Raw genomic sequence first — 125000 nt, 5'->3', positions numbered from 1 at the left:
AAGCTGAAGACTCAGGTGAGTCACAGGGATATTAGGAAGTACTTCTTCAGTCACAAAGTCGTCAGGAAGTGGAATAGCCTAGCACGTGATGTAATGGAGGCAGGAAACATACATAGCTTTAAGATGAGGTATGACAAAGCTTAGGAAGCAGAAAGAGAGGACCTAGTAGCGATCAGTGAAGAGGCGGGGCCAGGAGCTGAGTCTTGACCCCTGCAACCACAATTAGGCAAGTACAATTAGGTGAGTACCTTTTTTTCACTTATGACAGGCCAGAGAGACCACTTTTCCCACTTGAGCATGGGTGGCAGCTCTTTTAAGGAAAGTTACAGCCAGTCCTTTGTACAAAGCCTGCACTGCTTGAATCTTTAAGCAGTTTTATCTCCAATGAGACAATACACAAATAACCCACACATCAGAGAAAGAAACATACAAATCTAAGGTTATTTGTGAACTGTTCCAGTCATGGTATTGTGCCTTTGTGTTCTTCAAATGAGACAATTTCCACTGATATAAGAGATGATGATGACCTTCCTGGAGCCTACCAAGAATGTGTTCCACAAGTCAACATCCCAGTGGCCCAATCCCCAGACTAGGCCTCCCAGTGGATGACCATTTCAACCAAGCTGTTGGTGTTAGCTACACAAAGTCCAGTGTAAGCACCACAGCCCATCTAATCAGGCAGTGGCTTAAACTTATCCAGTTCCATCTTGCCAACAGACAGGGTCTGCTGGTAAACCCCTTTACAAAGGGAGGACATTGAAAAGTCTTGGTTCCTCTGTGTACTAATTGCACCCCTGCTTTTCATTGGGGGTATTTTGTGTTGTCTGCTTATTAATAACATATATTTTTTCCTTATCAATTTTCTGTTTCTTAATTCACTGGATAAACTCCAAGTAAATTTTTAGATGTGTCAAATCTCTTTTGTGTCCACATTTGTTCCTACACTCAAAACAGAATTAATTATTTTCTGACACTTAATTTAATGGTTTTAATATAATTATTCCTTTACATGGACAGCTGATTTATGATTTAAAGCCAATTTATAATGTATATTATTGCTATTCGAGACGCTTTTCTGGTTCATAATAAGACCCACAAAACCTACATTTAGAAGGAAAAAATCTCTGCTAATTGAAAAGCTAAAGTCAAGAAGTAGTTTTATCTATATTGGTTCTATTTTGAATTTTACCACCTGTGGATTAATTAAGCCAATACTTTTGACAAGGGTCACCACAGCATATCTTTTTCTTTTAGAAACTATTCAAGGTGTCAGTAAAATCTTCATACCTTTGTCCCAGTGAAATGCTTATAGATACAATTTTCTTTTACTATAGTGAATAAAAGGGTGGAGGACAGGGTTTTGGTTACACAACTATTTAATAGAAAAAAAAATAAGTGGGCATTACTTACTGTAAGAGCAAAACAAAGGTGAAATACAAAGAAAATAGTGTCAGAGGGTAAATGAAGAAGTGAATGAAGTCAAGATTTGTTAGTGAGAGAAATAAGCAAATCTTGAAAGAAAGCATGTCTAGTGTGGAATTTTATGATAATGCCAGAAAGACACGTGGATTTGATAAGAAAATTGATCAAGTAATTACCGAGTGATTGTGCTGGAAATTTCCTACTTTATGGAGTGCTATTACTTAGCCCTGCATATAAATTATATTTGTATTTGAATTTTTTCTTCCTTCATTACCCTTGTATATTTAGTTATGAAACAATTACAACTTCTACAGCACAACCATTTATGTTCTCAGCAAAAGTTATTCACCACATGGCTAATAGTAACTAGGGGGGAAAAAGTGTACGTATAAATGGTCTCACTCTTTGCAATTTACCTACGTTTAATGAAACAAATTTTCTGAGCAAAAATTACATGGATTTTAGAAACGTACGTAGTTAAATAAAGGTCTGCCCAATTTATAGCTCAGTGCCATTAACTAGCTGCCATCCTGCCTCAAGATCAACACAGTGTCTTGTGTTCTTATTGTAGTGTTATGGGTGTTGTGACATTGTATTTTGCCTGAAATAATATTTGAGCTAAATTAAATACCTGCACTTCAAGTATAAACTACAAACAAACTGTGCTGTTTTCTCTCAAGCTGTAAGAGAAAAAACAATATGTATAAGGGGTGGGCGGGAGGTGGAGCCACAGTGTCATACTGCTTGTCATGTTTCACTTAATACTGCATGGGAAAATACAGGGCATTTACTATTACACTTTACTGGAAATAACACTATTTCAAACATGCTACAATATTAAATATATCTGACCTTCGAGCTTTCTCCGGCACTGTACACTTTTAGTGATGGTGGTGGGAGGAGGATGCCATGGAGGACCCCATGACTAGATGGGACCTATGTAATAATGATGATGCAGGGATCTATGTACTAAAGGTGACACAGGGACCTATGTACCAATGGTGATGCAGGGACCTTTGTACTAAAGGTGATGCAGGGACCTTTATACTAAAGGTGATGCAGGGACCTTTGTACTAAAGGTGATGCAGGGACCTTTGTACTAAAGGTGATGCAAGGACCTATGTACTAAAGGTGATGCAGGGACCTATGTACTAAAGGTGATGTAAGGCCCTATGTACTAAAAGCAATGTAGGGACCTATGTGCTAAAGGTGATGCAGGGACCTTTGTGACAAGGTGTGGCACAAATCAATGTGCAGTAGAATGAATTATTACTGTCTTACATTAAAAGGGTCATACAGTGCCTAAGGAATGAATGCAAATGAGTTAGATCCAGGTTAAGAAGGAAATGTCCCATTCCTTGAATCAAAAGTCCCTTACTAACATGAAAAAGCATTATTGTGACCTGTGTCATCACCCACCTCCCCAAAGTTTAGTAACCTTTATGTTGTGGAGGGAGATTCCTTGTACTGTGCTTGGGTGATTGCCACCCAAGCACACTCCATGAATAATGCCAAATGTTTTTTTTTGTAAATGGCAAGTATTCTTCTTTATCATCAGGATTTCAGAACTCTGGCCTTTGGTCAGGCCAAGGTTCAGCAATTTTTTTTTATGAAGAAAATAAGTGTATATTAAGTTAGATTGTTTTCTTTGTAGTTTAAGGCCAATGGAGAGTTGAAACTGGAGACAACAGGTGACCCACCTGCCACTGCTCCACATAGCTTCACACATTCTGATCAATATTTGGAAAGTATTTTAGTAATTTGTATGTGATAAATAGGAGCAAGTGGAGGCAAATGGCTTTAGGGTCTTCATAAGCTGTTGGAATGTGAGCAAGGTAACATTTGGTAAAGATATTCGGTGGGAGACGGCCGACTTGTTGAAAAAAAAAAAAAAAAATTCAGGAAACCAGTTAGCCAGACTTGAGTCCTGGAGGTGGAAAGTACAGTGCCTGCACTCTAAAGGACAGGTGGGGATATTTGCAGTTTGGAGGGATATTTGAACTATAGTACTGCACACCTTTGGCAAGACAGTGATAGAAGGAATAACAGAAAATGTTTCTTCTTTTTCAGGTCACCCTACCTAAGTGGGAGATGGCCAGTGTTAATTTTGTTAAATACATGTATGTGCATATGTATGTATGTATGTTTATGCATATGTATGTATACATGAATGTAAATGGAATGTTTTCATTTCAAACTAAGATTTCCCATATACAAGATTATACAAATGCACATTGCCACTCGCCAGGCTCCATTGACTATCAATACAATGCTCAACACATTTTTCTAGAAAGTCATAATTTGCATCTTTTTTGGGCAATATTAAGTCAATGTTATATGTTTTAAGTACATGTATTACACTGTAGTATTTACCTACTGTGTAATGATAAATGTTCACATATTTCTTGGGCTGGCAGCTATTATAAACATTGGCAGTCATTCCTAATAAATGACCAATTTTCAAAACAGAAAGGGCTGGAAAACTCTTTCAATATAATGGTAATTTCAAATCAATAATTACTCATATAGTGGTGATGTAAGTGTGAAAGAGGCAGTAAGCTGACACACACTATATCTAAGACATGTAGAAATAAAGCTTTTATTAAAATGTTTGGATCAGTGAAAATTTTATCAAGTTCATAAGATCAAAGGTAAGTAACAAAGGGAGCACGTGTGTAGTTCATCAAGTTACTCAATATGGCTATGACTGAGCTAAACATTATCCTCAGCCCTCCAGGCTGAGGGACTGATTCCTTCAAACTCCTTCTGATCTTCACTATTCTTCTTTGTATTGAACTGATGAAGCCACTGTGTGGTGAAATGCTTTCACAATGAATATACCCAAGTGCTGCACATGTGTCTAATTTATCATTCAAAATAATGCTGGCTCAGCCACAGCCATTGAATGTAACTTGGTGAATCACACACATGTGCTGTCTTTGCACATGTGTCTAACTGATCAACTTGTGTGGTTCTCTGAACCATTTATCTATATCTTCTTTCAACAAACCGGCCGTATCCCACCAAGGCAGGGTAGTCCAAAAAGAAAAACGTAGGTTTCTCTTTTTAAATTTAGTAATTTATACAGAAGGGGTTACTAGCCCCTTGCTCTATTTATCTACATTACTTTGAATAAAAGCTTTCTTCACTTGTCTTTGATTTAGTACTGGTGCACATACATATTTATGGAAGCTACTTCTATGTTACTTAAAATATATTCAAGAGATATGCAATGATCGCGAACAAGCGATACAAAATGCAAAAAAACCATGGGGAGAGTTGAATGATAGCTTTAGGCCTTTCATGTTGCAATCAACACCTCATCAGCTTATAATGTTGCAGAAAAATGTTGGAATTCCAAGAAAATACGTTCAGAGGAAGTGTGTCGAGCAGATACACTTTCTTAATATATTTGCTGGTAATTCCTATTTTTTCTACAACACTACAGGGTCCTGATGATGTGTTGATTGCAACATGAAAGACCTAGAGCTATCATTCAACTCCCCCATGGCTGCTTTGTATTCAAGAGTGTTGCATGAAAAGTATAAAATAATGGAAGAATGCTTATACAAAATAATATTCTACACACAGTTCAAAATTGCGACTAAAAAGTACTGTGAGACTGTAATCTTGACATACTAAACAATGCATACCTTACAGTGCTGCCTTACGTTACTGACTCGTACTTTCACAATTCAAAACAGCTCTTGTAAGTTCACACTGGCTGCATGCATTTGAGATCAGATGAAGTGTATAAATTATTCTTAAAAGTAAGACCCTCTTCAGATTCTGCTTGTGGAGATATGAGCCTACTGGCATCCAAACTGAATTCAACAAATACAAATATATCAATGTGATATGTTATGAATAATTAAATTTCACACATATAATTACTTAAGGTACACATATAGACTAAAAGTTTTGATTATAAAATAAGTTTTGGAATAAAGCACACACAATTACTTCATCACTAAACAAAGTGGTCTTGAGATATTAAAAAAATAACTTAGCAATTATAAATACTTTTCAATACACTATTTACAAAATAAAAACATAATACTTTCTGATTTATGAAGACAATTATGGAAATCTGTGGTGAACAATCTACAGTTAGAGGTGAAGAGGTCAAAAAAGCCAAACAAAATTATGTTAGCACCACATAACAAAATAAACAATACAAAGTTGATCTTGCAAATATGCCAGAATACCTCCATCACTCAACATCAAGTAATTTCACTGTTCAGTGTATGTTATTTGTGATACTTTACTATCTTATTATTAATTATAAATGTCACAGTTAATTATAAAATGAACAGAATGCATAATGTTGAAGTGAACATATGGTGTAAGCCAATAAGCATAGTATATCAAACAATATTACAGTATAAAGCAAATGCATGAAATTTAATCATTCCTCATACACTTACCCAAATAATTTGACCAATCATTAAAAGTATTAAAACTCATTGACCTTCATACAAAAACTGCCCAGCAAGCAACTGAATGACTTGTAGTAATAAGTAAAATGTCTCTCATAAACACTTGTTTGTTAAAAACCTGTAAAAAGTGTCTTCAGTCTTGCAGATCATTAGGATAGCTAATGTTTATAGTTTCTTTTATGGAAACGCAGACCACATTTTTGCTTGAAGCTCTTACCACAGGTTTCACAAGAAAAGGCTTTGAAGTCTGAATGACACCGCATGTGATCGGTAAGACCCTCCTTACGAGTAAACGCGCGACTACAGATGTCACATGCATAGGGCTTCTCTCCTGTGTGAATACGTTCGTGCTGCTTCAGGTAGTCTTTCCTTGAGAAGCACTTATGGCAATACTGGCACATGAAAGGACGGTCACCGGTGTGAGTCTGCCACAAAAATAAGAATGAAAAAATAACAATAATTAATTAAGTGAGAGTAAGATCAAGCAAATGAGAAACATACAGAGATATATACAGACACCCACCTCCACACACTGGAGGACACAAGAACCAAGGGTAACATGAAAATAACATACAAAATACTCATGGGAATAGATGAAGACGACAAGGCTAAGTTGTCTTAAGGTGAGAAACAGGATCTTGGGGACACTGCTGGAAGTTCAAGGCCCAAATAAACCACAGGGAAGTTATGAAGTATTTCTTTAGTCTCAGAGTGGTTGGAAAGTGGAATGATCTTGGTGAAGAAGTCGTGGAGGAAGGCTCCATACATAGTTTTAAGAGAAGGTACAATAGATCACATAAAATTACACTGCAAGTTTTGGTCTTTGAAATGAAGTAATGACTAATTTTTTGAGTAATTAATCTTAAAGATTAATTGCTCACTAAGAATAAGCATTAGGACCTGGCAAGTTGTGATGACAATTCAGCTTCTTTGTTAAACCAACCAAATGAAGACATAACACCACCACATCTAAAACGGTTATAATTATGACCATAATTTTTACAGGGGTAGACTGGTAAGCCAGCAGAAAGCCTTGGTCAGATGACCAAAAGCTCCAATGGCGGGTCATCATCTGACTAAGACCTGTGTCTGGAAACACTTGTCCTGTTTCCTGATAAACCTTACCTAACCTAACCACCTCCTCTTCAACTTCACCAATGGTTTATTGGCACCTGTTGATACACATCTTACAAATTTCAAAATTTTCTACCTTCACGGCCAAGAATACAACCAGGATTTTTCTTTTACTTTTTTTTTTCTTTTAGGCTATTTCTTTTTTTTTTTTTTTAACAAGTCGGCCATCTCCCACCGAGGAAGGGTGACCCAAAAAGAAAAAAATCCCCAAAAAGAAAATACTTTCATCATCATTCAACACTTTCAGCTCACTCACACATAATCACTGTTTTTGCAGAGGTGCTCAGAATACAACAGTTTAGAAGCATATATGTATAAAGATACACAACATATCCCTCCAAACTGCAAATATCCTGAACCCCTCCTTTAGAGTGCAGGCACTGTACTTCCCATTTCCAGGACTCAAGTCTGGCTATATAAAAATAACCAGTTTCCCTAAATCCCTTCACTAAATATTACCCTGCTCACACTCCAACAGATCGTCAGGTCCCAAATACCATTCGTCTCCATTCACTCCTATCAAACACGCTCATGCACACCTGCTGGAAGTCCAAGCACCTCGCCCACAAAGCCTCCCTTACCCCTTCCTTCCAACCTTTTCGAGGATGACCCCTACCCCGCCTTCCTTCCCCTACGGACTTAAATGCTCTCCATGTCATTCTACTTTGATCCATTCTCTCTAAATGACCAAACCACCTCAACAACCCCAATTCAGCCCTCTGACTAATACTTTTATTAACTCCACACCTCCTAATTTCCACACTCTGAATTTTCTGCATAATATTTACAACACACATTGCCCTTAGAGAGGACATCTCCACTGCCTCCTCACTGCTGCATTCACAACCCAAGCTTCACACCCATATAAGAGTGTTGGTACTATCATACTTTCATACATTTCCTTCTTTGCCTCCATAGATAACGTTTTTTTGTCTCCACATATACCTCAACGCACCACTCACCTTTCTTTCCTCATCAACTCTATGATTAACCTCATCCTTCATAAATCCATCCGCCGACACGTCAACTCCCAAGTATCTGAAAACATTCACTTCTTCCATACTCCTCCTCCCCAATTTGATATCCAATTTTTCTTTATCTAAATCATTTGATACCTTCATCACCTTACTCTTTTCTACGTTCACTTTCAACTTTCTACCTTTACACACACTCCCAAACTCGTCCACTAACCTTTCCAACTTTTCTTTAGAATCTCCCATAAGCACAGTATCATCCTCAAAAAGCAACTGTGTCGATTCCCATTTTGCATGTGATTCCCCATAATTTAATCCCACCCCTCTCCCGAACACCCTAGCATCTACTTCTTTTACAACCCTGTCTATAAATATATTAAACAACCATGGTGACATTGCACATCCCTGTCTAAGACCTACTTTTACCGGGAAGTAGTCTCTTCTACACACCCTAACCTGAGCCTCACTATCCTCATAAAGACTCTACAGCATTTAATAACTTACCACCTATTCCATATACTTGCAACATCTGCCACATTGCTCCCCTATCCACTCTATCATATGCCTTTTCTAAATCTATAAATGCAATAAAAACTTCCCTACCTTTATCTAAATACTGTTCACATATATGCTTCAATGTACACACTTGATCTACACATCCCCTACCCACTCTAAAACCTCCTTGCTCATCCGCAATCTTACATTCTGTCTTACCTCTAATTCTTTCAATTATAACCCTACAGTACACTTTACCTGGTCTTTCTTTCTTTCAACACACTGGCCGTATCCCACTGAGGTGGGGTGGCCCAAAAGGAAAAACAAAAGTTTCTCCTTTTACATTTAGTAATATATACAGCAGAAGAGGTTACCAGCCCCTTTCTCCCGGCATTTTAGTCGCCTCTTACAAAGCGCATGGCTTATGGAGGAAGAATTCTGTTCCACTTCCCCATGGAGATAAGAGGAAATAAACAGGAATAAGAACTAGAAAGAAAATAGAAAACCCAGAGGGGTGTGTATATATGTGCTTGTATATGCATGTGTAGTGTGACCTAAGTGTAAGCAGAATTAGCAAGACGTACCTGAAATCTTGCATGTTCATGAGCCAGAAAAAAGGACACCAGAAATCCTACCATCATGTAAAACAATTACAGGCTTTCGTTTTACACTCATTTGGCAGGACGGTAGTACCTCCCTGGGCGGTTGCTGTCTACCAACGTACTACCTAGGACTTTTCCTGGTCTTTCTTTCAACACACCGGCCGTATCCCACCGAGGCGGGGTGGCCCAAAAGGAAAAACGAAAGTTTCTCCTTTTACATTTAGTAATATATACAGGAGAAGAGGTTACTAGCCCCTTGCTCCTGGCATTTTAGTCGCCTCTTACAACACGCATGGCTTATGGAGGAAGAATTCTGTTCCACTTCCCCATGGAGATAAGAGGAAATAAACAAGAATAAGAACTAGAAAGAAAATAGAAGAAAACCCAGAGGGGTGTGTATATATGTGCTTGTACATGTATGTGTAGTGTGACCTAAGTGTGAGTAGAAGTAGCAAGACGTACCTGAAATCTTGCATGTTCATGAGACAGAAAAAAGGACACCAGAAATCCTACCATCATGTAAAACAATTACAGGCTTTCGTTTTACACTCACTTGGCAGGACAGTAGTACCTCCCTGGGCGGTTGCTGTCTACCAACGTACTACCTAGGACTTTTCCTGGTATACTCAGTAAATTTATTCCTCTATAATTTTTACAATCTCTTTTGTCCCCCTTCCCTTTACATAAAGGGAATATACATGCTCTCCGCCAATCTCTAGGTACCTTCCCCACTTTCATACATTTATTAAACAATAATACCAACCAGGAGAATGGGTACTTGTATCCCATGTCCTCTTCATATCTCCGTCGAACTGCTCGGTATTATGCCAAATATTATTCATTCTGGAGTATTTAACATATTTTTATGTTATTTATATTGGTTATTTTGTCATATTAGATCAACTGTGATAAGCAAATAAGCCGTAGCATATTCCACTGCATCACGAGACGGCTCATGGTCAACTGACAGTGGCTCCAAAGCCACCTTATCTTTAATGGACACTGTACTATGTAGGTGCTGTACACAACGAGATGCATTTCTTTTATTCGTTGGAACCATGGCTAGGGCTAAAAGTAAGCAGGTTATAACAATAAATGGAGAAAAAGAAATTGGAATGACTTATGCAGCAAGTAGCATCACCAAACAGTACTAGGATATTGGTGTGGCGATCCTGGAAATTTTAAATTATGCTAGCCAAAATTAGTACTGAATAACTGATGGAACCGGATGTCTGATTGCCAGATTTGTGATGGCGGGCCTGTATCTGCCCTGTCATATTTTTTGGCCTTCATGGCATTTGCCTTAATTTTTTTTTTATTAACACACTGGCCATTTCCCACCAAGGCAGGGTGACCCAAAAGAAAGAAAAACCCAAAAAGAAAGAAAGAAGAAGAAGGAAAAAAAGAAAAACTTTCATTATCATTCAACACTTTCACCATCACTCATACATAATCGCTGTCTTTGCAGAGGTGCCCAGATAAGACAGTTTAGTCACTCCAAACTCCCAATATCCTAAACCCCTCCTTTAAAGTGCAGGCATTGTACTTCCCATTTCCAGGACTCAAGTCTGGCTAACCAGTTTCCCTGAATCCATTCACAAAATATTACCCTGCTCACACTCCAACAGCTTGGCAGGTCCTGAAAACCATTCATCTCCATTCACTCCTATCTAACACACACACACACACACACACACTTGCTGGAAATCCAATCCCCTCGCCCACAAAACCTCCTTTACCACCTCTCTTCACCCATTTCGAGAACGACCCCTACCCCACCTTCCTTCCATTACAGATTTATACGTTCTCCAAGTCATTCTACTTTGTTCCATTCTAAGTGACCAAACCACCTCAACAACCCCCGTTCAGCCCTCTGACTAATACTTTTAGTAACTCCACACCTCCTCCTAATTTCCACACTACAAATTCTCTGCATAATATTTACATCACACATTGCCCTTAGACAGGACATCCACTGCCTCCAGCCGCCTCCTTGCTACAGCATTTACAACCCAAGCTTCACACTCATAGAGGAGTGTTGGTACCACTATACTTTTGTACATTCCCTTCTTTGCCTCCATTAATAATGTTTCTTGTCTCCACAGATACAGATTGTCTTAATGTGTTCTCTAAATGCTAGGTCATCTGACATTATTATACCTAGGTTTTTTACATGTTCCATTCATTCCATGAGATGGTCCTCTGTCTTACATCCAGTACCTTTTTTCTGAATACAGAGGAACATCAATAAAGATGCATGTGTTAGAGCATTTTCGCTATAAGATGGTTGAAAAATTGTGGCATTTTTATGCTCACGATATTGTGATACAGTGGCCCCTCAGTTAACAATTCCATCAGATAGCGATAAAATCGGATACCGATACATTTTTGCGTCAAAATATTGGCTCAGTTAACGATAAAAAACTCGGTTAAGGACATTCGTCCAGAACGTGTCCACGCGGCCCAGCCACTCCAGTGTGCCATTGTTTGCAAAGCCAGTGTGGACAATTCCACAAGTATATGCGATACATTTTGTATTATTCCATTGTTTTTTAGTGCTTGTAACTGCTAAATAAGCCACCATGGGCCCAAAGAAAACTTCTAGTGCCAGCCCTGTGGTAAAGAGGGTAAGAAATACTATTGAATTCAAGAAAGAGATCATCACAAAATACGAAAGTGGACTGTGTGTCTCCAAGTTGGCCAGATTACAGGTACCATCCAACTTATGACCAAGCTTGGTTCTGACCAACCGGTCGTAAGTCAAAATGGACGCAAGTCGAACCTTACTAGTGAATATCAACATCACGCTTTTGTAATGATTTTATTTTTGTATTTCAGTTTTTACTTTACTTTTTATGCTGTTAGTACTGTATTTTATAAAGTAAGATTTAGGATAAATACTGTGTACAACAAAAACAATTGTTTATATCCCAGAAATTTGGCATAAAAAACATGGTCGTAAGTCGAGTGGTCGTATGTCGAGCAGGTCGTAAGTCGGATGGTAGGTGTATATAACAAACCCCATTCAACCATAAGAACATAACATAAGAAAAGAGGATCACTACAGCAGGCCTGTTGGCCCATACTAGGCAGGTCCTTTACAATCCATCCCACTAACAAAATATTTTCCCAACCCAATTTTCAATGCTACCCAAGAAATAATCTCTGATAACTCAATCCACTCATTTGCAAGTCCCAATCAAATCCAACCCCTCTCACTCATATATTTATCCAACCTAAATTTGAGACTACCCAAAGTCCTAGCCTCAATTACCCAACTAGGTAGACTGTTCCACTCATCAACTACCCTATTTCCAAACCAATACTTTCCTATGTCCTTTCTAAATCTAAACCTGTCTAATTTAAATCCATTACTGCGGGTTCTCTCTTGGAGATATATCCTCAAGACCTTATTTATATCCCCTTTATTAATACCTATCTTCCACTTATACACTTCGATCAGGTCTCCCCCCATTCTTCGTCTAACCATTGCTGCTATCTTGGCCAAGGAAAAGGCAATCAAGGAAGCTGTTGTTGCGAATGGTGCAAATATGCTTACAAAACAGAGATCGCAAATGCTACTCGAAGATGTGGAGAAACTGTTATTGGTGTGGCTTAATGAGAAACAATTATCTGAGAAACAATTAACCCCAGAGGGTTAGCCACCCAGGATAACCCAAGGAAGTCAGTGCATCATCGAAGACTGTCTAACTTATTTCCATTGGGGTCCTTAATCTTGTCCCCCAGGATGCGACCCACACCAGTCGACTAACATCCAGGTGAACAGGAAAAAATGCCTGGAACTAGTGCTCATATTGGTGAATTTAAGGCCAGCAAAGGTTGGTTTGGGAGATTTAAGAATCGTAGTGGCATACACAGTGTGATAAGGCATGGCGAAGCTGAAAAATTCCAACCCCAACAAGTGTTCAATTGTGATGAAACAGGCCTGTTCTGGAAGAAAATGCCAAACAGGACCTACATTACTCAGGAGGAAAAGGCACTCCCAGGACACAAGCCTATGAAAGACAGGCTAACTCTCATGTTTTGTTGTAATGCTAGTGAGGATTGCAAAGTGAAGCCTTTACTTACGTATCACTCTGAAAATCCCAGAGTGTTCAAGAAAACAGTGTCTCATTACTTATCAATACTCTTCAATAAAGGAAAGTGTCATTTTAACATTTATTTATGTATTTATTCTGCATGTCTCATTGTTTTCTGGTAGGGAAATGTATATTTCATGTAAAAAATTATTTTTTTTTAATACTTTTGGGTGTCTGGAACAGACTAATTGGATATCCATTATTTCTTATGGGGAAAATTAATTCGGATAACGATAAAATCGGTTAAGGACAAGCTCTCTGGAACGGATTAATATCGTTAACTGAGGGTCCACTGTATTCATTTATGATGCTCAAATTTACAGCAGATATGGAATGCCATGGGAGCTTTTTCCTCTGACTCACAACCAGCCTATTAGACAGGCTCTTGTTTTTACAGGGAAGGTCTAACTATACACTTAATGTTAAACAACCATGGTGACTTTACACATCCCTGTCTAAGACCTACTTTTACTGGGAAGTAATCCCCCTCTCTCCTATGCACCCTAACCTGAGCCTCACTATCCTCATACAAATTCTTTACAGCATTTAGCAACTTACTACCTATTTCATACACTCGCAACATCTGCCACACTGCTCCCCTATCCACTATCATATGCCTTTTATATACCCATAAATGCAATGAAAACTTCTCTACCTTTATCTAAACACTATTCACATATATGCTTCAAAGTAAACTCTTGATCTACACATCCCCAACCCATTCTAAAGTCTCCTTGCTCATCTGCAATCCTGCTCTGTCTTACCTCAAATTTTTTCAATAATAGCCCTACCATACACTTTACCTGGTAAACTCAGTAAACTTATTCCCCTATAATTTTTACAATCTCTTTTGTCCCCTTTCCCTTCATATAAAAGAACTACACATGCTCTCTGCCAATCCTTAGGTACCGTCCCTTCTTTTATACATTTATTAAACAAAAATACCAACCACTCCAGCACTATATCCCCTCTTGCTTTTAACATTTCTGTCATGATCCCATCAGTTCCAGCTGCTTTATCCCCTTTCATTCTATGTAATGCCTCATGCACCTCCCTCACACTCACATCCTAAATGATGTTATGCCTCCATGCCCAGTGCATGAAATTATTGCCTCCCTGTCTTCACTGACATTTAAAGGTTCCTCAAAATATTCCTGTCATCTACCAAATACCTCCAGCTCCCCATCTACTAACTTCCCTACTCTGTTTTTTAACTGACAAATCCATTTGATCCCTAGGCTTTCTTAACCTGTTTATCTCACTCAAAATTTTTTTTCTTGTTCTCAGCAAAATTTCTTGATAGTGCCACTCTATCATTTGTACTCTCATAACCTTTCTTTTACTCTCCATGTACTCTGCCCTTCTTATATCACTTCTGCTTTGTAAAAATCTCTCATAAACTACCTTTTTCTTTTTATCGGACCCTTTACCTCATCATTCCACTAATCACTCCTCTCTCCTTTTGCACCCACCCTCCAATAGCCACAAACTTCTGTCCACATTCTAATACTGCATTTTTAAAGCTATCCCATCCCTCTTTAACCCCCCCCCCACTACTCATACTTGCATTAGCCCATGAGAAAATATGTCACAGAAATAGCAAAATATGCTACAGAAATAGCTAAAACCCTAAATAAAGTAAAAACATTATTTCACAGGTAAGAAATTCTACTAAGTAGTGATAAGGTCATATCAAGAAAAAAGTAAGTCTTAAAACCCCTAATGAGGTCCAAAGTATAAATACTACAAATACAAAGCCCTGTATGGGACCCATAATATAAACACTAAAAAACAAAACCCTTAATGGGACCCAAAATATAAATTCTACAAAGACAAAACCTTTAATGGTATCGTAAGGGTTCTTAAATGGAGATATCGTAGGTTGAAAGTAGACACACTTGTAGGATGGTAAATATATTGTCAGACTGAGATGAGGGATGGAGCCCCAGCTGCCTTGCCTGTCTACGCCTGTATGGTCTGCCGCCGAGTGAGGCCGGGACAGAGGAATGGGCCTCCTCGTGTGCATCCCGTGACGTCACACAAAGCCACAGGCCTACGAGGGGTCTCGTGTCTAAAGCACATGGATGATGCTACTGCTATGCTATATAATACTGGGAATACAGGGATCAGCAACTATGCTGACAATGGGACCCAAAGTATAAATATTACAAAGACAACTTAACAGATCCTGGGTAGTAGGTTGGTAGACAGCAACCACCCAGGGAGGTACTACCATCCTGCCAAGTGAGTGTAAAACGAAAGCCTGTAATTGTTTTACATGATGGTAGGATTGCTGGTGTCCTTTTTTCTGTCTCATGAACATGCAAAATTTCAGGTACGTCTTGCTACTCCTACTTACACTCAGGTCACACTACACATACATGTACAAGCGTATATATACATACCCCTCTGGGTTTTCTTCTATTTTCTTTCTAGTTCTTGTTCTTGTTTATTTACTCTTATCTCCATGGGGAAGTGGAACAGAATTCTTCCTCCTTAGGCCATGCGTGTTGTAAGAGGCGACTAAAATGCCGGGAGCAAGGGGCTAGTAACCCCTTCTCCTGTATATATTACTAAATTTGAAAGGAGAAACTTTGGTTTTTTCTTTTGGGCCACCCCACCTCAGTGGGATATGGCTGGTGTGTTGAAAGAAAGAAGGCCCAAAGACATCAACATAGGCAACTTAATATGGGTCATGAAGGGTGATTTTACCTTGATATGATTGGCAAGATTATCACGTCTTGTAAAGGACTGGCCACACAAAGGGCACACAAAGGGCTTTTTTTGTTCTCTATCACCATTTCTCTCTTCATCCCCAGCCAATGAGGAAGTTCTTGACATTACTTCACCATAGCCACCAGGACCAATAATAAACTGCGTTCCATCCTCACTTAAATCAACTTGTAATAGTTCAGTCTAGAATAAAGAAATTACATGTATTAGCTGCAGTCATGACTATGTAAATTATATTTATTGGCAGCACAGTTTTAACTATGTAAATTTGGCAATTTAGGAAATCCTATTTTCTCCTCCCCTCATTAATCCACTTAAATTTTAAGTCTCAAGAAAATATTTATTTAAGAAAATATTTATTTAACTATCTGCCAATCACTCAGAGAGTACTTTGAATAAGAGAAAGAAAAACAGAAAAAATGTTTTTTTTTTTTATGGCCTACCGTTGATATATCAGAGTTTGGCAATGAAGAGTTAGATTGTTCAAAGGCATCAACATCAGAGAGTACACCATGGGACATAGCCTCTCCCTCGCCTAAACCCACATCCTCATCTTCTTCTTCCTCCTCATCTTCCTCATCCTCATCATCTTGCTCTTCATCTCCTGATATTCCTTCTCCAGCAACCCCTTCATCCTCTTCTGGGTCTACATCTTTAACTTTCACGTATTCTGGACGTTCATTCTAAAACAATATGGTAAAACAGATATGAAAGTACTGGCTTTAACATTTCTTGCAACAGCGTACAGTACATACATAGGTATGCACACATACAGTAGGGCCCCACTTATACAGCAGGTTAGGTTCCAGGCTACTGCATTAAAGTGGAATGCCCTTTTTTACCATTTATAAATGCATATAAATGCTAGATAACTAGTTTACACTAACATATATTAAGTTAGCAATAGAACTAGGCATTAAAAAAAAATAATAAAAAGGTAAATACACACATAGTACACTCATTACTTACCTTAAAATATTTGTAGTCTTAATGTAGGGCGAGAGGTGAGTAAATGAGATAAAACGAATAACGAGAGAGAATGAGTAAATGAGAGAGGACAGACGCGGAGTATGTAAACAAACAGGCAAACGCATCTGGTTTTGGTTCATACACGTTTGTATTATACCGTAATACAAACACTTTACACTGTGTACAAGTTGTCTCCATGCTGGTACAGTAGAATAAATAGAGAGCAAAACTCCCATTCTCATGTAACACCATTTTTAGAAGAAATGACGCTCTGAGTGAAGGTATACGAAAGGAATAATTTTCTAGTCACCCCCAGTAATACTGTGTACACATTTTCTTTGGTGTTGAACTATAGAAAATATTATTCTTTCCAACAAGACTGGAAAAACATCTCATATTTGTTAATTTATTTTACTGAAGGGTGTATTTATCATGTTTATATGTTATGTGGAGTAAAATAAAGATTGGTTGTGAAAAGTGGGTTATAATAAGCGTGTATGCACCTGGAGAAGAGAGAAGTGTAGAGGAGAGAGAGAGATTTTGGGAAATGTTGAGTGAATGCGTGGGGACTTTTGAATCAAGTGTGAGAGTAATGGTGGTTGGGGATTTCAATGCTAAAGTGGGTAAAAATGTTATGGAGGGAGTAGTAGGTAAATTTGGGGTGCCAGGGGTAAATGTAAATGGGGAGCCTTTAATTGAGCTATGTGTAGAAAGAGATTTGGTAATAACTAATACATATTTTATGAAAAAGAGGATAAATAAATATACAAGGTATGATGTAGCACGTAATGAAAGTAGTTTATTAGATTATGTATTGGTGGATAAAAGGTTGATGGGTAGGCTCCAGGATGTACATGTTTATAGAGGGGCAACTGATATATCAGATCATTATTTAGTTGTAGCTATAGTTAAAGTAAGAGGTAGATGGGAAAAGAGGAAGGTGGAAACAACAAGTAAGAGGGAGGTGAAAGTGAATAAACTAAGGGAGGAGGAAGTTCGGGTGAGATATAAGCGACTATTGGCAGAGAGGTGGGCTAGTGCAAAGATGAGTTGTGGGGGGGGGGGGGGTTGAAGAGGGTTAGAATAGTTTTAAAAATGCAGTATTAGAATGTGGGGCAGAAGTTTGTGGTTATAGGAGGGTGGGGGCAGGTGGAAAGAGGAGTGATTGGTGGAATGATGAAGTAAAGGGTGTGATAAAAGAGAAAAAAGTAGCTTATGAGAGGTTTTTACAAAGCAGAAGTGTTATAAGAAGAGCAGAGTATATGGAGAGTAAAAGAAAGGTAAAGAGTGGGGTGAGAGAGTGCAAAAGGAGAGCAGATGATAGAGTGGGAGAGGCACTGTCAAGAAATTTTAATGAAAATAAGAAAAAATTTTGGAGTGAGTTAAACAAGTTAAGAAAGCCTAGAGAAAGTATGGATTTGGCAGTTAAAAACAGAGTAGGGGAGTTAGTAGATGGGAAGATGGAGGTATTAGGTAGATGGCAAGAATATTTTGAGGAACTTTTAAATGTTAAGGAAGAGAGGCAGTAATTTCATGCACTGGTCAGGGAGGTATACCATCTTTTAGGAGTGAAGAAGAGCAGAATGTAAGTGTGGGGGAGGTACGTGAGGCATTACGTAGAATGAAAGGGGGTAAAGCAGCTGGAACTGATGGGATCATGACAGAAATGTTAAAAGCAGGGGGGGATATAGTGTTGGAGTGGTTGGTACTTTTGTTTAATAAATGTATGAAAGAGGGGAAGGTACCTAGGGATTGGAGGAGAGCATGTATAGTCCCTTTATATAAAGGGAAAGGGGACAAAAGAGACTGTAAAAATTATAGAGGAATAAGTTTACTGAATATACCAGGAAAAGTGTACGGTAGGGTTATAATTGAAAGAATTAGAGGTAAGACAGAATGTAGGATTGCAGATGAGCAAGAAGGTTTCAGAGTGGGTAAGGGATGTGTAGATCAAGTGTTTACATTGAAGCATATATGTGAACAGTATTTAGATCAAGGTAGGGAAGTTTTTATTGCATTTATGGATTTAGAAAAGGCATATGATAGAGTGGATAGAGGAGCAATGTGGCAGATGTTGTAAGTATATGGAATAGGTGGTAAGTTATTAAATGCTGTAAAGAGTTTTTATGAGGATAGTGAGGCTCAGGTTAGGGTGTGTAGAAGAGAGGGAGATTACTTCCCGGTAAAAGTAGGTCTTAGACAGGGATGTGTAATGTCACCATGGTTGTTTAATATATTTATAGATGGGGTTGTAAAGGAAGTAAATGCTAGGGTGTTCGGGAGAGGGGTGGGATTAAATTTTGGGGAATCAAATTCAAAATGGGAATTGACACAGTTACTTTTTGCTGATGATACTGTGCTTATGGGAGATTCTAAAGAAAAATTGCAAAGGTTAGTGGATGAGTTTGGGAATGTGTGTAAAGGTAGAAAGTTGAAAGTGAACATAGAAAAGAGTAAGGTGATGAGGGTATCAAATGATTTAGATAAAGAAAAATTGGATATCAAATTGGGGAGGAGGAGTATGGAAGAATTGAATGTTTTCAGATACTTGGGAGTTGACATGTCGGCGGATGGATTTATGAAGGATGAGGTTAATCATAGAATTGATGAGAGAAAAAAGGCGAGTGGTGCATTGAGGTATATGTGGAGTCAAAAAACGTTATCTATGGAGGCAAGGAAGGGAATGTATGAAAGTATAGTAGTACCAACACTCTTATATGGGTGTGAAGCTTGGGTGGTAAATGCAGCAGCGAGGAGACGGTTGGAGGCAGTGGAGATGTCCTGTTTAAGGGCAATGTGTAGTGTAAATATTATGCAGAAAATTCAGTGTGTGGAAATTAAGAAAAGGTGTGGAGTTAATAAAAGTATTAGTCAGAGGGCAGAAGAGGGGTTGTTGAGGTGGTTTGGTCATTTAGAGAGAATGGATCAAAGTAGAATGACATGGAAAGCATATAAATCTATAGGGGAAGGAAGGCGGGGTAGGGGTCGTCCTCGAAAGGGTTGGAGAGAGGGGGTAAAGGAAGTTTTGTGGGCAAGGGGCTTGGACTTCCAGCAAGCGTGCGTGAGCATGTTAGATAGGAGTGAATGGAGACGAATGGTACTTGGGACCTTAAGATCTGTTGAGTGTGAGCAGGGTAATATTTAGTGAAGGGATTCAGGGAAACCTGTTATTTTCATATAGTCGGACTTGAGTCCTGGAAATGGGAAGTACAAAGACTGCACTTTAAAGGAGGGGTTTGGGATATTGGCAGTTTGGAGGGATATGTTGTGTATCTTTATACGTATATGCTTCTAAACTGTTGTATTCTGAGCACCTCTGCAAAAACAGTGATAATGTGTGAGTGTGGTGAAAGTGTTGAATGATGATGAAAGTATTTTCTTTTTGGGGATTTTCTTTCTTTTTTGGGTCACCCTGCCTCGGTGGGAGACGGCCGACTTGTTGGAAAAAAAAAAAAAAACATGTACTTGGTACATGCAGGTCTTAGACAGGGATGTGTAATGTCACCATAGATGTTTAATATATTTATTGATGGGGTTGTAAAAGAAGTAAATGCTAGGGTGTTGGGGAGAGGGGTGGGATTATATTATGGGGAAGCAAGTACAAAATGGGAGTTGACACAGTTACTTTTTGCTGATGATACCGTGCTTATGGCAGATTCTAAAGAAAAGTTGCAAAGGTTAGTGGACGAGTTTGGGAGAATGTATTTATTGATTGATTCATTTATTTATTGATGTCTTTGCAAATAGTACATTGAGATTATATATTTACAATAATGGGTTGCAATGCAAAGAGCCACTATTATGCCTAGGCATTATGGGCCAACTTAACATTATTGGCTTACAGACTACTTAACACTAAGAATTATATCATAGTTGTACAGTAGATTTAATTATATCATGGTTGTACAGCAGATTATTAATTATAAGTGAATCTAATTTATATAAGACTAAAGAAATATTCACATATTCAAAAATGTTTTTTTTTGTGAAACAATGATTCAATTATATTCCTGTCGACAATGGATAAAAGGTTCAAAAGTAATTGTTGAAATTATGATATGGGAATACGTATTGAGTATGTGAGTACTGAGTATTGAGCAATTAGTCTAGGGTGATTAAGTGGCTTTTGAGAAGAGTCTTAAATTGATTTTCAGACCAGGTTACTTCAGTATCTTCTGGTAATGAATTCCATATTTTGGGGCCCTTTATGTGCATAGAGTTTTTACACAGTGTGATATGGACACGAGGTATATCAAAAAGAGATCTGTGTCTTGTGTTGTGGTCATGTGTCGTGTTTAGGTTGGTGAGGAGAAGTTTGAGTGGAGGGTTTATATTTGCGTGTATTGTTCTGTGTATATAGTAAGCACATGAATAAGTATGGATGTTCTTAATGGTGAGCAGATTCAGACTTTTGAAAATTGGTGGAGTATGCTGGCGGGAGTGGGAATTTGTTATCATTCTTACTGCTGCCTTTTGCTGGGTTATTAGGGGTTTTAGGTGACTGGATGTTGTTGATCCCCATGCAAAAATTCCATATGTAATATAAGGGTATATGAGTGAATGGTACAGTGCCAGGAGAGCTGATTGTGGAACGTAGTACCTTATCTTTGATAGTATGCCTACAGTCTTGGAAATTTTCTTGGTGATTTGTTGTATGTGTGTCTGGAACTTAAGGCTACTGTCAAGGTGGATACCTAGGAATTTTCCCTCTGTGAGTCTTGTGACTGATGATCCATTTAGCGTTATGTTAATTGGATCATTTGCAGCTTTGTTTCCAATCTGAATGAAATAGGTTTTATCAGTATTCAGGGTAAGTTTATTAGTCATCATCCAGGCAGATATTTTCTGCAATTCAGCATTGACTGTTTGCTAGTATGACTGTTTGGGTGGAAAAAGACATATGTAGTGTCATCTGCAAATAATATGGGTTTGAGTAGCTGTTAGTACAATACATATAATACAATGGTGTTATTAGAAAAGAAATTCATATTGCCACTTACCATTTAATTACTGGATCAAACTTTTTACTTGTAACACACCTTAAGACTATACCAATAGCTAGAGCGTACGATGGCCACATGCTGAATTTAGGAAAATTCAAAATTTTCCACAGAGGTGTTATGTACGTGTGGAGGTAACCATGTATGGTATCTTGAGTTATGAATGAGGCTTACAAGGATACATACACAGACAGGTGAATAGCCCTGTGTATATGTGCTAAGAGTTTACCTTAATCCCTAGTTTAAGAATTAAGGTATTCTTTACTAGTGGTAGATAGGTGACATGAATTCTTCATGACACTAGTAGTTGACAGGTTTTAAGTCCTACTAAGTAAGTTTATTCAGGTACAAGTACACATAAATACAGTTATATAAACTATCATACATAGCAGCATAAGTGTAGATTACCTTGGATAACCCAAAAAAGCCAAAGTAACTTATTTTCACTCGAGTCCTTATTGACCAACCATCCACTCAAATCAAATCAAGTTTGATATCCAAAGTAGCAAGAGCACCAAATTTCCAATATCCAAAGTTGGTAGAGGCTCTACAAAATTTATAGATTTATAGTGATCTAATTTATTTCCGAAAATTAGGCAAGTCTTTGCCAGAAAAGCTTCAAAAAGTATTAAAGGCATAAGGTCAAATATTGATACACGTATTTTGTCTTTTTCAAGTTCCCTAATGAAGGTCATTCAACTGTTTTTGTGTTTTATTCACATTTTCCAAATTGTTTTGCAACAAAGATTTTTTTAGAAGACTTTAGGGGCCAAGTGCCTGGAAGCAAAGGAAAGACGTGTACCAAGCATGAAGAAAAGAAATTGAAAACGAAAGACCATCTTCAAGCAGAAATGCAGAAGGGCCAAGAAGAGGATCAAGAGAGCTTGGAAGAGATACAGACTAATGACAAAAAGGGTGTATAAACCTGGGGTGGGAGATAGGAGGCTAACAACTAGGAATGGGGGGAGGGGGGAGGAGGAAAGGAGCCTTTGAATTTTGAGGGCATGAGCATACAGTAGACTTGTGTATGTTAGACAGGAATAAATGGAGACAAGTGGTTTTTAATGGAAGTGCTGTTGGAGAGTGAGCAAGGTAACATTTATGAAAGGATTCAGAGAAAACCAAGTTAGCCAGACTCAAGTATTGGAGTGGGATGGGAAGCATCTGCACTCTTAAGAAGGGCAGAGGATGTTGCAGTCATGTGATGTTAGCACATTTCTGGTAAGACAGCAAATGAATGAATAATGGTGAATGTGCTTCCTTCTTTGGGTTACTCTGTGTATAGTAACATTTTTTTTCTTCATGAAGACAAGAAGCAATCATATTATAGCTAAACAAACATGCTGAGGCTGATAACAAATTTCCACTTACTACTGCAAATCCACTTACACTTAATACAAAAATAATCATTCAGGATAAAAACATGTTTCTTCTCAACTTCAATGCAACACTTTTCTTTACAAGTTATTGTACAGAAAAAAAAATGTAAGACAAAATAAATCTAACCTCTATCTTATCCGTATGGTTTATAGGTGGATCATCACTGTTGTGACTGCTGGCTGCTGGACTCTGAGATCTTGATCTGGGAACCTCACCAGGCTCCATTGTGCCAGTGTCTACAACTTTGTGTTCTTTTTTTATTCTTTTGAGCTCGGGCATGCCTGGCGGGCGGTTAGGTTGACGGGAGCGGTTAGGAGTTGGAGGCCCAAGATCAGGCCGCAATGTCAACTTTGGAGGGTCATCTTTTCTGTTTGATTCTGAGGGGAAAATATTTTGCTAAATTACTGAATTTCTAAAAAAATACTAGAGAGAGCTTGATCAATATTTATCAACATTAGCAAGATGACATATTTTATATACAACTAAATAACACAAATGTATAACATTTATAAAGTTTCCAGGAGCACAGTTTTCATTAATATGATGAAAAATGGAGGAAAAAGGATAAAGAAAATTTGATGTGTGAACTATATTTTGAAAAAGATGAAGGAAAAAAAAAAAAAATCCCAACAAGTTGGCCGTCTCCCACCGAGGCAGGATGACCCAAAAATAAAGAAAATCTCCAAAAAGAAAATACTTTCATTATCATTCAACACTTTCACCACACTCACGTAATTACTGTCTTTGCAGAGGCACCCAGATACAACAGTTCAGAAGCATATAAAAAGAGATAACATATCCCTCCAAACTGCCAATATCCCAAACACGTCCTTTAAAGTGCAGGCATTGTACTTCCCATTTCCAGGACTCAAGTTTGGCTATATAAAAATAACTGGTTTCCCTGAATCCCTTCACTAAATATTACCCTGCTCACACTCCAACAGCTCGTCAGGTCCCAGAAACCATTTGTCTCCATTCACTCCTATCTAACACACTCATGCACACTTAAGAACATAAGAACATAAGAACGAAGGAACACTGCAGAAGGCCTACTGGCCCATGCGAGGCAGGTCCAAGTCTCCTACCGGCTTAAGCCAATGCACCCAACCTAGTCAGGTCAGGTCACATTGACTTAAGGGAGGAACACGGCAACCGACCTGTTAGCACAAGCTATCAGGTCTAACTCACACCCACCCACATCCACTCATGTATTTATCCAACCTATTTTTAAAGCTACACAACGTTCTGGCCTCTATAACGGTACTTGGGAGTTTGTTCCACTCATCCACAACTCTATTACCAAACCAGTACTTTCCTATATCCTTCCTGAATCTGAATTTTTCCAACTTAAAACCATTGCTGCGAGTCCTGTCTAGGCTAGATATTTTCAGCACACTATTTACATCCCCTTTATTTATTCCTGTCTTCCATTTATACACCTCAATCATATCCCCCCTAATTCTACGTCTTTCTAGAGAGTGCAGTTTCAGGGCCCTTAGTCTATCCTCATAGGGAAGGTTTCTGATACATGGGATCATCTTTGTCATCCTCCTTTGTACATTTTCCAGAGAATTTATATCCATTCTGTAATACGGTGACCAAAACTGTGCAGCATAATCTAAATGAGGCCTAACCAAGGATGTATAGAGTTGAAGAACAACCTGAGGACTCCTATTATTTATGCTTCTTGATATGAAGCCAAGGATTCTATTAGCTTTATTGCGAACACTTATGCACTGTTGTCTTGGTTTCAGATTACTGCTAACCAGAACTCCTAAATCTTTTTCGCAATCCGTAATATTAAGATCTACATTATTTAGTTTATATGTGGCATGGTTATTGTCCTGTCCAACATTTAGAACTTTGCATTTGTCTATATTAAACTGCATCTGCCACTTCTCCGACCACTGCATCAGTCTATTCAAATCTTCCTGGAGTGCTCGAATGTCCTCGTCAGAATGAATCCGACGGCCTATTTTGGTGTCATCGGCAAACTTGCCGATGTCGCTCTTTATGCCCTCATCTATGCTGGAAGTCCAAGCCCCTCGCCCACAAAACCTCCTTTACCCCTTCCCTCCAACCTTTTTGAGGACGACCCCTACCTCATCTTCCTTCCCCTACAGATTTATTTATACACTCTCCATGTCATTCTACTTTGATCCATTCTCTCTAAATGACCAAACCACCTCAACAAACCCTCTTCAGCCCACTGACTAATACTTTTATTAACTCCACACCTTCTCCTAATTTCCACACTCCGAATTCTCTGCATAATATTTACACCACACACTGCCCTCAGACAGGACATCTCCACTGCCTCCAACCGCCTCCTCGCTGCAGCATTTACAACCCAATCTTCAGATCCATATAAGAGTGTTGGTACCACTGTACTTTCATACATTCCCTTCTTTGCCTCCATAGATAACGTTTTTTGCCTCCACATATACCTCAACGCACCACTCGTTTTTTTTCCTTCATCAATTCTATGGTTAACCTCATCCTTCATAAACCCATCTGCTGACAAGTCAACTCCCAAATATCTGAAAACATTCACTTCTTCCGTACTCCCTCTCTCCAATGTGATATCCAGTTTTTCTTTATCTAAATCATATTGATACCTTCATCACCTTGCTCTTATCTATGTTCACTGTCAACTTTCTACCTTTACACACCCTCCCAAACTCATCCACTAACCTTTGCAACTTTTCTTTAGAACCTACCATAAATACAGTATCATCAGCAAAGAGTAACTGTGTCAACTCCCATTTTGTATTTGATTCCCTATAATTTACTCCCACCTCTCTCCCCAACAACATAGCATTTACTTCTTTTACAGCCCCATCTATAAATATATTAACCCTTAACCCTTTCAGGGTCCGTCCCGTAGATCTACGGCTGGTCGGTGAGTGTCCAAACCGTAGATCTACGCCAAAATTCTAGCGCCGTCAAATTTAGCGCGAAAGCGCTCATAGGCCTACATATGAGAGAATGGGTCTGCGCGATTGGGTGTGCGCCGTAAACAAAAAATCTAGGCGCCTGCATAGCATTGTGGGAACGCCGGCTCAGTCACCCTTGTTCACCATGTCTCGTCGCAAGTCAGCTCTGACTCCCCGGAAAATTGGGACTCTCCTCTTCCTGTCTGATAGTTCTGACACTGATGGAAGTGGAAATGAAGACGAATTCTACGGCTTTGATGAGTTAGTGACCGAAAATAATGACCAGGATATCGATAATAGTGCAGAAAACCCCGACGATCCTCGACCTTCTACCTCTGGTGTGGGCACTCGTGACTCACGGTCGGTTGTTCCTAAACGTAAGAGAAAACTAATATTTTCCCGTGGCCTGGCCTCTGACTTCAGTAATGACGATTCTGACGTGGATTGTGATTTTATTGCGCTCGACGATCATTCGAGTAGTGATAGTGAGGAAACATATTCACCAGTGAAGCGTCGGTATGTGCGCCGCCGCATGCGCTCGGGTAGTGTACCCTATGCTATGCCCAGGGGACGGAGTACATCCCGTAGTACATCCCGTGGCCCTACACCCGTTTTAGGTAGTGATAGTGAGGATGATGTGGCTACACTTGGCATGGATGGGCCACAGACATCAGTGGATGGTGTTAGTGGGGCTGGTGGTGGTAGTGGCACCGCCATGCGTGACTCGCTGTGCCACGCGGGAACCCACGCTGCTGACTCGTCAGTTCAAGGACAAAGCGGAGCGTCACCCACCAGCCCGCCACAACCACCCGTACAACCAGCCTATGATGTCCAGTATCCACCAGCAAACCGTATCTGGGATTGGCAGCAAAATCCCAATTTTGTTCCCAGCCCTCACCACTTTGATGACTCGCAAAGTGGAATTCTACCTACCTGTCCCCTTGGAACCACGGCCAATGAACTGGAATTCTTTGAATTATTCTTTGACCAGCCATTGATGGAAACTATTGTCAGGGAAAGTAATAAGTATTTTCAGTACACCATGGCAAATACGATCTTATCACCACAGTCAAGACTACACAGGTGGAAAGAGACGACTGTTGCAGAAATGTATTTGCTTTCTGCAACAATAATGCTTATGCCTCACGTCTATAAGCATAATATAAAAGCATACTGGTCCACAGATCGGCTAATTTGTACCCCATCCTTCAGTGAAATAATACCAGTGAACAGGTTTATCTTACTCTTACGTATGTTGCACTTCTCTGACAAAACCAGGCCTGACAGAAGTGACAGGTTATACAAGATTAGAAATGTTTTCATGTATCTCAAACAAAAGTTCAGGATATACTTTTATCCATTCAAGAATCTTGTAATTGACGAGTCTTTGATTTTGTTCAAAGGTAGACTGTCATTCAAGCAGTATATACCGAGCAAGAGGAACCGCTTTGGTATAAAATTGTTTGTACTCTGTGATTGTGACAGTGGCCTGGTGTTGGATATTGTTGTATACACGGGTAGTAAAACATTGAAAGATACCAAGATGTTATTGGGTATATCAGGTGACGTAGTGAGAAACATGATGGCACCTTATCTTGGTAAGGGCCATACATTATATACCGATAACTGGTACACAAGCCCATTACTCAGTGATTTCATGCGAGTGAACAAGACAGATGTGTGTGGCACAGTGCGTTCTAATCGTAAACATATGCCCAGGCTCAACGCAGGTGTTCGTGGTGATGACGTGCAGGTGTTTACTGCCAATGACATCATGGCATTACGGTGGCATGACAAACGAGATGTCACATTGTTGACAACCATTCACCGTAATGAAATGCAAGACAGTGGCAAAGTTGATCGAGTGACTAATGAACGTATTCGAAAACCAGTGACAGTGATTGATTATACACAAAACATGCGCTTGGTTGACAAGTGTGACATGCAGATTGGTTTTGTTGACTGTGTTCGTAAGAGTTACAAGTGGTACATGAAACTTTTCTTCCATCTCATGGACATTTCAATGCTGAATGCATATAATATGTACCAAATAAAGAAGGACGGTCCAAACAGATCGATGTTCAAATTCGTAGTGCTACAAAAGTAGATCTACTTTTTTTTACATATTTTCAAATATAACAAAAAAAAAAAAAAAGTATATAAAAATTTTTTTTACACGTTTTCAAATGTAAAACAAAAAAGATGATCTACATTTTTTTACATACTTTCAGATGTTGAAAAAACGTATATAGTGGTCCCTCGCTTTTCGTAGTTCTCGGCAATCGTAAATTTCGCCAATCATAGGGGTATTTTCGTATAAACATGGACTCGCTTTTCAGAGGTTGACTCGCGAATAGTAGTTCGTCCGGGACGCGTACGCACGGTGTGAGCCGGGGCGGCCTCCCTACCCAGCCAGTCTGGCATTGTTTACCAGTGAGTGAAGGTCCCCTCAAGTGCTCCTACGAAATATTTCATAATATTCCACTCATTTTAGTGCTTGCAATTACTAAATAAGCTACCATGGCTCCAAAGAAAGCTCCTAGTGCCAAGCCTGTGGTAAAGAAGGTGAGAAATATGTACAGTGACAAAGTCTTGGGCCATTTTAGGGAAGTGTTAAAGAGACGCCAGAAACAGAGCTCTCTCCACAGTTACTTTGCGAGACAGGACTAGAGTGACTCTCAAAGTGGTCCTAGTGGCATTAAGAAACAGAGAAGAGAAGCAATTGGTACCTGAGGTGTTGCTGGAAGGGGATTTCCCTTCCAAACTGTAACCAATCCAATCTCTCTCCTCCTCCAGTCTCCAATACACTAAGAAGAATCTCCAATAAAGGTAAGTGTTATGCTGTTAATGTTTCATTCATCATTTCCCATTGTATTGTTTATGTACTATATGTATATTTCATGTAAAAAATTTTTTTGTTTTAATACTTCTGGGTGTCAGGAACGGATTAATTGTATTTACATTATTTCTTATGGGGAAAATTGATTCGCAAATCGTAAATTTCATTTACAGTAGCTCCTCCAGGAACGGATTAATTATGAAAAACGAGGGACCACCACTGTATATACGTTTGGACCATTTAAGGGTTAAACCATTGTGACATTACACATCCCTGTCTAAGACCTACTTTTACTGGGAAGTAGTCTCCCTCTCTTCTACACACCCTAACCTGAGTCTCACTATCCTCATAAAAACTCTTTACTGCTTTTAGTAACTTACTACCTATTCCATATACTTGCAACATCTGCCACATTGCTCCCTTATCCACTACCATATCTTTCTTCTTTCTTTCAACGTGCCAGCCGTATCCCACCGAGGTGGGGGTGAAAGGAAAAACGAAATTTTCTTCTTTCAAATTTAGTAATATATACAGGAGAATGGGTTACTAGCCTCTTGCTCCCAGCATTTTAGTCGCCTTTTACAACACGCATGGCTTACGGAGGAAGAATTCTGGTGCACTTCCCCATGGAGATAAGAGGAAATAACCAAGAGCAAAAACTAGAAAGAAAATAGAAGAAAACCAAGAGGGGTATGTATATATATGCTTGTACATGCATGTGTAGTGTGACCTAAGTGTAAGTAGAAGCAGCAAGATGTACCTGAAATCTTGCAAGTTTGAGACAGAAAAATGGACACCAGCAATCCTACCATGTAAAACAACTACAGGCTTTCGTTTTACACATACTTGGCAGGACGGTAGTACCTCCATGGGCGGTTGCTGTCTACCAACCTACTACCTAGGACTCTATCATATGCCTTTTCTAAATCCATAAATACAATGAAAATTTCCCCACCTTTATCTAAATACTCTTCAGGATATTAGCAGTTTGGAGGGATATGTTGTGTATCTTTATACCTGGAGTTTACCTGGAGAGAGTTCCAGGGGTCAACGCCCCTGCGGCCCGGTCTGTGACCAGGCCTCCTGGTGGATCAGAGCCTGATAAACGTAAATGCTTCTAAACTGTTGTGTTCTGAGCACCTCTGCAAAAACAGTGATTATGTGTGAGTGAGGTGAAAGTGTTGAATGATGATGAAAGTATTTTCTTTTTGGGGATTTTCTTTCTTTTTGGGTCACCTGCCTCAGTGGGAGACGGCCGACTTGTTGAAAAAAAAAAAAAAAACATATGCTTCTATGTAAACACTTGATCTACACATCCCCTACCCACTCTAAAGCCTCCTTGCTCATCCACAATCCTATTCTCTGTCTTACCTCTAATTCTTTCAATAATAACCCTACTACACACTTTTCTTAGTATACTCAGTAAACTTATTCTCCTATAATTTTTACATTCTCTTTTGTCCCCCTTTTCTTTATATAAAGGAACTATACATGCTCTCTGCCAATCGCTAGGTACCTTCCCCTCTTTCACACATTTATTAAACAAAAATACCAACCACTCCAACACTATATCCCCCCCTGCTTTTAACATTTCTGTAATGATCCCGTCAGTTCCACCTGCTTTGCCCCCTTTCATTCTATGTAATGCCTCACGCACCTCCCCCACACTCACATCCTGCTCTTCTTCACTCCTAAAAGATGTTATACCTCCCTGGCCACTGCATGAAATTACCGCCTCCCTTTCTTCATTGACGTTTAAAAGTTCCTCACAATATTCCCGCCATCTACCCAATACCTCCAGCTCCCTGTCTACTAACTCCCCTACTCTGTTTTTAACTGATAAATCCATTTGTTCCCTAGGCTTTCTTAACTTGCTTATCTCACTCCAAATTTTTTTTTCATATTTTCATCAAAATTTCTTGACAGTGCCTCTCTCACTCTATCATCTGCTCTCCTTTTGAACTCTCTCACCACTCTCTTCACCTTTCTTTTACTCCCCATATACTCTGCTCTACTTATAACACTTCTGCTTTGTAAAAACCTCTCAGGCTACCTTTTTCTCTTATCACACCCTTTACTTCATCATTCCACCAATCACTCCTCTTTCCTCCTGCACCCACCCTCCTATAACCACAAACTTCTGCCCCACATTCTAATATTGCATTTTTAAAACTATTCCAACCCTCTTCAACCCCCCCACTACTCATACTTGCAATAACCCACCTTTCTGCCAACTGTGGCTTATATCTCACGCTAACTTCCTCCTCCCTTAGCTTATACACTTTCACCTCTCTCTTACTTGTTGTTGACATTTACCTATTGTCCCATCTACATCTTACTCTAACTGTAGCCACAACTCAATAATGATCCAATACATCAGTTTCCCCCTCTATAAACATGTACATCCTGAAGCCTACTCATCAACCTTTTATCCACCAATTCATAATCTAACAAACTACCTTCATTATGTGTTATATCATCCCTGGTATACTTATTTATCCTCTTTTTCATAAAATATGTATTACTTATTACCAAACTTCTTTCTACACATAGCTCAATTAAAGGCTCCCCATTTTCATTTACCCCTGGCACCCCAAATTTACCTACTACTCCCTCCACAACATTTTTACCCACTTTAGCATTGAAATCCCCAACCTCAAGTACTCTCACACTTGGTTCAAAACTTCCACACACTTACTCAACATTTCCCAAAATCTTTCTCTTTCCTCTACACTTCTCTCTTCTCCAGGTGCATAAACACTTACTTTAACCCACTTTTCACATCCTACTCTTATTTTACTCCACATAATCCTTAAATTAATACATTTATATTCCCTCTTTTCCTTCCATAACTTATCCTTCAACATTATTGCTACTCTTTCCTTAGCTCTAACTCTATTTAAAACCCCTGACCTAATCCCATTTATTTCTCCTCACTGAAACTCTCCCACCCCCTTCAGCTTTGTTTCAATTAAAGCCAGGACATCCAGCTTCTTCCCATTCACAACATCCACAATCATCTTTTTCTTATCATTCGCACAACATCCAAGCACATTCAAACATCCCACTTTGATGGTTTTCTTTTTTCTTTTTAGTAGGCTATATGGGAAAAGGGGCTACTAGCCCATTGCTCCCGGCATTTTAGTTGACTTTTACAACACACATGGTTTACGGAGGAAAGATTCTTATTCCACTTCCCCATGGATATAAAAGGAAAAGCAATAAGAACAAGAACTTTTTTTTTTAACAAACCGGCCGTATCCCACCAAGGCAGGGTGGCCCAAAAAGAAAAACAAAAGTTTCTCCTTTTAACCCTTTGACTGTCGCGGCCGTATATATACGTTTGCGAGGTACCGTGTTTGACGTATATATACTCATAAATTCTAGCGGCTTCAAATCAGGCAGGAGAAAGCTAGTAGGCCCACATGTGAGAGAATGGGTCTGTGTGGTCAGTGTGCACCACATAAAAAAAATCCTGGAGCACGCAGTGCATAATGAGAAAAAAAAAAACTCCGACCGTTTTTTTTAATTAAAATGCCGACTTTGTGGTCTATTTTCGTATAGTATTTGTGGTTGTATTCTCGTTTTCTTGGTCTCATTTGATAGAATGGAAACTATATTATAGAAATGGAGGTGATTTTGATTAATTTTACTATAAAAAGAACCTGGAAATGGAGCACAAAGTACAGGAAATGTTTGATTTTTGCCGATGTTCAAAAGTGAACAAATGATGTCATTGTCCAATAAATGTCCAAATAGCCATTCTAATACGTAGTCATGAATGGGTTGATGTAATTTTTACAATTATTACAGTATTGCAGTAGTCTGCATAACAGTAAATCTTCTATTTTTTGTTTGAATAAAATTTCAAAATAAAAAGCAAGAGTAATATCACAGGGACCTGGAGACATGACTGATGAACAAAGAAAATGTTATTTTAGAGCCAGGAATGTCTGCATTGTTCATTCTGGACCTTATTTTGAAATTGTCGTATTTTTTAATTTTCGTGAAATTGGCCAAATTGCAAATTTCTGACCATGTTATTGGGTAGTTGAAATCGGTAAATGGGCAGTTTCTTGTACTCAATCGATAGAAAAAATAGAGTTCTGAAGAAATAGTTATGAGTTTGGTTGACTGGAATAACGGAATTAGCCGAAAATAGGGCTCAAAGTGGGCGAAATTGCCGATTTTTAAATATCGCCGAAGTTGCTAACTTCGCGAGAGCGTAATTCCGTCAGTTTTCCATCAAATTTCGTTTTTTTGGTGTCTTTACAATCGGGAAAAGATTCTCTATCATTTCATAAGAAAAAATAATTTTTTTTTTTTCGAATATTTTGCGACACCAGAAGCAACTTCAGGATTTGGCCCTTCGACAGTCAAAGGGTTAAATTTAGTAATTTATGCAGGAGAAGGGGTTACTAGCCCCTTGCTTCCGGCATTTTAGTCACCTCTTACAAAAGACTTACATCATGCATGGCTTATGGAGGAAGAATTCTGTTCTACTTCCCCATGGAGATAACAGGAAATAAACAAGAACAAGAACTAGTAAGAAAATAGAAGAAAACCCAGAGGGGTGTGTATATTTATATATGCTTGTACATGTATGTGTAATGTGACCTAAGTTTAAGTAGAAGTAGCAAGACATACCTGAAATCTTGCATGTTTATGTGACAGAAAAAAGATACCAACAATCCTACCATCATGTAAAATAATTACAGGCTTCCGTTTTACACTCATTTGGCAGGACAGTAGTACCTCCCTGGGTGGTTGCTGTCTACCAACAGTTACTATTATCAAAGACACACTGCATATACACGGTTCACAATACATGTAAAATATTAACATAGCAATGCTAGTCCAAATTTTAACTGAGAGTCACATAATGTAAGTTCTTTCTGAAGTGTATACTATCTCTGTCCTTACATTTTTCAATGATATTTCCTCATTAGTGAGATGTGTACACTATGTTTAAACTGTTTAGAATGAGATCAGAGATACCATTAATACACTTTACAGTTTTGTCATAATGAAGATTTGATCAAATCTTCATTAAAATTTCCTTTTGGGTTTAATTTCCTCCAAAACAAAGAAGTGAATTTTTTATAACCCCTTCAACCATTTCCCACAAGGTAGTGCAAAACCAAGAAACACTTTTTTTTTTTTTTAACAAGTCGGCCGTCTCCCACTGAGGCAGGGTGACCCAAAAAGAAAGAAAATCCCCAAAAAGAAAATACTTTCATCATCATTCAACACTTTCACCTCACTCACACACAATCACTGTTTTTGCAGAGGTGCCCAGAATACAACAGTTTAGAAGCATATACGTATAAAGACACACAACATATCCCTACAAACTGCCAGTATCCCAAACTCCTCCTTTAAAGTGCAGGCATTGTACTTCCCATTTCCAGGACTCAAGTCTGGCTATATAAAATAACCAGTTTCCTTGAATCCCTTCACTAAATATTACCCTGCTCACACTACCAAGAAACACATTCACCATTATCCAATATCTGTCTTGCCAGAAATGCAGACACATCACAATTAAAATGAGTCTCTGAGCAGTATCATCCCCACTCTTCTTTCTGAGTGCAGGGCACTGTACTTCCCACATCCACAACTCAAGCTCTGCTAACCAGTGTCTCCAATTCACATCATAAATGTTACCTTGCTCCCACTCCAGTGGCACAGAAAATTAAAAAAAAAAATGAGAAAACTTTTTATTTAACCCCATAACTGTGTATACCCAAATACAGTGGTACCTCGAGGTACGAACTTATTTCGTTCCAGAAGGCTGTTTGAGTGCCGATACCAAACGAATATGTTCCCATAAGGATTAATGTAAATTAGATTAGTCCATTTCAGACCCCCAAAAAGCACTTACAAAAAATACACTTACATAACTGTTTGAGTTGGGAGCTGTTCGAATCTCAAGGTACCACTGTATTAAAATTCTAGCATGTGCAATGTACAGACCTCAGTGGCAACATGCAGACCCCATCAACTTCCTAATGGAAAATATTGACTCCCTTATGCTACAACACAACTGTCAACATATCATAACTGTTGGTGACCTCAACCAGCACCTTATACAGAGGGACTCTGATGACCTCCTTGCAGTGTTTGACATGAGAAACTTTGTTGATTTCCCTACTTACATCCTGGCTCCTCCCTTGACCCAGTAGTGAGTGATCTGGCAGAAGGCATAGTCACTTGTCAACCCCTCGGCTATGTTGGATCGTCTGACCACAAGGCTGTTTTTACGACACTTAGGATCCCAACAGAACTAGGTGAGGAGTCCACACGCACAACCTGGCTATGGGAAAGAGGTAATTGGCCAGCCCTTTGCTCTGAGCAAAACCACCACCGATTGGAATGCTCTTCTCCAAGGGGATGTTGACAACCAAGTGAAAGCCTTCACTGGACACATCCTTAATCTACAACAAGAACACATTCCTCACCGGCAGTAAGTGACGAAGCCTACAGATCAGCCTTGGTTTGGCTTTCGTTGTAGAGAGGCTGCTACTGCTAAGTACAAAGCATGGCGAAGGTATAAGAGACATCCTACCACCTATAACAGGAACTTGCACAGGCAAGCCTGTAGGCATATGGGCGACGTTCAAAAGTGGGCCATTGCTAAAGGGGAGGTGGACACTAAAAGAAAGCTAGCATCAGGTAGGGTAGGCTCCAAAACCTGGTGGTCCCTGGGCAAGGACAGACAAGGTTATCTGCCTGATGAACTCATTCCACCTCTAAATCGACAGGATGGGACCACCTCTACTAGTAGTCAAGAGAAGGCGGACATCTTTGCTGAACACTTGCTACCAAAATGCAAGTTCCTGATCCAGCAAGGAACCCTCCTTGGCTAGCTGCAAGAACTGTGTCAAAACTGTCAGTGGTGACGATAAGGCAGGAGGAGGTGCATTTCCTTCTTATATCGCTTGACCAAGAAAAAAAAGGCTGTGGGCCCAGACAAGTTGAGCCCAAGATTGCTGAGAAGATGTGCAGACCAGATAGCAGCACCTCTAACTCGCATCTTTCAGCACTGCCTAGTAGTGTAAATGGCCCTCTCTATGGAAAGAGGCAAATGTAGTCCCTGTTCACAAAAAGAAGAGCAGAGCAGAAATCAGCAACTACAGACCAGTGTCACTCCTGTCAATCACTGGTAAGATCCTTGAGACAATAATCTCAAGACAAATGACAGTTTTTTGACTACCACTCACTACTTTGTGAACGTCAACATGGCTTCAGGAAAGGTTACTCTGCTGCTGATCTGTTGTTAAACCTCTCCACTAAGTGGCACCAGTCACTGGATGAATCCAAAGTCAGCTGTGTGGTAGCACTGGACATTGCTGGCGCTTTCGCCGGGTGTGGCACCAGGGCCTCTTAGCAAAACTTCAAGCACTGGGAATTGCAGGCTCTATGTTATGTCTCCTCAGTGATTACCTTCATGGTAGATCTCTAAGTGTAGTTCTCAATGGAACGGAATCAGCAAGACATCCTATTGGGGCAAGTGTTCCACAAGGAAGCATGCTGGGACCATTGTTATGGAATGTCTACTTCAACGACCTTCTTCATCTCATCCCAGAATCACATGCATATGCAGACGACTGTACACTGACATTCACTTATCCAAGAGAAGAAATGCCAGCTGCTCTAAGCTACATCAATCACCAGCTGAGAGCTATATCAGCTTGGGAAATAGATGGCAAGTAACATTTGCACCTGAGAAAATTCAAATTATGATTGTCTCTAGGCACCATGATGGTAATGCTGGTGCAGTAGTAAGGATGAATGGGAGGGTGTTGGCACCTGGAGAAGAAGTAGATATCCTTGGGGTGAAATTTGACTCCAAACTAACCATGAAGAACCATGTTGTAAATCTTGCAAACAAGGCAGCCAGGAAGCTTACAGCACTTCGCCGTATCTCGTATCTGCTTGACAGTAGGGGTTGCAAGATTCTGTACGAGGCACAAGTACGCTCACACCTTGAGTATGCTCCACTTTCCTGGTTTGCCTGCCCCCCCCCCCCCTCTGATCTGCAACTGCTCGACAGAGTAGAGAACAGAGCAAGACATCTCATCTCTCGCCTGGACCCATCGTGGATAGATCTGTCATTTCAGCAGACCCTTCAACATAGGAGTGATGTGGGTGGCCTTACTGTTATGTACAAGGCCAATATTGTCAAAGTACCACACTTGGATCCACTTCGAGGACAGTGTGAAACAAGCTTTTATGCCACAAGACAGGCAGAAAGCAGCAACTTCACTCTGGTTGTACCCTTCTCCAGAACATCACTCCATCTGAGATCATATATACCCAGGATGACTCGAGTATGGAACACATTCATACAGCATAATGATGTCAACGAGATAAAGTCAGTTGATCAAATGAAAATGCTGGCCCACAGATGACTCTAACTTCATCCTGTTCCCTACTTGTATGTCTCATAACAATAAAAATGCTTTCAAATGAGCTGATGTAGGTAACAGCTCTTAGCTTGCCAATTAAATTAGGAATCCTTAACCTGTAAATAGCTTGTTAATAAAGCTAGGGATCCTTACCCTTGTCAAACCCTGTGTAAAAAAGAGAGAGAAAGAGAGAGAGAAAGAAATGGAAAAAGAAAAAGAAAGAGAAAGAGAAAGATCCTTAACCTGTAAATAGCTTGTCAATAAAGCTAGGGATCCTTAACTTAACCTTGTCAAACCCTGTGTAAAAAGAGAGAGAGAAAGAAAAAGAAAGAGAAAGAGAGAGAATGAGAGTGTGAGAGAGAATGAGAGAGAGAGAGAGAATGAGAGAGAGAGAATGAGAGAGAGAATGAGAGAGAGAGAATGAGAGAGAGAGAATGAGAGAGAGAGAATGAGAGAGAGAGAATGAGAGAGAGAGAATGAGAGAGAGAATGAGAGAGAGAATGAGAGAGAGAGAGTGTGTGTGTGTGTGTGTGTGTGTGTGTGTGTGTGTGTGTGTGTGTGTGTGTGTGTGTGTGTGTGTGTGTGTGTGTGTGTGTGTGTGTGTGTGTGTGTGTGTGTGTGTGTACTCACCTAATTGTACTCACCTAATTGTGGTTGCAGGGGTCGAGACTCAGCTCCTGGCCCTGCCTCTTCACTGATCGCTACTGGATCCTCTCTCTCTCTCTGCTTCCTGAGCTTTGTCATACCTCTTCTTAAAACTATGTATGGTTCCTGCCTCCACTACTTCACTTGCTAGGCTATTCCACTTGCTGACAACTCTATGACTGAAGAAATACTTCCTAACGTCCCTGTGACTCGTCTGAGTCTTCAGCTTCCAGTTGTGACCCCTTGTCCCTGTGTCCCCTCTCTGGAACATCCTATCTCTGTCCACCTTGTCTATTCCCCGCAGTATCTTGTATGTCGTTATCATGTCTCCCCTGACCCTTCTGTCCTCCAGTGTCGTCAGTCCGATTTCCCTTAACCTTTCCTCGTACGACATTCCCTTGAGCTCTGGGACTAGCCTTGTTGCAAACCTTTGTACTTTCTCTAACTTCTTGACGTGCTTGACCAGGTGTGGGTTCCAGACTGGTGCTGCATACTCCAGTATGGGCCTAACATACACAGTGTACAGTGTCTTGAACGATTCCTTATTAAGGTATCGGAACGCTATTCTCAGGTTTGCCAGGCGCCCGTATGCTGCAGCGGTTATTTGGTTGATGTGTGCCTCCGGTGATGTGCTCGGTGTTATGGTCACCCCAAGGTCTTTCTCCCTGAGTGAGGTCTGTAGTCTTTGTCCACCTAGCCTATACTCTGTCTGCGGTCTTCTTTGCCCCTCCCCAATCTTCATGACTTTGCATTTGGCTGGATTGAATTCGAGAAGCCAGTTACTGGACCACATGTCCAGCCTCTCCAGGTCTCTTTGCAGTCCTGCCTCATCCTCGTCCGATTTAATTCTTCTCATCAACTTCACGTCATCTGCGAACAGGGACACTTCAGAGTCTATTCCTTCCATCATGTCGTTCACATATATCAAAAATAGCACTGGTCCTAGAACTGACCCCTGTGGGACCCCGCTCGTCACAGGCGCCCACTGTGATACCTCTTCACGTACCATGACTCGTTGCTGCCTCCCTGTCAGGTATTCCCTTATCCATTGCAGTGCCCTTCCTTTTACGTGTGCCTGATCCTCCAGCTTCTGCACTAATCTCTTGTGGGGAACTGTGTCAAAGGCCTTCCTGCAGTCTAGGAAAACGCATCTACCCAACCCTCTCTCTCGTGTCTTACTTCTGTTACCTTGTCATAAAACTCCAGGAGGTTTGTGATACAAGATTTGCCTTCCATGAACCCATGCTGGTTTTCATTTATAATCTTGTTCCTTTCCAGGTGTTCGACCACTCTCCTCCTGATAATCTTCTCCATGACTTTGCACACGATACATGTCAGACACACAGGTCTGTAGTTTAGTGCCTCGTTTCTGTTTCCTTTCTTAAATATGGGGACTACATTAGCTGTCTTCCATTTCTCAGGTAGTTGCCCAGTTTCAAGGGATGTGTTGAAGATTGTGGTTAGAGGCACACACAGCATCTCTGCTCCTTCTCTAAGGACCCATGGGGAGATGTTGTCCGGTCCCATCGCCTTTGAGGTGTCAAGGTCACTTAAGGGCTTCTTCACCTCCTCCTCAGTGTGTGTGTGTGTGTGTGTGTGTGTGTGTGTGTGTGTGTGTGTGTGAGGTGTGTGTGTGAGGTGTGTGTGTGAGGTGTGTGTGTGAGGTGTGTGTGTGAGGTGTGTGTGTGAGGTGTGTGTGTGAGGTGTGTGTGTGAGGTGTGTGTGTGAGGTGTGTGTGTGAGGTGTGTGTGTGAGGTGTGTGTGTGAGGTGTGTGTGTGAGGTGTGTGTGTGTGTGTGTGTGTGTGTGTGTGTGTGTGTGTGTGTGTGTGTGTGTGTGTGTGTGTGTGTGTGTGTGTGTGTGTGTGAGGTGTGTGTGTGTGTGAGGTGTGTGTGTGTGTGAGGTGTGTGTGTGTGTGTGAGGTGTGTGTGTGTGTGAGGTGTGTGTGTGTGTGAGGTGTGTGTGTGTGTGAGGTGTGTGTGTGTGTGTGAGGTGTGTGTGTGTGTGTGAGGTGTGTGTGTGTGAGGTGTGTGTGTGTGTGAGGTGTGTGTGTGTGTGTGACGTGTGTGTGTGTGTGAGGTGTGTGTGTGTGTGAGGTGTGTGTGTGTGTGTGTGTGTGTGTGTGTGTGTGTGTGTGTGTGTGTGTGTGTGTGTGTGTGTGTGTGTGTGTGTGTGTGTGTGTGTGTGTGTGTGTGTGTGTGTGTGTGTGTGTTAGGGGGTGGGGGCAAATTTTGAAAAATAAATAAAAGATCAGGTCTTTTTTTCTTTGAAATAGTGCACTGTATAAATCAAATAAGACCAAGTGGAATCGATAAAATTTACAATTTTATAATGTACATACTGAAGTTGGCAAAAAACAGATCACTCGTCAGTAACAGCAGCATAAACGTGCCAGTGATATTTATTTTTCACAATTTTTGTTTTTAACACGCTGGCCATCTCCCACCAAGGCAGGACGAGTCAAAAAAAAAGAAACACTTTCATCATCATTCACACAATCAGTCTTTGCAGAGGCGTGCAGATATGACAGTTCAGATGTCTCTACAAACAGCAAATATCCCAAACCTCTCCTTTATTATTAATTTAGTAATACCAAATTATTATTTTTTTCGTTGGTTTTTAAATAGGAGTGAATGGAGGCAAATGGTTTTTGGGACCTGACGAGCTGTTGGAGTGTGAGCAGAGTAACATTTTGTGAAGGGATTCAGGGAAATTGGTTAGCTGGATTTGAATCCTGGTGGTGGTATGTATAATGCATGCACACTAAAGGAGGGCTGGGGATATTTGCTGCTTGGAGGGATATCTGAGCTGTCGTATCTAGGCTCCTCTGGCAATACAGCGATAGCGTTTCCTTTTTGGGCCACCCAATCTCAGTGGAAGACAGCATGTGTAAAAAAAAATACACTTTTTTACTGCTTTAGTCTTTTAACACTATGTACAAGGAATACCTATGATATTACAATTGTTTCAAGGCATAATATTCCTCAAAAAAATGGAAGTAATCTGCACTGCTTGACTATATTTAGTTCTTCTAGGTTAATTATTGTGTTATACATTTAGGGTCAAGGGAATAGCTTGAGTTATATAAACAAATGTAATTTTTGCACTCATAATGTGTGCCTTTCAGATCTTAATATATTACAAGTTTTTCTTTGCTGATGACACTGTGCTCTTGGGAGATTCTGAAGAGAAGTTGCAGAGATTGGTGGATGAATTTGGTAGGGTGTGCAAAAGAAGAAAATTAAAGGTGAATACAGGAAAGAGTAAGGTTATGAGGATAACAAAAAGATTAGGTGATGAAAGATTGGATATCAGATTGGAGGGAGAGAGTATGGAGGAGGTGAATGTATTCAGATATTTGGGAGTGGACGTGTCAGCGGATGGGTCTATGAAAGATGAGGTGAATCATAGAATTGATGAGGGAAAAAGAGTGAGTGGTGCACTTAGGAGTCTGTGGAGACAAAGAACTTTGTCCTTGGAGGCAAAGAGGGGAATGTATGAGAGTATAGTTTTACCAACGCTCTTATATGGGTGTGAAGCATGGGTGATGAATGTTGCAGCGAGGAGAAGGCTGGAGGCAGTGGAGATGTCATGTCTGAGGGCAATGTGTGGTGTGAATATAATGCAGAGAATTCGTAGTTTGGAAGTTAGGAGGAGGTGCGGGATTACCAAAACTGTTGTCCAGAGGGCTGAGGAAGGGTTGTTGAGGTGGTTCGGACATGTAGAGAGAATGGAGCGAAACAGAATGACTTCAAGAGTGTATCAGTCTGTAGTGGAAGGAAGGCGGGGTAGGGGTCGGCCTAGGAAGGGTTGGAGGGAGGGGGTAAAGGAGGTTTTGTGTGCGAGGGGCTTGGACTTCCAGCAGGCATGCGTGAGCATGTTTGATAGGAGTGAATGGAGACAAATGGTTTTTAATACTTGACGTGCTGTTGGAGTGTGAGCAAAGTAACATTTATGAAGGGGTTCAGGGAAACCAGCAGGCCGGACTTGAGTCCTGGAGATGGGAAGTACAGTGCCTGCATTCTGAAGGAGGGGTGTTAATGTTGCAGTTTAAAAACTGTAGTGTAAAGCACCCTTCTGGCAAGACAGTGATGGAGTGAATGATGGTGAAAGTTTTTCTTTTTCGGGCCACCCTGCCTTGGTGGGAATCGGCCAGTGTGATAATAATAATAAAATAAAAAGTTTTTCAAAGTGTAATACTCATGAAAATATGAAAGTAAGTCATTGTTTGACTATATTGGATCATCCTGGGTTAAAGCTACATAGTGTGCTTTTTGGCTGACTTCCACTATTTAGTATTGTGAAGCTGTAATAAATTTAGAATGAATAAATCATCTTCCTGACAGTTCCACACCCTGTTTGCTGGTAAAGAAGATGGTGGTGGAAACAAGAGGTCCTGATTTCATTGTTTACCTATGCTAGTTATGCAGCACTGCCTCATAATGCACAGCATGAACTCACCTAGTCTTACATTTTTTTCAAAGGCAAAACAAGGTTGTAGGAAACCCAAAAAGTCAATTGGCAGATTGAAAGAATGAAAAATTGTACGTTGGGCACACAGTCATCACTTGCATACTAGTCTGTTGGATACAGTTAAAAGGATAACATTCTGACATTTACAGCACTTTTTGACACTTCACCATTCATACTCTTCATAATATTCTCTTCAGTTTCATTTCAATATAAAAATATTCCATGAAATATCAAATGGAAATAAGAAGTATAAATAACAGAAGTCCTCAGGTTGTTCTTCAACTCTATATATCTTTGGTTAGGCCTCGTTCAGATTATGCTGCACAGTTTCAGCCACCATATTACAAAATGGATATAAATGCAGTGGGAAATGTGCAAAGGAGGACGACAAAGTTGATCCCATGTATCACAAATCTTCCCTATGAGGATAGCCTGAGGGCCCTGAATCTGCACTCTCTAGAAAGGCATAGAATTAAGGGGGAGTTGATTGAGGTGTATAAGTGGAAAACAGGAATTAATAGAGGGGATGTAAATAGCATGCTAAAAATATCTAGATTAGACAGGACTTGCAGCAATCGCTTTAAATTGGAAAAATTCAGATTCAGGAAGGATATAGGAAAACAGTGGTTTGGTAATAAGCTGTTGTATGAGTGAAACAAACTCCCAGGTACTGTCATAGACGCTAAGACGTTGTGTAGTTTTAAAAATAGGTTGGATAAATACATGAGTGGGTGTGGGTGGGTGCGAGTTGGAAATGACTAGCTTGTGCTACTAGGTCGGATGCAGTGCTCCTCTCTTAAGTGATGTGTCTGACCTCAATAGGTCAAGGCACTAGCTTAAGCTGGTAAGAGAATTGGACCTGCCTCACATAGGTCAGTAGGCCTGTTGCAGTGTTCCTTCTTTCTCATGTTCTTATGTTCTTAACAATCAATAAATATTTAAAAAATTATGAATATTTTAAGAAAATTACTTAAAATGGCTTCTAGAAGAAATCAAGAATTTTCCTAAAAGCCATTTCATTTACTTCTCTGAGGCCTTGAGTTTTCACACAATTCATACCAGTGGTGGTCCCCATTTTATATAATAATCTGAATAATGAACACAAAATTTAGTTATCAAAGCAACCTAAGGATAACTACCTAACTTAACATAATATGAATTTGATTAAAAATAAAATTAAGAACTTTACTTAATAAAAAAAAATGATGCATATTCTAGTGAACTCTATCAAGTTACCCGGTGGTCTTTTGCGCTTTCCACGCAGATGCCGAGGTGCCAAAAGTGTGGGCGGATGTGAGCGCAGGACGGATGGAACAGAAGGCACAATAGGGTTGGAGGAAGAGCCACGGGGTGAGTCATCAGGAACTGCTAATCCCTTCACCTGAAGACCTTCAGCTGTACGTAAGAGAGAGCCCAGTTCACTCTGAGGTACATGTACTTCACCCTGAAATAAAACACAATATTACTTGTAGAATATAAATGGCATCCATTTTGTTATAACAGGGCAATGGAATGGAAGAAATGAACTTATGAGCAGGAAATTTTAGATTTTGAGTTACTTGTGAAGCCAAAGCCTTCTTAACTGTCTACGGATTTTAAAGCAACTGACCTGACTCAAGTGCCACATGCCGCAGAAAATGAAAAAAAAAAAAATATTTATAAAAGAGTGGTATAGAGCCAGAGGCACTTACTCTTTAGTTATTAAGGTATAGTCAGGTTTTTAATTTAATAATAATAAACACATCACAATGGGGAATAAAAAATTTCAGCAAGTATAAAAGGCAATTCATGCAGAATAATCTCTAAGAGTTAACAATAATAATAGACTATACACAGTCTGTTATTATACCCACTCCATCCAAAAAATATATTCTCCAGAATTTACCCATAAACAGGAGAAATACACAAATAACCCGTAAGTAGGAGACAAATTTAACAATATTTTGGACCAGGTTCGATTGTTAGTCACACAGAAGCATAAAGGGAAGGAGCCAGTATGTCTATGAGAGGGAAGAGGGCCAGTGGTGGAATGAGAGGAGGCAGGGCTGGGAGTAGTGGAATGAGAGGAGGCAGGGCTGAGAGTAGTGGAATGAGAGGAGGCAGGGCTGGGAGTAGTGGAATGAGAAAAGGCAGGGCTAGTAGTGGAATGAGAGGAGGCAGGGCTGGGAGTAGTGGAATGAGAGGAGGCAGGGCTGGGAGTAGTGGAATGAGAGGAGGCAGGGCTGGGAGTAGTGGAATGAGAAAAGGCAGGGCTAGTAGTGGAATGAGAGGAGGCAGGGCTGGTAGTGGAATGAGAGGAGGCAGGGCTGGGAGTAGTGGAATGAGAGGAGGCAGGGCTGGAAGAAGTGGAATGAGAGGAGGCAGGGCTGGTAGTGGAATGAGAGGAGGCAGGGCTGGGAGTAGTGGAATGAGAAAAGGCAGGGCTGGAAGTAGTGGAATGAGAGGAGGCAGGGCTGGTAGTAGAATGAGAGGAGGCAGGGCTGGGAGTAGTGGAATGAGAAAAGGCAGGGCTAGTAGTGGAATGAGAGGAGGCAGGGCTGGGAGTAGTGGAATGAGAGGAGGCAGGGCTGGTAGTGGAATGAGAAAAGGCAGGGCTAGTAGTGGAATGAGAGGAGGCAGGGCTGGGAGTAGTGGAATGAGAGGAGGCAGGGCTGGGAGTAGTAGAATGAGAGGAGGCAGGGCTGGAAGTAGTGGAATGAGAGGCAGGGCTGGGAGTAGTGGAATGAGAGGAGGCAAGGCTGGGAGTAGTGGAATGAGAAAAGGCAGGGCTAGGAGTAGTGGAATGAGAGGAGGCAGGGCTGGAAGTAGTGGAATGAGAGAAGGCAGGGCTGGGAGTAGTGGAATGAGAGGAGGCAGGGCTGGGAGTAGTGGAATGAGAGGAGGCAGAGCTGTGAGTAGAGGAATGAGAAAAGGCAGGGCTAGTAGTGGAATGAGAGGAGGCAGGGCTGGGAGTAGTGGAATGAGAGGCAGAGCTGGGAGAAGTGGAATGAGAGAAGGCAGGGCTGGGAGTAGTAGAATGAGAGGAGGCAGGGCTGGTAGTGGAATGCGAGAAGGCAAGGACGGGAGTAGTGGAATGAGAGAAGGCAGGGCCGGGAGTAGTGGAATGAGAGAAGGCAAGGCTGGGAGTAGTGGAATGAGAGGAGGCAGGGCTGGGAGAAGTGGAATGAGAAAAGGCAAGGCTGGGAGTAGTGGAATGAGAGGAGGCAGGGCTGGGAGTAGTGGAATGAGAAAAAGCAGGGCCGGTAGTGGAATGCGAGAAGGCAAGGACGGGAGTAGTGGAATGAGAGAAGGCAGGGCTGGGAGTAGTGGAATGAGAGAAGGCAGGGCTGGGAGTAGTGGAATGAGAAAAGGCAAGGCTGGGAGTAGTGGAATGAGAGGAGGCAAGGACGGGAGTAGTGGAATGAGAGAAGGCAGGGCTGGGAGTAGTGGAATGAGAAAAGGCAAGGCTGGGAGTAGTGGAATGAGAGGAGGCAGGGCTGGGAGTAGTGGAATGAGAAAAGGCAAGGCTGGGAGTAGTGGAATGAGAGGAGGCAGGGCTGGGAGAAGTGGAATGAGAAAAGGCAAGGCTGGGAGTAGTGGAATGAGAGGAGGCAGGGCTGGGAGTAGTGGAATGAGAAAAGGTAGGGCCGGGAGTAGTGGAATGAGAGAAGGCAGGGCTGGGAGTAGTGGAATGAGAGGAGGCAGGGCTGGGAGTAGTGGAATGAGAGGAGGCAGGGTTGGCAGTGGAATGAGAGGAGGCAGGGCTGGGAGAAGTGGAATGAGAGGAGGCAGGGCTGGGAGTAGTGGAATGAGAGGAGGCAGGGCTGGTAGTGGAATGAGAGAAGGCAGGGCTGGGAGAAGTGGAATGAGAGGAGGCAGGGCTGGGAGTAGTGGAATGAGAGGAGGCAGGGCTGGGAGAAGTGGAATGAGAGGAGGCAGGGCTGGGAGTAGTGGAATGAGAGGAGGCAGGGCTGGTAGTAGTGGAATGAGAGAAGGCAGGGCTGGGAGTAGTGGAATGAGAGGAGGCAGGGCTGGTAGTGGAATGAGAGGCAGGGCTGATAGTGGAATGAGAGGAGGCAGGGCTGGGAGTAGTGGAATGAGAGGAGGCAGGGCTGGCAGTGGAATGAGAGAAGGCAGGGCTGGTAGTGGAATGAGAGGCAGGGCTGATAGTGGAATGAGAGGAGGCAGGGCTGGGAGTAGTGGAATGAGAGAAGGCAGGGCCGTGAGTAGTGGAATGAGAGGAAGCAGAGCTGGAAGTAGTGGAATGAGAGGAGGCAGGGCTGTGAGTAATGGAATGAGAGGAGGCAGGGCTGGGAGTAGTGGAATGAGAGAAGGCAGAGCTGGGAGTAGTGAAATGAGAGGAGGCAGGGCTGGTAGTGGAATGAGAGGAGGCAGGGCTAGTAGTGGAATGAGAGGAGGCAGGGCTGAGAGTGGAATGAGAGGAGGCAGGGCTGGGAGTAGTGGAATGAGAGGAGGCAGGGCTGAAAGTAGTGGAATGAGAGGTGGCAGGGCTGGGAGTTGTGGAATTAGAGAAAGCAAGGCTGGGAGCAGTGGAATGAGAGGTGGCAACACTGGGAGTAGTAGAATGAGAGAAGGCAGGGCTGGGAATAGTGGAATGAGAGAAGGCAGGGCTGGGAATAGTGGAATGAGAGGAGGCAGGGCCGGGAGTAGTGGAATGAGAGGAGGCAGGGCCGGGAGTAGTGGAATGAGAGGAGGCAGGGCTGGGAGTAGTGGAATGATAGAAGGCAGGGCTGGGAGCAGTGGAATGAGAGGAGGCAGGGCCGGGAGTAGTGGAATGAGAGGAGGCAGGGCCGGGAGTAGTGGAATGAGAGGAGGCAGGGCTGGGAGTAGTGGAATGAGGAGGCAGGGCTGGGAGTAGTGGAATGAGAAGAGGCAGGGCTGGGAGTAGTGGAATGATAGGAGGCAGGGCTGGGAGTAGTGGAATGAGAGAAGGCAAGGCTGGGAGGGAGGAGGAAGGGAGAGAGAGGAGGAAGGGAGGAAGGAGGAAGGGAGGAGGATGGGAGGGAGGAGGAAGAGAGGGAGGAGGGAGGAGGAAGGGAGGGAGGAGGAAGGGAGGGAGGAGGAAGAGAGGAAGGAGGAAGGGAGGGAGGAGGAAGGGAGGGAGGAGGAAGAGAGGGAGGAGGAAGGGAGATAGGAAGAAGGGGGGAAGGAGGAGGGAAGGCAGGAGGGAGGAGGAGGAAAGGAGGGAGGAAAAAGGGAGGGGAGGAGGAGGGAGGGAAGGAGGGAGGGAGGAGGAGGAAAGGAGGAAAAAGGGAGGGGAGGAGGAGGGAGGGAGGGAGGGAGGGGGAGGAGGAGAGAGGGAGAAAGGATGAGGGAAGGAGGAAGAGGAAGGATGAGGAAAGGAGGAAGAGGGAGGAAGGATGAGGGAGGAGAGGGAGGAGGGAGGAAGGGAGGAGGAGGGAGGAAGGGAGGAGGAGGGAGGAAGGAGGAAAGGAGGAGGGAGGAAGGAAGGAGGAGGGAGGAGGGAGGAAGGCAGAGGGAGGAAGGAGGAAGAAGGGAGGAAGGATGAGGGAGGAGGGGGAAAGGAGGAAGGAGGGAAGGAGAGAGGAAGGAAGGAGGAGGAGGGAGTAGGGAGGAAGGAGGGAGGGAGGAAGGAGGAGGGAGGAAGGAGGAGGGAGGAAGGAGGAGGGAACAGTGGCAGAGGCAGCAGCAGCAGTGCAACAGTCATGGTATTATGCCCGTTTATTCTAAACAGGAGGAATATATATATGTATACAGCCCTCAATTTAAAGGACTAATAGGGGAGACAAAAAGTCCCCTAAAATCTGACTGTCTGTTAAATCCAAATGATGACACTGTCAATCAATAATTGCCGAGGCAATTCGTAGCCATCTTGAAAAGTGTAAATTAATCAACAAATCTCAGCACAGTTTTACAAAAGTGCATTCCTGCCTTATGAATTTATTAATTTTTTTCACTACGGTATTTGAGGAGGTAGATCATGGTAACGAATATGATATTGTGTACATGGACTTCAGTAAGGCTTTTGACAGAGTCCCACATCAGCAACTATTGAGGAAAATTAAGGCACACAGAATAGAAATTTTTTCCTGGATAGAGGCATGGTTGACAAATAGGCAGCAGAGAGTTTGCATAATGGGGAGAAATCAGAGTGGTGAAGCGTCACGAGATATGTTCCACAAGGGTCAGTGTTGGGCCCCTTGTTGTTCACAATCTACATAAACGACATAAATGACACCAAAATAGGTTGTCAAAATCATTCTGACCAGGACATTAGAGCACTCCAGGAAGATTTGAATAGACTGACGCAGTGGTCAGAGAAGTGGCATATGCAGTTTAATATAGACAAATGCAAAGTTCTAAACATTGGACAGGTAAATAACCATGCCACACACAAACTAAATAATGTAGATCTTAATATTACAGACTGCAAAAAGGATTTGGGAGTTCTGGTTAGCAGTAATCTAAAACCAAGACTACAGTGCATAAATGTTCACAATAAAGTGAACAGACTCCCTGGCTTCATATTGAGAATCATATATAATGGGAGTCCTCAGGTTGTTCTTCAACTTTATATATCTAGATTATGCTGCACAGTTTTGGTCACTGTATTACAGCATGGATATAAATGCTCTGGAAAACATACAAAGGAGGATGACAAAGTTGATCCCATGTATCAGAAATCTTTCCTACGAGGATAGACTGAGGGCCCTGAATCTACACTCTCTAGAAAGGCATACAGATAGGGGGATATGATTGAGGTGTATAAACGGAAGACAGGAATAAATAAAGGTGATGTAAATAGCATGCTAAAAATATCTAGCCTAGGCAAGACTCACAGCAATGGCTTTAATTTGGAAAAATTCAGATTCAGGAAGGATATAGGAAACCACTGGTTTGGTAATAGAGTTGAGGATGAGTGGAACTCCCAAGTACAGTTATAGAGGCTAAAACGTTGTGTAGTTTTAAAGATGGGTTAGATAAATGCATGAGTGAGTGTGGGTGGGTGTGAGTTGGACCTGACTAGCCTGTGCTACTAGGTCAGATGCCGTGCTCCTTCCTTAACCCTTTGAGGGTTTCGGACGTACTAGTACAGCTTACGCGCAGGGGTTTTTGACGTACTAGTACGCATAAATTCTAGCGTCCTCAAATCTCGCGGGAAAAGGCTGGTAGGCCTAGATGTGAGAGAATGGGTCTGGGTGGTCAGTGTGCGCGGTAGAAAAAAAATCTGGGACCCAGTAGTGCATTGTGGGAACGCCATCTTAGTACACAATGTCCACCATGCCTCGCGATAAGAAGTTCCTCACTCCTCGCCGAATTGGGACACTTTTGTTCCCCAGTGACAGTTCTAATACAGATGGAAGTGCCAGTGAAGATGAGTTTCAAGGTTTTGGTGAGGTTTTGACCGAAACTAATGACCATAATATCGGTAATAGTGAGGAAAACCCAGACGACCCTCAGCCTTCCACCTCTGCTGCTGGGCTGTCTTGTTCACGTTCAGTTATACCAGAATCAAAGAGGAAACTCCTATTTTCCCAAATCCCAGACTCAGATGTGAGCATTTGTGATGATAGTGATAGTGATTATGAACTACAAGCTCTTGAAAACAGTTCCAGTAGTGATAGTGAAGTGCAATATTCCCCAGTGAAGCGTCAGTATATACGACGATATATGCGCTCTGGTAGTGTGCCATATGCTATTCCAAGGGGAAGGAGTACATCTCGGAGTACATCCCGTGGCTGTACAACAGGAACAGACAGTGAAAATGACAATGATAGTGTTGCAATTGGGATGGAAAATGTGCATGGTGGTGGTAGTGGTGGTGACAGCCGTGAGGCACCAGCAGTAGGCCATGCTGCCACCCATGCCGCTGCCTCAGCTGATCTACAACAAACGCCACCATCCCCCACCCACCCACCACACCAGCCTCCACAACCACAGCCTCCACAACCACAACCTCCACAACCACAACCACCTGTCATTGTCCAGTACCCACAAGCAGACTGCACCTAGGATTGGCAGGAAGCTAGCAATTTTGTTCCAAATGCCCACCAGTTTGATGACAGCCAAAGTGGAGTATGGCCATCTTGTACACTTGGGAACAATGCCACTGAACTGGAATGTTTCGAGTTATTCTTTGACGAACCCCTGATTGAAAGTATTGTCATGGAAAGCAACACATACTACAAGTACACCATGGTAAACACAATACTTTCACCAAAATCACGTCTACACTGTGGAAGGAGGCAACTGTGGCTGAGATGTATCTTTTCTTTGCCACAATAATGCTTATGCCACATGTGTGTAAGCACAAAGTGAAATCATACTGGTCAACAGACCGCCTGATTGCAACCCCAGGTTTCAGTGATATAATGCCAGTGAATCGATTTGTGCTAATGTTACGTATGCTTCACTTCTCAGACAAAACCAGGCCTGACAGCAACGACAGGTTATATAAGATTAGGCATGTGTTTATGTATCTGAAAGAGAAATTCAATATGTATTTTTATCCCTTCAGGAAGCTTGTAATTGACGAGTCTTTGATTCTGTTCAAAGGAAGACTCTCTCTTTCAAGCAGTACATACCAAGCAAGAGGAAACACTTTGGTATGAAGTTGTTTGTGCTTTGTGATTGTTACAGTGGTCTGGTATTGGATATTATTGTGTACACTGGAAGTTATACATTGCAAAATACCAGGAAGTTATTGGGCACTCTGGTGATGTGGTTAGAACAATGATAGAACCATACCTTGGTAAGGGGCATATATTATATACCGATAACTAGTACACAAGCCCCTCACTCAGTGATTTTTTGCGAGTGAACATGACAGATGTGTGTGGCACAGTGCGTGTAAATCGTAAGCATATGCCCAGGTTCAACACTGGCACTCATAGAGGTGAGGTGCAGGCGTTTGCTGCCAATGACATCATGGCATTTCGGTGGCATGACAAACGAGATGTCACACTGTTGTCATCAGTTCACCCTAATGAAATGGCAGACACTGGCAGGCAGCATAGAGAGAGCAATGAACCCATTCTAAAACCTGCAGCTGTGATTGATTACACCTTCAATATGCATTCAGTGGACAAATGTGGCATGCAGATTGGGTTTGCTGATTGTGTTCACAAGAGTTATAAGTGGTACATAAAACTCTTTTTCCATCTTCTGGACATTTCCATGCTCAATGCTTATAATATGTATAAGATGAGGAACAGAAACAAACCACAACACAGCGAATTCTGTTTGTCTGTCATCAGACAAATAGTATTCAAGTACCAAGGAACAACACCTGCAATAGACTGCCCACCAAATTATCAACAACTACCTTCTCGTCTGAAGCATGGTGATCACTTCCTGGTAAAACTGCCTGCTACTGCTTTCAAAAAAAAGGCTCAGAAGAGGTGTTATGTCTGTGCACATACAAAAAAACGCCCACAACAACGCAGAGACACTCGTTTTATGTGTGAGGAGTGTAAAACACCACTGTGCATGACACCATGTTTCAAAGACTTCCACAGGCTGCAGAACTTCTAGAAACATTCCCTGTGACTGTATATGTGTATATAAAATATAGAAAAATAGTAATAAACAACATTTCATATCGTTTGTGTAAATATTTTTTATAAACAATACAATGACAACAGTGTTTACGCCCTTATTGTGTAGTATTGAAAAAGAAAAAACTTACAAAATACTGATCATATTGGTCTCACAGGCCATAAAAGTTACTTGGAAAAAGAAAATTTAAAAAATAATAGAAATTAGTACATAAGAAAGTAAATAAAAGAATACCGGGAGACGGCAGTCTGCGATGTTGCCACATTGTCCCCCTTTTTCATCAACTTCACGCCTCCATATCTCCGTAAGTATTGATGGTAAAAATTTTTTGTTTAGCCTATAATATTTAGAAAAAAAAAAAAACTTTTTTCATAAGAAAAAATAATTTTTTTTTTTTTTTGAAATTTGGCCGACCCTGAGAATGAGTCTCTGAGAGGACCTGTCGACCCTCAAAGGGTTAAGTGAATGTGACCTGACTAGGTTGGGGAATTAGCTTAAGCCAGGAGGAGACTTGGACCTGCCTCGCATGGGCTGGTAGGCCTGCTGCAGTGTTTCTTCTTTCGAATGCTCTTATGTTATTCTTCAGTGCTCATTAAAATGTAGCAGACAATTTCAGACTAAATCCTAAGTTGATGAACCTTATTGTTTCCAGATGTTGTCCAGTCACTGATTTTGTCTATTAAGTACAATATCCATTAAATTGAATTCATATACAATAGTACAAAAAAAAAAAAAAAAAAAAGCGTGACTTGCAAGATCAAATTTTCATCGCTGTCAGATGGACATGCTTCCAATTTATAATACCAGTAAATGAATAACACCAACTTTTAGAAGTACACAGTATGGGAACCTTTTAGTCATAATCAGATGATTAAGGAAAGTACAGGAAGGCCCCGCTTTACGGCGTTTCACTTTACGGCGTTCCGCTAATACGGACATTTCAAATTATGACCAAAACTCGCTATACGGCTCCCCCCACCTGACTTTCTAATACGGTCACCGTGCCCCACCCTGTTTGTTTACATTCTCCATGAGCTCAGTAAGCACTAAGTCTCTCCATTTTGTCTGGAAACTCCAAAATTTCAAATGTTTTTAAAAGTTATTTCATATTTTATATATACTCTGATAATTATACTTATGTATACCTGTACCTAAATAAACTTACATACATCGAGTCATTTAAATGTCGTATATTACGTTAATATACACATTTTCATTAATCCATCCATGATATTTTTTTCAAAATTATATAATAAACACGATGCATAACATATAAATAAGATAAATACACCCCACAGTAGAATAAATAAACATAAATGTGAGATGTGGTAGCAGACGACTTGCACAAGTGGTGATAATAACAATACTCGCCGAGTCTCATTAAATGTCGTATATTACGGTAATATACACATTTTCATTAATCCATCCATGATATTTTTTTCAAAATTATATAATAAACACGATGCATAACATATAAATAAGATAAATACACCCCACAGTAGAATAAATAAACATAAATGTGAGATGTGGTAGCAGACGACTTGCACAAGTGGTGATAATAACAATACTCACCGAGTCTCATTAAATGTCGTATATTACGGTAATATACACATTTTCATTAATCCATCCATGATATTTTTTTCAAAATTATATAATAAACACGATGCATAACATATAAATAAGATAAATACACCCCACAGTAGAATAAATAAACATAAATGTGAGATGTGGTAGCAGACGACTTGCACAAGTGGTGATAATAACAATACTCGCCGAGTCTCATTAAATGTCGTATATTACGGTAATATACACATTTTCATTAATCCATCCATGATATTTTTTTCAAAATTATATAATAAACACGATGCATAACATATAAATAAGATAAATACACCCCACAGTAGAATAAATAAACATAAATGTGAGATGTGGTAGCAGACGACTTGCACAAGTGGTGATAATAACAATACTCACCGAGTCTCATTAAATGTCGTATATTACGGTAATATACACATTTTCATTAATCCATCCATGATATTTTTTTCAAAATTATATAATAAACACGATGCATAACATATAAATAAGATAAATACACCCCACAGTAGAATAAATAAACATAAATGTGAGATGTGGTAGCAGACGACTTGCACAAGTGACGCTATAATAACAATACTCACCGAGTCTCATTAAATGTCGTATATTACGGTAATATACACATTTTCATTAATCCATCCATGATATTTTTTTCAAAATTATATAATAAACACGATGCATAACATATAAATAAGATAAATACACCCCACAGTAGAATAAATAAACATAAATGTGAGATGTGGTAGCAGACGACTTGCACAAGTGACGCCATAATAACAATACTCACCGAGTCTCATTAAATGTCGTATATTACGGTAATATACACATTTTCATTAATCCATCCATGATATTTTTTTCAAAATTATATAATAAACACGATACATAACATAAAAAGATGATAAATACACCCCACAATAGAATAAATAAACATAAATATAAGATGTGGGAGCCTGGTTTGTTTACTCTGCGCCTGTTACCTCTCATGTACTCATTCTTTCTCTCTCTCATTTATTCGTTTTATCTCATTTACTTACTCCTGACCCTACATTAAGACTACAAATATTTTAAGGTAAGTAATGAGTGAACTGTATATACATTTTATCGCTCTGGGATGCTTAAATATCATAGAATAGTATGTGTGGGTGGGGTGGCCTGGTGAGGTAGCCTGGCTATTACAATACATACCACACTTGATTTCTTACAATAAATACTACTTGTCTCACCCTAGATTAAGACTATAAATATTTTAAGGTAAGTAATGAGTGCACTATGTGTGTATTGTACCTTTTTGTTGTTTTTTGATGCCTGGTTCTATTGCTAACTTAATATATGTTAGTGTAAACTTGTTATCTAGTGTTTGTATGCATTTATAAGTGGAAAAAAAGGGTGTTCCACTTTACGGCGATTTCCGCTTTACGGCGGTAGCCTGGAACCTAACCTGCCGTATAAGTGGGGCCCTCCTGTATATACAATTTTTTTATTTTTTTTTTTTTTCAACAAGTCGGCCGTCTCCCACCAAGGCAGGGTGACCCAAAAAAGAAAGAAAATCCCCAAAAAGAAAATGCTTTCATCATCATTCAACACTTTCACCACACTCACACATAATCACTGTTTTTGCAGAGGTGCTCAGAATACAACAGTTTAGAAGCATATACGTATAAAGATACACAACATATCCCTCCAAACTGCCAATATCCCAAACCCCTCCTTTAAAATGCAGGCACTGTACTTCCCATTTCCAGGACTCAAGTCCGACTATATGAAAATAACCGGTTTCCTTGAATCCCTTCACTAAATATTACCCTGCTCACACTCCAACAGATCGTCAGGTCCCAAGTACCATTCGTCTCCATTCACTCCTATCTAACACGCTCACGCACGCTTGCTGGAAGTCCAAGCCCCTTGCCCACAAAACCTCCTTTACCCCCTCTCTCCAACCCTTTCGAGGACGACCCCTACCTCGCCTTCCTTCCCCTATAGATTTATATGCTTTCCATGTCATTCTACTTTGATCCATTCTCTCTAAATGACCAAACCACCTCAACAACCCCTCTTCTGCCCTCTGACTAATACTTTTATTAACTCCACACCTTTCCCTAATTTCCACACTCCGAATTTTCTGCATAATATTTACACCACACATTGCCCTTAGACAGGACATCTCCACTGCCTCCAACCGTCTCCTCGCTGCTGCATTTACCACCCAAGCTTCACACCCATATAAGAGTGTTGGTACTACTATACTTTCATACATTCCCTTCTTTGCCTCCATAGATAACGTTTTTTGACTTCTCATACCTCAATGCACCACTCACCTTTTTTCCCTCATCAATTCTATGATTAACCTCATCCTTCATAAATCCATCCGCTGACACGTCAACTCCCAAGTATCTGAAAACATTCACTTCTTCCATACTCCTCCTCCCCAATTTGATATCCAATTTTTCTTTATCTATATCATTTGATACCCTCATCACCTTACTCTTTTCTATGTTCACTTTCAACTTTCTACCTTTACACACATTCCCAAACTCATCCACTAACCTTTGCAATTTTTCTTTAGAATCTCCCATAAACACAGTATCATCAGCAAAAAGTAACTGTGTCAATTCCCATTTTGAATTTGATTCCTCATAATTTAATCCCACCCCTCTCCCGAACACCCTAGCATTTACTTCTTTTACAACCCCATCTATAAATATATTAAACAACCATGGTGACATTACACATCCCTGTCTAAGACCTACTTTTACCGGGAAGTATTCTCCCTCTCTTCTACACACCGTAACCTGAGCCTCACTATCCTCATAAAAGCTCTTTACAGCATTTAATAACTTACCACCTATTCCATATACTTGCAACATCTGCCACATTGCTCCTCTATCCACTCTATCATATGCCTTTTCTAAATCCATAAATGCAATAAAAACTTCCCTACCTTTATCTAAATACTGTTCACATATATGCTTCAATGTAAACACTTGATCTACACATCCCCTACCCACTCTGAAGCCTCCCTGCTCATCCGCTATCCTGCATTCTGTCTTACCTCTAATTCTTTCAATTATAACCCTACCGTATACTTTTCCTGGTATACTCAGTAAACTTATTCCTCTATAATTTTTACATTCTCTTTTGTCCCCTTTCCCTTTATATAAAGGGACTATACATGCTCTCCGCCATGTATCATTGTAATTCAGTAGCACTGGAAGCACTTAAAAGCACCCATCAATGAATTCCACAGACCACTAGTTTAGTTACTATATAAGGCAGCCGAGGACAAAAAAAACATTTAGAGAGGATTTCCTTGGTAAGTACCATACTTATGATGTGCACAAACTCACACTAGTTAGCATATATGTAATGACCTGAAGTGTTCACATACTCTTCCAGAAACGAGATTAACCCTTTGACTGTCGAGATCCCTGTTAACTCACTAACTCTCTCTCTCTCTCTCTCTCTAACTCACTCACTCTCTCTCTCTCTCTCTCTCTAACTCACTCTCTCTCTCTCTCTCTCTCTAACTCACTCTCTCTCTCTCTAACTCACTCACTCTCTCTCACTCTCTCTCTCTCTCTCTCACACACACACACACAAAAAAAAAAAACAGGCCAATTCCATTGTTCCAGTCAACCAAACTCATAGCTATTTCACTAGAACTCCATCTGTTACTCCATCTGTCCTACTGACTGAGTACAAGAAACCGTCCATTTACCGACTTCAACTACCCAATAGTGATCAAAAATTGGTAATTTGGCCAATTTCATAAACAATTCAAGGCCACTTTCAAAACAGTGTCCAGAATTAACAATACAAACACTCCTAGCACTAAAATAACATCTTCCCTGTTCATTAGTCATGTTTCCAGGCCCCTCCTATATTATGCTTGCTTTCCACTTTGAATTTTTATTCACACAAAATATAAAAGATTTACTGTTATGCAGACTACTGCATTATTGTAAAAATAGTATAAATAATATCAGTGCATTTGTGAAAGCATATCAGACCCACCAGTTGATGTGTATTGAATGTGTGACATGATTTGTTTACTCTTGAACATAGGCAAAAATTGAACATTTCCACTATTTTGAGCTCAATTTCAACGTACTTTTTTTCAGTAAACCATTCAATATCATCTCTATTTCTGTAATATATCTACCATTCTTTTAAATGAGACCAAGAAAATGAGAATACAACCGTAAATACCACACGAAAATACACTGCCAAGTCGGTATTTGAAACCAAAAACCTGGTCAGTTTTTTTTTTTCTCATTATGAACTGTGTGCTGCAGGATTTTTTTCATATTGTGCACACTGACCACTCAGACCCATTCTCTCATATGTAGGCCTATCAGATTTCTTCTGCAAGAGTGGAAGTCACTAGAATTTTGGCATAATAATACAGCACCAACACTGGCTTGCAAGCCGTAATATTACAGCACTGACAGTGAAAGGGTTAAAGGCCATTGATAAAATCTATTCACTGTGCATTGAATTTTTCAAGAACTATTTTTCTTGGCAATTCAAGAAGTTTTTCAATACATTTTTTTAATCAAATATTTTATCTTATCTTCAATTAAATACACAACAGTGGACAAATTATTTGTATTTCTTCAGAATAAGATATTAAGAGGGCCATCTTCAGCTCCTGGCAAGCATGTCAGTCAAAAATATGATTGAGATATATCAATTACTTTTGCAAACAAGTAAACAAATTTACATTAAACACAATATTATCATGAGGAAGGACTTTAATGTATTAAGGTCATAAAATGAATGGCGAATGGCAGGAGTGGGGGATAATCACATCTGAATCAAATAACTGGAGGCTAACTCCAATTATCTGAATCAAGATCTCTTCACCAGCATCAAAGTACTCTCCCTTGCATCCTCACCAAAGGAGAAAAAAACATGAAATCCATTTTTCATATTAAATATAACACTGCATCATTTTGAATTAATAAAATATTAATGTAAAATATAATACGTAATGCCCCATCTTGCAATGTCCAAGGTGCTGTATCTTACTCAACACATCCAAGGTACTGCACCTCACCAAAAACGTCTGAGGTGCTGTATCTTGTTCGAGAAAAGATGTCAAACACTTATTTTACTCTTTGCCATGGTGTACATTTTAACTGGCTGTATACACTGAGTGCAATTTAAGAAAAGCAATGGAATGAATTTGTTTTATTACATCACAAGTGAACAGAAAATGACAGTTTGAGGACACGTCACACTCACAAATTTGCAAGGGTTTAACAAGTTCCTAAAAATCATCACAAATTTTTGAATGTGAATAACACTTAAATTCTCTCCATATAATATAGGTAGTAGGTTGGTAGACAGCAACCACCCAGGGAAGTACTACCGTCCTGCCAGATGACTGTGAAACAGAAACCTGTAACTGCTTTGCATGATGGTAGGATTGCTGGTTTCTTTTTCCGTTTCATAAACACGCTAGATAACAGGGATATCTTGCTACTCCTACTTACACTATGGTCACACTTCACAGACACGCACATGCATATATATATACATACATCTAGGTTTTTCTCCTTTTTCTAAATAGCTCTTGTTCTTTTATATTTCTTCTATTGTCCATGGGGAAGTGGAAAAGAATCTTTCCTCCGTAAGCCATGCGTGTCGTATGAGGCGACTAAAATGCCGGGAGCAATGGGCTAGTAACCCATTCTCCTGTAGACATTTACTAAAAAAGAGAAGAAAAACTTTATAAAACCTGGGATGCTTGAATGTGCTTGGATGTAGTGCAGATGACAAGAAACAGATGATTGCTGATGTTATGAATGAAAAGAAGTTGGATGTCCTGGCCCTAAGCGAAACAAAGCTGAAGGGGGTAGGGGAGTTTCAGTGGGGGGAAATAAATGGGATTAAATCTGGAGTATCTGAGAGAGTTAGAGCAAAGGAAGGGGTAGCAGTAATGTTGAAGGATCAGTTATGGAAGGAGAAAAGAGAATATGAATGTGTAAATTCAAGAATTATGTGGATTAAAGTAAAGGTTGGATGCGAAAAGTGGGTCATAATAAGCGTGTATGCACCTGGAGAAGAGAGGAATGTAGAGGAGAGAGAGAGATTTTGGGAGATGTTAAGTGAATGTATAGGAGCCTTTGAACCAAGCGAGAGAGTAATTGTGGTAGGGGATCTGAATGCTAAAGTAGGAGAAACTTTTAGAGATGGTGTGGTAGGTAAGTTTGGGGTGCCAGGTGTAAATGATAATGGGAGCCCTTTGATTGAACTTTGTATAGAAATTGGTTTAGTTATAGGTAATACATATTTTAAGAAAAAGAGGATAAATAAGTATACAAGATATGATGTAGGGCGAAATGACAGTAGTTTGTTGGATTATGTATTGGTAGATAAAAGACTGTTGAGTAGACTTCAGGATGTACATGTTTATAGAGGGGCCACAGACATGTCAGATCACTTTCTAGTTGTAGCTACACTGAGAGTAAAAGGTAGATGGGATACAAGGAGAATAGAAGCATCAGGGAAGAGAGAGGTGAAGGTTTATAAACTAAAAGAGGAGGCAGTTAGGGTAAGATATAAACAGCTATTGGAGGATAGATGGGCTAATGAGAGCATAGGCAATGGGGTCGAAGAGGTATGGGGTAGGTTTAAAAATGAAGTGTTAGAGTGTTCAGCAGAAGTTTGTGGTTACAGGAAAGTGGGTGCGGGAGGGAATAGGAGCGATCGGTGGAATGATGATGTAAAGAGAGTAGTAAGGAAGAAAAAGTTAGCATATGAGAAGTTTTTACACAGTAGAAGTGATGCAAGGAGGGAAGAGTATATGGAGAAAAAGAGAGAGGTTAAGACAGTGGTGAAGCAATGTAAAAAGAGAGCAAATGAGAGAGTGGGTGAGATGTTATCAACAAATTTTGTTGTAAATAAGAAAAAGTTTTGGAGTGAGATTAACAAGTTAAGGAAGCCAAGAGAACAAATGGATTTGTAAGTTAAAAATAGGAGAACGAGAGTTATTAAATGGAGAGTTAGAGGTATTGGGAAGATGGAGGGAATATTTTGAGAAATTGTTAAATGTTGATGAAGATAGGGAAGCTGTGATTTCGTGTATAGGGCAAGGAGGAATAACATCTTGTAGGAGTGAGGAAGAGCCAGTTGTGAGTGTGGGGGAAGTTTGTGAGGCAGTAGGTAAAATGAAAGGGGGGTAAGGCAGCCGGGATTGATGGGATAAAGATAGAAATGTTAAAAGCAGGTGGGGATATAGTTTTGGAGTGGTTGGTGCAATTATTTAATAAATGTATGGAAGAGGGTAAGATACCTAGGGATTGGCAGAGAGCATGCATAGTTTCTTTGTATAAAGGCAAAGGGGACAAAAGAGAGTGCAAAAATTATAGGGGGATAAGTCTGTTGAGTATACCTGGTAAAGTGTATGGTAGAGTTATTATTGAAAGAATTAAGAGTAAGACGGAGAATAGGATAGCAGATGAACAAGGAGGCTTTAGGAAAGGTAGGGGGTGTGTGGACCAGGTGTTTACAGTGAAACATATAAGTGAACAGTATTTAGATAAGGCTAAAGAGGTCTTTGTGGCATTTATGGATTTGGAAAAGGCGTATGACAGGGTGGATAGGGGGGCAATGTGGCAGATGTTGCAGGTGTATGGTGTAGGAGGTAGGTTACTGAAAGCAGTGAAGAGTTTTTACGAGGATAGTGAGGCTCAAGTTAGAGTATGTAAGAAAGAGGGAAATTATTTCCCAGTAAAAGTAGGCCTTAGACAAGGATGTGTGATGTCACCGTGGTTGTTTAATATATTTATAGATGGGGTTGTAAGAGAAGTAAATGCGAGGGTCTTGGCAAGAGGCATGGAGTTAAAAGATAAAGAATCAAACATAAAGTGGGAGTTGTCACAGTTGCTCTTTGCTGATGATACTGTGCTCTTGGGAGATTCTGAAGAGAAGTTGCAGAGATTGGTGGATGAATTTGGTAGGGTGTGTAAAAGAAGAAAATTAAAAGTGAATACAGGAAAGAGTAAGGCTATGAAGATAACAAAAAGATTAGGTGATGAAAGATTGGATATCAGATTGGAGGGAGAGAGTATGGAGGAGGTGAATGTATTCAGATATTTGGGAGTGGACGTGTCAGCGGATGGGTCTATGAAAGATGAGGCGAATCATAGAATTGATGAGGGGAAAAGGGTGAGTGGTGCACTTAGGAGTCTGTGGAGACAAAGAACTTTGTCCTTGGAGGCAAAGAGGGGAATGTATGAGAGTATAGTTTTACCAACGCTCTTATATGGGTGTGAAGCATGGGTGATGAATGTTGCAGCGAGGAGAAGGCTGGAGGCAGTGGAGATGTCATGTCTGAGGGCAATGTGTGGTGTGAATATAATGCAGAGAATTCGTAGTTTGGAAGTTAGGAGGAGGTGCGGGATTACCAAAACTGTTGTCCAGAGGGCTGAGGAAGGGTTGTTGAGGTGGTTCAGACATGTAGAGAGAATGGAGCGAAACAGAGTGACTTCAAGAGTGTATCAGTCTGTAGTGGAAGGAAGGCGGGGTAGGGGTCGGCCTAGGAAAGGTTGGAGGGAGGGGGTAAAGGAGGTTTTGTGTGCGAGGGGCTTGGACTTCCAGCAGGCATGCGCGAGCGTGTTTGATAGGAGTGAATGGAGACAAATGGTTTTTAATACTTGACGTGCTGTTGGAGTGTGAGCAAAGTAACATTTATGAAGGGATTCAGGGAAACCGGCAGGCCGGACTTGAGTCCTGGAGATGGGAAGTACAGTGCCTGCACTCTGAAGGAGGGGTGTTAATGTTGCAGTTTAAAAACTGTAGTGTAAAGCACCCTTCTGGCAAGACAGTGATGGAGTGAATGATGGTGAAAGTTTTTCTTTTTCGGGCCACCCTGCCTTGGCGGGAATCGGCCAGTGTGATAAAAAAAAATAATAATAAATTCCTTCAGAAATTAATTCATTTTGTTTCAGAGATCATCTCTTCTTTAATATTGCTCTAATGGTTCACTTCTCTTTAACCCACTGATGCCATTTCCTTGTATTCTTTACTGTAGCTAACGGTAAATAATATTCTGACGTATCAGTTGCTTCTCTAAAATCATGCACTTTCAGAAGTCTACCTGTCAACCTTTTAGCACCAACACAAAGTCTAGCAAACTGTTGTTATTGTGTGTTTTATCATTCCTCATACACGAATTCATTTTCTTGAGATATGTATAAGTGTATCTATTACTAAACCTCTTTTGTTTATCCCTGGCATTCCAAACTTACTTTGTCCTCTACAATAGCTTCTCCACTTTAGCATTAAGATCTCCCACAGCCATCTCTCACTTGCTTCATCTATCTAAAACATTCAGTTTATCCCAAAATCTCTCTTGATTACACAGTTCTCAGTGATAGAACATCTAAGCTTTATTTCATTCATAACACTAGCAACCAATTCCTTATCAACTGTACTACATCCATGATTATAACAGCCTAACTCTAAAACTTCCTTCTTTTTCTTTTGAGGAATTGATACAGAAGGGAATTACTTGCCTCTTACTCCCAATATTTTAGCTGCCTTCTATGATATGCATAGCTTAGAGAGGAAGAATTATAACCCACTTTCTCATGGAATTTGAAAGGCAACACTACAGGGACAAGACCTGTTAAGAAATACAGAAGAAAACTCAATTAAGTGTGTATACACACACACAGTGAAAAGGCACAGTGAATCAACACCTGCAACCACAACTAGGTGAGTACGTACGTACATACACTTCACACACACACAACTACACACACACACTTCACACACACTTCACACACACACTTCACACACACACACTTCACACACACACACACACACACACACTTCACACACACACACACTACACACACACACTTCACACACACACACACACTTCACACACACACACTTCACACACACACACTACACCCACCCACTACACCCACCCACTACACACACACACACACACACACACACACCCACCCACCCACACCCACCCACACCCACCCACACACACCCACACACACCCACCCACACACCCACCCACACACCCACCCACACACCCCTGTATACATGTAGTATGTGCAAAACAACCACTGTGAAAGAATAGAGAAATTCCAAGCGATTTCGTGACTACTCACATTATCAAGGAACAATAAAAGTAATGCATCAAAGGAAGGCATATAAAGGGTCTAGACCACATCTCACTATCACATCCCACAACAAAGCAACACCTGACATGCAACTCATAAGAAAGGGAACACTGCAGCAGGCCCACTGGCCCAACTAGACAGGTCCTTCACACAACCCACGAACAAACTATTCTACCCAAGAATTAAGAATTTTTATATTTATCATTTGTCCAATGTATTATTAAATTCTTCCCAAATTCTATTAATTATACGTGGATCTAATTTATATAAACCAAAGGAAATATTGTATTATATGAATATTTCCTTTGGTTTATATAAATTATATCCATTTATAATTAATAGAATTTGGGAAGAATTTAATAATACATTGGACAAATAATAAATTTTAAAATTCTTAATTCTTGGGTAGAATAGTTTGTGTGAAGGACTTGTCTAGTCCTTGTGTGAAGGACCTGTCTAGTTGGGCCAGCAGGCCTGCCGCAGTGTTCCCTTTCTTATGAGTCGCGTGTCAGGTGTTGCTTTGTTGTGGGATGTGATAGTGAGGTGTGGTCTGGACCCTTTATATGCCTTCCTTTGATGCATTACTTTTATTGTTCCTTGATAATGTGAATAGTCACGAAAGCGCTTGGAATTTCTCTATTCTTTCACTGTGGTTGTTTTGCATATTCTAAAATCACCTGTTTACTGTGATCTTATTGCATACATGTAGTACATATTTTTTTTTTTTTTCAACAAGTCGGTCGTCTCCCACCGAGGCAGGGTGACCCAAAAAAGAAAGAAAATCCCCAAAAAGAAAATACTTTCATCATTCAACACTTTCACCACACTCACACATTATCACTGCTTTTGCAGAGGTGCCCAGAATACAACAGTTTAGAAGCATATACGTATAAAGATACACAACATATCCCTCCAAACTGCCAATATCCCAAACCACTCCTTTAAAGTGCAGGCATTGTACTTCCCATTTCCAGGACTCAAGTCCGACTATATGAAAATAACCGGTTTCCCTGAATCCCTTCACTAAATATTACCCTGCTCACAATCCAACAGATCGTCAGGTCCCAAGTATCATTCGTCTCCATTCACTCCTATCTAACACGCTCATGCACGCTTGCTGGAAGTCCAAGCCCCTCGCCCACAAAACCTCCTTTACCCCCTCTTTCCAACCTTTCGAGGACGACCCCTACCCCTCTTTCCTTCCCCTATAGATTTATATGCTTTCCATGTCATTCTACTTTGATCCATTCTCTCTAAATGACCAAACCACCTCAACAACCCCTCTTCTGCCCTCTGACTAATGCTTTTATTAACTCCACACCTTCTCCTAATTTCCACACTCCAAATTTTCTGCATAATATTTACACCACACATTGCCCGTAGACAGGACATCTCCACTGCCTCCATCTCCTCACTGCTGCATTTACCACCCAAGCTTCACATCCATATAAGAGTGTTGGTACTACTATACTTTCATACATTCCCTTCTTTGCCTCCATAGATAACGTTTTTTGACTCCACATATACCTCAATGCACCACTCACCTTTTTTCCCTCATCAATTCTATGATTAACCTCATCCTTCATAAATCCATCCGCCGACACGTCAACTCCCAAGTATCTGAAAACATTCACTTCTTCCATACTCCTCCTCCCCAATTTGATATCCAATTTTTCTTTATCTAAATTATTTGATACCCTCATCACCTTACTCTTTTCTATGTTCACTTTCAACTTTCTACCTTTACACACATTCTCAAACTCATCCACTAACCTTTGCAATTTTTCTTTAGAATCTCCCATAAGCACAGTATCATCAGCAAAAAGTAACTGTGTCACTTCCCATTTTGAATTTGATTCCCCATAATTTAATCGTCATCTAACATCCTTGGCTCTCTGAATTATACCCTCAGTAATCCCATATTGCTTTCTAATTTCTATGCTCTAAATTCTCTTACATAACATCCACACCACACACTGTTCTCAAACATGACACTTCCACTGCCTCTAGCCCCCTCCTGCCTGCAATGTTTAACCCCTAAACTGTCCACATGTAGATATAAGTTCGCGTTCGGCAGGCTCCGAACGTAGATCAACATTTTATTTTTCATTCCTTCAAAATTGGCGCAATAGGCCTGAGTTGCCTAGACATGAGAGAATGGATGTGCGCACTCAGAGTGTGCACTATGAAAAAAATCGGGGACGCTGGGGTACCATGTGGTAACACCAGTTAGTTTCAGCCCCATCTTGGGTCATCATCATGGCAAACCCCCGTGATTCACTGATGCCTCAGCGTATTAACACTCTACTATTCCTGGAAAGCGATACAGAACGCGAGTTTAGTGGTTTTGACTCCGATATAGTCACTAAAGATCAAGGAATTAGTGAAACTTTTGTTGATAACCCAGATGACCCTCAGGCCATGACCTCTGGGGTTGCTAGTGTTACTTCCCAAAGGCAACTCTGCAAGAGGAAATTATCATTTTCCATGCGTTATGGTGATGACGATAGTGAAAGTGATATACGTGATGATGATGAAATCGATTTTATGCCGATAGACGATTCATCAAGTGAAAGTGATCATTTTTCCCCAGTGAAACGTACTTTTAGGTGTCGTAACTTACGTTCAGTGTGCCATATGTAGTCGGTGGCAAGGGTCGTGGCAGGTCACGATCTGAAACCCCAGCCACTGACAGTGATAGTGATAATGAAGGTGAATATGCTGGGATGGAGGAAGAGGGGGGTGGCATGGTGCCTGGACCTCGTGGCACAGTGGGTGGGCAGACAAAAGGACTGCCTGGCACCCTCTCAACCATGTGCTGCCTCCACTCCTGTCCCCCCTCCTGCTAACCCATGCCCCATACCACAGGTCCACCCTGCACCATGTAACCACGAATGGAACTGGACAGAAAGTACACCATTTGTGCCACATCCTTTCAATTTTGATGCCAGTGGAAGTGGCATCATGCCACACTGTCCCATCACAAATGAGTCTACAGAGTTAAGACTACTTTCAACTATACTTTGATGAGCCGATAATTAACCTAATTGTTACCCAGACCAACATATACTACCAGTATACAATGGACCACACAGATGTTTCAGAGTCTTTACGGTTGCGCAGGTGGAAAGATACAACTGCGGCTGAAATGTATTTATTCCTTGGCACTGTCATGCTTATGCTACACACCTATAAGAACAATATACGTAATTACTGGTCCACAGACCACTTCATCAGTACTCCAGTCTTCCGTGACCTCCTTCCCTACAACAGATTCACTCTGTTGGTATGAATGTTGCACTTCTCAGGCAGGAATACGCCAAACAGAAATGACCTCTTATACAAAATCCGGGAATTGTTTATGTATCTGAAGCAAAAATTCAGTGCCTACTTTTATCCATTCATGAACATTGTTGTCGACGAGTCCTAAGTTTTGTTCAAAGGACAACTGTCATTCAAACAATATATACCAAGCAAACATAATCGCTTTGGTATAAAACTCTTTGTTATGTGTGGCTGTGAGACTGGTCTTGTGTTGGATGTCATTATCTACACAGGGAAAAATACGCTCGGCGATACCAGGCGCATGTTGGGCATTTCTGGGGATGTTGTTCACAAGATGATGGGGCCATACCTTGGAAAAGGTCATACACTGTTCACAGACAACTGGTATACAAGCCCTATGCTTGCAGATTTCCTACGTGTGAACAATACTTATGAAATTAAGACACATGTGCAACATCTGGGTATCTTTATTGTAGACGTCTCGCCATCCAGTGACTTTAGCAATACAAATTCCAGGACATAATTTGAAGACATAAATTGTCGGTATTGTATACCATTCTTGTACAACAATACTGATATATGTGGAACAGTGAGAAGTAGAAAGCACATGCCAAGGTTCACTGGAAGAAGTCTAGTAGAAGTGTTTCATGCCAATGACATCATGGCACTGATGTGGCATGATGAACGGGACGTGATGTTGCTGTCAACCATCCACAGAAACGAGATGGTACAGACAGACAGACAGACTGACTGAGCAGGTTCAACAATGAACCTATTGTAAAGCCAGCTGCTGTCATTGACTATACAAACAATATGCAACTAGTCGACAAGTGTGACATGATGATAGGGATTGTTGACTGTGTGCGCAGGAGTCGCAAGTGGTATATGAAAGTTTTTTTTCTACCTTGCAATGCTCAATGCCTTCAACATGTATGAAATAAAGACTGGGAAGCGACAATTATATGCAGAATTCACCCTCAATATCATCAAGTAGACAGCGAAAAAGTATGGTACCACACCTATACCTGTCACTCCACAGCGACATGTCACTCTACAAGAAGAGGGGGAAGTGCCTGACTGAATAATCCCTAACTGTCACTGCCTGGTACCATTACCATCTACTCCAAAGAAGAAGTACTCTCAGAAAAAGTGTGTTGTGTGCGCTTACACTAAACAGCGACCCTGAGTGTGAAAAGACACACGAAACATGTATCAGCAATGTGGGGTGGCATTCTGTATAAATCCATGCTTCTTGGAGTACCATACAGTGGTGGACTTCTAGAAATATAAATGGGACTTGTAAATACCTTGTATATATATGCAGACAAGAGTATGTGATTGAACCAGGTGTACAAATTCATTTAACACTGTGAACATGTGTGTTTGCGACAGTATGATTACTAATTCAGTACCAAACATTTGTGTCTCAACAAGAATTGGCTATGAAATCAAAAGATCTGCAACAAAACATTATCATCATAACATGAAAACAACAAATAATAGAAACGAATTGGAAAAAAACAATAAATGTTTATTATTTTTGCAAGCGGCAGTGCTCCATGTTGCCAACACCTCATCATTTAGCACCAACTTCGCGGGCTTATATCTCGGTAAGTACTGACCCTAACATTTTTTTTTTTATCCTATACCATTTATAAAAATGCATTCTTCAATTTAAAAAAAAAAATGATTTTTTTTATTTTTCAAAATATTCGGAGCGCTGCGCAGGCAAACGTATATCTACGTTTGGACAGTTTATGGGTTAAAACCCATTTTCACACCCAAAGAAAAGACTAGCATTCCTGCCTCATGGCAGAGCAGGAGTACTTCCTTGGGCGGTTGCTATCTACCAACTTATTATATATCAAAGATGTTCTTGTCTTGAAAATTAAATAAAACAGTCCACCATCATGTATTATGAGAATGGTTGACATTTTAGAGACCATCATGCTACTGAAAGATGGGTGGGGCAAACATGCACATAATCAATCACCCAGCCTGAGTTATTCTCTTGGCTGCTGTGATCAGGTACAGGAGGGCCTCGCTTATACAGCAGGTTAGGTTCCGGGCTACTGCTGTACAGCAAAAATCGAAGTAAAGTGACACAGCCTTTTTTCACTTTCAAATGCATGTAAAAGACTGATAACATGTTTACACTATCAAATATTAAATGAGCAACAGAGCTAGGTCTTAAAAATGCAAAAATGCTTATACAGTACACACATTCCTTACCTTAAAATATTCAAATATTTTCGTCCTTAGTTTATAGCGAGCGGTGAATACATTTATTGCAGGAAGTCTGAATAAATGAAGAATGGATATAACTGAAACCGCTGCATTAGTGAAATGCCGTAAAGCAAAATGATGTAAAGCGGGGCCCCACCTGTATTGTAATATCACCAGGAAACCTCCCAATGATAAATTTGTATAGATCACTTGGGATCTTTAACACTTTAGCAAGTGTAAAAGATTCAGAATAAAGAGACTTTATAATTTTTGTTTTCATCAAACCACCCATATCCCACTGAGGCAGGTGACCTAAAAAGAAAAAGAAAAATTTCTCTTTTTAAATTCAGTAACATATGCAGGAGAAGGGGTTACTGGCCCCTTGTTCCCAGCATTTTAGTCGACTCTTACGACATGTATGGCTTATGGAGGAAGAATTCTGTTCCACTTCCTCATGGAGATGAGAGGAAATAAACAACAAGAACTAGTAAAAAAATAGAAGAAAACCCAAAGGAGTGTATATATATATATATATATATATATATATATATATATATATATATATATATATATATATATATATATATATATATATATATATATATATATATGCTTGTACATGTATGTGGAGTTAATAAAAATATTAGTCAGAGGGCTGAAGAGGGGTTGTTGAGGTGGTTTGGTCATTTAGAGAGAATGGATCAAAGTAGAATGACATGGAGAGCATATAAATCTGTAGGGGAAGGAAAGCGGGGTAGGGGTCGTCCTCGAAAGGGTTGGAGGGAGGGGGTAAAGGAGGTTGTGTGGGCGAGGGGCTTGGACTTCCAGCAAGTGTGCGTGAGCGTGTTAGATAGGAGTGAAAAGAGACGAATGGTATTTGGGACCTGACGAGCTGTTGGAGTGTGAGCAGGGTAATATTTAGCAAAGGGATTCAGGGAAACCGGTTATTTTATATAGCCAAACTTGAGTCCTGGAAATGGGAAGTACAATGCCTGCACTTTAAAGGAGGGGTTTTGGGATATTGGCAGTTTGGAGGGATACGTTGCGTATCTTTATACGTATATACTTCTAAACTGTTGTATTCTGAGCACCTCTGCAAAAACAGTGATTATGTGTGAGTGAGGTGAAAGTGTTGAATGATGATGAAAGTATTTTCTTTTTGGGGATTTTCTTTCTTTTTGGGTCACCCTGCCTTGGTGGGAGATGGCCGACTTGTTAAAAGAAAAAAAAAGTACGTGTAGTGTGACCGAAGTGTAAGTAGAAGTAGCAAGATGTACCTGAAACCTTGCATGTTTCTTCTTCTTCTTTCATCAAACCAGCTGTATCCCGCCCTTGGCAGGGTGGCCCAAAAAGAAAAACAAAAGTTTCTCTTTTTAAATTTAATATGTACAGGAGAAGGGGTTACTAGCCCCTTGCCTCTGGCATTTTAGTTGCCTCTTACAACACGCATCTCTTATGGATGAAGAATTATAAAAACAGAACTAATAAGAAAATAGAAGAAAACCCAGAGGGGTGTGTGTGTGTGTATATGCTTGTACATGCATGTGCTAGTTCTTATTCTTGTTTATTTCCTCTTATCTCCATGGGGAAGTGGAACAGAATTCTTCCTCTGTAAGCCATGCGTGTCGTAAGAGGTGACTAAAATGCCAGGAGTAAAGGGCTAGTAACCCTTTCTCCTGTATACATTACTAAAGTTAAAAAGAAAAACTTTTCTTTTTCTTTTTAGGCCACCCTGCTTCAATGGGATATGGCCAGTTTGTTGAAAGAAGAAATGAGAAGGCAACAGACAAGTGCCCTAGTGATTAAGGGATTTAGTCCACTTTTTATGGCAAGTGGACAATATGTGCATAGATAAAAGATGTTTGCTGCATTTATGTATTTTAGAAAAGGCATAAGATACCATCCTGCCTGAGTGAAAAACATCCGAGAGACTGGTGGAAATTTTGACATAAAAATTGTGATGAAACGAGAATATTTTGTATTCTGAATGTTTTTACTCAGACTTCTCCTATATATATATCTGGAACACGCTCAGAGTTTTTAAACCAAAATAAAGAGGGAGGGCTATACATGTAGAGGAAGTGTGATCAGTCTTGCCAGGGGTAGCTGGTTGTGACAAGAGGGAAGAAGAGGAGGCTGTGTATTATTAATTGTTTGTGTTTATCATGTACTGTGTATAGCTACAGGAGCATAGCTATGCTCATTGTGTCTTACTGTCAGTGCTTAATCTCATAATTTTCTTAAATTTCCATAGCTGTAGCAGCTGGAAAGTGGTGTGCAAGAGGGAAAGGGAAGGGAGGTAAGGGGAGTGTGTTCTTATCCAGACATGGCTATGTACACATAATTCAGAGTAAGAGAAATATCACTATATATTTTATACCATACATTGTACAACATTAAGATTTCAACCCTAAAAACACAGAATTATTTAATATAAAATTAAAATCAATTACTGTACTAACTTTGTACATGAAATCTAATAATGCCTCCATATCCTTTGTGGATACATCTTTCATGAAGACTATTGGATGTTTGCATGGATTTTTTGCAAACATTTCCTTGAAGTAATCACTGCATGTGGAGAGGACAAACTTGTGAGCTGGATATAACCTTCCAGCACATGCCAACGACACATCAACATAAGCTTCCTGAAATAAAACAGCAGCATTTAGAATTTGTAAAGGAATATATATCGAGGAGGGATGGAGGATGTTGCAGTTTAAAGGACCATATGAACTGTGATATCTGCATACTTCTGGCAAGAGAGTTATTGAACAAATAATAATGAATGCATTTCCTTTTCTAGGTCACCCCTATTTGGTGGGAAATGGCTAGCAAGTTTAAAAAATTACTCCCACAGTCTGAACTATATATGAAATCGTGATATGAGTGAAGATTATATGGCAAAATAGGATTACAGGAGGGCCCTGCTTATACAGGTTAGGTTCTGAGATACTGCTGTAAAGTGAAAATTGCTGTATAGTAAATCATAAAGCAACATGTTTACACTATCATATATTAAATGAGCAATATAGCTAGGCCTTAAAAATGCATATAGAGTATACACATTACTTACCCTAAAATATTTTTGTCCTTAACTTATAGTGAGTAGTGAATATATTTACTGTAGGAAGTCTGAATAAATGGGTAAAACTGAAAACTGTTGTACAGTGGACTCCAGACTTACGAACAGCTCCCAACCCGAACAATTATGTAAGTGTATTTTTGTAAGTGCATTTGTAAGTGTATTTTTGGGGTCTGAAACAGACTAATCTAATTTACAATATTCCTTATGGGAGCAAATTCGTTCGGTAACGGCACCCGAACAGCCGTCTGGAATGAATTAATATCGTAAGTCGGGGGTCCTCTGTATTAGCAAAACGTTGTAAAGCAGGACCCTTCTGTACATTCTTGATGCCTCAAAAGAATAAAAAAAAAACAAGTTTTTTATTACAAGTTTTTCATTACAATTTTTTTATTACAGTTTCTGTAAGGTACAGTGTAGGCAGGCCCTGCATTACCATGGTCCGGACAGCTGGCTTTGTGTCTCATGAGATCTTTAATTATGTTGCTTTTGGAGGGATGGTGTGTATACTGAAGTGTGCCCTATAGTGAAGAACAGTCTTCCATCAATAAACATTACTAAAGTGATGTAGCATTATTTATTCCATCAATAAAGTTCTCTATTTGAAAATAAATGGTATAAAATACCGACACATTGGAAACATAAACACATATGCAGTTTAATGTGGCCCTTTAATGGCGACCCTTTAAACTGCATATGTGTTTGTTTCCAAAGTTCTCTATTTGGGGAATAGTGAGAATTGTGTCCTCAGTTCCTGCAGTACCAGATGATGTGTGTGTGAAACTCCAGTATCAGATGATGATTTTTAAATTGTTGCTGCAGATATTGTAGAATTTGAGTTAGAAACCAATATGTGCCCTGGAACACACCGATAGCCAGAAAAGACAGCTACCTAGAGATTAATGAGAGGCAAAACTTGATGCAGGCTTCCAGACACCTGCAAACAAAATGCCATTCAGCAGAATTAGGAAGCATTCAGCCTAGAAAAAAGCTGTCCTTTTACAAAAGCAGAAATAATTCAGATTCACATGCACACACAATACACACAAAGGACAGCAGGCCTCCTGCAGTGCTTCCTGACTGCTTATGCCATGATCTCATTTTCCCAGCTACTCACTTGTTTGTACCTCATTTTATGCTTGTATAAATATGCTCAGCTTGTATTGGTTTGAAAAAAAAAAAAGCCTGTTACACAGAAACAATATTTTAAATAAAAAATCTGTTTTGCACTTGTATGTATTTTAACCATCAAACATACCTGTTCCCTGAGGAGGGTGAGGATCTTCGTGAAAATTGTGTTGTGATTGTTCCATCGCAGTGCTAGATAGCCCTCCTCCATGCTGTCTTCACGACCTTTTGCCTAAAGAATTCAGCACTGATTATTTCATTAACTGAGAGAGAGACATAATCAAATATATGCAACACATCTCATTACACTGTCATTCAACCAGTCTGAAATGACTCAAAAAGTCCCCCAAAATTTATGACTGCTTAATCAATTTAAAACATTATACATATTTAATTAAAATTGTACTGCTGTAACATAGTAAATTATACTAATTGTAAAATTGTTATTTGCTTGTGCTACTTACTACTATAAATCTTATAAAATACTTTGGCTACATCACTTTAGTAATAAGGTAAAGTAATAATTAAAATTTACCACTCTATAACCCATGTCTAGTTTTTAGTACTCTGTAAGTATTAGGATTAGTCTGCCAGAAATGCCCCAGCATGTTAGTGGCTTTCTTTGTACTTAACAACACTTTATAAAATGTAAATCGCACATTGTAACCTTTGCAAAGAAATAAAATATTGTTTTATTTTTGGTTTGTTTGTTAAATCTATTCTCAGGAATTAAAAAATAAGAAAAGTACCCACCTAATATATAAAATGTAAATAACACATTGCAACCTGGAGTTTACCTGCAGAGGGTTTTAGTGGTCAATGCCCCTGAGGCTTGGTCTGAGACCAGGCCTCGTGGTGGATCAGGGTCTGATCAACCAGGCTGTTACTGCTGGCCACATATAAACTGACGTACAAACCACAGCCCGGTTGATCAGGTACTGACTTTAGGTGTCTGTCCAATGCCTTCTTGAAGACAGCCAGGGGTCTACTGGTAATCCCCCTTTGTATGCTGGGAGGCAGTTGAACAGTTTTGGGCCCCAAACACTTATTGTGTTCTCTCAGTGCACTCGTGGCACCCCTGCTTTTCACTGGGGTAATGTTGCATCTCCTGCTGAGTCTTTTGCTTTCATAGGGAGTGATTTTCGTGTGCAAGTTTGGTACTAATCCCTCTAGGATTTTCCATGTGTATATTATCATGTATCTCTCTCCTGTGCTCCAGGGAATACAGATCAAGGGCGTTCAACTGTTCTTGGTAATTTAGGTGCCTTATTGTACTTGTGTGTGCCGTAAAAGTTCTTTGTACACTCTTCAGGTCAGCAATTTCCCCTGCCTTATTATTATAATCAAAGAAAGTGCTAAACCGACAAGGTTCCCCTGCCTTGAAGGGGGCAGTTAGTGTACAGTAGTATTCCAGCCTAGAGAGAACAAGCCATTTGAAGAGAATCATCATGGGCTTGACATCCCTAGTTTTGAAGGTTCTCATTATCCATCCAACCATTTTCCTAGTAGATGCAGTAGATACATTGTTGTGGTCTTTGAAGGCGATATCTTCCGACATTATCACTCCCAGGTCCTTCACATTACTTTTTTGCTCTATTGTATGGTTAGAATTTGTCGTATACCCTGATTCAGTTTTAATTTCCTCAAGTTATCCATATCTGAGTAGTTGAAATTTTTCTTCATTGAACTTCATATTGTTTTGAGTGGCACATTTGAAAATTTGGTTTATGTCAGCTTGGAGTCTTGCAGCGTCTTCGATGGAGGTCACTGTCATGGCAATCTGGATGTCATCCACAAAAGAAGACACGGAGCTATAGCTTACATCTCTGCCTATGTCAGATATGAGGATGAGGAATAGAATGGGAGCGAGTACTGTGCCTTGTGGAACAGAGCTTTTCACTGTAGCTGCCTCAGACTTTACTCTGTTTACTATTACTCTTTGTGTTCTATTTGCCAGGAAGTTATAGATCCATCTACCAACTTTTCCTGTTATTCCTTTTTCACGCATTTTGTGCGCTATTACACCATGGTCACAGTTGTCGAAAGCTTTTGCAAAGTCTGTGTATACTACATCTGCATTTTGTTTATCCTCTACAGCAGTGGTTCCCAAACTTTTTCAGCTTGTTACCCAATTTAACATGCCACATAAAGCATGTTACCCCTTTCACAAAATGTTGTTATTATTGATATATCTGGCTAAACGTGAACGTATACAGCCTCGCATACTCTGCTAATCCTAGCAAAACCATTGAAAACGTAAGAACCACACATACATTATATATAAAATTAATAATAGCTACAAATTCACAGTAACAGTGGGTAAATACTAACTATATACTGCACAGGGCAGTACACATACATACCAGCTTATGTCTACCTCGGCTGATGCTCACAGATAAACTGACAGTGTGAAATAGAGGCAGCCTCAGGAAGTGAGTGACGCGTACTGGACAGGTCGATCTGGGCTACTGAGTGACTTTTGTCCTGAAGCATACTTGTCAAAATACTTTTGGGTTTCCACACACTTAGCTATATATTTCTTCTTTTCTAATACTGTATATTAGTTTTTGATGTTTATTGTTATTTGGTTTAACTTTATTACTTACTTATAATAGGTTCACTTTACAACTTTATATACTAAGACAAAGTTAACAATAATCCTCATACTGGGTACCGCATTGTTTTCTTGATTTTCAGAATTCATAACTTTTTTTCTGTCACCCCTCCATTACCCCCCAAAAATGGTTAAATTACCCCCAGGGGGTAATTTACCCCCAGTTTGGGAACCACTGCTCTACAGCATCCATGACCTTGTCATAGTGATTCAGTAGCTGGGACAGGCAGGAACGACATGCTCTAAACCCGTGTTGCCTTGGGTTGTGTAACTGATGGGTATCTAGGTGGTTGGCGATCTTGCTTCTTAGAACCCTCTCAAAGATTTTTATGGTATGGGATGTTAGTGCTATTGGTCTGTAGTTCTTTGCAATTGCTTTACTGCCACCTTTGAAGAGTGGGGCTATGTCTATTGTTTTTAGCGAGTGTGGGATGACCCATGTGTCTGTGCTCCCTCTCCATAGAATCCTGAAGGCATGTAACTAGGGCTTCTTGCAGCTCTTGATGAACATGGTGTTCCATGAGTCTGGGCCTGGGGCAGAGTGCATGGGCATGTCATTTATTCCCTTTTCAAAGTCTTGTGGTGTTAGTGCAATATCCAAGATTTTTGAGATGACCAAATTTTGGATCTCATTCATAAAGAATGCATTTGGATTGTCGACCCTTAGTCTGGGCAGCGGCTCGCTGAACACTGAGTCATATTGGGACTTTAGTATCTCACTCATTTCAAAGAAATACAAAAAAAAAAAAAAAAAAAAAAAAAAAAAAAAAAAAAAAAAAAAAAAAAAAAAAAAAAAAAATTGTTTGCTTTTGTTAAATCTATTCTCAGGAATAAAAAAAAAAGAAGAGTACCCACCTGATACTTAAGACAGTTCAGGTTTCTCCCATGATTTATGTGGACTTATTTCAAGCAAATTCGTTATTATGCAATGTCCTATTTCTATCAGTAATTCCATATACCATATGTAACATGTATTTACTATATATGATCGGTATGGTTCACAAAGCACATTGGAGGTGAAGAATGAGACACTTGAGCAACATTTAGGACTCTTTACTGAGGACACGTTTCACCAGCCAGTGGCTTCTTCAGTTCAATACAGAGAATAACAGTGGAAGAGGAGGAGTAGTTTGAGGTAATCAGTTCCTAAGCCTAGAGTCAATGATGGACTGAATACATTGACTCTAGGGTGAGGGAATGATTACCTCAAACTCCTCCTCATCTTCCACTGTTATTCTCTGTATTGGACTGAAGAAGCCACTGGCTGGCAAAACGTTTCCTCAGTAAAAATTCTCGAATGTTGCATAAGTGTTTCATTCTTCAACTTGCTGGTTTTCAAACCATTTTCATCGGATACTGAAGGTTCTTATGTGGAAGTACAGTTAAATATTTGTCCTAATTGGCCTGGGATGAATATATAGCATAAAATGAGGGACACATGTACTGTATGTAAACATTATATGTAACTAGGTGTACTGTACTGGATTACAGTGCTTTATTACAGGCCTTGCTTACAAATTGCATACTGCATTTTGTACAGTGAAAATATCTTTCCTTGACTGATTCAGTGTTACTGAGGAAAGTGTAATCTCTCTAAGATACATTTTGTTATGTAAGGTCTGCCTGCATGTTTCCATTCTATACTATTAACTCACTGCATCTGTCTTATTTACCTATCCATCACATGTGGAATTTGTGTTGGGGGTTAAATCTCAGCTATCTACCTAGAAATCATTATCACTTAACAAAATAAAGCAGCAACAGCCTGGTTGACCAGGCAAGCACCAAATGAACCTGGCCCACAGCAGGGCTCTGGAAGTAGAAAAACTCTTGGAACTCATCAAAGGTAAATGTAGGATCATAATACCTGTGACAAGTTTTGAGAGCCTTCCTACACCCATAACCCAGCCCTGGGTCAGGCTTTTCTGGTGTGCAAATGATCAGCCAGGCTGCTGTTGTTGGCAGTCTGCTGGCTCACATATCTATCATAGACCAGTTAATCTGGCACTTGACAGAGTGCTAGTAGTGATCCAGTTTCCCTACTGAAGACTTTTATACATGTTCCTGCAGTATTTTTGTTTGCTGGTAGTACAATACGTACAGTGGAACCTCTACTAACGAGTGCATCCACGCGCGAGTTTTTCCAGATACACGCAGTCAATCAGTCAATTTTTTCCTTCCAGAAGCAAGGGAAATTTCCAGATCCGAGCAGGCCTCAAGGGAGGTTCCTCAACACTGATGAGGGGCTCTTGATCTAGGGAATTGGATCTCAGTTGCTTGTTGGACTATCTTATTAAAACTTGGGCAATGTATGATGGAAAGACGCTTCTTAACAAACACCAAAAATGAAAGAAAATGGACCATAAATAACGGAGTTCACTTCTAAGCCATTAGCTGCCCCTAGCTGTACACCTACCATCCGACTTACGACCTGCTCGACATACGACCATTCGACTTACGACTGTTTTGTATGCCAAATTTCTGGGAAATAAACAACTGCTTGTGTTGTACACAGTGTTTATCCTGAACCTAACAGTATAAAATACAGTACTAACAGCATAAAAAGTAAAGTAAAAAATGAAATACCAAAATAAAATAATAAAATAAAGTCATTACAAAAATGTGATGTTGATATTCAGTACTAAGGTTCGACTTACGACCGGTTGGTCGGAACTGAACTCGGTCGCAAGTCGGATGGTACCTGTATTTTTGTATGGTTTTTATGGTTGTATGTATTAGAGTTCTTTTGGTTTCATTTGATAGAATGTTAGATATATTACAGAAATAGATATGATTTTGACTGGTTGCATGATGAAAAGTACCTTGAAATTGAACTCAAAGTAGCAGAAATGTTCGATTCTTCGGCAATGTTCAAGAGTAAACAAATGACATCACCTCCATTCCAACATGCAGTCATGGATGGGTTGACATTATTTATACAATTATTACAATAATGCAGTAGTCTGCATAACAGTAAATCTTCTATTTTTTGTGTGAATAAAAATTCTAAATTATTTATATTGTATTAATAATAATAATAATAATAATAATAATAATAATAATAATAATAATAATAATAATAATAATACAGTAATAATAATAATAATACTACATAATAATAATAGTATAATAATATAGTATAACAATAATAATAATATACATATAATATTACATGCACGATAGTATAGTACTATAATTATAATAATAGACAGCTTCGAAAGGCCGTCACTAGATGGCAGTGAATACCACAACAATGCGGGAGCAGCTGTGGCCGCCTCCACTTGTTACATAAAGACATTTTATTCATTCTAGAGTATATATCAGGTTTCTATGTTATTTATATTGTTTATTATGTCATATTAGATGACTTGTGATAGATAAATAAGCCGTATAGATGATATTAGCGAAATATTGAAGTATCTTGTTGTGCCTCCTGACAGTGGAATGGATTAATTGCATTTCAATTAATTTAAATGAGGAAAATTAACTCTGCAAATGAGCAAATCCAGATGCGAGCAAGGTCATGGAAAGCCTAGACTATTCAACAAGGTCTGTGAAAGCCTAGACTATTCAACACTATGTTGAATAGTCGAGGCTTTCACAGAGACCCACACATAAGACCACTTTGACAACGAATTATGGAAATCAGGGTACAACTTATTTAGAGGCAAGTGAAAGAACAAGCAACAAGGGGATTGGCCTGTATGTCAGAGTCATGCATTTCCAGAGTTACTAAACATCAAAAATAATGTACGTACGTACATAGTTGAAGTTTTTACAGTAAAGACTGAAAACCAATACCTAGTCATAGTGGTTGTATATAGCAACCAGATACAACTTCCCAACAGTTCAAGCAGCAGCTATTGAAAAAACAAATATTATCTGGAAAAATCATTCAACCCTACTGCCTAGTGATTTCAATTTAAGACATTTAAAATAAAGTACATTGAAAATAGTGTAACAGCAGAGATAATCCCAGGAGGCAGCTCAGATGAACATATTCACATAAATGACCTGCTGAATCTCTAATAAATTCCCCTTAAGCTAGCAAGACTGGAAAACACCATTGGCCTTATTTTCACAAATAATGATGATTTGAAATGAAACATAACAGCATCGAACACAGTATATGCAGATCATATATAAACATACAAATATCCCCACCCACCTTTAAAGTGCAGATCTTTTACTTCCCACCTCCAGGACTAAAGTTCAGCTAACCAGTTTTCCTGAATCCCTTCACAAAAAGTTACCCTGCTCACACTTCAACAGCTTGTCAAGTCCCAAAAATCATTTGCCTCCACTCACTCCTATCTAACACTCACACATGCCTGGTGGATGTCTGAGCCCCTCAAATCCAAAACCGCCTTTACCCCCTCCTTCCAATCTTTTCTAGGACAACCTCTACCCTGCCTTCCCTCCACTATATATTTATATGCCCTCCAATCCTATTTTGTCCCATCCTCTCTGAATGTTCAAACCACCTCAACAACCTCTCTTCAGCATTTTGGAAAATACTTTTAGTAATCCTGCATCTCCTAATCACCAAACTATGAATTCTCTGCATAATATTCACACCACACATTGCTCTCAGATATGACATGTTGTTGTTGGGGTTTATAGTACCGCTGACAGCATACGCCATATCGAGCCCTGCCTTCCAGTTCCCAGAAAAGAAACCTAGATCAAAGTGGAAGGAAGCAGACTAATAACTGTGCATATTAAATGTCTCCAATGTGCCCTGAAGCCAGCAAGAAGGTGCAGGTATAGACCAGGATCTCCTGATGGTCTGGAGGGTCAAACCTCTCCAAACTGAGGAGAGGTAGGATCAAAGACTGCACCCCAAATGTGCACAAGGCAACATGGAGGAGAGCCCATGCAGAGTGGTAATGGGGGCACCACAGTAGGAAGTGCTCCACCATCTCAGGCTGAGAGGGACACCATGAGCGGTATGGAGAGTTTGTCATCCAAAGGCAGTGCAGATGAGCTGCCAGTCACGGATGCCCAACATGGAGGCGAGTCAGTGCAAGATCGACTAAGCGATTGGGATGGCGAGCCCAAGGGCAGGGCCACTGAAAGATTGGACCGAGCTCAATGCCGAAGAAGAGAGGGGGCATGCCAGATCCCCCTGCCATAAATGTTGGATTTCCCTCCAAACAGCCTTTGTGAAATCACTGCAGCCCAGTGCAAGGGGGGGGGGCGGTTAATGGTGGAGAGTGTGTGTTGAGGGAGGCTGCTTGATCAGCCACTTTAGTGCCCCAAATGCCAACATGAGTTGGCATTTGGGGCAATAAAGTGGCTGATTGAGATGCTCCAACCCAGACTTCGCAAGAAGTGCAGAAGCTGCACCTGTTGAATGAAGAAACAGAGGGACCACGGACGACTGAGAATCAGAGAAGAGAACCACAGGCTGAGGAGGAAGGTGAGCAAGGACGAAAATTAAAGCCTGGTGAATGGCAACGAGCTCAGTGTGTGAAATGAGTGCATTACTAACCAAGCCATGTTACACTTTGATGAAGAGTGTGCAGATTTGAATCTTGCTGTGGACTGAGACATAATGCGTAAATAATTTCACCCATTTTCGGATTCTAAAGCATTTCAAAATCTTTTTCGAAGTTCACTGCATGTGGCAGGATTTGAAGAAATAACTTATCACTAGTCTGGTGTCCCGGGGAATGGGAGTGATCACTTTGCTCGGCTAGGCACCCATACTTTTCTGGGACCTGGTTGAGTGGCTAAAGTAATGCGTACTCTGATGCAGAATTTGCAGGTTCAAATTCTGCTGTAGATCAAGAGAATCAATGAGTGAATGTATACAGTCATATGTCACTGAATGACAGGGATACATTTCTGAGAAATGCATCGTTAGGTGATTTCATCACTGTATGAATGTCATAGTGTATACCTACACAAACCTAGATGGTATAGCCTCCTACAGACCTAGGCTACATGGATTATTTGTTTTTTCATCATAGATTTGCTTGTAAGCAGATAATGAACCATGAACATTCCTCTCTATTTATGCAAACCTTTCGGTGTTGGGGTCCGTGTTTTCAAACTTTTAAAGGAGCTTGCCGAGGTCTGCAAAAGCTTCTGCTAAACCTTTCACTGTGAACTTTCTCTGGGGGGTTCTTTTTTTTTTCTCCTGGAGGGGCCATGAACAAAACAATGAGATTAAATCAAGCACAAGGAAATATGATATTATCAAGAGATGCAGTAAACACGAGATGTATGAGGCTGCTGCTGGCATAACACCCCATACCGTTTTACAGTAAACTTTTATTTTTGTGAGTAGAAACAGTGCACTCTAGAATAATGATAAAAAGGACAGTACGTATAGTAAATATATAAACCAGTAACATAGGTGTTTATTATCATTATAAGAACATAAGAACGAAGGAACACTGCAGCAGGCCTACTGGCCCATGTGAGGCAGGTCCAAGTCTCCTACCAGCTTAAGCCAATGCACCCAAACTAGTCAGGTCAGGTCACCTTGACTTAAGGGAGGAACATGGCAACCGACCTGGTAGCACAAGCTATCAGGTCCAACTCACACCCACCCACATCCACTCATGTATTTATCCAACCTATTTTTAAAGCTACACAACGTTCTGGCCTCTATAACTGTACTTGGGAGTTTGTTCCACTCATCCACAACTCTATTACCAAACCAGTACTTTCCTATATCCTTCCTGAATCTGAATTTTTCCAACTTAAAACCATTGCTGCGAGTCCTGTCTAGGCTAGATATTTTCAGCACACTATTTACATCCCCTTTATTTATTCCTGTCTTCCATTTATACACCTCAATCATATCCCCCCTAATTCTACGTCTTTCTAGAGAGTGCAGATTCAGGGCCCTTAGTCTATCCTCATAGGGAAGGTTTCTGATACATGGGATCAACTTTGTCATCCTCCTTTGTACATTTTCCAGAGCATTTATATCCATTCTGTAATACGGTGACCAAAACTGTGCAGCATAATCTAAATGAGGCCTAACCAAGGATGTATAGAGTTGAAGAACAACCTGAGGACTCCTATTATTTATGCTTCTTGATATGAAGCCAAGGATTCTATTAGCTTTATTGCGAACACTTATGCACTGTTGTCTTGGTTTCAGATTACTGCTAACCAGAACTCCTAAATCTTTTTCGCAATCCGTAATATTAAGATCTACATTATTTAGTTTATATGTGGCATGGTTATTGTCCTGTCCAACATTTAGAACTTTGCATTCGTCTATATTAAACTGCATCTGCCACCTCTCCGACCACTGCATCAGTCTATTCAAATCTTCCTGGAGTGCTCTAATGTCCTCGTCAGAATGAATTCGACGGCCTATTTTGGTGTCATCGGCAAACTTGCTGATGTCGCTCTTTATGCCCTCATCTATGTCGTTTATGTATATTTTGAACAGCAGGGGGCCCAACACTGACCCCTGTGGAACACCCACTCTGATTTCTCCCCATTTATGCAAACTCTCTGCTGCCTATTTGTCAACCATGCCTCTATCCAGGAAAAAATTTCTCCTCCTATTCCATGTGCCTTAATTTTCCTCAATAGTCTCTGATGTGGGACCTTGTCAAAAGCCTTACTGAAGTCCATATACACAATATCATATTCATTACCATGATCAACCTCCTCAAATACCTTAGTGAAAAAAGTTAATAAATTCGTATAAATTCGTATTAAGTATTATGTACTGTACATAACTGTACATGCTATACTTTTACATGACAGGCATTGCAGTAGGTTTGTTTACACCACTGTTGTTTTAGTCGTTGACTAAAACGTTGTTATGGGGTGCATGATTGTATATTATGTATATGCACCATGTAGAAACAAGCTGAAACGTTTAATACAGATCAGAACCTAACTGAAGTTCAGACTTGTATGCACAGGGGTCCTGACCAACAAAATATCTGTTATGAGGATTTTTTTTTTTTTTTTTTTTTTTTTTTTTTTTTCAACAAGTCGGCCGTCTCCCACCGAGGCAGGGTGACCCAAAAAAGAAAGAAAATCCCCAAAAAGAAAATACTTTCATCATCATTCAACACTTTCACCACACTCGCACATTATCACTGTTTTTGCAGAGGTGCTCAGAATACAACAGTCTAGAAGCATAAACATATAAAGATACACAACATATCCCTCCAAACTGCCAATATCCCAAACCCCTCCTTTAAAGTGCAGGCATTGTACTTCCCATTTCCAGGACTCAAGTCCGACTATATGAAAATAACCGGTTTCCCTGAATCCCTTCACTAAATATTACCCTGCTCACACTCCAACAGATCGTCAGGTCCCAAGTACCATTCGTCTCCATTCACTCCTATCTAACACGCTCACGCACGCTTGCTGGAAGTCCAAGCCCCTTACCCACAAAACCTCCTTTACCCCCTCTCTCCAACCCTTTCGAGGACGACCCCTACCCCGCCTTCCTTCCCCTATAGATTTATATGCTTTCCATGTCATTCTACTGTGATCCATTCTCTCTAAATGACCAAACCACCTCAACAACCCCTCTTCTGCCCTCTGACTAATACTTTTATTAACTCCACACCTTCTCCTAATTTCCACACTCCGAATTTTCTGCATAATATTTACACCACACATTGCCCTTAAACAGGACATCTCCGCTGCCTCCAACCGTCTCCTCGCTGCTGCATTTACCACCCAAGCTTCACACCCATATAAGAGTGTTGGTACTACTATACTTTCATACATTCCCTTCTTTGCCTCCATAGATAACGTTTTTTGACTCCACATATACCTCAACGCACCACTCACCTTTTTTCCCTCATCAATTCTATGATTAACCTCATCCTTCATAAATCCATCCGCCGACACGTCAACTCCCAAGTATCTGAAAACATTCACTTCTTCCATACTCCTCCTCCCCAATTTGATATCCAATTTTTCTTTATCTAAATCATTTGACACCCTCATCACCTTACTCTTTTCTATGTTCACTTTCAACTTTCTACCTTTACACACATTCCCAAACTCATCCACTAACCTTTGCAATTTTTCTTTAGAATCTCCCATAAGCACAGTATCATCAGCAAAAAGTAACTGTGTCAATTCCCATTTTGAATTTGATTCCCCATAATTTAATCCCACCCCTCTCCCAAACACCCTAGCATTTACTTCCTTTACAACCCCATCTATAAATATATTAAACAACCATGGTGACATTACACATCCCTGTCTAAGACCTACTTTTACCGGGAAGTAGTCTCCCTCTCTTCTACACACCCTAACCTGAGCCTCACTATCCTCATAAAAACTCTTTACAGCATTTAATAACTTACCACCTATTCCATATACTTGCAACATCTGCCACATTGCTCCTCTATCCACTCTATCATATGCCTTTTCTAAATCCATAAATGCAATAAAAACTTCCCTATCTTTATCTAAATACTGTTCACATATATGCTTCAATGTAAACACCTGATCTACACATCCCCTACCCACTCTAAAACCTCCTTGCTCATCCGCAATCCTACATTCTGTCTTACCTCTAATTCTTTCAATTATAACCCTACCGTACACTTTTCCTGGTATACTCAGTAAGCTTATTCCTCTATAATTTTTACAGTCTCTTTTGTCCCCTTTCCCTTTATATAAAGGGACTATACATGCTCTCTGCCAATCCCTAGGTACCTTCCCCTCTTTCATACATTTATTAAACAAAAGTACCAACCACTCCAACACTATATCCCCCCCTGCTTTTAACATTTCTGTCATGATCCCATCAGTTCCAGCTGCTTTACCCCCTTTCATTTTACGTAATGCCTCACGTACCTCCCCCACACTTACATTCTGCTCTTCTTCACTCCTAAAAGATGGTATACCTCCCTGACCAGTGCATGAAATTACTGCCTCTGTTTCTTCCTTAACATTTAAAAGTTCCTCAAAATATTCTCGCCATCTACCCAATACCTCCATCTCCCCATCTACTAACTCCCCTACTCTGTTTTTAACTGACAAATCCATATTTTCCCTAGGCTTTCTTAACTTGTTTAACTCACTCCAAAATTTTTTCTTATTTTCATTAAAATTTCTTGACAGTGCCTCTCCCACTCTATCATCTGCTCTCCTTTTGCACTCTCTCACCACTCTCTTTACCTTTCTTTTACTCTCCATATACTCTGCTCTTCTTATAACACTTCTGCTTTGTAAAAACCTCTCATAAGCTACCTTTTTCTCTTTTATCACACCCTTTACTTCATCATTCCACCAATCACTCCTCTTTCCTCCTGCCCCCACCCTCCTATAACCACAAACTTCTGCCCCACATTCTAATACTGCATTTTTAAAACTATTCCAACCCTCTTCAACCCCCCCACTACTCATCTTTGCACTAGCCCACCTTTCTGCCAATAGTCGCTTATATCTCACCCGAACTTCCTCCTCCCTTAGTTTATACACTTTCACTTCCCTCTTACTTGTTGTTGCCACCTTCCTCTTTTCCCATCTACCTCTTACTCTAACTGTAGCTACAACTAAATAATGATCCGATATATCAGTTGCCCCTCTATAAACATGTACATCCTGGAGCCTACCCATCAACCTTTTATCCACCAATACATAATCTAATAAACTACTTTCATTACGTGCTACATCATACCTTGTATATTTATTTATCCTCTTTTTCATAAAATATGTATTACTTATTACCAAATTTCTTTCTACACATAGCTCAATTAAAGGCTCCCCATTTACATTTACCCCTGGCACCCCAAATTTACCTACTACTCCCTCCATAACATTTTTACCCACTTTAGCATTAAAATCCCCAACCACCATTACTCTCACACTTGATTCAAAACTCCCCACGCATTCACTCAACATTTCCCAAAATCTCTCTCTCTCCTCTACACTTCTCTCTTCTCCAGGTGCATACACGCTTATTATAACCCACTTTTCACATCCAATCTTTATTTTACTCCACATAATCCTTGAATTAATACATTTATAGTCCCTCTTTTCCTGCCATAGCTTATCCTTCAACATTATTGCTACTCCTTCTTTAGCTCTAACTCTATTTGAAACCCCTGACCTAATCCCATTTATTCCTCTCCACTGAAACTCTCCCACCCCCTTCAGCTTTGTTTCACTTAAAGCCAGGACATCCAGCTTCTTCTCATTCATAACATCCACAATCATCTCTTTCTTATCATCTGCACAACATCCACGCACATTCAGACTTCCCACTTTGACAATTTTCTTCTTCTTATTCTTTTTAGTAATCTTTACAGGAAAAGGGGTTACTAGCCCATTGTTCCCGGCATTTTAGTTGACTTTTACAACACGCATGGCTTACGGAGGAAAGATTCTTATTCCACTTCCCCATGGATATAAAAGGAAAATTAATAAGACCAAGAACTATTAAGATAAAATCAAAGAAAACTCAGATGAGTGTGTATAAATAAATGTGTACATGTATGTGTAGTGTGACCTAAGTGTAAGTAGAAGTAGCAAGACATGCCTGTAATCTTGCATATTTATGAGACAGACAAAAGACATCAGCAATCCTACCATCATGTAAAACAATCACAGGCTTCGTTTTACACTCACTTGGCAGGACGGTAGTACCTCCCTGGGTGGTTGCTGTCTACCAACCTACTACCTATGAGGATGCCTTCACCAAATTCAGCTTCAATAACACAAACATCCAGTGGGATCAAATTATCCTTGTCTTTAATGAAACATGCTGGGAAAATATCAAACATGGATCTGAACCAGTGCTTAGACACAATCAACTGTGGCATGTGAGGTATGATCAAAGCATATTCCCCTATGGGAAAAAAAAAAAAATGATGATGTAAATTAGAGAGAGAGAGATGCTCCCTCTACAAGCAAAGATGAAGAATCACAGAGCTTCTCAAAGGGGTTAGTCTATGTGGAATGTGGAGGGAAGCACGAGCCAGAAAAGAACCGAAAATACTGAAATTAAGCTAAATTAACCATATTTCTTTTTAATGTGCCAAATCAAGGGAAAAAACTACATCGAGTATTGGGCCCTTGCTTAATTAAATGAGGAGAGACTTACACCGATAAGAGCAAAGAAATTAGCAAAATACTGAAATCTCAATATGGCTTGGCATTTAGCGAGCCATTAATCAGACTAAGGGTTGACACTCATTTTTTTTATTTTTAATTTTGTTAATATCTCTAGAAATTCTGACATGACCCTAACAGCACTCAACTTTGAAAAAAAATAACAACATGCCTGTGCATTCTGCTCCAGGTCCACTCAAAAATTGCATTTGTCAAAAACTGCAAAAAACTTTTGCATGCTTTAAATGTATTCTATGGAAAGGGAGCCTAGACATAGGGGTCATCCCACAGTCACTAAAAACAGCAGATGTAGCTCCACTCCACAATGGTGGTAGTAAAACAATAGGAGAGAATTTAGACCAAAACCACTAATGTCCTACATCATAAAAAAAATTCTTTGAAAAGGTTCTAAGAAGTAAGACTGCCAACCATTTGGATCCCAACAATTGCACAACCCAGGGCACCTTGGGTTTAGAGCAGGTCACTCCTGCCTCACAACTACTGGAACATTACGGCATGGTCTTGGATGCACTGGAAGACAAACAGAATGCAGTTGTAGTACACATGCAATTCGCTTTACAATAGTTCAGCTTATGATACTTCAACTTTATGATGGTGCAATGTACCATAAAACTTTTTTAGTACATACTGTACAGTACTGAACGTACATTTATTAATTGGATAAACTTTTATTCATTTATTTACTTTTTAATACTGGTATTTAGTTAGTTACAGTAATTATTTGTTTATGTACTTATTCATTGACAGTAGTTATTTATTTATTTATTTTTTTTTTTTTCAACAAGTCGGCCGTCTCCCACCGAGGCAGGGTGACCCAAAAAAGAAAGAAAATCCCCCAAAAGAAAATACTTTCATCATCATTCAACACTTTCACCACACTCGCACATTATCACTGTTTTTGCAGAGGTGCTCAGAATACAACAGTTTAGATGCATATACGTATAAAGATACACAACATATCCCTCCAAACAGCCAATATCCCAAACCCGTCCTTTAAACTGCAGGCTTTGTACTTCCCATTTCCAGGACTCAAGTCTGACTATATGAAAATAACCGGTTTCCCTGAATCCCTTCACTAAATATTACCCTGCTCACAATCCAACAGATCGTCAGGTCCCAAGTATCATTCGTCTCCATTCACTCCTATCTAACACGCTCATGCACGCTTGCTGGAAGTCCAAGTCCCTCGCCCACAAAACCTCCTTTACCCCCTCTTTCCAACCCTTTCGAGGACGACCCCTACCCCTCCTTCCTTCCCCTATAGATTTATATGCTTTCCATGTCATTCTACTTTGATCCATTCTCTCTAAATGACCAAACCACCTCAACAACCCCTCTTCTGCCCTCTGACTAATGCTTTTATTAACTCCACACCTTCTCCTAATTTCCACACTCCGAATTTTCTGCATAATATTTACACCACACATTGCCCTTAGACAGGACATCTCCACTGCCTCCAACCGTCTCCTCGCTGCTGCATTTACCACCCAAGCTTCACATCCATATAAGTGTGTTGGTACTACTATACTTTCATACATTCCCTTCTTTGCCTCCACAGATAACGTTTTTTGACTCCACATATACCTCAACGCACCACTCACCTTTTTTCCCTAATCAATTCTATGATTAACCTCATCCTTCATAAATCCATCCGCCGACACGTCAACTCCCAAGTATCTGAAAACATTCACTTCTTCCATACTCCTCCTCCCAAATTTGATATCCAATTTTTCTTTATCTAAATCATTTGATACCCTCATCACCTTACTCTTTTCTATGTTCACTTTCAACTTTCTACCTTTACACACATTCTCAAACTCATCCACTAACCTTTGCAATTTTTCTTTAGAATCTCCCATAAGCACAGTATCATCAGCAAAAAGTAACTGTGTCAATTCCCATTTTGAATTTGATTCCCCATAATTTAACCCCACCCCTCTCCCGAACACCCTAGCATTTACTTCTTTTACAACCTCATCTATAAATATATTAAACAACCATGGTGACATTACACATCCCTGTCTAAGACCTACTTTTACCGGGAAGTATTTTCCCTCTCTTCTACACACCCTAACCTGAGCCTCACTATCCTCATAAAAACTCTTAACAGCATCTTAACCTATCCCATATACTTGCAACATCTGCCACATTGCTATCCACTCTATCATATGCAAATCCATATGCAATAAAAACTTCCCTACCTTTATACTTTCACATACATGCAACATCTGCCACATTGCTCCTCTATCCACTCTATCATATGCCTTTTCTAAATCCATAAATGCAATAAAAACTTCCCTACCTTTATCTAAATACTGTTCACATACATGCTTCAATGTAAACACTTGATCTACACATCCCCTACCCACTCCGAAGCCTCCCTGCTCATCCGCAATCCTACATTCTGTCTTACCTCTAATTCTTTCAATTATAACCCTACCGTATACTTTTCCTGGTATACTCGGTAAACTTATTCCTCTATAATTTTTACAATCTCTTTTGTCCCCTTTCCCTTTATATAAAGGGACTATACATGCTCTCCGCCAATCCCTAGGTATCTTCCCCTCTTTCATACATTTATTAAACAAAAGTACCAACCACTCCAACACTATATCCCCCCCCTGCTTTTAACATTTCTGTCATGATCCCATCAGTTCCAGCTGCTTTACCCCCTTTCATTCTACGTAATGCCTCACGTACCTCCACCACACTTACATTCTGCTCTTCTTCACTCCTAAAAGATGGTATACCTCCCTGGCCAGTGCATGAAATTACCGCCTCCCTTTCTTCCTCAACATTTAAAAGTTCCTCAAAATATTCTCGCCATCTACCTAATACCTCCCTTTCCCCATCTACTAATTCCCCTACTCTGTTTTTAACTGACAAATCCATACTTTCCCTAGGCTTTCTTAACTTGTTTAACTCACTCCAAAATTTTTTCTTATTTTCATTAAAATTTCTTGACAGTGCCTCTCCCACTCTATCATCTGCTCTCCTTTTGCACTCTCTCACCACTCTCTTTACCTTTCTTTTACTCTCCATATACTCTGCTCTTCTTATAACACTTCTGCTTTGTAAAAACCTCTCATAAGCTACCTTTTTCTCTTTTATCACACCCTTTACTTCATCATTCCACCAGTCACTCCTCTTTCCTCCTGCCCCCACCCTCCTATAACCACAAACTTCTGCCCCACATTCTAATACTGCATTTTTAAAACTATTCCAACCCTCTTCAACCCCCCCACTACTCATCTTTGCACTAGCCCACCTTTCTGCCAATAGTCGCTTATATCTCGCCCGAACTTCCTCCTCCCTTAGTTTATACACTTTCACCTCCCTCTTACTTGTTGTTGCCACCTTCCTCTTTTCCCATCTACCTCTTACTCTAACTGTAGCTACAACTAAATAATGATCCGATATATCAGTTGCCCCTCTATAAACATGTACATCCTGGAGCCTACCCATCAACCTTTTATCCACCAATACATAATCTAACAAACTACTTTCATTACGTGCTACACCATACCTTGTATATTTATTTATCCTCTTTTTTATAAAATATGTATTACTTATTACCAAATTTCTTTCTACACATAGCTCAATTAAAGGCTCCCCATTTACATTTACCCCTGGCACCCCAAATTTACCTACTACTCCCTCCATAACATTTTTACCCACTTTAGCATTGAAATCCCCAACCACCATTACTCTCACACTTGATTCAAAACTCCCCACACATTCACTCATTTACTCATTTATTTATCATTTTTGTTCCACATATTTTTAACATGATAGGTTCGTAAGAATGTAACCCCATTGTAAGTCAAGGAACACCTATATACACAGACTTTGCAAAAGCCTTTGACAAATGCAATCATGGTGTAATAGCACACAAAATGCATGATACAGGAATAATGGAAAAAGTAGGTAGATGGATCTTTAACTTTCTGACCAACAGAACACAAAGAGTAATGATAAACAGAGTTAAGTCAGAGGTGGCTACAGTAAAAAGCTGTTCTACAAGGTACAATACTCGCTCACATCCTTTTCCTCATCCTCATATCTGACATAGAGGGAGATGCAAACCATAACACCGTGTCTTCCTTTGCTGACAATACTAGAATTTGCACGAGTGTCATCCACTGAGGAATTGAATTGAATGATTTGCCAGTACATATCTACTGGGAGGCCTGGTCGTGGACCGGGCCATGGGGGCGTTGATCTCCGGAATATCCTCCAGGTAGACTCCAGGCATGTAGGATATTGCAAATCTCCAAGTGGATATAACCCAAGTCTTCCAGTGGACCACAGAAAACAATACAAAGTTCAATAAGGCCAAATTTCAATTACTCTGGTATGGAAAACTTCAGGTAATAAAAGCTAATTCAGAGTATAAAACAAATTCTAACGACATAATAGAACAAAAAACTAATGTGAAGGACTTGGGAATGATAATGTCAGAGAATCTCTCTTTCAAAGATTACAACAATGTCATTATCACATTTGCTAGGAAAATGATATGATGGATAATGAGAACCTTCAAAACTAGGGATGCTAAGCCAATGATGATCCTTTAAGGCACTAATTCTCTTTAGGCTGTAATACTGCTGTATACTAACAAAATTGCAGACCTGGAGACTCTACAGAGAACTTTCACTAAATATACAAGCTAAGCACCTCAATTACTGGGACTGTTTGAAGTCCCTGGAGCTGTGCTCCTTGGAATGCAGGTGATAAAGATGAATCATAATTTACACCTGGAAAATACTAGGTGTCCTGTGGCCTTGAAGGCAAAGCTCTCGCCTCACACAGTGTCCATGGTGCGATCCCTGGCAAGGGTGAAAGCATTGGGTGTTTCCTTACACCTGCTGTCCCCATTCACCTAGCAAGTAGGTCTTTGGGTGTTAGTGGATTGGTGTACGTTGCATCCTGGGGGACAAGACTGAGGACCCCAATGGAAATGACACGATGCCTTTCTTGGGTTATCCTGGGTGGTGAACCCTCTATAGTTTACCTGGAGAGGGTTCCAGAGGTCAACACCCCCGCGGCCCGGTCTGTGACCAGGCCTCATGGTGGATCAGGGCCTGATCAACCAGGCTGTTACTGCTGGCTGCATGCAATCCAACGTACGAACCACAGCCCGGCTGGTCAGGTACTGACTGTAGGTGCTTGTCCAGTGCCTGCTTGAAGACAGCCAGGGGTCTATTGGTAATCCCCCTTATGTATGCTGGGAGGCAGTTGAACAGTCTTGGGCCCCTGACGCTTACTGTGTTGTCTCTTAACGTGCTAGTGACACCCCTGCTTTTCATTGGGGGGATGCTGCATCGTCTGCCAAGTCTTTTGGTTTCGAAGGGAGTGACTTTCGTGTGCAAGTTTGGTACTAGTCCCTCTAGGATTTTCCAGGTATTAAAAATGTGGGGTTAAAATTCTGAACAAAATCTTATCTCTCTGACTAGTCCCACCAAATCTACAGACAGAAATCACTCCCTATGAAAGTACGAAAAAGACTCAGCAGGTGGTGCAACATCCACCCAATGAAAAGCAAGGGTGCCATGAATACACTAAAAGATAACACAACAAGTGTGAGGGGCCCAAGACTGTTCAACTGCCTCTTAGCATACATAAAGGGGATTACCAATAGACCCCTGGTTGTCTTCAAGAGAAAGCTGGACTGACACCTCAAGTCAGTACCTGACCAGCCTGGCTGTGGTTCATACACTAGATAGCATGTGGCTGCCAGTAACAGCCTGGTTGATCAGACCCTGATCTACTGCAAGACAAGGAGGCATTGACCCCCAACACCCTCTAGGTAGATATATATGTGACCCCTGCATGCACATACACTAACGAATATATATAAAAGATATTAACAACTGCAGTTTTTGCCCCAATAAACAATTTTCATTGTATTCACAAAAGTGGTGTTAAACCTCTATGGGTTACTGAGCTATCTTTTTTTTTTTTTTTAACAAGTCGGCAGTCTCTCACCGAGGCAGGGTGATCCAAAAAGAAAGAATATCCCAAAAAGAAAATACTTTCATCATCATTCAACACTTTCACCTCACTCACACATAATCACTGTTTTTGCAGAGGTGCTCAGAATACAACAGTTTAGAAGCAGATACGTATAAAGATACACAACATATCCCTCCAAACTGCCAATATCCCAAAACCCCTCCTTTAAAGTGCAGGCATTGTACTTCCCATTTCCAGGACTCAAGTCTGGCTATATAAAAATAACCAGTTTCCCTGAATCCCTTCAATAAATATTACCCTGCTCACACTCCAACAGCTCGTCAGGTCCCAAATACCATTCGTCTCCATTCACTCCTATCTAACACGCTCACACACGCTTGCTGGAAGTCCAAGCCCCTTGCCCACAAAACCTCCTTTACCCCCTCCCTCCAACCTTTTCGAGGACGACCCCTACCCCGCCTTCCTTCCCCTACAGATTTATATGCTCTCCATGTCATTCTACTTTGATCCATTCTCTCTAAATGACCAAACCACCTCAACAACCCCTCTTCAGCCCTCTGACTAATACTTTTATTAACTCCACACCTAATTTCCACACACTGAATTTTCTGCATAATATTTGCACCACACATTGCCCTTAGACAGGACATCTCCACTGCCTCCAACCGCCTCCTCGCTGCAGCACTTACAACCCAAGCTTCACACCCATATAAGAGTGTTGGTACTACTATACTTTCGTACATTCCCTTGTTTGCCTCCATAGATAACGTTTTTTGTCTCCACATATACCTCAATGCACCACTCACCTTTTTTCCTTCATCAATTCTATGATAACCTCATCTTTCATAAATCCATCCGCTGACACGTCAACTCCCAAATATCTGAAAGCATTCACTTCTTCCATACTCCTCCTCCCCAATTTGATATCCAATTTTTATCTAAATCATTTGATACTCTCATCACCTTACTCTTTTCTATGTTCACTTTCAACTTTCTACCTTTACACACACTCCCAAACTCGTCCACTAACCTTTGCAATTATTCTTTAGAATCTCCCATAAGCACAGTATCATCAGCAAAAAGTAACTGTCAATTCCCATTTTGTATTTGATTCCCCATAATTTAATCCCACCCCTCTCCCAAACACCCTAGCATTTACTTCTTTTATAACCCAATCTATAAATATATTAAACAACCATGGTGACTTTACACATTTATTTATTTAATAATTTGAACATACATAAAGAGGTACAAAAAATACAGGTAAGAGCAGCATGCCAAAGCCACTTGTATGTATAGCATTACGGGCAGGCTTAAAATTAACTTAAGATTAACTAAGCAATGATGTAATCAGTGATAAAACATTATTGTAAACAGATAACAATAAAGCACAAATGAGTATTACAAAGACAGGTCATATGGTTGCATGCATTGCTGTACATTCAGTAGAATGGAGTATTCTGTTAGGTAGTGTATTTAAAAAATAACAAAGTTAGATTAGGTCTTAGGTTTAACATTTATGTGATACAATTGTGAGAAACATTTAAGATATACAATTTACAAGGTTCAGTTATTCAGTATTTATTTGGTTTTGGGTGAGTAAGTGATCTTTGAGAAGAGACTTGAATTTATAAAGAGGTAGTTTCTTTTATATTTACAGGTCTAAGACCTACCTTTACACACCCTAACCTGAACCTCACTATACTCATAAAAACTCTTTACAGTATTTAGTAACTTACCACCAATATATTCCATATACGTACTTGCAACACCTGCAACATTGCTCCCCTATCCCCACTATCATATGCCTTTTCTAAATCCATAACTGCAATAAAAACTTCCCTACCTTTATCTAATTACTGTTCACATACATGCTTCAATGTAAACACTTGATCTACACATCCTCTACCCACTCTGAAACCTCCTTGCTCATCTGCAATCCTACATTCTGTCTTACCTCTAATTCTTCCAATAACCCTATTTTATTTTGTACCTATTACCTAGGTACCTAGTACCTATACAATTGTGACAAAGTGAACAGGCAAAAGGGGGGGGTTGGCCTGTACATTGCAGAGTCACTTGTTTGCACAGAACTGCTAAATGCCTCAAATGATGTAGTGGAAGTTTTAGCAGTAAAGGTCGAGAACCAAAACCTAGTCATTGTGGTAGTCTACAAGCCTCCGGATGCAACATCCCAGCAATTCCAGGAACAGCTGTTAAAAATTGACCACTGTCTGGAAAATCTTCCAGCTCCTGCACCCAACATCTTGCTCCTGGGGGATTTCAACTTAAGGCACCTAAAATGGAGGAATATAGCAAATAATACTGTTGCAGTAATAACACCAGGAGGCAGCTCTGATGAAAACTCACACTCACATGAGCTTTTAAATCTCTGCACAAAATTCAATTTAAACCAGCAAATAATAGAGCCTACTAGACTGGAGAATACACTAGACCTCATCTTCACTAACAATGATGATCTGATAAGAAATGTCACCATATCAAAAACAATATACTCAGATCACAATATAATTGAGGTTCAGACATGTATGCGTGGAGCCCCAGACCGACATAATGAGACTAGTCACGAGGGAGCATTCACCAAATTCAACTTCAATAACAAAAACATAAAGTGGGACCAAGTCCTAACCGATATAAGCTGGGAAGATATACTAAGCAACACAGACCCCAACTTATGCCTAGAACAGATTAATTTGGTGGCACTCGATGTATGCACAAGGCTTATTCCTCTAAGAGAAAGGAGGAGTAGATGTAAAATAGAAAGAGACAGGCACTCCCTTTACAGGCGACGGAAAAGAATAACAGAGCGGCTAAAAGAGGTCAATATATCTGAAATGCGTAGGGAGACACTGGTCAGAGAAATAACAAGCATCGAACTCAAGCTAAAGGAATCTTATAGGAGTCAGGAATCGAGGGAAGAACTAAAAGCCATAAATGAAATCGAAAGAAACCCAAAGTATTTCTTCTCCTATGCCAAATCAAAGTCGAGAACAACGTCCAGTATTGGGCCCCTACTTAAACAAGATGGGTCCTACACAGATGACAGCAAGGAAATGAGTGAGCTACTCAAGTCCCAATATGACTCAGTTTTTAGCAAGCCGCTAACCAGACTGAGAGTCGAAGATCAAAATGAATTTTTTATGAGAGCCACAAAATTTGGTTAACAAAAGCCTATCCGATGTTATCCTGACGCCAAATGACTTCGAACAAGCGATAAATGACATGTCCATGCACTCTGCCCCAGGGCCAGACTCATGGAACTCAGTGTTCATCAAGAACTGCAAGAAGCCCCTATCACGAGCCTTTTCCATCTTATGGAGAGGGAGCATGGACACGGGGGTCGTCCCACAGTTACTAAAAACAACAGACATAGCCCCACTCCACAAAGGGGGCAGTATAGCAACAGCAAAGAACTACAGACCGAAAGCACTAACATCCCATATCATAAAAATCTTTGAAAGGGTCCTAAGAAGCAAGATCACCACCCATCTAGAAACCCATCAGTTACACAACCCAGGGCAACATGGGTTTAGAACAGGTCGCTCCTGTCTGTCTCAACTATTGGATCACTACAACAAGGTCCTAAATGCACTAGAAGATAAAAAGAATGCAGATGTAATATATACAGACTTTGCAAAAGCCTTCGACAAGTGTGACCATGGCGTAATAGCGCACAAAATGCGTGCTAAAGGAATAACAGGAAAAGTCGGTCGATGGATCTATAATTTCCTCACTAACAGAACACAGAGAGTAGTCGTCAACAGAGTAAAGTCCGAGGCAGCTACGGTGAAAAGCTCTGTTACACAAGGCACAGTACTTGCTCCCATCTTGTTCCTCATCCTCATATCCGACATAGACAAGGATGTCAGCCACAGCACCGTGTCTTCCTTTGCAGATGACACCCGAATCTGCATGACAGTGTCTTCCATTGCAGACACTGCAAGGCTCCAGGCGGACATCAACCGAATCTTTAAGTGGGCTGCAGAAAACAATATGAAGTTCAACGATGAGAAATTTCAATTACTCAGATATGGTAAACATGAGGAAATTAAATCTTCATCAGAGTACAAAACAAATTCTGGCCACAAAATAGAGCGAAACAACAACGTCAAAGACCTGGGAGTGATCATGTCGGAGGATCTCACCTTCAAGGACCATAACATTGTATCAATTGCATCTGCTAGAAAAATGACAGGATGGATAATGAGAACCTTCAAAACCAGGGAGGCCAAGCCCATGATGACACTCTTCAGGTCACTTGTTCTATCTAGGCTGGAATATTGCTGCACACTAACAGCACCTTTCAAGGCAGGTGAAATTGCTGACCTAGAAAATGTACAGAGAACCTTCACAGCGCGCATAATGGAGATAAAACACCTCAATTACTGGGAGCGCTTGAGGTTCCTAAAACTGTATTCCCTGGAACGCAGGAGGGAGAGATACATGATTATGTACACCTGGAAAATCCAAGAGGGACTAGTACCGAACTTGCACACGAAAATCACTCACTACGAAAGCAAAAGACTTGGCAGACGATGCAACATCCCCCCAATGAAAAGCAGGGGTGTCACTAGCACGTTAAGAGACCATACAATAAGTGTCAGGGGCCCAAGACTGTTCAACTGCCTCCCAGCATACATAAAGGGGATTACCAACAGACCCCTGGCAGTCTTCAAGCTGGCACTGGACAAGCACCTAAAGTCGGTTCCTGACCAGCCGGGCTGTGGCTCGTACGTTGGTTTGCGTGCAGCCAGCAGCAACAGCCTGGTTGATCAGGCTCTGATCCACCAGGAGGCCTGGTCACAGACCGGGCCACGGGGGCGTTGACCCCCGGAACTCTCTCCAGGTAAACTCCAGGTATTATTACAATCAAAACTAAGCACTAAACCCACAAGGTTAGTACTTCTTAGTATATTCAAAAAACACTTGCTAAATCCTTATGGGTTATACAGCCCCTGTGTCTTATCTCTCTGTTAACATAAACCTTCCACACAATGTGACATTATAAGAGGATGCCTCAACATTTTCAGAAAGGCCAAGACTCTGCTTATCTTGACAGGATGTTTGAACTTTTCACTAGTCTTTAACCATAAACAATTTAAATTTACTTATATAGTACTTTTTTTCAGTTAGGAATTATCTCTACTCATATTTTTGTTGTATTTAATCTGCTATTTACCCATGACAAAACTATTAAATAAAAAATACGTTTAATTTTTTTTGGTAATTTGCTAACATGTGAAAACTTGATGTACATTTACTACTGTGTGGTCCTGTGTTGCTGAAGGGCTCATGATCCAAGGAATATGAGCTACCCTCTCCTTCCTTGGATCAAACCCGATTACCTCTCATTCCCAAGGAACTGATTGTATGAGCTCCAAGTATGTGTATATTGGCACAAGTACACATAAGTACAATAATCATAGTGTAAATTACCTAGGATAACCCCCCAAAAAATGGTCGAAGTGACTAGTAAGCAAGTTTATTCTGGTATACATTGAGGTTTTGCACTTTCCTATTAATACATAGAAAATAATCTATGTAAACACTTGCCACAATATGCTTCGGCAGAATACCCAGAGCTAGTTAAACATAGCTAAACAACTCTTAATACATTTCTGAGCTAGCACTCTCTTATAGCACTGTAATATACTTAAACCATTGTTTTACCAATGTCAACTTTACGTTTAAAATACTTGATTTATGCAACGAAGGTCTCAAAATAATAACAGCTGCTGAAGTACAGTCCAGGCTGTGCCACAGTTACCTGCGTGTCCCCACAGTGAGACCAACCCTGTGAAGTATCTATGGAGGGGACCCCGTCACTGATTCACATTGATGATCTCCATAAAGGGTCCTTTTGGTTGCCATGGAAGGGGAGCCTCCATGGTTGGGTGCCATGGAGGGGGCCTCCATGGTTGGGTGCCATGGAGGGGGCCTCCATGGTTGGGTGCCATGGAGGGGGCCTCCATGGTTGGGTCCCATGGAGGGGGCCTCCATGGTTGGGTGCCATGGAGGGGGCCTCCATGGTTGGGTGCCATGGAGGGGGCCTCCATGGTTGGGTGCCATGGAGGGGGCCTCCATGGTTGGGTGCCATGGAGGGGGCCTCCATGGTTGGGTGCCATGGAGGGGGCCTCCATGGTTGGGTGCCTCCATGGTTGGTTACCATGGAAGGGGGCCCCCATGGTTGGTTGCCATGGAAGGGGGCCCCATGATTGGTTGCCATGGAGGAACCCCCATGGGTTGCCAAGGAGGGACCCTCATGGGCTGCCATGGGGGGACCCCCCACGGGTTGCCACGGAGGAGCTTCCGCACGGGTTGCTATGGAGGAATCTCCCCCCCCCCACGGGTTGCCGAGGAGGAACCCTCCCGCGGGTTGCTAAGGAGGGAATCTCCACGGGTTGCTGAGGAGGAACCCCCTCCCTCCACGGGTTGCCAGGGAGGAACCCCACCACGGGTTACCAAGGAGGAACCCCCACCACGGGTTGCAAAGGAGGAACCCCACCACGGGTTGCTTGGGAGGAACCCCACCACGGGTTGCCAGGGAGGAACCCCACCACGGGTTGCCAGGGAGGAACCCCACCACGGGTTGCCAAGGAGGAACCCCCACCACGGGTTGCCAAGGAGGAACCCCACCACGGGTTGCCAGGGAGGAACCCCACCACGGGTTGCCAAGGAGGAACCCCACCACGGGTTTCCAAGGAGGAACCCCCACCACGGGTTGCCAAGGAGGAACCCCACCACGGGTTGCCAAGGAGGAACCCCAACCACGGGTTGCCAGGGAGGAACCCCACCACGGGTTGCCAGGGAGGAACCCCACCACGGGTTGCCAAGGAGGATCCCCACCACGGGTTGCCAAGGAGGATCCCCACCACGGGTTGCCAGGAACCCCACCACGGGTTGCCAGGGAGGAACCCCCACCACGGGTTGCCAAGGAGGAACCCCACCACGGGTTGCCAGGGAGGAACCCCACCACGGGTTGCCAAGGAGGACCCCACCACGGGTTGCCAAGGAGGAACCCCACCACGGGTTGCCAGGGAAGAACCCCCACCACGGGTTGCCAAGGAGGAACCCCACCACGGGTTGCCAAGGAGGAACCCCCCATTGATTGCCAAGGAGGAACCCCCAAGGGTTGCCATGGAGGAACCCCTGTACAGGCCATACATAGTTGTCACCATGGAGTGTCCTGGGGAAGACAGAGGAACGGGTACCCGTCCCTTCCCCAGGGTGCCCTGGGCCTTCCCCAGGGTGCCCGGGGCAGGCTGCTACACCACGTCAGCTCCACCACTAGTGAAAGCTCTATCCCTCTACCATCACAATGCAACAGGTTTGCCCATGCTTGCTAAAAACCATCCCACATCACTGATAAAACACCAGACGTGAGCACTGGAGAGAGGGAGAGACCAGTGACGTAGAGGAAAAGGCAAGAACATGGCGTCCTGAGGCCCGTGACGACCTGCACCGCCGCCTGCAGCGTCTCCCTCATCACTTGCCCTGCCCTGCCCCGTCACCACACACCCCTCCCACAGGAACCATCAAACTGCTCGAGGTATATCTCCAACAAGGGTAGTAATACAGCGCAGTGGCAGGTGTCCGTGACAAATTCCTGTGCCGTTACAACCTCCGCTGATAGCCCAGCCAGCGACGCCCTTCATTACTTTTTAACGCTGCATCGTCAGCCTCTCGGCCCCGTCGGTGTAAACTACAGAGTGTGTTGTAGACCTCGGGAAGTGTAGGATGTGAGCGAGAAGCGGTGTAATTTTGAGGTAAATACCTGAGAGTAAGTAGAGGTGAGGGCAGTAGCAGGGGTGGGCGCAGCAGCAGCAGCAGCAGCAGCAGCAGGCCCCGCCGAGTGTACTGAGGCTGGCGGCGCCGCGCCCACGCCGCCGCCACCACCACCACCACTCCTCCAGGATGATGATGCACCACCACAACCACCACCACCACCACCACAGCCTCACCTCCACAACCTCACATTAACCTCCTTCACCTGAAACAATAACATAGTGATCACTAAGTATCCACATTTTAAGGTTTTGTTTTCAAATATAATGGGACCACGTGCTAGTACGTTTTCTCTAGTACTCAAGCTGACCATTTTCTCTATATACGTGAGTACGTCAGGCTCCTGACGGCGGGGGGTCGGGGCTGACGCCTCCTCATTATTCATGGGGAAAGCGCAAAACCTGTATGAGTAATACAGCTCCTGCAGACTGGGAAGTAATCAGGTTTGTTCCAGGGAAATAGAAAGTAGTTTGTGTTCTTCGGGACAGTGGTCCTTCCCCACCATCTACTCACCCCCCATGAAGGGTGGCGCCTCCCACACCAGAACCCCGGCTCCTCCATAACAAAGAACCCGCCCGCCGCGGCCACCACCTGCAGCTGCCAGGGGTAGCCATCCCACCACCTGCAACTGCAGGGGTGGCCGCTCTACCACCTCCAGCTGCCAGAGGTGGCCATCCCACCACCTGCAGCTGCCAGGGGTGGCTGCTCCACCACCTGCAGCTGCTAGGGGTGGCCGCTCCACTACCTGCAACTGCTAGGGGTGGCCGCTCCACCACCTGCAGCTGCCAGGAGTGGCTGCTCCACTACCTGCAGCTGCCAGGGGTGGCTGCTCCACCATCTGCAGCTGCCAGGGGTGGCTGCTCCACTACCTGCAGCTGCCAGCCCCTTAAGGAAGGTTCCTTGATGTTGGTGAGGGGCTCTTGATTTAGGGAATTGGATCTGTGCTCCAGTTCCCCAAATTAAGCCTGAATGCCTTCCACATACCCCCCCAGGCGCTGTATAATCCTCCGGGTTTAGCGCTTCCCCCTTGATTGTAATAATAATAATGCAGCTGCCAGGGGTGGCTGCTCCACCATCTGCAGCTGCCAGGGGTGGCTGCTCCACCACCTGCAGCTGCCAGGAGTGGCTGCTCCACCATCTGCAGCTGCCAGGGGTGGCTGCTCCACTACCTGCAGCTGCCAGGGGTGGCTGCTCCACCATCTGCAGCTGCCAGGGGTGGCTGCTCCACCACCTGCAGCTGCCAGGAGTGGCTGCTCCACCACCTGCAGCTGCCAGGGGTGGCTGCTCCACCACCCGCAGCTGCCAGGGGTGGCCATCCCACCACCTGCAACTGCCAGGGGTTGCCGCTCCACCACCTGCAGCTGCCAGGGGTGGCTGCTCCACCACCTGCAGCTGCCAGGGGTGGCTGCTCCACTACCTGCAGCTGCCAGGGGTGGCTGCTCCACCACCTGCAGCTGCCAGGGGTGGCCGCTCCACCACCTGCAACTGCCAGGGGTGGCCGCTCCACCACCTGCAGCTGCCAGGGGTGGCTGCTCCACTACCTGCACCCCTCAGGGAAGGTTCCTTGATGTTGGCGAGGGGCTCTTGATTTAGGGAATTGGAACTGTGCTCCAGTTCCCCGAATTAAGCCTGAATGCCTTCCACATCCCCCCCCAAGGCGCTGTATAATCCTACGGGTTTAGCGCTTCCCCCTTGATTATAATAATAATCCACTACCTGCAGCTGCCAGGGGTGGCTGCTCCACCACCTGCAGCTGCCAGGGGTGGCTGCTCCACCACCTGTAGCTGCCAGGGGTGGCTGCTCCACCATCTGCAGCTGCCAGGGGTGGCCGCTCCACCACCTCCAGCTGCCAGGGGTGGCTGTTCCACCACCTCCAGCTGCCAGGGGTGGCTGCTCCACTACCTGCAGCTGCCAGGGGTGGTTGCTCCACCACCTCCAGCTGCCAGGGGTGGCCGCTCCACTACCTGCTGCTGCCAGGGTTGGCTGCTTCACTACCTGCAGCTGCCAGGGGTGGCCATCCCATCACCTGCAGCTACCAGGGGTGGCCAATCTCACCACTTGCATTGCCAAGAGTGGCCATCCCACCACCTGCAGCTGCTAGAAGAGGCCATCCCACCACCTGCAGCTGCCAGTGGTGGCCATCCCACCACCTGCAGCTGCCAGTGGTGGCCATCCCACTACCTGCAGCTGCTTGGAGAGGCCATCCCACCACCTGCAACTGCCAGTGACGGCCATCCCACCACCTACATCTGCCAGTGGTGGCCATCCCACTACCTGCAGCTGCCAGTGGTGGCCATCCCGCTACCTGCAGCTGTTAGGAGAGGCCATCCCACCACCTGCAGCTGCCAGGGGTGGCCATCCCACCTGAAGCTGCCAGTGGTGGCCATCTCACTACCTGCAGGCACTATCAGAGGCCATCCCACCACCTGCCAGGGGTGGCCATCCCACCAACTGCCAGGGGTGGCCATCCCACCACCTGCCAGGGGTGGCCATCCCACCACCTGCCAGGGGTGGCCATCCCACCACCTGCCAGGGGTGGCCATCCCACCACCTGCCAGGGGTGGCCATCCCACCACCTGCAGCTGCCAGGGGTGGCCGCTCCACCACCTGCACCTGCCAGGAGTGGCCACTCCACCACTGCGGCTGCCATGGGTGGCTATCCCACCACCTGCAGCTGCCAGGGGTGTCCATCCCACCACATGCAGCTGTTGGGTGAAAGGAAAGTGTTGAAGTCTTGGTCCCCTTACATTTATTAGGTACATCAAGCTTTTTTCATCAATTTTTTTTTTTTTTTTTTTTTTTTTTTTTTTTTTTTTTTTTTCCCTCAAGGAAGGTTCCTTGATGTTGGTGAGGGGCTCTTGATTTAGGGAATTGGATCTGTGCTCCAGTTCCCCGAATTAAGCCTGAATGCCTTCCACATCCCCCCCCCCAGGCGCTGTATAATCCTCCGGGTTTAGCGCTTCCCCCTTGATTATAATAATAATAATAATCATCAATTTTTTCGTTTATAACTTTGAGAACGTCTTAACTATAGGTAAAAAAAAAAACGCTGGTAAAGCATAACTTTCAAAAGCTTCATGCATCTGTTGGCGTGTGACTTTGAAAATCTATTGACAATATGTATGTCCAAGCACTGCTCTAGGCTGAGATTCGTGGGCCTCCGTGTTCATCAAGAACTGCAAGAAACCTCTATCACATGCCTTGAATATTCTGTGGAGATTGAGCCTAGACACGAGGGTCATCCCACAGTCGTTAAAAGCAACGGGTAAAGCCTCACTCCACAAATATAGCAAAAAAAAAAAAAAATTGATTATAATAATAATAAAAAGAAAAAAAAATGACCGATAGCACTAACGTCCCTCATTATAAAAGTCTCCGAGAGAGATCTAAAAAGCAAGATTGCTAACCACTGGCATACCCAACACTGCACAATTCAGGGCAGCATGAGTTTAAAGCACGTCGCTCCTGCCTCTCATAATTACTGGACCGTTATGACATGGTCTTTGATGCACTAGAAGACAAAGAGATGGCAGATGTACTATACACCGACCAAGCAAAAGTACCCCACTTCCCCGGCGCACACAATGTTCTTGTTATATTCGTCAGGGTAAAAAAAATCACATAACTCCGGTGTTATTTATATTGCATTGGTTAACAATGTTTGAAAAGTTGTATGCTTCTTAAATGAGATTAGTTAATTCTTATGTATTTTCATGTCCTGAATCCAAATATCACCTTGAAAAATGCTTATTGGTTATAGGTTTAAAGTTACGAGACATGTATCTTTTTGCTTGACACTTATAGTGGGCTGAAGAATCATTTCTTGCCAATGTCCAGCAATAGTCTGCAAGCATTTTTGTGCCCCATTTGCCCTGGTACAATTTTTCCATGGTTGAAATATCTTAGTGAAACCTTTCACCATGTTCGTCAATAACTGCTTCACAGTTCGCTGGATAAAAAAAAAAGTCTAAATGTGAGTCCAAAAAAGTGGATTTTAAGTGACATGTTACATCCCATGTTCCTGTAAGCCTTGATGAGGTTTTCCACCATTTCTTCATAGTTGCTTTCCTTCTGTTTCCGAGGAATCCCTTCGCCAAGCAGCTTTCTCCTTCCCATGAAGGTCTGATTCAAAGTCACCATCTTTATGAAGCTCTGGAATCTGAGGACCACTGAAGACTCCCTCTCTTATCTTAGCGTCGCTCAGTGAGGGGAATTTTGATATTTAAATACTTGAATCCCTGACCGGATTTGTTCATAGCTTTTACAAAGTTTTTCATGAGCCCCAGTTTTATGTGTAGTGGTGGTAGCAAAATTTTGTTTGGTTCAGTGAGAGGTGGATGTTGAACATTTTTCATCCCAGGCTCCAATGATTGACGAGGTGGCCAGTCTCTCCTGATGTAGTGGGAACCTCTTGTACCTGACCAGCCGGGCTGTGGTTCGTACGTTGGATTGCGTGCAGCCAGCAGTAACAGCCTGGTTGATCAAGCCCTGATCCACCATGAGGCCTGGTCACAGATCAGGCCGCGGGGGCGTTGACCCCCTGAACTCTCTCCAGGTACGACTGTCCCATTCACATAGAAATCGGCAGTACTTGGTGTATCCACCCTACAAGCCCATCACAAGAGCAACAACTTTTAAGTCACCACAGAGCTGCCATTGATATTCGTCATATTTCATGCATTGCAATATATGCTGTGGAAAATTACATTTACCTGGATGTATATCATTAGATACATACCAGTAAATGGTAACAAAGATAATTATTATTTTTCAAAGTTACAAAGACAAGTAGGAATTTTTAGGACACCTAGGTCACAAAAAAATGTCCCCCTTCGATACTTACCATAATCTATCTCTCCACAAGTTGCTCTAGACCTATATTAATTGCAAATAAAATGTACATCACCAGGAATTCTGGTAAAATTTAATATAAATTTGTGGACTGTATATTAAAATTAATAAATGATTACATATACACATTTATATAACAAGAGAATTTATAATCATAACACTCACCAATTTGTCTGGAGATTACTGTGTATCATACTCAAAAACCTTCCTGTCTACATTTATGAAAATATTACTGGCCAGAACTAACATAAACATAGACATCTTATCTGAGGTTCCTGGAGCTGTCTTGTCCATCTGCTTAATGCTCAAATTATGCAGGATTGCACATCCAACAATTTCGGCTCCTATTTGAGAGGTTTTAAGCCCAATATAACCCCTAGAGCGACGAAAATTAAGCACATTACATTAGCATGCCTGTATCACATTCAAAAAACAATGGTGACTCCTCCTGCCCCCCAGCGCAGGCACACAGCTTCCCTGTCGGTTCACTTCTTCAAAATACACTTTTAATCAGGTTTATTTACACAGCACAACTTTGGGAAATTATTTTCTACATAAGCTTTATATTCTGATAAGTTTCTTTTATATGTGGTGCATAGCCCACAGGAACTGATGGTTTACAAGTCACCTTTCAGACTCGGAAAGAAAACAAACAATTTGAAGATAAACAAAAAAATTATTCATGGTTGATCAGGCTCTGATCCACCAGGAGGCCTGGTCACAGACCGGGCCGCGGGGGCGTTGACCCCCGGAACTCTCTCCAAGTAAACTCCAGGTATAATACAGAACATGCCAGCTAAGCAGAAGTATTCATATCATTCAGTACGAAAATAAAATTAATATAATATGCCTCACATTCATATCAACAGCTTGCTCAGTGAATATTTATTATAAGTTTAAAAAGTGTTTGGCTAAGACAATCACCTGCCGTTCACCTCAAAATATAAACTTGGACATCACAACTACCTTCTATGACTGCTGGAGCAATAATGAAGGTCAGTCAGACTGCCACAAGCATGTTGCAACCTGTTGTAACACGTAGGTCTATATTAAAAAGTAGAGCTAACAAACAATTTTAACCATGATATTCATTATTAGTGACCTAAAATTAGTTGGAAATTGTTACTCTGGTCTTGGAAGCATTTTGGTTGTTGACCAGTGTTATGAACCACTTAACAATATGAGTAATTCTGAATGATCTAGGAGGTAAAATAGGGCAAGATAAACTACATTTAGCATATCTACATATGATTTTACAGTGGTTCCATAAAGGTACCTCACAACACCGTTACTGAGAGCTCGACTTACCCTGTAGTTGAACCCTGGGTGAATCGGGAGGTATACAGTGCTCTCCTAGAAAGTTTATTCAGGTACATGTATACAGGTCAGGTGTGCATCTATAACTGTATATACACCGAGAAGACTTTATATGGATTATCAATATTAAAGAGTTAGTAACCAAGGATGATCCATTAATGCTAATCAATCCTTTTCAGGTTTTACCCCAGGATGCAACCCACGAGAGTCGACCATCTCCTATACATAGGACCTAGGTATATATTTATAGCTAGGTAAGACGGGTAGTGGGTGTACGAGGCTTGTCCATACGTCTCGTCTTGTAAAGAGGTTCGATTCCACGTCTTATAGGGAATTAAGCAACCATGCTAACCACTGTACTGCCAGTTACACCACAACAATAACACCTGTGGAAAATTGCATTTATCTGAATGTAACTAATTATGTACATAACAGTAAATGATAACAAAGATAATTATTATTTATCAATGTTACATAGACAAGTAGGAATTTGGGACACCTAGGTCGCAAAAAATGTCCCCCTTCGATACCTACCACTGTCATAACCACAAGTTGCTCTGGACCTATTAATTAAATGAAATATACATACACCAGGAATACTGGTAAATATATAAATTTGTGGACTGTATATTAAAAATAATAAATGGTTATATATATACACAATTACATAACAGAAGGAAAATATATCTTAATATCACTCACCAATTTGACTGGAGATTAATGTGTATCATACTCAGAAAACCTCACTCTAACTAAATCTATTACCTGGAGATTACCTGGAGAGAGTTTCGGGGGTCAACGCCCCCGCGGCCCGGTCTGTGACCAGGCCTCCTGGTGGATCAGCGCCTGATCAACCAGGCTGTTGCTGCTGGCTGCACGCAAACCAACGTACGAGCCACAGCCCGGCTGATCAGGAACTGACTTTAGGTGCTTGTCCAGTGCCAGCTGAAAATAATGCTGGCCAGAATTACACACAAATCTAGATAGCTTATCTGAAGTTCCTGGAGCTGTCTTGTCCAGTCGTCTGATATCTCAAGTTATGCAGGAATGCACATCCACCAATTTCGCCTCCTATTTGAGAGGTGTCAACACAATTTTAACCTCTAGAACACGAAAAATTCTTCCCATTACACCAACGTTTGTACAAAATTCAAAACCAAGATGGCGAGTCCCCTCTGCGCAGACGCAGGCTTTCCGTTTTCTATGACATAAATATTATTAAATACAGTATGGCCATCTATTTACATATAAATACTGTATTTCCAGAAAATATATACAGTATTTTCCACAACACCAAACATGGCTGCCTCCACCTCTCTCTTCCCCGGATTCAACCTACCAAGTTGTCTCTCAAGTATGATCAATGATACAGATATCCTGAAGTCATGCATCTCCACCTTAGTTATTGAAAATATGAATCTTCGAGAGACGCTAACAAAACAAGACACCAGGATGACACAACTCGAGAACAAAATCCTCAGTCTTGAACATTATTATTATTATTATTATAATCAAGGGGAAGCGCTAAACCCGTAGGATTATACAGCGCCGGGGGGATGTGGAAGGCATTCAGGTTTAATTCGGGGAACTGGAGCACAGATCCAATTCCCTAAATCAAGAGCCCCTCACCAACTTCAAGGAACCTTCCGTGAGGGGTCAGTCTTGAACAAAAGTTATCAACACCAGGAATGACTAACTGTGACAAGACCATCCAAACAGTCATAGATAGCCATACCCAACAAATAATATCTCTTAATACGAAGGTTGAAGAAGCAGTAAAAGAATGGAAGAACAACTTAGATAACCAGTTCAGTGACTACTTTGCTCTCCAAGAAGACAAAACTGAACAAGATAAACTATCAGACGCAGTAATAGTTAACAGTCCACTTTTTCCCAGTGATATGAACCAAACAAACAGTAAAGAAAATACTCTGCAGATCATAAAGGACCAAACAAAAGTTACAGTACCAGAGTCAGAAGAAAAGGAAGCCAGGTTACTAGGATCCCATGGTAGAAAAAGTGTTATGCTTAGATTCCACTCACATGACAGGAAAAAAGACTTAATTATTGCATCTATTAAAGTAAAGAAAGAGGTATACATAAACGAGTGTCTTACCAAAAAACGTCAGAACCTCCTGTATAGAGTCAAAAAACTTAAGCGGGAGAATAATGACACAATACACCAATGCTTCACACGGGATGGGAAAATTCTTGTTAGAAAAACAAATATAGGTCAACTGTACACAATCACGAACGAGAATGATCTATCACGATTTCTCAGGGATACTAATCTTACAGAAAATAACTAAACAATGTCCAACTTAAAAGCCTACGTAGTGTAGTGTATGTTTTGCTCCATTATTGTTCAAATTTCATAGTACAATCTCTTAGTAATTAAATAATCAACTACCTCATTATGTGATTTTACTAGTAAGCATAAGTCACCTTATGTAATTTTCTTATTTACTGTTTGCTTAAATATTAGCTGAATTGATACTTTGTCCATATTACTACCTCATATATTTTTAAATACTATTAATTGATATTACTTACTAAAATTAATAATTAAATACCATTTTTACTATCAGTACAATTTACTCTTAACATTTTTGACATCATTTAATTACCATTACTTGTCTAATGACAGGATGGATAATGAGAACCTTCAAAACCAGGGAGGCCAAGCCCATGATGACACTCTTCAGGTCACTTGTTCTATCTAGGCTGGAATATTGCTGCACACTAACAGCACCTTTCAAGGCAGGTGAAATTGCTGACCTAGAAAATGTACAGAGAACTTTCACGGCGCGCATAACGGAGATAAAACACCTCAATTACTGGGAGCGCTTGAGGTTCCTAAACCTGTATTCCCTGGAACGCAGGAGGGAGAGATACATGATTATATACACCTGGAAAATCCTAGAGGGACTAGTACCGAACTTGCACACGAAAATCACTCACTACGAAAGCAAAAGACTTGACAGACGATGCACCATTCCCCAAATGAAAAGCAGGGGTGTCACTCGCACGTTAAGAGACCATACAATAAGTGTCAGGGGCCCGAGACTGTTCAACTGCCTCCCAGCACACATAAGGGGGATTACCAACAGACCCCTGGCAGTCTTCAAGCTGGCACTGGACAAGCACCTAAAGTCAGTTCCTGATCAGCCGGGCTGTGGCTCGTACGTTGGTTTGCGTGCAGCCAGCAGCAACAGCCTGGTTGATCAGGCGCTGATCCACCAGGAGGCCTGGTCACAGACCGGGCCGCGGGGGCGTTGACCCCCGGAACTCTCTCCAGGTAAACTCCAGGTAATTACCATAACCTGTTTTAATACCACATTTACTATCTTAGAGTACTCTTAATTACCTTGTACTGCCAAATAACCTCTAGTATAACTACCAGTGCAATATTGAATCCAAATAACTGTTCTTAAAATTTAATACTTGAAATAAACATTACTTTTTCATTTTATTTTTATTAATTAATCATTTTTGTAATCATTATTACTTACTAAAATTTCTTTAAACACCATATTTACTCCCAGTCAATTTTACTTTTGTACATTAAACATTATTTTATAATTTTCTTAACCTTTTGTTGCCAAAGTTTCAAGTTTGTATATTCAACTCCAACCTTTATATTATCCTTTGTACCTGTGTACCTGTGTACCTGTGTACCTGTCTCCCATCTTACTATCATATTATAACCAAGTCATTGCCATTTTTATTTTTTATATATTATTCTTTTGGTACTTTAATTTGTGAATTTTATTTTGTCAATTTAAATCTAGTTATACTCTTGATCTTGTAAACAACCTATATCAGACCCTAGTGTGATTGCAAGTACCATTTTAATTTGTATTTTTATATTATAAGTTTATACCTAGTTGTACTTTAGCTCATTCTAGCTCAATACATAGACAACACCTAATTCATTATATTAGGCCTTAGTGCAATTACAAGTGAGAGTCTGGTGTTGTTTTTAATTTGCATTTTTATATTTTTAGTTTATACCTAGTTGTACTTTAGCTCATTCTTGCACAACATATAGACAATTTCAGCTTCATTATGTTTATTAGTGACTATACTCTATATGACCAAAGTGCTTTAGCGGTATACTTATCCAGCTTTCCCACTACTACAGATATCAGTATTAGAACTCACCGCACAATACAAGATATAAATAATAACTATTTAAACATAGATGAATGATCACGTTGACCCTGACATAAACCTCCACAATATAACACCCAATCAAAACCTACTGGAAAGTAACTGCCTTTATTACACAGCATCACAAGCCAGCACTATCCTGAACACTGCTCAAAGTTTATCAGTTCTTAACTACAACATCAGGTCCTTAAGCAAACACTATGATGACCTCCTGGCACTCCTTGAGTCACTAAAGACACCCTTCTCCTGCATTATTCTTACTGAGACCTGGCTTAAGCAGGACACAATAGATATCTACCCACTACCAGGATACACAGCAATCCACAACTGAAGACCATATAATGTTGGGGGTGGTATTGCAATCTATTACTCTAACCAACTATCTTTTATTAGCACCAATTGCTTTAGTGATGACTATGGGGAATACATTTTTGCTAATTTTACTGTAAAAAACCTTAAGACGCCTATAACAATCGGTGCCATTTACCGGATACCTCACACAAACATCCCAAATTTCACTGAAAAATTAAAGGCACTAATAACAAACAGACAAATGAACAAACACCACCTTCTCTTAGCTGGAGACTTCAGTATCAACCTTGGCCTACCAGATGATCAGACTGTAACTGATTTCATCAACAATATGAACAACACACTTCTCATACCAACAATAACTAAATCAACCATGCTCACTGAGACAAGTGCAACCATAATAGACCACATATGGACCAAAATATTAGCCCCCCTTAAATCAGGGATACTCACAGACAGACCTTAAATCAGGGATACTCACAGACAGCACTACAGACCACTACCCTACCTTCCTCTTAACAAACATTAGTAAGCCACCACTCGAATACAACAAAGTTTCATTTAGACTCCATGACGAGGCCTCAATAAGGAAGTTCACAGCTGACCTAGAGACTGTTGACTGGCCTACAGAATTCTCCAATGCCAATGGTACTGACGATTGGACAGACATTTTTCTTAACAAAATACTTAGACTATACAACAAACATTGTCCTATAAAAACGAAACAGATCACGAATAAACGGCTCGGTTGCCCATGGCTAACCAGCAGCATTCTGAAATCCATTGATAAGAAACACCAATATGAAAAATAATATAGAGAGGGCTTAATACACAAAGATATTCTTAAACACTATTCATCAGTTCTCACCAAAGTAATAAAGAAAGCCAAACAACTGTACTACTCCAGCAGATTCACTGACACTAGAGGAGATATAAAAAAGGACCTGGAAAACACTTTCCCAGATTCTGGGGACCCACAAACTGAAAAAAAAACAAGAATATTGCCCTAACTAAACCTCATGAAACACCACTGCATCCCACTGACACAGCTAACAAGATAAACGACTTCTTCTGAAACATAGGATCTAATCTCGCCAGTAAAATCCCACGTACCAATGCCCGTGCCGGGGACTACCTAGATGGGAATTTCCCAAATTCCTTCTATCTTGTACCAACTGAGCCCTCGGAAGTCACCGCGATCATAAGTCACTTAAAAATAACTCGGGGAATCTGTCTCACGTCCCACAATTATTGTACAAGCGAGCGGCCCATGTCCTTTCGCATGCTATTACATTACTTTTTAACAAGTCACTAGAAACTAGCACCTTCTCGATACTACTCAAGACAGCAAGAGTTACACCAATACATAAAGGTGGTGACCCTACAGACGTAAGCAACTATAGACCAATATCAAACTTACCATTGCTATCCAAAATCTTCGAGAAACTTGTGCACAGGAGACTATGTTCATTTATAACGTCACAAAACATACTCAACCCCTGCCAGTTTGGATTCAGGAAAAATAAAAGCACTAATGATGCAATTTTAAAAATGCTAGACCTGCTTTACACAGCATTGGAAAATAAGGAATATCCGCTAGGAATTTTTATTGACCTAAGAAAAGCGTTTGACACAGTTGACCACGGCATCCTACTCGACAAACTTGACCACTAAGATAAGATAAGATTTCGTTCGGATTTTTAACCCCGGAGGGTTAGCCACCCAGGATAACCCAAGAAAGTCAGTGCGTCATCGAGGACTGTCTAACTTATTTCCATTGGGGTCCTTAATCTTGTCCCCCAGGATGCGACCCACACCAGTCGACTAACACCCAGGTACCTATTTGCTGCTAGGTGAACAGGACAACAGGTGTAAGGAAACGTGTCGAAATGTTTCCACCCGCCGGGAATCGAACCCGGGCCCTCCGTGTGTGAAGCGGAAGCTTTAGCCACCAGGCCACCGGGCCACCCCATGGTATAAGAGGCCATGCGCTTGTATATTTCAAATCCTATTTTTCTAATAGGTATCAGTATGTCACCATTAAAGACACAGCCTCATCAATACGGCCACTTGTTACTGGAGTTCTGCAGGAAGTGCTCTTCCTCATTTACATCAATGATCTTCCATACGTATCCCAACACCTGAAACCCATTCTCTTTGCTGACGACACGACTTATGTCATCTCCCACCCAAATCTTGCCACCTTCAACACCATTGTTAACGAGGAGCTGCTCAAAATATCGACTTGGATGACAGCCAATAAACTTACACTTAACACTGGCAAAACCTACTATATAATGTTTGGTAACAGAGCAGGGGTTGCGCAACTTAACATTAAGATCGACAACACTCTAATTGCCAGACATAATGAGGGCAAATTCCTTGGCCTATACCTCGACAACAACCTAAATTTCAGCACCCATAACCAACACATAACAAAAAAAGTATCCAAAACGGTGGGGATCCTCTCCAAGATACGATACTACGTGCCGCGAACTGCCCTTCTCACACTATACCATTCACTTATATAACCATACCTCACCTATGCTATCTGTGCTTGGGGTTCAACTGCAGCAACACACCTAAAGCCAATAATAACCCAACAAAAAGCCGCAGTAAGAATAATCACTAAATCCCATCCCTGGCAACCCCCCCCCCTCCCCACTCTTCATGGGTCTAAGCTTACTCCCTGTTCAGAACATCCACACTTACTACTGTGCAGTCTATATCTACAGGACCTTAAATTCCAATATTAACCTTGACCTAAAATGCTTTCTTGATAGTTGTGACAGGATCCACAGGCATAACACCAGACACTTTGACATTCCCCGTGTCCGACTAAACCTTTACAAAAATTCAATATATTTCAAAGGACCTAAAATCTGGAACACCCTACCTGAAAACTCTAGAACTGCAGACACATTCACCACTTTCAAAACTACAGTTAGAAAACATCTTATCTCCCTGATACACCCCAACAACTAACTACATGATAACCACCTGGTGGTTCACAATTACACTCACCCACTGACTATAAACACAGAAATACTAATCTTAGTCTTAAAATAATGAATCCTAACTAGTCATAAGTTTGCCTGTGATACTCCAATATAGACACTTTGTATTGTGCAAAAACAAAATCATTCACATTGCTAAACTCACAAATTTTAATGTAGTCACCTAGCCTTAATACCATAATCTGTAAGGATTTAATGTTAAGAATTAATCTAAGTCTGCTAGGTGCCCTAGTGGCCCCCTCTGTAATTAGTATTTTATAACATGTAAACCACACAATATCCAAAACCTGTAAACCCCACATTGTAACACTTACAGAGAATAAACTTGATTTGATTTGATTTGATTTGATTTGAGTGGATGGTTGGTCAATAAGGACTCGAGTGGAAATAAGTTAATTTGGCTTTTTTGGGTTATCCAAGGTAATCTACACTTATGCTGCCATGTATGATAATTTATATAACTGTATTTATGTGTACTTGTACCTGAATAAACTTACTTAGTAGGACTTAAAACCTGTCAACTACTAGAGTGTCATGAAGAATTCATGTCACCTATCCACCACTAGTAAAGAATACCTTAATTCTTAAACTTGGGATTAAGGTAAACTCTTAGCACATATACACAGGGCTATTCACCTGTCTGTGTATGTATCCTTGTAAGCCTCATTCATAACTCAAGATACCATACATGGTTACCTCCACACGTACATAACAGCTCTGTGGAAAATTTTGAATTTTCCTAAATTCAGCATGTGTAAGTTTGAATAATATAATAATTGTGTATTAAAATGTGATGCAGATTTGACCTCCCCCCGAGAAATTTCAAGTGAGGGGAGGATGTGGAACAGCCACAGAGCATAATTTAGAAATTGTTGACACTTTCCCGCTGAAAAATTGGGATAAATAGTGTGGAAACCCCTTACAATTTGGCTACAAGGACGGAAAAATAAGGGACTCCGATTCTTCCCAGCAGCACACATTAGCAAAGTGATGCTTACCCATAATTTATGGTAGTTTTGCGTTGGCCATCGTACGCTCTAGCTATTGGTATAGCCTTAAGGTGTGTTACAAGTAAAAAGTTTGATCCAGTAATTAAATGGTAAGTGGCAATATGATTTTCTTTTCTAATAACACCATTGTATTATATGTATTGTACTAACAGCTACTCAAACATATATTATTTGCAGATGACAATACATATGTCTTTTTCCACCCAAACACAGTCATACTAGCAAACACAGTCAATGCTGAATTGCAGAAAATATCTGCCTGGATGATGACTAACAAACTTACCCTGAATACTGATAAAACATATTTCATTCAGTTTGGAAACAAAGCTGCAAATGATCCAATTAACATAATGCTAAATGGATCATCAGTCACAAGACTCACAGAGGAAAAATTCCTAGATATCCACCTTGACAGTAGCCTTAAGTTCCGGACACACATACAACAAATCACCAAGAAAATCTCCAAGACTGTAGGCATACTATCAGAGATAAGGTACTACGTTCCACAATCAACTCTCCTGGCACTGTACCATTCACTCATATATCCTTATCTTGCATATGGAATTTGTGCATGGGGATCAACAACATCCAATCACCTAAAACCCCTAATAACCCAACAAAAGGCAGCAGTAAGAATGATAACAAATTCCCACTCCTGCCAGCATACTCCACCAATTTCAAAAGTCTGAATCTGCTCACCATTAAGAACATCCATACTTATTCATGTGCCTACTACATACACAGAACAATACACGCAAATATAAACCCTCCACTCAAACTTCTCCTCACCAACCTAAACAGGACACATGACCACAACACAAGACACAGATCTCTTTTTGATATACCTTGTGTCCATATCACACTGTGTAAAAACTCTATGTACATAAAGGACCCCAAAATATGGAATTCATTACCAGAAGATATTAAAGTAACCCAGTCTGAAAATCAATTTAAGACTTCTCAAAAGCCACTTAATCACCCTAGACTAAATGCTAAATACTCAGTACACATTTACTCACCTATGTACTCCCACATCATAACCGAAACAATCACTTTGAACCTTTTATCCATTGTTGACACGAATATAATTGAATCATTGTTTTCACAAAAAGCATTTTTGAATATAAATATATCTTTGTATTATACAAATTTTAATTCACTTATAATTAATAATCTACTGTACAACTATGAAATAATTAATATCCTACTGTACAACTATGATATACTCCTTAGTGTAACTAAGTAGACTATAAGTCAATAATGTTAAGTTGGAGGCCATAATGCCTAGGCATAATAGAGGCTCTCTTTGTATTGCAACCCACTATTGTAAATACAAAATCTCAATGTACTGTTTGCAAAGACATAAAATAAATAAATAAAATAAATAAACAGTTATATTTTGTGTACCCAGAAAGTAAACCAAAATATAGTCCACACAATTTTAATTTACTAGAGCAGCTGGTTTTAATATTTTAATTGTTAATTTAATGTCAGGCCTAGCTTTTTGTGAGGGTGGTGGTGGAGTGGGCATCGAGGGAGTGACAGTTGTGCGACCTACTGTGACTAAGTCCCACTTACCTCGTCCAAATTACTTGCACGTAATAATTCAGGTAATACCCAGTAAACCTCATGCAGGTAATTTCTCACATAATAATTCATAACCTCCATACATCATACATGGTCACCTCCATACATCATACATGGTCACCTCCATACATCATACATGGTCACCTCTATGCATCATACATGGTCACCTCCATGCATCGTACATAGTCACCCCCATACATCATACATGGTCACCTCCATACATCATACATAGTCACTTCCATACATCATACATGGTCACCTCCAGACATCATACATGGTCACCTCCTTGCATCATACATGGTCACCTCCATGCATCATACATGGTCACCTCTATATCTCAGTAGTAGTACCAGTTCCTAGTAACCAGTTACCAGTAACCAGTGTACCAGTAGATGACTCACTACCAACCATCTGTGTGAATCATTGACTGTATTCATATTGCTGCTGACCATAGCAGGATTTCAAACACCCTCGCACTGTAGACACTTGTGAGTCAGTCAAGATAGGGAGCAGAGAGAGGCAGGTCGGCTGTTAGCGCTTCCCATACTTCCCGATATATATTATACATACTACCAGCCTACGTGAGTTTTCTTACCCCATCCACGTATCAAAAAACCCACATAACAAATGGTGGCTTCCATTCCAATATTCTACTTATGTATGTTATAATGTTCAATTGTTGTGTACTTTGACATTGTATAGAATCAGCCCAAGCCGTACACCTGCCGTCTCTAGTTTGTATTAGCTGTATGTCGGGACGACATACGTTAGCGTCGCCGAGCTCTCAGTAGTAGTACCAGTTCCTAGTAACCAGTTACCAGTAACCAGTGTACCAGTAGATGACTCACTACCAACTGTCTGTGTGAATCATTGACTGTATTCATATTGCTGCTGACCATAGCAGGATTTCAAACACCCTCACACTGTAGACACTTGTGAGTCAGTCAAGATAGGGAGCAGAGAGAGGCAGATCGGCTGTTGGCGCTTCCCATACTTCCTGATATATATTATACGTACTACCAGCCTACGTGAGTATTCTTACCCCATCCACGTATCGAAAAACCCACATGACATATACATCATACATAGTCACCCCCATACATCATACATGGTCACCTCCATACATCATACATGGTCACCTCCATACATCATACATGGTCACCTCCATACATCATACATGGTCACCTCCATACATCATACATGGTCACTTCCATACATCATACATGATCACCTCCATACATCATACATGGTCACCTCCATACATGATCACCTCCTTACATTGCACATGGTCACTTCCATACATCATACATGGTCACCTCCATACATCATACATGGTCACTTCCATACATCATACATGGTCACCTCCATACATCATACATGGTCACCTCCATACATCATACATGGTCACCTCCATACATCATACATGGTCACCTCCATACATCATACATGGTCACCTCCATACATGATATATGTAATGGGGAAACCATCGCCTCAGTTTCCTCAGTGAAATATCTGGGAATCCCCTTTGACCCATGCCTGTCAATAGAATTGATAGGGAACAGTGTAGTAAAGAAAGCGAATGCCAGACTGAAGTTTCTCTATAGACAAGCACAATGTCTACCTACTGAGGCTCACATGACCCTATGTCTAGCTGTTATACAATGTCATATGGACTACGCTTGCTCTTCATGGTACTCTGCCTTGACAAATCACCCAGAACAAAATGGTAAGATTCATCCTGGACCTGGGTCCAAGAGAACATGTAGGCCAGGATGAATTACAACAACTGGATATACTGAATGTTAAAGACAGAGTAAAACAACTGAAGTTAAATGAAGTTTATACAATTGATCACAAACAGTGTCCAGAATATCTTGCTGCCAATTTTGTCAAGGCTGATAACCGGAGCAATCATAGTACTAGGAGGAGAGAGCACAACTTTGTAGTATCCACAGTCAGTGGCCAGGCTTCAAACACCTTTTATTGTACAGCAATAAAGGAATGGAACAGACTGCCTGCACATGTCAAAACCAGTCATAGCATGAACCGGTTCAAGAAGAGTGCCAAAAGGTGTATAATGAATGTAGCTACAGAAAGGGAGGAGAATGATTTTTTTTTATATTTTTTTAGCTAACACACACGTAAATATAAATAACTCAGTTTATCGTATTCCTTGTGGATTTTTTTTTACATAAATTCCTAAATGTAAGACATATAAATGAATAATATAATAAATGTGTATTAAAATGTGATGCTATTTGGACCCTTCGAGAAATTTCGAGTGAGGGGGAAACAGAACAGCCGAGGGAGTGACGCCACAGAGGGAGACGCCATATTGAATTTAATGTGAAAACTGGTCTGAATTGTGCAATGCAATCAGGCGTTCTCGAAGGTGAGTTGATGTATATCAGCCTCAATCAGTAATTTAGAAATTGCTGACACATTCCTGCTGAAGAATTGGTATTAATAGTGTGGAAAGCCCTTACAATTCAGCAGCAAGGACAGAGAAATAGAGGAACCCCATTGGTAATTTGTGAACACTGGTTGTCGTGGGAAGTTTTGCTAATAATCCGGCATCTTCTGAGCCAAATTGGGGGGTTTCAGCCTGAATTTGTAATAGCAATCCATGTCAATGTCCCCTGCTAAAGAATTAGGACAGGAAATTTGTGGGACCTCGAGAATTACATGTGGGTGGCAGAAGATAAGGGATGACCATCACTCACAGGGAAGTGCACCATTAGTCCTTTCATTTAGATTCTAACTAGCCAGTGTAGGGTCTAAGTATCAGGCAGGTGGTGGTGTGATCCATCTACAGTAATTAAATGGTAAGTGGTAATACGAATTTCTTTTGTGTACCCAGCAAGCCTAATCATATACAGTCCACATTATTTTATAAGTCACCGTTATTGGTATTAATGTTTAATATTGTAATTATTAATTTAATGTCAGGTTTAGATTTTTTGTGAGAGTGGTGAAGGAGTGGGCATCGAGGGAGTTGCAGTCCTGCGACCTACTGTGACTTAAGTCCCACTTATCTGACCCAAATTACTTGCAGATGATAATTCAGGTAATACTCTGTAAACCTCCTGCAGGTAATTTACTCACATAATACTAATTCACAAATTCCTAGTACATTTCCTTTATAGTATAATAATAAGATATCTCCTTTATAGTATGTAGACAGCCATTTCTGTCTGCTAGTTTCATATTCCGCGGCACTCAGGTGCTGCCGTCTCTAGGCCTGCCCAGGTCAGTGGGACGCTGGTCCCACTCGCTCTCACTTCACGGCCTACTGACTCGAGAGGTACAAGTGCTCCACTCCACGGACTGGCTATCGGTCATTCTCTCACTTTACCCATTGTGTACTCACTCCTTTCCAATTAAAGCCAAACTAGTCCACGGCCGTATCTTTGCTACCTACGCTACCCCCATCGGCACTAAACTGCTGTTCAACAATAAGAACAGCAATAACAAGTATAATAATAATGTGTTAAAAGGACCCCAGAGGAAATAAGTCACTTTGACTTCTTTTGGGTCATTCTAAGTAATCTATACATATGCTGCTATGTATAATAATGTATGTAACTGTATTCATGTATTTTTTTGTTTATGACCCACAGCTGGACCGATTACCTGGAGTTTACCTGGAGAAAGTTCCGGGGGTCAAAGCCCCCGTGGCCCGGTCTGTGACCAGGCCTCATGATGGATCAGGGCCTGATCAACCAGGCTGTTACTGCTGGCTGTACGCAGTCCAATGTACGAACCACAGCCTGGCTGGTCAGGTACCGACTTTAGGTGCTCGTCCAGTGCCTGCTTGAAGACAGCCAGGGGTCTATTGGTAATCCCCTTTATGTATGCTGGGAGGCAGTGGAACAGTCTTGGGCCCCTGACACTTATTGTGTTGTCTCTTAACATGCTAGTGACACCCCTGTTTTTCATTGGGGGATGTTGCATCGTCTGCCAAGTCTTTTGCTTTTGTAGGGAGTGACTTTCGTGTGCAAGTTCGGTACTAGTCCCTCTAGGATTTTCCAAGTGTATATAATCATGTATCTCTCCTGCCTGCGTTCCAGGGAATACAGGTTTAGGAACCTCAAGCGCTCCCAGTAATTGAGGTGTTTTATCTCCGTTATGCGCACCGTGAAGGTTCTCTGTACATTTTCTAGGTCAGCAGTTTCACCTGCCTTGAAAGGTGCTGTTAGTGTACAGCAATATTCGAGCCTAGATAGAACAAGTGACCTGAAGAGTGTCATCATGGGCTTGGCATCCCTAGTTTTGAAGGTTCTCATTATCCATCCTGTCATTTTTCTAGCAGATGTGATTGATACAATGTTATGGTCCTTGAAGGTGAGATCCTCCGACATGATCACTCTCAGGCCTTTGACGTTGGTTTTTCGCTCTATTGTGTGGTTTGAATTTGTTTTATACTCTGATGAAGTTTTAATTTCCTCATATTTACCATATCGGAGTAATTGAAATTTCTCATCGTTGAACTATCATTTTTTTTTATAATTTTTTTTTATTGTTCTTTTGCTACCTTAATTTGTGTATTTTATCCTGTCAATTTAAATCTAGTTATACTCTAATTCTTGTAAACAACTTATATAACACCTTAGTGCAATTACAATTGAGAGTCTTGTGCCTTTTTTATATTATTAGATTAAACTCAGTTGTACTATAGCTCATTCTAGCTCAATGCATAGTCAATACCAAATTCATTATATTAGACCATAGTGCAATTACTAGTGAGAGACTGGTGCTATTTTTAATTTGTATTTTTATATTATTAGATTGAACCTAGTTGTACTATAGCTCATTCTAGCTCAAAACACAGACTCCACAAAAGTCATTATATTAGACCTTAGTGCAATTACAAGTGAGAGTCTTGTTCTATTTTTAATTTGTATTTTTATATTACAAGTTTATACCTAGTTGTACTTTAGTTCATTCCAGCACAACACATTGACAACATCAACTTCATTATGTGTAGTAGTGACTATACTCTATATGACCAAAATACTCTAGCTATATACTTGTCCAAACTTCCCACCACTACAGATATCAGTACTAGAACTCAACACACAACTCAGGATATAAATAAGATAAGATAAGATAAGATAAGATTTTGTTCGGATTTTTAACCCCGGAGGGTTAGCCACCCAGGATAACCCAAGAAAGTCAGTGCGTCATCGAGGACTGTCTAACTTATTTCCATTGGGGTCCTTAATCTTGTCCCCCAGGATGCGACCCACACCAGTCGACTAACACCCAGGTACCTATTTTCTGCTAGGTGAACAGGACAAGAGGTGTAAGGAAACGTGTCGAATGTTTCCACCCGCCGGGAATCGAACCCGGGCCCTCCGTGTGTGAAGCGGGAGCTTTAGCCACCAGGCCACCATAATTTAAACCTAGAAGATGATTGATCACGTTGACCCTGATCTAAACCTCCATAATCTGACACCCAATCAAAACCTATTGGAAAGTAACTGCCTTTATTACACAGCATCACAAGCCAGCACTATCCTAAACAATGCTAAAAGTCTATCAGTACTTAACTACAACATCAGGTCCTTAAGCAAACACTATGATGAAATCCTGGCACTCCTTGAATCACTAAAGACACCCTTCTCCTACATTATTCTTACTGAGACCTGGCTTAAGCAGGACACAATAGATATCTGCCCTCTACCAGGATACACAGCAATTCACAACTGCAGACCATACCAAGTTGGGGGTGGTATTGCAATCTATTACTCTAACCAATTATCTTGTATTAGCACCACTTGCTTTAGTGATGAATATGGGGAATACATTTTTGCTAATTTTACTGTAAAAAACCTTAAGACACCTATAACAATTGGTGCCATTTACCGGATACCTCACACAAACATCCCAAATTTCAGTGAGAAATTAAAGGCACTAATAACAAACAGACAAATGAATAAGCACCACCTTCTCTTAGCTGGAGACTTCAACATCAACCTTGGCTTACCAGATGATCAGCCTGTAACTGATTTCATCAACAATATGAACAACACACTTCTCATACCAACAATAACTAAACCAACCATGCTCACTGAGACAAGTGCAACCATAATAGACCACATATGGACCAATATACTAGCCCCCCTTAAATCAGGGATAATCACAGATAGCACTACAGACCACTACCCTACCTTCCTCCTGACAAACATTAGTAAACCACCACTTGAATACAACAAAGTCTCATTTAGACTCCATGACGAGGCCTCAATAAGGAAGTTCACAGCTGACCTAGAGACTGTTGACTGGCCTACAGAATTCTCCAAGGCCAATGGTATTGATGACTGGACAGACATTTTTCTTAACAAATTACTTAGACTATACAACAAACATTGTCCTATAAAAACGAAACAGATCACAAACAAACGGCTTGGTTGCCCATGGCTAACCAGCACCATTCTGAAATTCATTGACAAGAAACACCAATATGAAAAGCAATATAGACAGGGCTTAATACACAAAGATATTCTTAAACACTATTCATCAGTTCTCACCAAAGTAATAAAGAAAGCCAAACAACTATACTACTCCAGTAGATTCACAGACACTAGAGGAGATATAAAAAAGACCTGGAAAACACTCTCTCAGATTCTAGGGACCCACAAACTGAAAAAAACAAGAATATTGTTCTAACTAAACCTAATGAAACACCACTACATCCCACTGACACAGC

The 125000-nt window shown here is 40.9% G+C and overlaps 1 protein-coding gene across 1 annotated transcript; it reads right to left on the bottom strand.

Annotated features, from left to right (window-relative positions):
• Positions 1 to 3914: 3914 nt before the first annotated feature.
• LOC128695664 (zinc finger and BTB domain-containing protein 14) lies at positions 3915 to 102278 on the bottom strand. The gene is made up of 9 exons (XM_070093374.1): positions 102011 to 102278; positions 73666 to 73767; positions 71785 to 71970; positions 43788 to 43995; positions 23375 to 23625; positions 16343 to 16582; positions 15879 to 16082; positions 6079 to 6286; positions 3915 to 5246 (listed from the first exon to the last, which is right to left on the bottom strand). The coding sequence occupies exons 2-9, from the start codon at positions 73744 to 73746 to the stop codon at positions 5095 to 5097; spliced, it is 1530 nt and encodes a 509-aa protein (XP_069949475.1). The 5' UTR covers positions 73747 to 73767; positions 102011 to 102278; the 3' UTR covers positions 3915 to 5094.
• Between the last annotated feature and the right edge of the window lie 22722 nt (positions 102279 to 125000).

The sequence above is a fragment of the Cherax quadricarinatus genome, chromosome 42 (genome assembly GCF_038502225.1).
Source record: "Cherax quadricarinatus isolate ZL_2023a chromosome 42, ASM3850222v1, whole genome shotgun sequence".
Lineage (NCBI taxonomy): Eukaryota > Metazoa > Arthropoda > Malacostraca > Decapoda > Parastacidae > Cherax > Cherax quadricarinatus.
This window is presented reverse-complemented; position numbering and strand designations above follow the sequence as displayed.

What these genes read in the sequence shown, in the direction of transcription:
- LOC128695664 (XM_070093374.1), bottom strand. Translation starts at nt 73,746, where the DNA reads ATGGAGGAGGGCTATCTAGCACTGCGATGGAACAATCACAACACAATT. An exon ending in ACCATACGGATAAGATAGAG is followed by an intron (nt 16,583 to 23,374) that starts GTTAGATTTATT and finishes ATATTGTTTTAG; the next exon opens with AATGAACGTCCAGAATACGT. An exon ending in CAAACTCTGATATATCAACG is followed by an intron (nt 16,083 to 16,342) that starts GTAGGCCATAAA and finishes TCTTTATTCTAG; the next exon opens with ACTGAACTATTACAAGTTGA.